The sequence below is a fragment of the Megalops cyprinoides genome, chromosome 13, assembly GCF_013368585.1.
Source record: "Megalops cyprinoides isolate fMegCyp1 chromosome 13, fMegCyp1.pri, whole genome shotgun sequence".
In the NCBI taxonomy this organism is placed as follows: domain Eukaryota; kingdom Metazoa; phylum Chordata; class Actinopteri; order Elopiformes; family Megalopidae; genus Megalops; species Megalops cyprinoides.
Window position 1 is genome coordinate 12,795,902 of NC_050595.1, and position 115,154 is coordinate 12,911,055.

At 41.8% G+C, this 115,154-nt stretch overlaps 3 protein-coding genes across 4 annotated transcripts; 2 read left to right on the forward strand and 1 right to left on the reverse strand.

Moving 5' to 3' along the window:
- The first annotated feature begins 7,943 nt into the window (after positions 1–7,943).
- On the forward strand, positions 7,944–43,575 carry cd81a (CD81 molecule a). The gene is made up of 8 exons (XM_036543448.1): positions 7,944–8,333; positions 23,166–23,280; positions 39,132–39,229; positions 39,696–39,770; positions 40,112–40,219; positions 41,302–41,391; positions 41,905–41,988; positions 42,170–43,575. The coding sequence occupies exons 1-8, from the start codon at positions 8,268–8,270 to the stop codon at positions 42,230–42,232; spliced, it is 699 nt and encodes a 232-aa protein (XP_036399341.1). The 5' UTR covers positions 7,944–8,267; the 3' UTR covers positions 42,233–43,575.
- Positions 43,576–57,773: 14,198 nt separating this feature from the next.
- LOC118787992 (plakophilin-3-like) lies at positions 57,774–85,376 on the forward strand. 2 transcript variants are annotated; one of them, XM_036543804.1, is made up of 14 exons: positions 57,774–57,858; positions 61,408–61,588; positions 70,183–70,274; positions 71,706–72,442; positions 73,955–74,078; positions 75,245–75,449; positions 78,143–78,317; positions 78,882–78,999; positions 79,259–79,423; positions 79,804–79,986; positions 80,720–80,873; positions 81,445–81,640; positions 82,245–82,332; positions 83,858–85,376. In XM_036543804.1, the coding sequence occupies exons 1-14, from the start codon at positions 57,856–57,858 to the stop codon at positions 83,897–83,899; spliced, it is 2,463 nt and encodes an 820-aa protein (XP_036399697.1). In that variant the 5' UTR covers positions 57,774–57,855; the 3' UTR covers positions 83,900–85,376. The 2 variants fall into 2 exon arrangements, with proteins under 2 accessions (XP_036399697.1, XP_036399696.1); XM_036543803.1 differs by lacking the exon at positions 57,774–57,858 and having other exon boundaries at positions 60,995–61,588.
- A 7,763-nt stretch (positions 85,377–93,139) lies between these two features.
- LOC118787960 (anoctamin-9) lies at positions 93,140–112,260 on the reverse strand. The gene is made up of 24 exons (XM_036543747.1): positions 111,958–112,260; positions 106,725–106,799; positions 105,902–106,039; positions 105,569–105,708; positions 105,075–105,124; positions 103,995–104,053; positions 102,047–102,126; positions 101,577–101,711; positions 100,990–101,083; positions 100,330–100,390; positions 100,157–100,239; positions 99,709–99,813; positions 99,323–99,487; positions 99,174–99,210; positions 98,649–98,760; positions 98,499–98,556; positions 97,859–97,956; positions 97,303–97,499; positions 96,800–96,952; positions 96,196–96,343; positions 95,643–95,765; positions 94,936–95,029; positions 94,423–94,535; positions 93,140–93,822 (listed from the first exon to the last, which is right to left on the reverse strand). Exons 1-24 carry the CDS (start codon positions 111,973–111,975, stop codon positions 93,783–93,785), a joined length of 2,376 nt encoding a protein of 791 aa, XP_036399640.1. The 5' UTR covers positions 111,976–112,260; the 3' UTR covers positions 93,140–93,782.
- Positions 112,261–115,154: the final 2,894 nt, after the last annotated feature.

The following is a 115,154-nucleotide window of genomic DNA, read 5'->3' on the forward strand; positions in this document are numbered from 1 at the left end:
TGTCTACAATGACACCACATACACTCTGAATCCCTATGTTCAGTTGCTTTTTAATGGCAGTGACTGCAATAAAGTATATGCCCAGAGCTTTCACTTCTGTTTAACAAGCTGGCATAGAAGTTCAAAGAGAGTTTACAAGCTCATTAGCTATGGGATTACTAGTAAATGTAATTTGCAGGGAGTCAGTTGTCTAAAGAGAGCCAAACTGGTATGAAATGGTGTTGCCACATTGCCTCTTCCTTCCATTTCAACCCAAGCTCTGCCAGCCACATAGTCAGCCAGTTTCCCTAAGGGGCCAAACTAGTATGCTTTCTGGGGGCTGTTTTCCAAAACTGTCCTCAATGTAAAACATTTCAATTCAAGACACTTGCGAGTTTTGAGAATTAATATTATGTTTTAATCAGTTTCAGCAGAATTCAGCTCAGGAGCTTGATGTGAGAAGTGCAAGTTAGGTATTCCACATTTTGGAATACAAAATCTATCCTCAAATGATATCACACATGAAAAATAGCCACCATTTTTTGGGAGTTTTATCATGACCATATTTTGAAGAGAAAATGACAGAGTGATGGACCCCTTCCCCAGTGCTTACTGTATTGCATCAGTGGGATCCATTACAGTACTCTATAAAAATCCGACCAAGGCTTTAGTATCATGATTCAAAAACTCATTGCATTTATAATTTTGTCAAAAATACATTTACAGTTGTTAATTCCTTCTGCTTCTGCACATAGCACATCTAAAGATGATAAAGTGATAAATACGTGGCAAGTAACAACAAGAAATGATAACTGCCTCAAATGGTACGTTTGTGTAACTAGCCGAAAAGGTAGTCATCTGAAAAAGAAGGAATGGAGATTCAGCTGAAAGAGATACCATTTTCATTTCACTATTTCTAGAAATGAAGTGCATCCATCCCTGAAAAGGCCAGGGGTGTTTCAGAAAAAATATGTTAACAGATATCAGTTTTCCTTTCCCAGGGTCCAATGGTGTAACTGGTACTAACAACCATTTTTGTTTGAATTAATTCTGTCAACGCTGTCCCAGTTAAAAGGGACTACCTGATATTTGGACATCCTATAAGGAAACTCATCACCATACTCAGACTATGGGGTAGTAGGCAAGGATTATGTAAATATTTTACTGCTTATGAAAGGAGTATGAACCTGATTCCCTGTCATATAGAAGGTAAAGGTCTGAATCACTGAATTTTCCACCTAATGATTCTTGTACTTAGAATCTTTTTCTTAGAATCTTGTACTTAGACTCTTTTTAATATTTTGTCTCCTATGCTCTTATGATCATTAAAAGCATGAGTCCTTCAAGAGCTCAGATGTAACAAAACCAATACATATTATTTTTACAGGATTGCGAGTTACTGAAGAATACACACTCAAAGGTAGTTTGAAATGCAACACAAAACCCAAAATCCTATCCACGTAAACTCGAAATAACTCCATTGTTTAGAGATTCATATATACCCCATATGTTCTAAATACATGATTGATGCATCATGCATTTCCTCCAGAGGTGGTTTCAGTGACCTTCAGTGAAATGTCATGTAGATCAACTTCCATGTTTTCACCCTTAAAAAATGCTTGATTGGCATCATAATCTGGAAAATTTCTCTGAGCCACAAACTGAGAAGACAGAGTCCTAATCTCGCCCTGCCTGCTGGAACAGGTCTTCTCTACTCCTCTCACTTACACACTCTCTCAGTCATCTTTTCGTCTGTCCTAGCAGGCCTGCTCTGCACTTCACACCAAAGAGGCTGGGTTTCTCTTTCCTCCTTCTCCTCTCCAGCCCACTGTCTCATTACTCATAATGCAGCTCCTTACGACACCCCCTTCCCCCGCTGCTCTCCAGTGCCAAGCATTAGAAGCCTGTCAGATGGAAATATAGTTCCCCTGCCTTGAAAGACAGCCCTATCCCATGGGAGATGGCATAATAGTCTTAATGGTTTCTTCCAATCAATGTGGTTCCACTCCAGAAGCAAACCTCCTCTGCGAGAGTGCCAATAGCAATAATGGTCGTTATGACAAAAAGGCCCAATTGAAAAGGACTGAGAGATATGAAGTGAAGGTTTTGCTGGGGATTTAGTCCAGGCCAGATTTGTTTTAGGTTCTTTGGGCTGATGCTGTGGAGGAACTGTATAGACATGTATAAAAAAAGCACCTGAAATACTCATAACAGGCCTCAGGGTCCAAAAAGGCACAGTGACAATTTGGAACCATTGCATTAAGGGTATATTTTAATTGTGGCTCACAGCCAATTCACTGCTGACTTAATGGTGTTTTATGGACAGGTTAGTTGCTTGTGCTGCACACAGTGTATATTGCTGTCATTTTAAATGATCAGCTATAAAAAAGATTTGGGATGTTATTGGACTGGATGAATAGATAAATAGTGTGCTTTTTAATCTCCTCGATACATCTATTTTTAGAGTGTCCTTAATACATTAACAAGCAGTGACTAATGCATAAATATGTTTTCTTGAACTATGACTGGGGGGTGTTTGAGTGCTGCTGAGATATACCATCTGTACCTGTTTCTTTATACAGGGATAATGTCCAAAATTTGGCAAATTAAAGAAACTAAAACTATTAAAAGCCCTGCAGAAATAAACTATGACTAAACTTACAGAGTTAATTATTTCTCAGCCCCAGTGTCCTGACAATGTTGGGTGCCACTTGTCAATCGCTGAACATGTTAAGAATGTCGCATCACTGAGTCATTTGGTCTGATTCAACCAAAGAATTAATCTCTGGTATTCAGGGACCGGGGTTACAGACCTAGATGAAGTTTCTGAGCAATGAGTCACTTTTCCTTTTACTTTGGGGTATTTGGCATGATTCCACATGTGTCACCGATTTAATATTTTGTTGGACTGTAAGGCTGTTTCCTTGACAAGATAAATATGAAATACATAACTGCTTTAAAGCAAAGTGACTTTTGCACCTCCCACATAGCAAAGTGTCTAGCTAGAAAAATGTTAATTATGTGCCCTCTATGCTCTTATAATATTATCATAATATAATACTTGATTAATGAGGAGCATTTTAGGTCACTTCTGTGATTATTAGGAAGATTTTGGAATTTTTGGAGCAAGATGTGCAGGGGGAAGATGCAGCTTTCAAAGACAGTGAATACAGTGATTGGATATCCACCTACTATACTTGTGGAAGTTCCTTGAAATTATGATTTTATACATTGCTTAATTTACAAGACAAGGTCAATCATATAGGTATTCAAGCTACAAAAGTGAAGCCTCCTATTATGCTTTGGGTATTTCTGACCTGACAACTTTCCATATAATTTTCCATATAAGTTTTTCTATATAATACTGTATTATTCCTCTGAGTTAGGGAGTTAGTGAGCTGAATGTGTACACAGAAAACAGTATTAGATGTGTATTTTCTAGTCTAGAACTGGCTGCAAATCTAAGAAATCATTTGTCTCAGAGACTAAAGAAATCTCATCACCTCAGACAATGGGGTTCTCGAGCCTTTACAGGTGAGGTTTATGTAAATATTTTATTGCTTATGTGAGGAGTATTACCCTGATTCACTCTTTTATAGAAGGTAGAGATTTGAACCTGTGAATTTTCAGTGTAATTGCTCATACACTTAACTTTGACAACATCTAATTAGGCTATTGTATGACTTGTAATGTTTGTTTTTGACATGTGCCAATAAAGCTGAGTTTATTTCAAATTCTATTTAGGCTGTCTGTGATATTTTTCTTCTCTAACATGAGAACTGATGTTTTTGACAGCAAAGGACAAAACCTAGCAAACAGCTTGTATGCATATTTGTGTATTTATATCATATTATATCAAAAAGGCATTCTTCAGGGGGATTAACTGATGAGTTACTACTCAACAATACATGTCTGAAGAATGTTTAAAATATAATGCAAAACCAGCCTGGGATGTCAAATTCTTGCAGATAAGAGATTTGTCTTTGAACTTGAACATATCTGCTGTAAATATGCAATGCATATGTTGTATTCTGCCTCACTTGTAAGTTGCAATGGTTAAAAGCATCTGCAAATTTGATTTTTTATTTTCATTTTTTATTTGTGCACACCCTCTGTAGGTGGTTTCAAAAACATTTGATGACATTTGATGAAATCTGATGTACAATTATTTCCATGTCTTTACCCTTAAAAAAAAGTCTGAATTTGCATGACATTTGTTTCAGAACTGGAATCTGTTTCAGAATTGCGATAGAGTCAATAGAGCCCTGATCCAGCCGTGACAACAGGATCTGGTGTTTTCCTCTCACTCACTCTCTGACATGATGTAAGGTTGGCCCTGAATATGTCCGGCTGTTGACCCGGGTGGCCCTGAACAGTCTATGTTGGCGGTATTACAGGAAGAAGACACTTGTCAGAGCCCCTCTCACCACAGTGCTCCTCTCACTTCCTCTCCACATTCACACGGGAGCTCCGCAGTGAGATGAATGCAGTCGTCTCCAGTATGCCCGCACACAGCTAATGGCTATTTTTCACAAATCATACAGTCCACTATGGTGGAGCAAGCACTCATTGGATTATAGCAGCTGTTCTACTGGTGTCATTTCAGGAACTGCAGGGTGCTTAGGAGCCATCGCAGAAGCACCCCTTCTGACATACCCACCCCTGCCCCTGTGCTGTGGGTTCTTGGTCAATGCCAACTGATGACACAGCTGTGAAACAACTTGGGGCTATGGAGCTCAGCTTGTGCTCAAGAGAAATGTCTTTGAGCTACTTGGGAGCCCCAAGAGTCCATTTTTAACAGAGAAGTTATATAAATACACCCTCTGCAATTACTGTAACACAAAAATGAAATCAAAAGTAAACATGACTTTGCAGTTTTATGGAGCCATGAACAACGCACAGTTCATTTTCAGTGGCATTTTACCGCCATGCAATGCATTTATTCTGGGGACATGGGAGCCAGCAGAGAAGCATGAAAAGACTTTCTCATACACTTATATGTCTGTACAGCTTCTGAACCTTCTTTTCATGAGCAGTGTAGCAATTACATTTCTGTGGTATAGACATTACAAAATTAGCTCCAAAATTTTATACCTGGGGGAGGATGTCTAATCAGGACAGGATAGGTCAGACTTAATTTGAGTTCCACAAAAAAAACCCTAAAATGCCTATAAGCATCTTTGTTTAGACTTTTATGGATCAGGAGGGCAGGTACACCATCTGCCAAGTTATGTGTTTGCAAGGAATACCCATCTCCAATACATGGCCTACCTTTGCCCATCTCACACCTTCTTCCTTATCTTCTGCTTCTCCATCTCAATTTTCCTGCTGCATTACTTAATTCCAAAACCCTAAATTATCCTAATAACACCTCCCACCATTCATCTGATTTTTTTTTCTGTCAATTAGTGCAATGGTGTATGTAGTGTGGGTAGTAATATCTGTATTAATCTAACTGTATGTGCCATTTTGCAACTAAAACTTACAATTTTAAAATAACCAATACCTGCACCCACCTATCAATATCTTGATGTCGGTTCTATGTTATAATGTAGGTTTTCTAAAAGTTGTTTCTCTCATTTCAGACCACTTTATCAGCAAGCACAGATGTATATCTCTTGTGGAATGTAATTCTTCAACAACAATCTCTTCCATTCAATGGACTTTGTTGTTGTTCTCAGACCATTTTCAGCACTGGCAAACAGAACTTTGAGGAAAGAACACCATGTTCAGTTTGTTAAAAACTACAGCACCCTGTCTATTCGAAAGAATAGAGGAAACAGTGGGTAGCATTCACTTGGGATAGCGCCTCTTTAGTAATTTGGGCAACTTGTCTAGTTGATCTCATATTGATAATACATGAGTGGCAGGGATGTTTTTAAAAATCAATATGTACTGATATATGGAGATTTATATCTGACTAACCTGACATGTTTGCACATTGAAAGCATTACATTCATGTCAAAACTTGAGTACCAGGCCAGATCTGACTTATGATTTGTACATGTAACCATTTTTTGTTTAAGATTTAAAAATTTTGGTTAATGTTGTTGTAATAGAAATTCCAAAATTGCATTAACTAGAACATGCCAAATAAATAGTGCACATCCCAATATATGTTCTGTTTGAGCTTCTTTGACTTTATTGAGGAGAGGGGTATTCAAACAGCTTTAGCAGGGACGCTTAAAGCCTGCTCAAAATGCCACCTGTTCAAATTATTGTTTTTTTAATTCAAATAAATCTTTCCCCCAGAAAATTGGGTGGCCTGGGCTACAAAATCACCATAGTCATTCTCAGAGGTGATGCTGAAGTACCAGTTCTCATCAACCACCTACAGTTGTGGGTATATCTCTTGTCAACAGATTTTGTCATGTTTGTTTTGGAGACTCTTCACTCCAGGAGTGGACTGTAGAGAAGCAGGCCAATACTTCTACAATAAACAAGCCCAAAAGAACAAAAATTAAAAACCTATAATTTATTTTAAACCCAAACAAAGAAACCAGCCTATGCAAACCAGCAGCAGGAGGGGGGGGGGGGGGAGTGAGCCACCCTCTGCTCCCCAGCCACATCTGTATTTAATCAGGCCTCAATCAGCAAGGTGTGGCTCATTATTCAATAAGCTGGTTCCCTTACAGATTGCCAACAGGTGCACATAATTAACCAATTATTAATACACAATTGACAATGAGTGGCACAATTAACAATTTACAATTAGCATTTAGTCTTTAGGGAGAAGTGGTGAAAGCTCTCCTTCACATGGATTGTAGTCTTACCCCATTTTTACTCCTATTTAATGGTAGTTAAGTATCTCTGAGGTATGCGTGCTGATAGCTGTGATATTATTAGAAGAAAATACTGTGACATCATTTGAAAGTGGTTAGTTACCAACTGTTGACAATGTAGTTCTACATTAAGGTTGCATGAAAATAGATCAGCTTGCACTGTGTCCACTGAATCTTACCCTATAGTCATAGTCTTAAAAATCTACTTTAAATAATAAATTATAAGAGTTGTCTGAGATCTTGACCCTATATCCCAGATAAAGAATTTTCCCCAGAACCTTAGGTAATATTCCTGATAGGTTCTCATATAGTTAAGGCCAAACATCATGACAGCACTGGTCTTTGAACATTCTGACAATGTTTCAGGAGGACAAAGGTGGGAATGATTTGAACACAAGGTTCCTGGTGCATCTGGCAAATGTTATGTGGAAGTTGTTACATCAACAAGGAAGCTTGCCTTAACATTCCCATTTGGTTTATATTTAGAATACTTTGTTGAGGTTTACAATTTTATGAAACATTATTCATATTCATAGCAATTTGTAACTTTGATGACACCAATACAGTCACCAAGACAATGTAATGGCTGTGAAGAACAATCATGGTTCAATTTATTCATCTTGACAGAGCATCAGCTGTATTCATGTGACAGTAGCAAACATATAGCTACTTTAAATAATTGCTTTAAATGGTGAAATCGCTTTTTGATGCAGTGCACTTTGAAAACATGGACATAATGCTGTCACTTCCATCACTGGACTGGGGTAGTCTGCTTTACGTGAAAGCACCACATAGTTAATCTTGTGTTTGGTTGCCTGGCAACAGGGAGTGGTTCCTTTCACCCGCACCTTAGTTCATCCGGTCACCCCTTGTAATTTACAGTCACAGCAAACTGCGGTTAACTGTGAGCTAAATTTAAACCAGAAAGTGGTGATGGCTTAGCCGCAGTCCATCTAACTATTTCAATACCTTTGAGTTGAGATAGAGTGTTTACGCAAGATCTGTGCAACTAAGAAGCACAGAGATGAACGGCAAATATTTAAGTAAATAGTGTACAAGTCAAGTAAACTTTGACACCGTTGTTCGTATGATATGCAGGGTAGCTTGGCTAGCAAACTAGCTAGCAATATGACATGAATCCTGTAAATCGTCAACTGCCCTAATTTCATCGCAGTACGACCTTTGCGGCAGCAGGCGGTGCTTTTGCACGACGGGAGATGGTTTTAGAGTAACCTAGGGGGATTTTCCGAGGAGATCGCGATAATCTGTCTTGTTGGTGGGCAGTCTTTCTGTCTCACTCACTCTTTCTTTAAGGGGGGGATATCTGGGTGTTGCCTGTATGCGTCGAGAGACATCGAGATTCTCGCAGCCCAGACGACCTCTCGGAGGATCACATTCACTCTCCGCGCACACTAGCTAGATAACCGGCCCTGTCTTCCTCTCTGAGGGGATACCGTTATATTGTCTTTCGTGGTCTTCATAAAGAAAGGAAATCAGTACTTAAGGATGGGGGTAGAGGGCTGCACGAAATGCATCAAATACCTGCTTTTTGTCTTCAATTTCATTTTCTGGGTGAGTAGCTAGCGATCTTGTTTTCTTTTCACTCTTGTGTTGAATAGATTTTGATAGCAAGACCTACCTAGTGGGACTATGGAGCAACGCTGTCTTTATTATCAATACCTAGACAAGCATTATAACAAGCATGCAGCAGAATTGCACTGCAAGACATTTGGCTTTCAAAAGGCATCTGCCTGCATTTTTTTTCTCTTTGCACTCGGTGTGCTTGAGGAAAATCATATTCATACCCCATCCCTCGCTCTCCAACAGTGTGTGTTTGTGCGGGCGTGCGTGTGTGTTGGTGTAAAACGTTAGCGACCCAGCTAGGTAGCTAGCTAGCTGTTGGGTGCTTTATGTACTTGTTTGAAAAAGATAGTTAGCTGGTTTTCGGCGTACCGTTAGCTGTGACTTATTTATTTTCCCATAATTTAGGCTGTCATTTCAGGGGAAAAACGGCCTTATTTTGACCATTGGTTAGTTGCAAGGCAATGGACTGTTTTGTTATTTTGTTGCAGTTGAAACGAAGTAATTAATCGTTTCTTACGTCTGTGCTTTAACTGTTCAAAAGGGACTCGACGGCATGGTCAGTCGCCCGCTCCTACCGTCTACCGTTTACCATGACAGCCTATGAGGGATAGCGGTCCCCGGGGGGGGGGGAGCAAGGCTAACTCATTCCATTTAGCTTGTTAGCAGGCAACTTTTGTGGGGACATTTAGTTCGGGACTAAAGTTTAGTTCACGAAATGCTAGTAGTATTATGCATCTTTTGTCATGTCTCATTTTTTCATTCGCTGGCTGTCGTAGAATATTTTGTAAATTATTCGTTGACTACGCTGCTCAAGTTTTAAATGCGGGCAAAAAGTGTAAATACATTTTTGGGTGCTCTTATTACTATTCTTATACACATCTTGATGAAACCCACGAAAAGTTTGCACAATGTGTGTCTAGTGAACAGGGGTCGTTCTCTCCGCTGTTTTCCACTAGCTAGCTTGTGTACATTTCAGTTGATTACAAGCTATGTAACTAGATATCTAGCATTAACTCATCCGCGTTTTAATTCCAAATTATCCACAGGTAACATAAAAAGATAACAATTCCGATTTCAATTTCATTAAAGGAGAGGTACTTGATGTGCCAAAACAAAAACGGTAGAAACTAATTTTGTAGCCTATGTATTACTAAAGGCAAAAAAGTGCATCTGAAAGAAAACAGAAACGAGTCAGCCACGCCTTCATGTTCTTGCTGGAAAATATTAATCACTCGGCTGTGATGAAGACAAAGCGTCTTTTTTGTTTAACCCAGTAAGATTAATTAGAGCCGCATACGTAGCTGCACGTATTGTTTTTGGCAGTATATGAAGTGAATGATTTTAACAGGTTGGGAAGCATATCCAAAATAAGGCATTAGTTCAGGGGGGAAAAAAAAACTGCCATATCGTTCTTGAAATAATCTGATATTATCAGACAGCAACGCTCAGACCTAGTACGAATCAGCATTTTGAAATCCCATATGATTGAGCTCGCGACGTTGCTAAATCTAGGAAGCAGGTGTTTTCCAGAATGGGAAGGACGAGTTTATGGGAGGAAATATTGAGTTTTAAAAGAATATTATTTAATTTTAATGAGTGGTTAAATAATTTCGTTTTAGTTCCCCTATGAGAGAGAGTATATGTACACATATATTAATATGTCGAATGAAAATATTTATTCAGTATATTGTTTATGTGTATGCCTAGCATATCTTAAAAATATGAATTATTTTTAAATAATGAATTATATGTGTATTGTGCACATATTGTTGGTGTATATGTTGAATCATACTACTGCTGTATAAAATATACGTCAATGTCCAATTAATTAATCCTGGCGGAGGTCTTAATTTGACATGTTAAATTTAAGTGTTTAAGTTTTATGTCGGAGAACACTTTGAAAGGTCAAAACATGGTGGACTACAGCAGACTCTACGAACCGTTAAGTGAAGTGTAATTTATTACGAAGAAGCCTCAAACCGCTTTACTTACGACTGGTACTATTTAAACTATTAGTCTGTAATTCAAGTAAATAATAAAACAAATCTAGATTCTAGAATTTACAATACTGTCCATTGATTTAGGTGGAGATCTCTGGTTTTCCAATTTTTTGTCTGGAGTTCATAATTCTGTAAGTAGTCTCCTCAGCATGGAGGCCCTGTTTTCAGCACGTGTAATTTCAAAGAAAGTTTTATTGCTCTCATAATTAAAAAGCTTTGCTTTGATAATGTTGTACTCATTTAGACGTTTTGCTCCCTTTTTTGGCTCTGTTGATGTCAGGCAGTAATGTAACCCATCTGTGTTTAACCGTTCTAGTAAACTTATATTTTCCAGCTTTAGGAGTGACTAATGACGAACTGCGTTTTCTAGAAAACTAACAAGCAGTTGCTTGGTGATTCCCACTTGGGAAAATCCCCCAGTGGACAAAAAAAAAAATAGATAAGAATGAAGATGGGGGGCTGGAAAGGAAGAAGATTGTGAAATGGTCAAGCCACAAAACCTCAGAGAAATTACTACAGTAAATGAGTGAATCATTCCACTCATGCTTCTTGTTAGGCCTAAATGGGCATTCTGTGGGAAGCAGTGTTATATCAGAGTGTTTTGAATGGGATTTTTTGAGCATCCTGGATTATATTACACATAGATTAAAGTAAGAGACACTAAGAGTGGACATTCAGAGCATCACAGTCTTTCAGTGTGGGGTATATATTTGTACTAGGGTTCTGTTGTTGCAAGATGTTAAGATTTCTTTGCAAAGGAACAGGGTAATATTTGTTTCTGTATGCACTAAGGAGCATTGAAAAGTCCATAGGATCACCTTTCTGTTTTAGAATATCAGTTTAAAATACTTCATCATTCTGCCTCTCATAGCACATGTCTAGAGGTGTATGGCACAACACAATGGATCAGCTAGACCCATGCGCTCCTTGAACCGCACATTTGGAGCAACACTGCAGGACTCACTGACATGACACATTGTCCCCTGGGTTCCATAGCAGAGGAAATTGTCTGTCTTGTGTGTGTTTTTCTTTTTTCCCTCCCACTTTCTCCATTAATCCGTTCTTTGACACACATACCTCATTGTCCTAATCTGCTTTCGTGCCCCATTCTGTGGCTTGGACTCTAGTTTTTCATTCACCAGCCTTCGTGGAGGAGGAGGGATCAGAAAGTGGTTGGGGCAAAAATGGTACTATAGACTGGCATGGGTGGAGGAACTGGATGTCGTATGGGATGTTAGAGGCAGGCTGGATGACTTGTAGTTAGAGGGTTGCAAGGGTTTGAGCTTTCAAAACATACACATGGGAGGTTCAAATAAAGCCAGCCAGATCTAAAAAGCCCCACACATATGTTTCTCCAAAGCAAAGCCATGGCTATCATTTAATTACTGTAATCAAAAGCGTAAAAAGAATAGCAAATGTGCCTTTTGCTGCCCAAGACATTCCAGGAGAAACGGCTGCCACCCTTGGTGTGCTGTTTTCTCTAGAGAGTACACATGTGGAACAGGTGGCTAAGGCTCTGTGAATTGGCCTTTCAGGGAGGAAAGGATCATTTAATGGAATTTTAATGTTCTGTCCTCTCACACAGCCCCAGAAAGTGGAATCATTTACATCCTAATTCATCACTTGTCCTGTTTTGTGAGTAATTTAGCTCAAATTCCAAAAACTAGACCAGGACTGATATTAATCTAATAACATCCAAAGTGCTCTCCCCAGGAATAGGAAATTTGTTTTCTTTCGGCTTGGGTTCCTGTTCCTTGTGTGTCTAAGTGCCCCTGGCCAGATTTACTTGTTATTTTCCTTTACCATGGAAATTTGTCTATGATCCGTGCCTGTTTCTTGAGGACAAGACTGTCACGATTTTTGAACCTCATACGTTTTGAAACTTCTGTATTGTTCTGCGGACAAAAACCACTTCTAAGGATGATAAGTTGTAAAGGTGTTAAACTGAGCTCCCTTCCCCAGCATACCTTTCATTCTGCACCCTGCTTGGCCATTGGATATGCATCAAAAATAGTCCTCTCACCAGGCTCCTGTGAAAATAACATAGGTGTGTGAGAATGTATACTAATCAGACACAAACTGTACTGCCTGCAATCATGAGATGGGAGAGCAAGGGAAAGACTGCATACATTTTAAAGTGCTCGGGATAAACCTGGACTTCATTCCGCCTGAGAAGTAGAATTATGTTAACGGTGCATTCAGTTAGAGCAGCGGCCATATGTATGTAATTACAATCATATTGGTTAGCATTAGAACATAATCGTCATTGTTGTATGTTTTATTGCTTAGCAGGAGTGTAGGTTGGGGGCACATCATAAATGTTTAAACTGGTGACGCTTTATTTTTTTCATTGACTGGTCTGCATTGTGATGGTTACATTATTATGACGTTATGGCTCTCAATGTAAGTAATTTTGGAACGTAAATAACGCCCCTCCATCACGTGCTTAACTACATAGCCAAACATTCCAGCCTTGAAACGGGACTCCTTCAGATAAAATCTGAGGATACAGTGATAATTATATTTAGAATTAAAAAAAAAAAACGAGACAGAAAGAAAAAAAGTACATTCCAATTGCTGCCTGTTTCTGTCCTCAGTTTCCTGTTTCACAGTGGGATTTGACCATTGTGTAAGGTGCTGGCTCTCTCTGCCATTTTCCATGCTGGTGATCAGCTGGCTCAAGACGGTTGACTCAACATCTCTTCACACTAAACTGCTCAGGCAGCTCTCCAAGCGAGGACACAAGAGCTGTCCTGCATTCCAAGACAAGGATGGGTGTTTCCTGATAAAACATGCTGTTGCTATCTGAGTACAGCACAGGCTTCTGGACTAGGAGTGGGAATCCCCCCTCTGTTGAAGTGCTTGGATGGGGCAATTTTACTTCATCCGTAAGAGTGCTGTTCATGGTGCAGCCTAAGGTTCCTTCGCCAGATCACTGTGGGTGATAGTGTGTGCCATCTGAATAACTGCAGGGCTTGACTATCGTATCCACTCTCAGGCCAGTCTGGGGGTGATTGTGAAGCTCTGGTTAAAGGTGCTTTTCCATGGTCTCTTCTCTTGGGCTGAAGAAGAACCACGTGATGTGGAATGGAGCTGTTTCAGACCTGTAATAAAGATGGCACTAATTCATTGGAACCAAGGATATGGGTGGTCAAGCTAATGGAAAACATTGTAGCCAACTTGACCAGCCTTCTACAAGGTGCCTGCATTTCAGATAAAACTAAACTGTAACTAAAATGTTTTAAATTTGCCTTCCTCTGATGTGTATAATCAGTGAAGCACAATAACCCATGGTGTGTGATGAATATTGGCATGGCTTTTAGTCCTTTATCTTATGGTCTCCAAACATTTCTTATTAGATAATCCCAAAAGTTAGTGCTTGTGTCAGGCCAGTTCGGAACTGAACAGTAAGCACTGCCTTTTGTTTCTTGTTTTTCATTTTGAGTAAACAACTGAAGACATTTGGAGTAGAGTTTTCTTGCGACCATTTACCATTTAGATTTTTTTTTGACAATTCTAACGTATTGTTCTTTAATCAGTACATTGGAAAATTTAGAATAATGTTTGCAACACCATTGCAGAGCATGGCAGGGAATCACCTTCACCCCCTCACAGCTTTCTTGGCCACTTTGCCAGTTTCCTGACAAACTGTGTACGGTGCACTGTAAATCAATGGGGCTGGGGACATGCGAGTGTTGGGAGCCAGGGGGACTGGATTTGTCAATGATGTTTCATGCCTCAAGTGTCCCTCATTTGAGGAATGATGCCTTTGCCTCGGCAGCAAGGGTTTTCCAAGGTTGCAAGTGCGCTGAGAGAGGGCGTAGCTTTCCTGCAGCACACAAGGGAAGTGTACCACACTGACCTTGGGAGAATCTCAGAAGAGGCTGCATTATAAGTTTTCAGGAAGCTCTGCATGTATTTTTTTTCCACAGTGTTGGTAAACCCAAGGGGAAGTGAGAGGGCCGCCCAATGATTTAGATGATGTAGAAGTGAGTGCCTTTAAGTAAAGGTACAATGTACAGAACATTGTTTCTAGTATTGCCACCACTAAACACTAACTGTGATCCTTATCCGTGCGCTTCAGCCCGTACTATCACGTTACTTGCAGTCATGCAGGAGCAGAGTGTAAATTACTAATTTGTGTTTTGTCAGTTTCTTTTGGAATGTCCGTATGCCCGTGCATGATGAGATGCCCTAAGCTGGCTGCTTTTGACCGCAGTTCTCTTTTTAAATCTTCATTTACAGTTGAGTTCTTGAGTGCTTCATGTATGCGTTTTTTTAGTTTTCAGTTTTGAAGCCAATAGATGTGGCAAATCACCTCATCTGTGCTTGTCACCATGTCAAAGTAGCAAATTATCTCACTTCCTGCTGTGCATTTCCTTTCTCATTTTCCACATTAGCTAGTATATACAGTATGTTGACATTGCTGTTGTTGTGTGTTGATAAGGTGAGAGTGTGAAATAACTGAAAATATTATAATGAAAATATACTTCAAGACTTCAGTGCTTGATTTCTTAAAACTAGAATGAGTAAGTGCTTTTCACAGAAAAGTTTCCAGTAGTCTGGGGTGGGGTGGGGTTGTGGTGTAAAAACTCGCCTCATGCTAAGAAGACTGGAAATTCTGAGAAATTAACAATCCCCTTAGTTAATATGTTACCATGACAACCAGAAAATTTAGATGGCACTACACAGGATGTAAAATGTTGTAAACTGTCTTAATCTTTGCAGTACCGCCATACTAGTACCGTATCGTATACGCTCTTCTTAAAGGGAAAAATGCGTAAGTTCTGTCTTACGGGAAGAGCAGCTGTTGTGATTTATTTCATGTGACAAATCCCAGTCTTCAGTCCAGAGCCAAACCTTGTCACTTCAGCAACCTGCATCAGTTGAAAACCCTCCTTCTGGCTCCTTGCTAGAGGATGAAAAGTGTGCTTTCTTGGTGGTGAGTTGATCCAGCAAAATCTAGCCAGTAAAAGCCCAGCAGCCCAACTATATGTGTAACATCATTTCCAAATAAAAAAAAAATACATGTTTTTCCAATAAAAAATACCCTTGCTGTTTCACCCGTTGAGCTTGTTTTGTCTTAACCCCTAACATACCTTCCATATCTTCAGGTGTTTTTTAATAGCTTTAAAAAGCACAATCACATTCCATCTATATGGTGTTTTCTACCCAGGCCCTGCTGTCACCACATGGAGCGATTTTCCACCTTAGTGTGATTGCTGTCCTACCATTTGCTGTAGACTAGGAATCTTCACAGACAAACCCACAAAACTGAACACACTATCCTACTCTAGGTCAGAAATGTGTCATCAGGTCTCATAAAGGAATTATTGCAGGTAAACTTTGATGTGTGAGAGATGGGTGGAACATCACTTGTTGTGGAACACAGCTTGCTGGCGGGGCAATGTTTTAGCGCTTTAAAGCTTGTAGACCGTGTATAACAATAATCCAACAGTATTCAAATAGTTTCTTCATATCACTGCATCTTCCGTCTAGCTATCGGTACATTAAATCCTAAATGTTTGACGTTTCCTTGAATTGTTCACTCCCTGGAATTTCACAGCGGTCTGGTAGATCAACACTCAGTGTTAATTTGTTCTGATAGCCAACTGGTCCTGTGGTGTGGAAGCGTTATACGTGTAGAGCTGCTTTACCTATGCTCCCCTTCATATACCATCAAGACAAGAGGGCTATTTTTTGATTCTGGCATGTGCACACATCCAGGTCACATGTCCCTGGTTGATATGAACTTTGAAATGGCTCTGTATAAACAGCACAGTATTATCAGTGACAGGTTTCCTTCCTGAAAGGAAATTAAAGACATTAACATCTAATCTGTTTTAAAAGCACTTATGCTGATGAGCACATCCAAGTTACAAAATAAGTAAACTGTTATTGTCATGCGTATTTGTGTAAAGACTGATTGGAGCTAGTTTGGGGAGTAAATTTTGAGGGCCACATTTGTGGAATGTCATGGTTTAAAAAGACATCGACAACTGAAAAAGTCTTATTGTTCATTTATTTTAAATCCCCTTTTAATATACACGTTTTTGTAACTGGAGCTTGAAATTCATCTCAAAATATAGTTTCAGTACAGTTTTATAAATGCACATTATTCCTCCACTTTACTAAAGTAGGGATGCACATTAAAGATCTGTAATTTTCAAATAAAGCAGCCTATGTGAACTTCTGTTGTTGCTCTGTAGCCATATTCACAAGAATCAAAACCTCACCTGCTTCCCAGAATGCATTTCACAATCTTTTTCTGTCTGGGTTGAGAGAATTTGCTGTCTGCTGAGAACTGAAGGCAAAGATTCTCTGAAATCTTACAAAATAGCACCCGTGTAAACGTGTGAATGGCTTAGTTTTTTGCAGAACAGCCACCTGAACATGCTCATCCTGATCAGTGAGAGCGTAAAGAAAGTGAAGAAACTGAAACTGAAAAAAATACCCATTCATGTCTTATACACGAGAAGAGTGGAAGTGAAATGTTCAAATATCAGAGTGAGTAAAGACAGGTAAATGAAAGGGTGAGTTTGCTGCCTCTTAGAGGGTTTTGTGCCATTGATATGGATTTGTATTAAACTGTAAGTGAAGGAACAGTTTGTGAAATATGTCGATTTTGCTTTCAAGAGAAAAACTTTGAGCAGAGAAATCAAAACGTATCTGGAAATGAACCCCAGCTAAAGCGGTAAGTTTGATGTACCAAGTGTATTAAGGGATATTCATGCCTGCTTGGTTCAACCATACACTTCACTTGTTTTATTTGTTTAATCTGATACTGTAGACCCCTTAAGCAGCCATTTTATATGTAAGTGCTAATTATGTTACTTCTGTGGAGGAATTTGTCACTAGTATGCCATTTCTCTTGTTTAAAGATTCAGTCACGTAGTTGAAGAAGCGTAACCCTTGTAGTGTCAGACTTGACCAGCGCAAGCTGCTCGTGGGCTCTGACCACTCCCCTGTCAGTGGCAGCTGTCTGTCGTTGCTATTCCCAGACTCAGCGTCCGGGAAGCACAAAGCATGGTCGTGGGGTAGGTTGGGAAATGGCTACAGTTGCAGGAAACAACCTCGGGGTCCTTCTTCATTACCGGGAAGACGGGAATGAGGGAGACAGCTGACGGTGGGGTCCAAATGGGGAGGGTGACTCACCGCAGTGGACTGTCACACTGAGCTGTGGAAGCCAGACATGCTTCTCCTGGCATGCCTCACAGTACAAGCTGTAGGCTTTTACAGTATGCCCTAACGTGTAAGGCCTCGCACTCCTAGTGTAGCAAGGGGATTACAACATAATCAAGGTTTTTCATGTAGGTGTCTGTCAAATCTGCCTTTTCTGAAGTGAAGCATTCAGTTGAACAATTCTTGGAACACATTTTTTATTTCCAGTGTTCCTTAATGTAATGAACAGAAACCTGTGGAGGCACACCAGTCAAGGAAGAGCTAATGCCTTGTATCTTTGTAAGGCTTCTCTTTGGTGTGTAACACCAGAGGCAGCATTGCATAGGCACACATTACCGAATCATCAGGCCAAAGCCCTACCCTTATGCACAAACTTTATGAGCCTGATCCAGGATCAGTGAATTTGAGCAACATCTGTCAGAGTTGCGCTGTGCCGTGGGGGGTAGTGGGCTGTGCAGTCGCCTCTGTTTCGCCTGCTCTTCTGTGCAGATGTTTCAGGGCCTCACCCTTTGGCAGTGGCTGTATTTGTCTAGTTACCAGGCAACAGCTCGCCTCAGCACTGGAATGGGCCCTGCTAGGCTGAGATCGAAGTCAGCAGCTGTGAACAGAGGAAGAGAGCGAGTCTGGGATGGTACGGGAGAGGAACTATTTTGGTGAGGTTTACGGACCGCCACTCTCCTTTTGCCGGTGCTGTAACATTCTCCCCCTTCTCTATTGGCCCTGAGCGTGTCGAGGTCAGCCGAGCGTGTAAACTGTATGCTCTGGTTTCCTGTACTCGCGATGACCAAAGTCTAACACTGACCCCACAAGAGACTTTCTTTGTCATTACGATAGCAGCGCAAGCAAAAGGAAAAGGGGACACAAAAAGAAAGGCTCCTGAATTGTCTGGCTGTCAATGGACATGGTCAGTTTTGAGAGATAAGACTGCAAAAACAGTGGTGCTCTTTTACAGTCTTCTCCATCCTGTCTATAAATCAGCCGGCTCAGTCATGACACCCTGCTCACCCCTGAGACACTTTCACAGAACAAGCTGCAGGGATGCTTAGCTTTTGCAACAGAAGTGGTTTTGAAATGGTATGAGGAAGAACGCGTACCATAGGTTGTTTGGTTATCAAGTGTTAAACCACTTGCTGTTTCGAGCCTGATAGTGGCAGATTTGTTCAACCACACACTTAATTGCTACTTATGCTGATATTTCAAAATGTTTGTTTTTTTTTTTTATTAAGTCTGCTGTTCTTATTAATGCTTTAGTTCTTAGCAATACGGTCGCATAATGAGGGCAATAAAAAAGGTAATTGCAAGAAATACTGTGTCTAAAATTTTTAGTTTAAAATGAAGACGCTGCACTTTAATCCACCTGGTTTATTCATATATAGTTCATTGAGGTGGAATAGCTATATAGAGTATAAACAAGAAGATATTAAGCAAATTTATATTACCAAAAATAACATGAAAAATGATTGTGACCACACAAATTTATTTTACTACAATGGCCAATGTCATAACAGCCTATCTTTACTAAATGTTTATTACATTCTGACATCAGTTTAGTATGTGAATGTATGCACCAGAAAAAAAAAAAAAAAAACTTGACCTAAGGCAATACCAGCACTCAGATGTCCTATGTTTCAAAGGTGTGAAAGATCAGCGAAATGGCCCTGAATATACGATATATTAGCTGCTGAGCTGCTGAACTCCTGGGCATGTACAGCAAGTGCCTTTTCGGTGTCATTCCACCAAAACATTTAAACCAAAACATTTAAATCACAAGCAACACAATTTATCTGAGCTTCAAATGTCTTCTTAAAAGCCCAGCTCTGAAATGTCATCTAGGAGTGAATGGATATGCTTACAAGTGATTCTGTACCGTCAGAGAAGCACATTCTGTGGAGGATGGCCTGTTGCTGGCTGTCACAAAGAAAAAGATGTAAGGAAAAAGATGTTAGATAAGGTACAAGAAACAGGTCGTGTACACCACAAAAGTTTTTGTGTGTTTTTGTGTGTTTTCTTGTGTTTCAAATATCTGAGAAGGCAGCAGTAATCGCTTCCTAGATGGCAGTGTTGCAGTTTCAATTCGCTGCACATGTAGTTAAATATTTTTGTCTAAATTAGTCACTTGTTAAGAACACAAGGTGCACGGTTTAGTGATAAGGCTTGAATGCAATGTCTTTGAGCTCTCTCCTCTATGTGATTTATTTTAGCAGAGCACACAATGCCATTGATGAACTGGCTGTTGCTCTCTGTCTGAAAATCTTCCATATGTCTGGCATTATTAAATATAGCAAGATAGTCAGCTCTGTTTAAAGCTGTAGCTACAGCACACAACCTTCACTAAGTTACTGAGATTTGCTGAATTCACTGTTCATTAACTTGTGTTGTAGCTATGTTTGAATTGCACTTTTTGTATGATGTCCCTCTTTTGTAATATTGGAAATTACCATTGATTGTTAGCACATTTTATCCAATCAGAATGATCCAATGTTTGACCTGTGTATTGGTGTATCTGAACCATAAACAATTATTAGAGAGCATTCAGTTACTTGTTAACAGTAAAATTTGATGAAACATCATACAGCTTGTCCTCACAAGTATAGTAATAGTTCAATGCATCAGCATCAAGGCTTTGAAAATATTTTAGCCATGTGGGCTCCCCAGAGAAATGAACATATTTGAAGAGACCAGAGTTAGCTTTGACCATCAAAAATAAGGAAATGCTGCATGTTGGAAAAGGACAAGTTGTTGTTTAACTGAAGCTATGCACTGTAGCTAGTAGTGGCAGTAGTGTTCTGCTGTCATTCAACATTTATCATTGATATCATTGGTTGTTGCAGAAATGGGAAATACCCAATCAGAATACATGCTTATTTACATTACAACATTACCTTGGCAGTGGTAATGTGTGTAGTAAAAGCCAATGTAAACTGCTTGCAAATGCCCAGGTCACCATGTGAAGCAGGGGGATCTCATGGTCAAGCAGACAAGTATTTGTCAAAAACAGGTTGGTGGGGGTGGGGAATAAAGCCCAAGCTGGTACAAGTTGGAGTGCTGGGGTAAAGTACATGTAAACCCCCCCCCCCCCCCCCCCCCCACCTCCCAATGGATTATTTTCTGGTTGTGTGAGCAGCCTGGAAGAATGGGAGACCTTAGGGAATTTCTCACGGGCTTTGTCTCGGTGGTTTTCACCTAAATGAGGGGCAAAACAGCCCCCCCCCCCCCCCACCACGCTCACAGTGAACTTCACTTTAATTAAATCTGTCTGGAGTGTTTGGATTAACGGGTGAAATAAATCTCACTCTGACACATCTACTGCTACATTTGTGCTGATCTTCCTGAGTTATTGGTACCAGTCCAATGCAACCCAGTGTGTTGGTTTGCCTTTCAACTGGTGGAGTTTCACCTACAGCCAAAGTGGTGTATTGTGTTTGCTTGTGAACAAATACGTGAGGCCGCTTGCCAGGCAATTACTGTTTATCTCACAGCAACACAACAAATTTTCATTCTTTTGTTGTTCTTGTATTGGAGAGACCACAATTAAAAGATTATGGCAAATAAGACTTATTATATGTGGATCTGATGTTTAGTCCAGTTACACAATGAGCAATAAAAGACAAAGTAAGCAGGATTTTATAGGACTAAGCAATGTTGGCAAGGTACTTTAGACAGGATAAGCATGTCTACTTCTGTTTGACTTTTGCAGGATAAGAATGGACTTGTCATATCCAGGATTTGACCAGCACAACATTAGTCTGGGTTAGTTTGCCTACAGCTAAGACAGGTTACTGGAATTATGACGTCCAAAGGAGTGACCCCTCTCCTCTCCATATTGCTCACGGAGATTGAAGATCAGAGTAACTAAATATACACTCATTCCTTGTAGTCTGTAAGATTTCAAGTGCATGGTCAAGTTGAAGCTTTAGAAATGCAGCGACTAGGTGGCTTGTGGACCTGTGGATGTTGTGGGGAAGGAAAGTGCGTCGCCGAGCAGATGTGTGGATGGCAAATGTTCTAGGGTTTTTTGTGAATGTCTATGTTGGTTCAGTGCTGAACAGTCACTGAACAGTCACTTTAATCCAAAGGAAGGCTGTGGAAACTTCTACAGAGAGAAAAGGTATTTTGCGAAGAAGAGACATCTTTTTCCTTGTACTTTTTGTGACATCACATTGCCAGAGCCGCTGTGCAGAAAGCACAGGGGGAGGAGGGGTAAGGGAACAGAGGAGAGATGGGGGGAAGGGAAGAGGGGTGGGGCTCCCTTTGTTCGAACGCTTCTCTTAAAGGCCGGAATCGCTCCAGCATTCCCTCACAAGAAGCACTGGGGTTTTTCCGTTTTTTTTTTTTCTCTCCGTTTTCAACCACAGGAGCCACCCAAACCATACTCTCCGAAACCTTCTCCGCCCCTTCCCCACGCGGCATCCACACGCATCACCCGTTCCACTCTGGGGGCTTCTCTAGAATTCTGACAAAGGGGACAGTGTAGCGTCAAATCATCCGTAGCATTCCACCACAGTGGCTGAGCAGGTCGAGGAAGGGGGAGGGGGGAGACTCGCCCCTCCTCCCTCCCTACAATGCTTTGCCTCTCTTAACAAGCAATGGGGGGAACTACACAAGTTCCAATTTAGATACAGGGAGGGTCTTGCTGCCGTCACAATACCACCATTATGCTGATAATCGCATGGTGTAGGTTTCATGGTGAAGAGTATCTCTAACCATTTTTTTCTCTTTTCACTGCGATGATTCCAACCCCTCTCTTTTTGTGAGACACTGAAACTGATTTTGATGTCATGATGTCTGCCTTTAACTGTGCAGAGACATAGAGGGCCTCTCTGTAACACAGGGAGCCTCTCGTGATAAAAAGAGCTTCCCTCCTCCCATCTGTGTATGGCCTCCCACACCTAGAATATATATCCATCATACTTTGCCTTTGTTGGTTTTGTTTTGGAGTGCTGTCTTGGTTGTTTGGTGCATGATGGTCCTGACAAAATTAAACTCAGAGTTTTCCTCATGTTGTGGAGAGGGCTCAGAAGCTCGGGAGGGTTTTTCCTGGGGTCACAGTTTCCCCCATGGATTCGTTTTAGCAGAGGCTCCGGCCTGTGACCCCTGATCTGACCCTTCTGGAGGTTAAGCAAACTCTTAAAATGTGGTATGGTTACCCGGAGGGCTCCAATCAGACCGCTCAACGGGACAGAAGAGGTTAGAAGACACAGAGCACCATCTCCTATGTGGTAGCCCTGGCAGACAACCATGTTCTCTGCAGCAGTAGTGGAAACAGATCTCTCCGACTATAGTCATGTTTTCCTGGAAAAGTCAGAATGATTTCCTGCAGTCTTACCAAAGCTATTTTGAGGTTCTTTTTGGGTGTTTGCTGAATTGGCTTCCTTTGGGGGGGGCATTGAATAATTAACTAGTTAACTCATTAAAATCAGCCCACATTTTCACTACCACATCCTCCCATAAGCTTGCAATGTTTGCAACCCTTGTATTTTTTATTAATTTGTCTTCTTAAACTATGATATTGGTCTGCGTTTTTGGTCTTGTCTGTGCTCTTTCGCATAGCAAGACACAGGAGCAGCTCCTATTCCTGGGTGTAGGTGTGCACCGATGAGGTGACGGATTCTGTGTCTCCTTTCTCCCCCTCTGTTAGCTGGCAGGAGGTGCCATCTTAGGCGTGGCGCTGTGGCTCAGACAGGACAGCAAGACCAGCAGCCTCCTCAACCTCAACCTTGATGGCACCCAGGCGCCCAATACCTTCTACATCAGTAAGCTTCACCCTTTTGTATAATTGCACTGCATTATTGCATTCATTGATTGTTTCACTGTTCTGTACATGAGCTCACAGTGTGATCATGTTGTATGATTGATATGCCACAGTAGTGCTCCTTTATAACAAAGGGGAGCAGTTATTCGTGATTAAAAAAAGGAAAAGCCGTCTTCATTTCACTTCTCCATTGCTCCACAGCAATGTTTAAAATAGCTATGGCAACCAGTCTACTGTGACTTAAAGCAGCCTTCCTGGGCAATAGATGAAAGCTAAAGCAATTTCTGTAGACACTTAAACGCTGATCATAATGAGGGTAGAATTGGGAATAATGAAAAATAGACTGGAGTGAAGATCTTAAAGTGTGCGCAGCTGATATTGAAAGCCAGTTTAAATCAAGCAGAAAAGGGGAAGTCTTTGGTGCAGCATGCGTGCGACATTGATTGCAGTTGTGATTATGCATGAAAATATTCATGTATATGTATATGTTTTTCACATGCACTCGTAATGAAAGATAGCTAATATTTTGTCATTTTTGAAGTCCTAATATGCATGCTTATAGGGTATGTGCCGTGTTAATTATGTCTGTGGCAATGAATTTTCTGACTTTCTAGAAGGTTAACTACTTTGTTAACTGAGGTATGCCTGTACCTTTGTAGCTCCACCTCTATTATTTGTTTTCATCACAGTGTACACTTGTATGGAACTGTTCACCATCTTCATTCATGTATGCTTCTTATATAACTTCAGACTTCCAAAATGACCATAAATTAAATGTATATTGAGAGAGTGCACTCTGAACCATTTTGAAGGGGTCGACCGTATATGTTGATATGTTGCTCCTCATGCTCATAGTTTATATTCATGTCAATGCCCCTACTGTACCATTGCTTCATAGCTACCACACATTTGAGTTTTGTGCAGTATGTTTACGCAGTATGTCCCAGAGCCACTTTCCAGCTTCATTTGTTTATATGGTATTGGCAAGGAGAGGGTTAAGTTGACCCTGGCTGAGGGATCGGACCTCCTAGTGACAGCAGAGTCATTTGTCCAATTGTGAACCCTGGTGTGTTCAACCTCAGGGTCACACTGAATAAACACTGTGCTGTGAAGTCACAGCTGCGCCTGCTTTTTAACCAGTTTAACTTGTACACCTCTGAGGGAGAGATCTGCTGGAGCTGTTGAGATCTTTAAGGCATCTGTTACATACTGACGTTTAGCAGACGCTCTTATCCAGAGCAACATACATTGGTTATAATTTTTTATGCAATGTTTCCCATTTATACAGCTAGATATTTACTGAGGCAGTTCTGGGTTAAGTACCTTCAGGCCTTTTGGTTACGAGTCCTGCTCCTTACCACTATGCTACACTGCCGCCCCTCAAAATTCATGACATCAAGATCGCAAATATAATAGCTGAAGGTAATGCAGGAATTACATATCTACCTAAAGCATTGACAGCTAGGCAGAAAGGCTAAGGTCTCATGCCTTTAGCTCTGGTAGGAAAGCCAACCATTAGACCTCAGTAAGAAGATGAATACTGTCCATGTCAATTCTGTAGACCCAGAGCCCCATCTCGAAGCTGATTAATAGCCAACAGAGAAAATGCAAATGTCCCAGTCTGATTGGGCATTCACATCAGGGCAGTCAGTGCTGTTTTTCCAGCAAATCTGAGAGCAGATCCTTTTCTTTGTTGTCCCGTGGCCTGTGTTTTTTGGAGGTCAGTCCACTCCAAGGTCCAGCTCCCATGACATGACACACAGTGGAGCCACCAGGCAAAGTCCCCTGGGTCTGTTGCCAGGCGTGTCCCTACTGGGTGGCTGTCGGGGAGGCCCCGTCTGGCCCGTGACCGAGACAGCCCACAGGTCATGTCGGTGACCTCTGTACACCGCTGAAGAAACCAGCTGCCCTCTCTTTCCCGCACTCCTGTTGTAAACTCTCAGACAGACAGGTTCACAGGGCGGTCCCCAGCGACAGACTCTTCTCTGTTTTTTTTTTTATTCTTCTTTTATTTTTATGCCGTGCCTCGGCAGAGTTTTGGAAAAGATTAAGTTATACCTCGGCTTCACGCAAATCTGTTTGGAAGTGCCTCTTAAGAAACCCAAGAAATGATACTGAAAATGTATGATTGTGGGGGAGTGCTTGTCACAATGACATGTTTTTTTTGTCTTAGTTTGATTTTGACAAACATTGAAGCTACTCTCTACGTCAGAATAATTTGTGCTCTCTTAGTGTCTGCATATGTAGCTGCAGCAGGGAAATCTGGAAACTAAGCTGTCATGGAAAAGTGTGCCCTTTTGAGGGATTTGGCCAGTCATTCGACAGATGGATGGGGCATATTTCAGCCTCAGCTATGTTGATCTGTGTCTTTTTCACCTTACGGTGTCTCTCGCAACCTCTGAAAAAGCTGAAACTGGAATGCCCTTCGTAATGGATTTTCGTGAGGCCTTGACTCTCTGAGTTTGTTAAGACACGAAGGCTTTGTTTTAGCCCAGCAGGTCGCCAGTGATGGCTGGCAACAGCTGAGAGGCATGCGGGCCCACAGGCCTCCTTTTAAGGGGAAGTGGTAGACAACGATGCAGAAGCTGTGGGGGTGGGGGGTTTAAGCCCCACTGTAAATGGGCGAGAGGCTACCATGAGCGGGTGAAAGGCGATCACCCCCTGTGCATTCTCTGGGGAAAATGGAAGGGGGGGCGTGCCCGGCATAACTGAATGACGCCCACCTCCGTTAGCGATCAGGCAGCCTTCGCGCAGGTTGGTCGTTCTCTCTCTGGCCAAGAATGGCAGCCCCGGAGTAGTGGATTTAGGGTGGGAGTCGAGGTGCGTGAGTCCCTCGGCAGCTGGGCTGACCGCGGAGTCCTGAGGGATCACACAGTGAGAGGGAATGAAGTTGGAATGAACTCTCAGCAGATCTTTGTAACTTCCTTTCTGGGTTGTATGGGGAGGTGACTGTTGTGTGGCCCATAAAAAAACTGTAGGACTTCTCTGGAAGGTTTTCCTGTGGCATTTCATCCTCGTGGTCTTAAAAACAGATTTTAAGGACAGCGAAGAAGACACAGAAGGAACAATTAATAAATTCACAGTCAAATTAGCATGAGCTGAGAATCATCATTTTTTTTCTGTATTTTCCAGTGTTCATTTAAAAAAAAGCACAAGAACTAGCATGAAAGAAGCAATGTTCCAGACACATACCAACCATTATTGTCAGCGTTACATTTTAACCATGGTTTGGCCTGTTTTTCTATTTAAATCCTCACGTGATGAGGCCAAATAAGCCACACATAATCTACACAGAATTTCACATTGAACAGTTCAAAACACATTCCCTATATAATAACCATGTGTATATAAATGCTACCTTTTAATGACAAACGCAAGAGTTTCTAAATTACAGAAGGTGTAATTTAGAAAAAGTATATATAGGTACAAGTGTCAGGCAGAGTAGAGTTCTTATTGACTTATGTATCCATTTGTAGCTATGACTATACTCACATACAAGTGTATATACAAGCACTAATTTTCTGATCTATTGAGGTTTGTGAAACACAGAATTTTCAGGGTTTCCCATTTAACCCCTCAGGTTGTAGTGGTGTAGATGAAATGTACACTTGAAATAGACAACACAGACGAGTACAGAACTATTTTATAAGCCATTAGACATTTACAGATGAGAGTGAGTGACAGGTTCTGTCAAGTACCTAGAAATTAGAGATTCCATATCCTTCATTGCTCAACTACAACACATGATTTTGATTTGCTGTGAAGAAGCCTCTTACCCAGGCGTCTTCCTAGACATACAGTGTGCATATTGTCATGTGTAGATCAAATCACTGTGACTGCAGGCTGTGAAATATTTTGTCTTGTTGCTTAACATTTGTTTAAATTCATGGCAGTGCTATAAGTAATGGGGGCTCTGACGGTTTGCATAGTCTGTACAAGTATGGCAGAAAAAGATTTCACACCCTGTAATAGGGGAAAAAACAGGTGCTAAGAGAAAAGAAAATATATTCTACAAGTATTTTCATTGGATAATAAATGTGGATAAGTAGATAAGTTTGATGACTATCAGTGTTTTAAATTTAGCAAGAGCATTGCAGAATGCAGCCGTATGGTGTAGCAGACTTTAATCTTAGCTGTGTTACTGCCTTTCCACCTAAACAAAAATATTTAACCTAATTTGCTTGAGTGAAGTAATCAGCAAAATAATTAAGATGCTCTGGAGTAGGGCACCAGCTAAGCAAACACTTTGGGTGACCTTTTCTCAAAAAAGATTTAGACATTTCTTATTCACCACAATCTCGAAATCAGAGTTGGAAAGGATGTATTTAAACCTGTAATTCAGCTTTTTTTGCGTGTGGGAGTGTGTGAGATGCAAGTAAACTACCACTGTGCTTGTAGGTTTCCCTTTCTTTACGAGATGATTAAGAGTGAGCAAGCGAGGAGAAGCAGGGAAGGAAACTGCGTCCCTCTGCCTGCGTCTCACGTGGTCACCAGTCTCAGTAGTCCCCCCTCCCCCAATCCCCTGCACCGGTGGTCCCCCCAGGCCAGTGTATGAGACCACCCTCAGAGGAGACACATCTCTGCTCTCCCACCCCACAATCACACAAAGAAAATACACTTCAGTGGCTGAATTCCATGCTTAACACTTGGGAGCAGAGATACATATCAGCGTAGATTTAGCCCTGCAATCACTGATGTATGTTCATGTTTAAAATCATAAGAAATTGAATTATTTCAAATTTTGAACCTCAGTATATGTGAAAATTGAACAATTAAGGGTCTGACCTTTACATTTTAGTATCATTGCCTCTAGCAGAATAAGACACAAGGCTTATGTTGTTGTACCATGTGTGTCAAAGCCATGAATTAAAGGGTTATTCCACAGTCACATTAGTGCTGACACCAGATATCAGCTTTGCCTCTGGCTCTCTGTAAAAAGTATTACGAGCTCAACACTTCTCTTTCCTGAACACCACTTTCGGCAGCACATCAGCCGTGGAAGTGCAGCCGCAGCAGTCATTTCCTATTTCTCAAGAGCCAAAATGGCCGCGATTGTAGTGTATCGCTTGCCACCGTGGCAATTTGCGTGGCTTCAGTGGAAGGAACGAGGTTCGGGGCTTGGCTTAGGGGTTTAGTGGCAACAGTGTTAACTAGTGCACTCAATGTAAGAGTGTCTGTTTTTGTCCTATCTTCTCATCGAAGGCAGTGGCACTCTTGGGTGCACAGCTCCTTCTCCCCGTCCCCATAAGAAAGTCTGTTTATGCCGCCACCCATTATTTTTGCACCATCTCCATGTAGTTAGAGGAAGTTATTGCAGCTTCTCGTCAGAAGAACATTATTAGCAACTACCAGTCGGCCACAAGGAGGCCCACAAATAAAGGGATCTGGTCCTGCTTAGACTGGTAAATGCAGGCAGAAGTAGGGCGGGTGAGCCATGTCGTGGCCGCGTTGGACCCGTCTTGCTCAGACGCGCAGCATGAAAGCTGTGAGCAGCCCTGGCCGCTTGCTGAGACCTTCCTCCTCGTGAAAGCGGAATGCGTGAACCACAGATAACTCAATGTTCCGGGAGGATGGAAGAGTGCATGCTTTAGACTGATGTTTTTTTATATTTTGTGAAAGGCATTATGGAGAGGCACTGCTGCCCATGAGCACATCCCCTTCCATCTTCACTAGTACACATAGGTGCATGGAACCTTCAGCTGGATGCATTGGTAACTTAGAAACCAAACAGGCTATTTTATGTGTTGGAATCTTGTCCAAAAAAAAGGAGGATGTTTTTTTTTTTAACTGTTGTGTAAGGAAGTGACACCTTGTCTATTGTAACCCTGAGGAAGTGAAAACAATGGAGATTGCAGGAGCGCTGACCAATATGTAAAGATGGACAGAGGAGGGGGAAACCTGCCTGAGTTGGTGGTGAGGACCTGCGCTAAGGGGAAAACAAGCGAGCCTGTGAACTGCGTGTTCTGCAGAGCCTCACAGTTCTCCATTCCCCTGTCTGTGCGACAAGTCTTTGGTACAAGATTAGATATTTTTTAGTCTGTATCAGTAGCTAACCTGTGGTAAAACTTGCTGTGAGTGGTGTGGGTGGGGGAGGTGCAAACGCTGGAGACACTGGCCACTGTAACTGAAAGGCGGTTTAAATGTTTGCAAATATGTTTGCATTAACGCCTGGTCATCCAAGTGGAGGAGTTAGAGTAAGGCATATTTTTATAGGTGGTCATTTTCCCAAAATGGGTCCATGTTTCACAAGGGACTGGATTTCTGCAGGGGCGTGCTTACGTCAGGGCAGCACAGGCTCTGAAAGTCACTGATGACCCCAGCAGGTGTGCGGCTTTAATCCCCCTCCTCTCAAAAGGAGGATTAGACCAACTTCCTGCTATTGTCACACATGCATGTGTACAGACTTTGCTTGTCCTGAACACTGTGGGTTCCGTAGCATCTGTTCAGAATTCATCTACTAATGATTCAACATCATTAGTCTTCTCACGTGGAGTTTACTCTGTAACCACGACATATTGCTTTGTATGATGAAAGAGAGGTAAAGGAGTAGTTTTTCTAAAACCTTCAACACGTGTCTTAGTACTGTACTTACAGTAGTATGGCCTGGATCTCTTGCTCTTGTAGTTAGAGAACATCGTCTGCAAAACAAAGAGATGTATTTTTACTTTTTTTAACAGGTCACCTCCCATATGTAGCACCCCCGAGCCCCACGCCTTTTCACTATCTGTATATCAGGCACAACAGAAGTCAGTACACAGTACATTATGAAAAAAGCACACCCTCAGCTGGCATAAGAGAAAGGAGGCAGAAAGGGGCCACCCAGGTAATGATTAGTGGGAGAACTGCTCAAAAATGTTTATTACCCCAACAAACACACATGCCCGCACGAAACTCAAAAGCTGAGCTTCACTCCCTCATTACGCTCAAAGCGCTATTTCAAGTGGATGTTTTGGGTGTACTGGCACGTTGAAACAGTGATTACACCGTGCCCAAAATACACCAATGCCTACACCCTCTGACCAGCAGTGTTGAATCCCTACTGGTGGTACTTCTGGAAACAAACATTTAAAATGAAGCCCACCTCCAGCGAGGTGAAACAGAGTCTGACGCCTCTAAAATGTTTTTGAGGGGGGAGGAATGGGGTTTGAAAAATGCCTCTCGTGATTAGCATCCGCTGGTGAAGCGAAGCCCACGTGTTAGCAGTGGCCTTGAGCTTGGCGTCGCCCTGAACACACCAGCTCTGAGGGGCGGAAAAAAACGCTGCCGAAATTCCTTCCAGTGGAGGTCACTTCCTCCCCAAACCTTCCCTCCGCTGTACTGCGCTGTAAAGTGCAGGGCTCAGGAGCATAAAGGAGCTTGCTGCGGAGGACAGGAGAGGGGAAAAGGAAGCAGGGATATAGGGTGGGAGTGTGCCGGGTCAGAGGGCGAGTGATACTGCACCACACATAGAAACGGCAGAGCAAAACAACAACCCAAACAATATATTCTACACATGAGTCACAAAATAACTGTGAAGAACTGCGTTCACGCAGAAACTAACTGCTCAACTTGCTGCTACAGTGGCCGGGTGTCTGTTTTAGAGCCCTGCTAATTAGACAGGTGAGTCGTTAGCCAGTAGCTGTCATAAACTCAGTAGCCGGTTAGCAGAGTACACATTCCTCAGTTGGACAAATTATTAACCCGTTTAATTACAGAGAGGTGAATGCCTTTCCTTTCCTGGAAGAAACCACAAAATCGATGAGTTCTTGTCATGTACCTCTCATGGCCTTTTCCGCTACCTGAAATGATAGTGATGATGGTGTACTTTTGTCACCACTGAAAAGGGAAATGACACTATTTATGTTTGCATAATCATTTTTTAAACTTTTTTACAAGCTCATAGAACATTTCAAAGTGGTTGATTCTTTACCGTTTCTCTCCACCACAGGTTTTTGTGTTTTCACTTTCATTATTATTGTGCCTGTAATGTGTTTGGAGTTTCGAGTTGAATGTTGGAGAGAGAGGGGAAGATGGAGGCAGCAATAAGATTACAGAAAAAAGGAGGCAGGGAGAAGAAGGCAACAGCGAAATGAAGCGAAAAACATGCAAAGAGAGGAAAAAGGAAGGAGCGAGAGAAAAGGGCAATGAAATCTATTATAGAACTTAACAAGCCATGTCTAGATCCAAGGCTTGAGCCATGTGACCAAAAACAATGCGGAGAGACGGGCAACATTGGCTTAGTAGGGATTTCCAGACAGAAAGCTTAGTGTGTGCCATTATACTGAGCTTCTCATTTCATCGCAGTCCTTGTTGCCATGGTTATTTTCCTTTGCTGCTATAAACAGGCATGATAAAAAAGTTACTGCAAACGGGACAGCCGCAGTCATTTGATTGCGGTCGGCATTGTGCAGTCCGTCGACGGGTGAAGCAGACAGTGAAACAAAAGGTGATGGAAAATGCTTTAACTGCACAGGGAACAGGCAGAGAGGAAAAAAACAAACAAAAAAAAAAAGGCTTAGTCCTGAGAAGGCCGGGATCACTTAGGGAGGGTTCTCCTTGCCTCGCCTTTTAAAAGCCAGAAAGGAAAATTTTCCTCACGGCCCCACCCTTTGCTCTCTCCCCTCCCCCACTGCTGCTGCCTCTCCCGCCTTTTGAGAAAGTTTTTCCCCCTAGCTCGTCAGTTTTTAGCACTGAGAAGTTCCGTTGCATCTCCATCTGTTTGTGTTTAGCGTCTGCAGGGCCGCGGTCTCTCCCTCCCCTCTCCCCACTCGCTCCGGGGGCGGGGGAGATGGTTCAGTTTTTCAGCTCTTTCCCCCTCTCTCTCTCTCTCTCCCGCGGAACGCTGCCGGGAAGGCGATCTTGTGTGAACGCTCCCCTCCAAGTGCGGGAAGCTTGATATCGAGAGAGCCCTAATTGAGCCATTACGTGTTTGAGCATGGCTTTCCTCGCGTCCGGTTTGTGTCGGAAGGAGCACAAAACTCGCTGGCACTCAGATGTACTGACCGCTAGCTTAGCAGCTTTGTGCTAACCCTTCCCAATGGTATAGTACAAAATACTGTCCCACCATGCAGTCACAGATTAACCAATGGGAAAAAAGGAAGCAGCCTTGACATACTTTCTGTCACATTAGGAACAGTGTTCATCGTGGAGACTCACAAGAGTTCACATGTGGGAGTATACCAGCGCTGCATCCCAAAAAGTTTGGAGCAAAAGACAGTTGTGCTGTTTTGCAATGTGTTGTCACAAGTAGCGGGGTTGCTGATGGGAGACGAAGTTCACTGCCAGGCTACAGAGTCATTAATCAAGGGGAAGGTCATTAAGATAATCAGGTCTGTTCCAAGAATCTCACAATGAACTGAGGAAGTAGCACTTCGAAAAAGGATTTGGTCATAATCAGAGATGTTTGGGTTTTTAATCCAATTCTTTATTTGTTTTTCTTTTACAACGCTGCACTAACAAAGATCAGTCCTGTGTTAACATTTTCACTGTTGTTTTTTTTTTTTTTTTTTTTTGTTAGTCACTGTTGGTAAATGCCCCAAATACCAAAACGTGTTTTATTCCGATAAAGAAGCAGATCCGATGTTCGTAGCAAAGTCAGGAAGCTTTATTTGCACAGCCGGCCATGGGAACAACAGCATGGAGCAGAGGTTCGACAGGTATGGGATTTAGTTCTTTTTTATACAGTTACAGTAGGTACATTCACATATGAGTTACAATGACCAGAGGGGGTGCTGTTTTTGATTGGTTTTGTGGAGCTGTGCATTGCTGAACAGCTCCCTCTCTAATTGGGTCTCTCCTGAACCTTGTTACCTAATTGGCTCTGTAGGGTTCAAACTTCAGAAGTGAAGTCCGTATATGGTCATGGGGAACCCTGTGTTCCACAGACTGTTATCGTCAAGAGGTGCCTTTTGGCTCCGGTCAGATGAAGCGGCATTGCTTTGTATTATAATACACATTGCTTGTCTCCGGCGTTTGTATTCTAATACACATCGCTTGTCTCCGGTGTTTGTATTCTAATACACATCGCTTGTCTCCGGATCAAATGCCGTGCTGTTCCACAGAACTGTCCCCTTACATAGTCATGGGTTAATAATTAACACACATCAGTGTATCTCTTGTGCTTGGCCTTGAACTGGTAATTTAGACAGAATTTGCACATAGAGCAGGACATTCAGTTAGCTATAAATTGTCATTAATGAACATTTCAGCGAATTATCTTTTTCCCCAGAATTCCAAATCAGGCAAACCCTGTAAAGAATTCAAATTACTGTAAATGTCTGAAGGATGCAGTGAAACACTGCAGCCATTACAACAACATAGCAAACTTTATCAGGGAGAAACGCACCTACATTTTAAAAATAGCTGACTATGTACTGAAGTCGATGCAACTGGCAAGTTACTTGTGGGGAGTCCCCGACTTCCTGAAAAGTGTTGTGAAGCACCGTGTAACCTCAGCAGGCCTCTGAGTCACGCAGGCACATCTGCGGCCTCCCTGCACGAGTGTATCTCCGAGGGGCCGCTGTGAACATGACTACACTGCCAAGCTATTTCCTGCTCTCCACAGGATGCACCTGTTTGCACGAGGCACACGGATCACCGTTGCCATGTACGAGAAAAGCTTCCTCGCTGCTCTGGTCTTGCGGTTAGGGTGTCTGTGGCAGCGCCCTCAAAAGTTCAAGGTTCAACCCCTGGCCGAGTCATGCCGATACCGTTTCAATGGCACCCAGTCCACCTCAGCTTATGACTCAAGGGTGGACCTAGATGATGACCCAGAGGCATTACATTCACTGGCTTTAGTTTATTATTATTAGTTTATTTATTGTTGATTTAGGCCTTCTCTGCTAGCTTCTGATCAGGTCCCAGATCAGTTAAGCTGAGGGGTACAGGAAGCGGAGTCGGAGTGTGGAACAATGAAATCGGGGGAACCCCTGCTCTTTCTACCAAAAATGTACTGGACACCAGTGCTCTGCCCCCCCCTCCGGGCTCAGGTGTGAGCCTGTCAGTCCGGGTGGGTCCTCAGCCCCTCATGATAACCAGACCCAGGTCCACAGCACAGCCAGCCAATCATGGACGCTCTCCCCTGGGGAGCACGCCTTTCATCCTCTAGACATGACGTCAGCCCATCTGCAGGAGGGAGGGAGCCAGTAGTATAAAACACAGTACTTTTATTGCGCCCAAAGGGAAAATTCACTTTGTGCCACTTACAAAGTACCGGACAGAAATACAACACTGTACACTTTAGTTAGCAGGTTATGGTACAGTTTCACAATAAACAGTGCAGTCCAGTGTAACCAGAGTTTGTTAGTCATGCACACAGCATGCATTTGAGTCGTCTACTCAAATGCCTGCTTTGCTTGTATAAGGCAGTGATGTGCAGGAAGGCTTATTTTGATCCTGTTTACAGCCTGACTTCCTTCACCCTTTAAGGGTGGGGAATGAAGACAGAAGGGGGTGAGTGAAAGCGAACAGGCGAAGAGTAGTGGTAAAAGGGCAAGAACAAGAGGGAGGAAAGTGGCGTAAACCCAGGAACTGTGGAAGGAAGAGAGAGGGGGAGGGAGTGAAAGGGGCAGTTAGAGATAGTGGGAAAGGGCTGAGAGCGAGGGAGGCAGCAGGAGATCAGAGGAGAGGCAAAACCTCTGCATTGTCCCACCATTTCGCATGCTGGTCACGCCCACTACCCCCCCCAACCCCCCCCCAACATTTAGACGCTGTCACAGTGAAGGATGGCCGTGCGGTGGCAGGGATTGAGAGAGAGAGAGGATATGGTCATGATTTAATCTTGGGGGGGGGGGGGGGTGGGGGGGGAGTTGTTACCACACAGCCGCAATTAGGAAAATTGAAACATGACTCGATTAGACCTTCAGGCACTGATCTATAAATCAATTCGGCTACCGGGACACAAAAATGCGCCGTCGCCCCGACGACGGGGGCCAGCGCTCTGTCCCTCATTTCCCGGGAATGACGAGGGGAACGTAATTACCGGAAGACTCAGAAAGCAGGCCGGGGGCTAAGCTTCGTCGTCTGATTTAAGCTCCACAATAAAGGTCCGCCGGAGACACATCGCAGTCCCGCGAGCCAGCAAATCTTTCAAACAGCAAGCAAATTGAGAAGAAAAAGACCTGTGAACTTTGGGACGGACTGATTCAGCTGATCAGACAGCGCAGGCTCACAGGGGGGATACTCCCTGTTTTTACACTCTGGATGAAGATGTCACTGTCAGAAACAAGCGCCACGCTGTGGGAAGTAAGGAAGGTTTGTAACACGTGGCAGCTGCTGAAGAAAGGTTTTCTGTATGTAAGCCGATGTAGGTTGTTAAATTGCAGAATAAGCAATACCCAACACTTTTTAGTCCTGTCTACGGCTGATCCTACTACCTCACTATGCTGCTTCTCACATAGTCTTTATGCACATGTGATCCAGGAGATCCAGCATTCAGGATCTTTGATCAGAAGGTGCTTTTTATTTTGTTTTTATTCTATAGTTCTGTGTACTTTTTCCAGGTTTGCTTTGTCCATACCGTTTTACTCAGCATCAAACCTTGGTGTATTATCACCTGTAGTAGATTTAGGGGTGCCCACTTTAATCTACTAGCATTTCAGAGTACCCTAGTGATGTTCCCATAGAGTAGTCATTCAGCCCCTGGACCCTCCAAGGTTGTCGTCATGGAAACAGGACGGTGGAAGGTGGAACAATAGTGTTTTATTGCGTCACTGGACCGCTGGCCTCGGCGACCATCACTCACTACCAATAATGGACACAAGCCTTAATGGCTGGGAGAGGCAGAAAGAAAGGGGTGGTGAGTTTAATGAGAGAGAGAGAGAGAGAGACAGAGAGAGACAGTGAGGGTGAGAATTTGAATTTAAACTGCAGCTTGGTCATACCACAACACACAACCAACTCAGCACAGTTTTGTTACAGAGCAACATATCAGCCACCTGGCCTGTGATTACACTGTTCACGCAAATGAGAGCAGTCATCCCACAGAAAAAAAGCCACAAAATACTGTTTCTATCTGTAAGGGAAGGTCAATTTTAATCTACTCAACAGTTCACCCCCCTCCCCCGACTGCATTTTTGGTCATCCTGTAAAATTTAAAATCAGCCTGTGGTCTGGGTCTGATGGAAACTTTGAACATCAGCTTCTGAAGAGATTATTGACATTAAAGAAATTGTTTTCAAATGTGCATTTCTGAGATCAGATGACTGTCATTTTTGTTTCTTTTATCAAGTTGTGTGCTTAATTTGCCACTTTGTTCTTTTTATTGTTTGGAAAACAGCAGTTTATTTAGTCGTACTTGGCCCAATCCAGTGAAGTGGGTAGACAGTTCTTCAAACGGAGCTCTCAAACAAGCGCACTCAAAAATACGTAGAGATCGTTTCTCTCTGAAGACAAAAGGGACATTTTTCATGTGCGTCATAATTTTAGACAGCTAGAAAGCCACTGGCTGTTGTTGTTTCCTTTAGCTCCCCTCATCTGCTGGCCCCCAGAAATCATGGCTTATATATTACTTCCCATGGCTGTTTCCAGTCCTCAGCCAACCCTAGTGTTGCCCTCAGAGGCGTGTCCACATTGTGACGCTTTCTCTGATGGAAAACCTCAATAAACCCTCTGTATGCTATCATTCCAACTGTGAGATCCAAAGACATGGAATTCAGGAAAGTAAGGAGTTGTGCGCTCTGTGGTGGTGCATTTTGAAGGGCTTTGTAGGTGGGTGGGTGGAGGTAGTGGTATTGTGTTTTCCATGTAATTTAAGGGGAAGTGTTTAGCAGTGCGGTCAGTTCACTTTCCGATGGAAGCTTCTGAGATTCTTTAAAACAGAAGTAACGAGAGTGTTCTAAAGGAGGTGGGAAAAAGCAGAGGAGGCTTTTCCCCTTTTTTGTAGACCGTCATGAGTCAGAGGGGGTCAACCAGTTATGAGAGAGAACTATGCCTCGATGTGGTTATCTCCATAACGACAGCTCGTATCATGTCTGTGCCTGTGAGCTAAGGGGTGGGGGGTAGGGGGTTTCTGGGCGGAGTCGACGGTTGTGGCCGGAGATCCTGTGGTAAAAAGATAAAGTGCTCCCACTCTGTGAAGTAATGGGCCAGGCCTGCAATAATGGAATGCTGTGTGGGGGTGTGGGGTGTGGGGGGTGAGAAGTGAGGAACCTCAGACTCATGTGCAGGTCAGGAAGCACCAGTGTCAGAGGCCAAAGGTCGGCCTGCAGATTTGACACATTCTTGGGGGCTGTGCACTGGCATTTCCTGCCTGGGCATCTGTTCTGGCCAGGGGACCTAACAGGCCACAGTCACACAGCTGCTCTTCTCTTGCAAGCCAGGAGGCCACCCTTTGAGAAACTGATCTGCAACGTCTCTTAATACGTCTGATCTAAATGTGAGGAATATGACTTGGATTTGTGTCAAACTGTGTATTATCGCTGTTGTGTCCTCCATTCTATTTTAATGTTGTTCAATGTTTTACAGTGTTTCTCTTTTTTTTACCAGATATACTACAATATGAATTAAACTGAAAGTGGTAGTATATACACATGAATCAACAAGATATGATACACATTTTGACAAGTAAGAATAACTTACTGGTCTTTTCGGGGTAAGGCACTGTGAGGTCAGGATTTCCACTGACTGAATCATAGTCCCTTTTAAGGGGTTACTAATGGCTATAAATTCCAGAATCGTTGTTCACTGTGGTTTAGGTGTATATTATGTGTGCTTGGCATGTGGGTGTTAAGTTGTGACTTTTTGTGATCTGGGAGCAAATGGCTGAACTGCTTCTGAACTGCTTCTTCCATGCAGCTCATGTCCCGTAGGGTCCAATGGGAATCCTGACGTCTCAAAGATTTGTGCCAGCATACATGTAAATTATGTAATCGGAGCAACCAAGTGGACAGAAACATGAATAAAGCTCTGTATTAGGTGTCACTCAGCCATTGAAAAGCCACAGGAACATTGGTTTTCAGGGCCTGGAGTCATTAGAACATTTCCACAGTATCACTCAAAACATCATTTTCTTTCAATATTTTTTTCTTTTGTTTTAATGAGACCATAAGCATGTTGGTCCCATATCCTTGAGTTTCACTTATCTTCCACATACACACGGTGTGCTTCCCTATCCTGCATTCAGACTATCTCTCTTTCCCCTCACTGTCCTGCTGGGTTCAAACAACAGCATACCACAGTCATCAACTATTAAAATAGCTGCATGTTAGTTAGAGTAGTACTTTTCACAACATCAATTTTGTCGATAAGCAAGTAATCCGTGAACTGCAGGTCTCTTGCTCTCTTTCTCTCTCTTGCTCCTTTTTTTTTCTCGGTTTACTGAGGGCCATTCACCAAATCCCGAGTTTCCTTGGTTACCAGTGAGGGCCAGTCAGAGAGACAGGGAGATGTAAACAAGGCAAAGGGAGGGGTTTGGGGGCGAGGACTGTAAAATGGCTGAAAGACTGTCTCCAGCTGGAGTCTGCTCCTCCAGATGCACCACATCATTCCCTGGGTAACCAACGAGAGCCTGGCCCAGCGGCCGCCTAAGGAGGAGGCCCCTGCAACACCACTCTCGTGACTCAAAATTGCATTAAAAACACTCCTCAAGGAACGCAATATGTGCATTGGCTAAGAGTGCCCTCTTGTGGGAGGCCTGTGCGGTGCAGCTATATTTACATTCCTTGTCTGCTGCTATTGTTCCATTTCCCTGCTGGTCATGGGAATAAGAGCAACTGTGGCAGGAAGGTCCCAGTGATGTGGCAGCCACATCCGCTGTGTCAGTTCGAGCCCACAGGCGTGATCAGTAGTAAAAGCGTGCATGTCACATGACCTGGCTTTCACCCAGTCGTCTTCATGACTTCCACCTCACCTCCTGCGCTCTCTCCCTTCCCACAGGTGTCTACATATTGATTGCCGTGGGCGCTGTGATGATGTTTGTGGGGTTCCTGGGTTGCTACGGTGCCATCCAGGAGTCGCAGTGCCTCCTGGGAACGGTGAGTCCACAGCATGAGGGCCAAAATCAGCCAGCTTCACATGGGTGCATAACCACAAGCCTCTCTAATTAGGTTATAGTTAATGGCATTGAGTCTTGCAAAACAAACAAACCACAAAACAAAAGGGAGAAGAATTTTTCAAAAGTTTGTGGTCTCTGAACCACAGGGAGAAGACAAAATGCAGTTTCCTTCAACAGTGCTGTCAGTTTTTCCAAATACGGCATGAATTAAAAGATGCAGTCAGATTTCCTAACTAATAACATAATTTGGCTTGCTGCAAACAAATTGAATGAAATATTGAACAGCAGGAATGTATTGTAATGCAATTCCCTCTGCAAAACAATCTGGTGTACCAGGGTAAAAAAAAGTGTTGCCAATGTGTTTACAGAACACAACACACTGTCTAAAATGAAATGATGTTAACAAGGTAATAATGACACTATTATTCAAACCCACAATTCTCCAGTTCTTTGCCTGCTTGGTGATCCTGTTTGCCTGTGAAGTAGCTGCTGGAATCTGGGGATTCATGAACAAGGACACGGTAAGAGAATTCTCAGTGAGCTCGCACACACACACACGCACACACCACATACATGCACTCCCTCTCATGTTAAAACCTGAAGAGGCAGACAAGTATATTCCTCCTTAAATAGATCTAATGCATACTGCAGATGTTTGAAGGAAAGTGGGAACAGAAAATGCTTGACTCTTGGCCTCTTGCAGACTGCAATTTTACAGACTGTTTATCATGTTAGCATTTCCTGGGCAACTGCTACTGTGCTTGGTACTGTGGGAAATGTAGTCCCCCTTCATTTGTGTAGTCCATTTATAGCCTATGAAAACTTCCAAACCTGCCAACCAATTCTGTCCTCTCCATTTTAGATCTCCAAGGAGCTGGTTAACTTCTACGACAGCGCGTATGATAAGGGGGCACGTGACAAGCAGGGCAACCCGGGAGCCGCCACAGTGCTGAAGGTGTTCCATGAGACGGTAAGTAACCCTCAGCTGTTCGCGCTCACCTTTTTCTCCCATGGCTCTGAGAGAAAAATCGGAAACGGGAGTGAGAGAGACCAGACAGCAGATGGCAATGTCTGCAATAGTGGCAGGTAGCCCCAGTCCTTGCAAGGCCCTGAGGCTATACCATGTTCTTTGCCCTGCTCTTCAGTTTTGCTGTGAGTGGAAGGTAATCAGCTGACTGAAAGGAGACTCTAAAGTCGTTCTCACACTACAGTGGCTGCCCGAGTCAATGTCGCTTAGCAGACCCTTTTATTAAGTGGCAAAGGGTGCAGCTTACATTTTAAACAGTTTTGGCATGGCGGTGCAGTAGCTGCAACATTGTTCAGTTAGCTATGTGTCATCAGAGTTACAGAACTGGATCCTTGGCTACGTCATCAGTTTGCACCCTGGTCTTGCCTAGCACGAATAATGTCAGTAACAAGCCTTCCAGTGAATTTTATGTACACTGGAATTGAAATACATGAGATGACGCAAGTGAACTGTCACAAAATGTAAATTCACTGAAAGCCACACTGTCATGCTTTGGGTTCATTACAATCATAACAATAATGTGCATTATTTTGATGAAATGATATTTAGATGTAGAAAACAGAATCAAAAATTGAACCATGGAAACATACACACTCGATCAGTGATAGAAGTAGATGGGGTTGCAGTGAAACTTCCGCATAAAATCATAACATAAAGTGATACCGATATTTGCCTCACTGTATCTTTTTAATATCAGTAACATAGAAAAAGCATACGCATTTGTGTATTCAGATATGCAAATCCATTCCAAAATTTCTCTTACATTTCCCGAGAATCGCTGTTCAGATGTGTGTTGCAAATTTTGGTACAGAAGCCGAATTAAATTACATCCCAGCTTGGTGCAAAAATAAATCTATATTCATACGTGTACTCTGTTCAGTATGTTCTGTTTGTAGAGTGTCGGGTTTGATTGGGGAGCGCTCCCGAAGTGGAGTCGCATGGACAAGTGAAACAGGTGTCCCGGGCAGTGTAATTACCCATTAATGACATCAAGCAACATTCTGTGACCTTGTGTTCCCTTTTAGCTGGACTGCTGTGGAAAGGGTGACTTGACGGGAATAGTGGATCATTTCAGTGACATTTGTCCCAAGGGTGCACTTTTCGAAATTAAACAGGTAAACCTGCCCCTCTGTTGTCCTCACTTTGTACACTCGAGGGAGGGGAGCTTCCTAAGACAGCAAGGAAAGAGTGCTTTCGGTCTAAGCTTTTAGTGCATGGGCTTTCCCCATGATTTCTCACCCAGATTGTTAGCTAGAGAGATCGATTTTAGATCAGACAGAGTAGCTGTTCACATTTCTCAAAAAAGCAAGCCTCGCTCAGGTTGAACGGGTACAGTCTCCATTTAATTGCCCTTAGTTGGCACAAGGAGCATGTGACATCAAATCAAAGGGAATATAGAATAGAAGTTCATAGAAAGAACAGCTACATTACAAGGACAACAATCCAAAAAAGATTTCTTTTGCTCTGGTGTGTGTATGTGTGTGTGTGTGTGTGTGTGTGTGTGTTGGCCAGTATATCAAACAAAATAACCCTTTGATATTACCCTGTTTGATAATGCTGCAATGTGATTCAGTTAGCGTTATCGTCACAATTATTGTTTACCTCAATCAGTTTCTTCTCCTCCTCAGAACTGCCACACCAAACTGAACGAGCTGTTCTCCGACAAGCTGTACATAATTGGCATCGCCGCCCTGGTGGTCGCAGTCATCATGGTTGGTACCGTCGAGCAAGATCGCGCGTTAAAGATTAACCAATCTGTCAAGCGTGACCCCATTTGGCGGGCAGTTCTGGCGCGTCCACCTGTCTCCTGCGGAGACGCGCCAAGGCCCACGCGCGTGACAGCCACCCCAAAAGGCCGCACATCACACCTCCGTCTTCTCTTCTCCCCTGCAGATCTTCGAGATGATCTTCAGCATGGTGCTGTGCTGTGGCATCCGCAACAGCCCGGTGTACTGAGCAGAGAGGGGGAGGGGCCACGTAAAGACACGACTTCTGGAGATGCCAGTGACCGAAGGAAAAGATTTCTCTTCCATTTCATTTTATATTGGCCCACCACTTCCTAATGTAGTTGCTTACCCAGTTATCTCAGTCTTACTAAATACATTTCTTCTATAATGAATTTTTAAAGATTCCGGTAGCGTGTCACTGTCGCAGTGTGATCGTCTGTGTATTAATTGGCCCACAGTCTTGGGCAAACGGCCGGTTGATAAACATGAAGGACATTCTGTGACGCACGTATACACACACAGAGACACCACACGATATTTAATGTACATGTAAAACCTTTCATTAATTTTGTAATTTCCCGTGTTAATTGTTAAAGTAGGTATTGCTCCTGTGCTGAAGTTGAAAACATGTATTCTCTGGTTTATTGTTCTTTTTATATGTAGATATATAAACTGTATATATTGGCAGTATTTTATCCCTGGCAAGCATGGACGCATTGTCGACTTCCCTCGGTTCTTTGCTTGTTGTTCTGTCTGCCTTGTTGTTTGTTTGCTCAGTAACGGCCACTAAGAAACAACTTAAAGAGTGGAAATATGTTTGTTGAGAGGAAGGCCATTATGAAGTCAGGGTGGGGGAGGGTAGTGGTGTCCTCAGTTTTGGAGACCAAGCAGTGTTTGTGGAGTTTGGGGGGTTTTTTCAAAAGCATGTTGATTTGTTGGTCCTGTTTTGTACTAGCTGTCCCATACAGCTTAAAGCTATTATAGCAGTGGGCTCTGACTCATAACTGTACACAGCTCTAACCACCAGTAAAGTCACTCCAACTTTCCCCTGCCTACATTCAACAAGTAAAACGATCTGGGCTTGACTCTTGATTTCAGCCAGGCAGTCAGTGTGGAGTGAAGGTCGTAGAATCTGACTTATGACCTCAGGGTTGCAGATTTAAGTCTCAAATGGGACTCTGCAATAGTACCCTTGAGCAAGGTACAGAAACTGAAGAACTTGTAAGCTAAACAATTGTAAGGTGAAATTGTCAGCTCCTGCTTTGCCAAAGGCGCAATCGTAAAGAAGTAATGTAATCAGCTAGATGCAATGAATTCAAAATGATTCATACATTTGTCAACCTTGAAAATGCTAATCAAATTGGCTTCTTAGAATGCAAATCTTCCCCTTCCCACTGCCAGTCACTGTCTAGGATGTAGGAAATGTCCTGGCTCTAGTTTGGCTGCCATGTCACTAAGACCTAAGATAAATGAGGGCCTTACAACACATTTGCCAGGGTTTATTCAGCCATGAAGGGAGTTTGTGTGTTTATCTGTCCTTTTTTCCTGTGGTGATGCTGTTTGTTCAGGGTTTTTTTTAACCAATCCAAGCCATACAGTGCCCCCTAGCCTTACACTTTGAATGTGTCTTATCCCCATACCAGCTTTAAAAAAGGTTCTTTAAGAAAGTTTTTTTTTTGCCTGATGATGATCTTGTGACAGAAAAGCTTCCTTGGTTTTTTGAGTCCCCAGGCGTGTTTGTAGCTGTGTTGTCCCGTGGTGATATTAATGTTACACTTGGACCCACCCCTTGCCAAAGTGGATAGGTGAAGTCGGTACAGTGAAGGGTTTAAGAGAGCTGGCCTTCTGTCTGCCACAAAAGGACAAGCCTCCACTCCCACAGCCTTTGATTCCAGACAGTAAATGCCACTTCCCTTTAATTTCACACTGTGTGCAGTAGCTGCCAGGAGGATTTAAAAGGGTCTCCCCGTGAATGAATGAGAGGGATTAGATAGATGGCTGAGTAGCTATGACCCATCTTGTTATGTATGTGTATGTGTGTGTGTGTTTGTGTGTGCGTGTGTGTGGGTTCATTACCATGTGACTCTGCAGGACTATTGTTCTACAGCCCCCCTGCCCCACATCCACACAACACACACATGCTCATTCTTATTGGACAGCTGGATTCAAAGGATGTGCTATATGAATGCTCCTGTACCCCACCCCTATTTCTAGTAGAGCAGGCTCCAGCTTGATTTTGTCAGTTGACAGAGTGGGTGGAGTGTTTCAAGTGAGGAAAGAAAAAAACATTCACCACTAGAGGACAGTGCTGCATGGTTCAGTGAATGCTGGGCACAGTCTGGCAGCTTTGCTGCAACATTTCACCTTACTCCTTTGAGCATGTCAGTGTTTGACAAAGGCTCTAGCACCAAGCTTGACATTTGTTTCCACAAGTAAGAGCTATTGCCAAATGTTGCACTTGAGTGATGCCATTTACCTGTTTACCCTACCACACATACTCAGAAACACATTATATGTAACATTTGTAAACCTACCTGCTACATGGCTGTTATGGCCAACTACAGTCTTGTCTTGTTAACAGATAGTGCTTATGCTTCTATACGGAACGTGACTTGTAACATGTACAGCTATATATAATCGTACTAATTACTATGTAAAGAAAATGTAAGCCTTTTTTGCAGTTTTGGTCCTGGTACTTGTTGAAAGGAACAGGGGCAGAGATTTAAACTGAAATACAATGGGAATGAAGATGGCTTGGATCAGAACTACAGCTGTGTGGTGTGCAGTAATTCAGTGTTCACAGGGGGTCAGGCCTTGAATTATGTGGGTGGAGCTGCAGGGGATTTACCCCTGATTTGTCGATTGAAACTGCATTTCGAAGGATAATATGTGAAGGATGATATTCTGTGTTTCTGAGGAGAGGTAGCTGCACTGTTCAGCTAACTTACACCCTCAAAGTGCTCTCCACGGCCTTCCTGTAAGCCCTCCATGCAACCACCAGTCTCCAATCGCAGTCCAAAACCCATAATCATTTAGATCTTTGCCCCTGTTTAATTTTAGTTTTGGTTTGTTTTGCTCAGATATTTAGGATTAAATGTATTTTACAAATAATGCATGTTTACTGCTTTTTTCATTTTCTTTCTTTTCAAATGGGCAATTCTGTGTGTTTATGCTCTGGGTTGGAAACTTTGCCCCTTACTGGTTACCAGGGGGCTTGTATCATAGCATACTGTCTCAAAGATTGCAGACAGTGGCTAGATCTCACTGTAGTTTGGGTTGTGAATTTCCATGCATGGAATCTGCTCCTGTGGATCCAAAAAAGCCTGTTTGTCAGAACAAACTGGGAGGCACTTTTCTGCATTACTTTTATGTTGGAAAGATTGTAACATTGTAATGTACACCTTTCGAAGGCAACAGGACAAAGAACAAAGAGAATTACTGGAAAAGTGAACTGTTTCACAGTGAAGGAGGAAGCATCATTCATATACTTATGCCCAGGCATCCAGACCACAGTTTGTGAATAAGTGAACGTATTGTGAATATGTTTGTTTTGTAGTACCTCTGGACTTTCGTATTTGTTCAGCCGCAACCAACTCCTTAAAATTTCCACAACACACAACATCAGATGAAAGGGTTTATTTGTTTCTTTTGTAATCTTAACTAGTAAAGCCATGAAAATGGTAATATCCTATTTGTCGAGTTCTGACCTGTAGACACTGCAGTAGTCAGATTCCAGCAGCTTGTTCCCTTGTGAAACACATTCTGTAGTTTTGGGCCAAAACAGTAAGGGGCATGTCTGTGTGCAGCCATAAGGAGCTCTGCAAGGACTTAGATGCAAATGAACAGCAAGAGTCATATCAGGACTGGATGGTCTGGTGTGCTAAGAGTTGGCAAAAAACCCCAGCATATCGGTAAGGAGGGTGCTAAGTAAAACAGTTCCAGTAAGACTACGCTCAGCTAAGATTGCCCTGCCCCTTGCACTCATGCCTGAACCTAGGTTATGACCAAGACAGTCTGCATGATTTACATCGTTGCTATGTGGAAGAGGATCTGTGTAGATTCTTCAAATGCCAGTCCTGTTTTGAAAAGTCTCAGCGGCCATTAACAAGCTCTTTCCAACCTCAAAGAGAGAGGGAGGCAAGAAATGGCAGAAATCACCTCATCGCCTGTGCCACTTTAACTTCGTTATTGCTTAGCAGATCAGCGCTCAGATGTCAAGAGGATGGTATACTTAGTTTAGCAGTAAGCCTGCGTAAACTTTCTTGTGGCATATAAGAGATCCTAGAGCATTAGATCCTATCAGTATTATATATGTGCATAATAAGATGGGTATGTTTCAAGATTCCGCTCATTAGAGACAAAAAAATAAAGTTAGCATTCAAACAACCTGAGAGTACGAAGAAAAAGTGCCTTCTACAATTCTACAGAACCCAAAGCTTCATTGATTATTGGACACTGCAGTTTGTCAGGGCATTCCCTCTGTCATCTAGGGATTACAGGTTTATAGTCATTTATGGGCATTGTGGGTGTACAGGTCCTATCACCTCCTGGTAGCAGAACTGCCCAGAATTTAAACTGACAGGTGATGTGATTACTTAAAAAAGATAATGAATTTGGGTATAATGTTAATTGAAAAACTTTGTGGCATGTATGATGTGTGTCAAGAGCTTGTCCTTACTCAGCAGTTTTGCTAGGCCTCATCTCAAGAGGAAATGGCTTTTGTCACATGACTGTGTGTGGCCTTGTGGTCAGATCAAATGCAAGGTAGCCAGTCCTGGCAGTGTGACCTAAGTGAAGGACCCGTCTCCTTCCCCGTCCCGTCTTTGCATGTGCCCGTTGGGAAGTCTTTCTTTCATCTCATTTCTCGCATCGAGCCCTCGTCCCCTCCCAACTCCTCTTTCACCGGGGGCGTGGGAACCAAACCTGTGTGGTCCTCGGTCTGCCTGTAACCTCAAGTGAATACCAACAAAAATCACAGTGACTGGTGTTCAAGCACGCTCAGTCTCTTGGATTCACTTTCCATGGAGCAGAGCAGAGCAAAGCCAGTCTGTGGCCAGCAAATCTCAGAACATCTGCTTAGCGCAGAACTCCGCCCGCTGAGAAATTTTGAACATGGCTGTGGATCCTCCTCCCAATCTCCTGGGGCTGGTTTCACCAGTGTGAGTCATCGGATGCCTACCTATCACAGACAGTTCACAGCATGCACTGGGCTCTAGGCCATCCCTAGGTTATGAGGGAATTTCACATATCCAGTAGGTCTGAGATTGTTATCTTTGGAAGGCAGAGGGATTCACAAAATGAAACCATGTCCCCACCATCAACTGGTAAAAGTCAAAGGGGTGTATGCATAAAGTTCATGCATAGTTTTTTGTAGCGCCAATCCAGATGGAAATTGAAATCAATTGTTGAGCAGTGCATAAAAGTGTAAACCAAGAGGTCAAGGACCGCAGCACCAACCAAAGCACCCTTGTTTCTGATTTGCATGTTAGTAAAGTGATGCAATAAAACACATCATATTTTCTTCAAACCCTGGTCACACCTGGTCATTTCTGGTCATGAGCAGGTGGAGAGTGGAGAACCACTTTCTCACGTCTTTCGGTCCGGTGTGGTGAGCCAGGCAGCGATATCAGCATTACATTGCATGTGGTAAACTAGACATCTACACCACTGGATCAAACATAGAGGCGTCTTTTTCCTCACAAAAATGAGCTGCATACCATTTACAGCAAGACTGGGGATTTTTTTATGCATTTTCTAATTTTAACAGTGACTGACAACCATGACTTTGGTGACTCTAGACTGCAGAGTTCAGTGCATACACCCTAAAGTGTCAACAAACCATCTTCAAGTTCTGGAAACCCAAAAAGTGAGGTTTCAAAACTGACAAATGCTGTCAGCCATAGCTGTGTTTCAAAACATTACATTTGAATGCAAAATGCTGTATGAATTAACAGATTGGGTGTATGCAAGTGGTAGCTGTCAGTAGTAATGCATATAACTCTGATATGTGCACATGTCCCAGCATGCATTACCATGGAACAACTGTCCTGTTGCTAACCTGAAATTGTTTAATAGATTTTTTGTAATGAAATGGAATGAGGCTCAACTTGCATGTGTATGCCATATTGCCAACGTAAAATTAAATCATGAAATAAAATGGTATTTCGAAACTCATTTTTTGAGGTATTTAATTTTTGTATACCATACAGATTGGGCTGGCTACAATTCACATATTACCCAGCATACTGGATTTCTTTTTACATATTATTCACTGCGTGGATGTATGTATGTGTGTGTGTGTGTGTGTGTGTGTGTGTGTGTGTAAAATCCAGTTTATCGTTTTCTGATATTCATCTTACAGATGTCTTCTGGTTTCCCCATCAGAATTTTGAGAGGCATAGAAAGAGTGTCATTACTCCAAGAATGTCATAGTATTAAGCCTAAAACTTATCTGTGTTTCTGAAAACCTGACATGCTGGTTAATATACTTTTTCAATGCACAAAGTGAATCTTTTTAAATACATGCTCATTGATGATGGTCCATCAGTGATGAATATGCATATCATTGTTTGTTTTACTTTGTGTCTTGTTCTGACCAGGGAAAGTTTCATTGGTGTTTCAAAACCTCAATGATATTTTCAATGATTTGAGATGTTTTTCAAACCTCTTTTAACTTGTTTCATATCACATACATTGTCAGTTGCCATCAAGTTAAAAAGTTAAAAAGCACTTTCATGTTAGTAGAGTAGAGAACTAGCATTTTGTCATCTTGGAACAGGTAATGTCAGAGTCAATGGTTGTAGGAGAGGGATTTTTACCATTACACCCAATTCTGTGCTGCTGTCAGTTGTGTTCTTAGGCTCACCCTTATTAAACTGGGCAGCAGTGCTGATCTCTTTGTGCACCAAACTGAGCATTTATCATTGATTGGTGTTGCCAAGGTGAGAAGGGAGTGGCTTGGAGTACAACTGAGGAAGGACATTGGTGGCTGGGCTGTTAGTGTGCCCCAGTCCGCCATCACAGAGAGCATTTGCCTGCTCACCATTGTATCCTGTAGTGTCCGTATCATTCCACATGTCACTCATTGCGGAAGCTGCATTCTCTCAGCTTACAGGAGGAAGCAAGGCTAAAGAGAAGGGATTGATGAGGATTTTTCCATCCACCCATCTGTCTCTCTAACTGTGCAGTAACAGAACTTACGGATCCATCCTGTGCTTTTATGCTGCTGGGATGTACATGGTTCGTATAAGATCAGGACAAAAATGTTAATAAGGACTTTGAGGCTTTGTGTGAGACTTGTTTTTTGAAACTCCATAGCTGTTGTCCAGCAGGCCATGTCATAATATCAGTACTTTCATTTATTTATAGTACAATAATTTATTTCTTTGTCAATATTGTTTAAGTATCTTGAGGAACCTCTACACGCTGCTTTTTGAAAAATACCAGTTTTATTAACTGACCGATCTCCTGTTTGTTCAGCCTCAACCCCTATTAGTGATATTTCATCAACACACCTGCAAATAATCTAATTGGCCATTCAAGCTTTCTTTCTGATGTTGGAGCTGTTGATAACATTAAAAACTGAAACACTGAAAGAGTCAGACGATTACAGTTTTAAAGTATGACATAAAACATTTTCATATATTTATTTGTTCATATGTGTGGTAATAACAGTGTGGAACATTTATCTGTGTGTGTCTGTGTCTCAGGTACTGTGGGTTCACATATTTGTGTCTTCCCATGCTCTGACATACCAATCTGTTGGTACACCACACCTCTTTTTTATGCAAGCTGTTGCCACACCTACAGAACATTTTACAGCAATTACCAAAACAGGTTTGTTCTCTTTTTTTTTTTTTTAAAAAAAAAAAAGACTCAAACCAAGCACAAGCTGTGGGAAAATCTGAGTGTTACTGTCGATTCCAGTCAGACTGTTTTAAAACTTTGCATCAATCAAATGTAAGTTTGGATATACTGCCTAATATTGGAAAATTCTAAGATAAATAACTTCAAACCGTATTAAAGAAGGATGAAAAGATCTTCTTTTGAATTGTGTAGAATGCCATTTTAGACAGAGTGCTTGTGTACAGTTCTCAGTCTCAGGGAACAACTTGAGTAATGCATTTAACTCAATGCATGGTTTACCTTATACTCTATTACGATTCATTACTTTTGAACAGATATTTGTAGTGTTTGTGTAGATTTAACTGTAATTGCCATAACTGGCTGATAGACCAAATTCCAACGATAACATTCATTTGTGCTGTTAGGCAAATTTCACGGGATCACAGTTCCTTGCACACAAATATCCTGTGGCAAGACTTCCTGATGTACTGTGACTGGGTTTGGAGGATTGCACCCTTGCTGTTGCCAGCCTTGCTGGCTCTGTGTCAGTGCCTTTACTGGCATGACCTATTTACAGTGTCACCTGGGTCAGGCATCCTCTAAACCAGCATCGCCGTTCAGACGAGCAGACCTAATCACTCTGCAATCAGCCTTACAGAGTTCAAAGATTGCTGGGTGAAGCTCGAAACCCATATGTCTGTCGTCTCCGCAATGCGGATGGGCTGGTCTACTGTGTCGTGTGTGGCAGGGTTTGTCTGGCGTGAACAGGAACGTGGGGATCTTCCGGGATTGTGGCCGCTGATTGTGGTCACAGGTCGTGAGCATGGAGATGGTGAATGGGGCTGATCACTGCAGACTGCAGAGCACTCAGCCACGGACAATGGGATCATGGAAACGGTTGATAGGGGTGGATGCACCATGGAAACAACGCAGAGGTTCCTGCTTCTGGTGGGCAGACCCTCTCTGTTAAAGGTGGCCGTACAGAATAGCAGTTATAGAGCTGCAAAAGAGAGATGTTGAAGCCAAAGAACAGAAGTCGCCATATGGCACTAGCTCCCATGCACTACATTGCTGCCTGTGCATAACTGCCCAAATTTTCATGCAAGACCGAAAACACAACAGTGACACCACACAAACTGGTACCAGTCTTCTGGTGTAATGCTGCTGAATCCCCTATATGTCTCACACCAAAGTAACATACATGACTGGGAAACCGTGCTTCATCGTGGTGAATGTGTAAATGAAGCAAACAGAAGTTGTCTGAGGCCGCCTCTGCCACACAGAGCTTTGTATAACCTTTCTGCCACTGTAAACCCCTGAGAAACATGCTCTGGTTTTCACGCCCATGTCAGATACCTCCATGTATCTGAAACAGATGAGACAGTGGAATAACTGGTGATCCTAATGGCTGGAAAGTATAAGTGCTGGGCTCTCCCTGGCACCTGTAATATAGGGATAACTTCTCCATTTATTATGTCTAATCAATATAGTACAACATACAGTATGTCTGCAATCAATAAGTACAATATAGATTTTTGTGCAAATTACCTCTCTGAAACATTTCAAGTTTCACAGATTTATCATTCTGGGTCTCTGCATTTGCACTCAAAATTACCATGAAAATATTATTTCCAGGTAGATGTGCTAATAAAGGTCACTGCAGATTACTGGTACAGTAAATGACAAAGTTTCTTCATTAAATGGATCCAAATTTAGGCAGCAAGGTTATTGCATGCCTCAGTGAGTGTGCTGTGATTGGCAAAGCTGCACCCAGCGTAGGACGAACGATGGCTACGCCACCTCTGAGGAAACGGCTGCAGAATACACAGGAGCATGTGAGAATACCATTGTGGACCATCAGTCCAAGTTTGGCCCCAGACGCCCAGTCCTCTGCCCCACCCTTGCTCTGTTGGTGTCCCTGCTCTGGGCCTCTCAGGGCCTCCCGTTTGTGGGAGGGGCCTCTCAACAATGCCACCGATTTGCAGATAACAGTGAATCAGGGGTGACTCAACTTTCAGATAAAACTTCTGTGCTGCACCTTTTCTCGAATTCCACATTCTCCATTTGGAAAGAGCCACTGAGATGTATCAGAAGTCACACTTCACACAAACATTTCTCAATTACTGTCATTACTTTCCATAGAATTATTTTGATACTTCATCATCGTTGGCCGTTTATGAAAACAATGTGTGATAATGTATGCCTCTTGGAATTCAAGCCACATTCAAAATTTTTATTGTGATTGTAATTATGATGACAAATGTGTTTCACAATTGGGGGAAATATCTTTTAGCATTTTGATCGCTCTCTCTAACAAACTCACTGTGATTTATCATATGAGACTGAGGAGATGAAGGTATGTATTTACTCTCTAAATGTACTCTGCAGTGAATACGTATGTCTCTAAAGGTTCATTTTAAAAGTGATTTTCATACATACATGGTGGATGTTCTGTGTGATATTCATTTTTGAATAGAATCAGTTCTTTATTTTTCAAATGCTGTGTATTCAAAATGATTTGTTAAGCTTTGTTTTAAATATACAGTTGTATATAACCTTTGTGGTTCTTTCATGAAATGTTTGCATCAATTTAATTGACAGCTCTCCTGCAACATCTGCACATAAATGAAATAGTGGGCAGTGATAATCACCAGTTATGTTATATGATATGTTTTCGTTGGCCAGCAGCAGCCATTTACCAATGATAATTTTGCCAACTAAAAGTAAAACTAAAAGTGTTCTGTTTGTTGTTTTGAAGTTTATGGGAATTCCAAAACAGTGAGCTGAAATTCCCCTCATTTTAATCATTATTATTTTTGCTTTATTCATTTCTTGAAAAGGAATTGTCAGTAAATGAAGTATTTTGTATCTGCAAGTCCTTTTACCTAAGAGATGTGATTCATATTACCTTCTGCCTGCCAATGACAGCCTTGTCTAAATGCATTGATTGATTACATAGCTGGATTGTAAACTTGTAGTTACACTGATTTTCATCATTTTGTTACTCCTGTGTTCACTGTACAACCTGTAATTGTAATTGCCGGTGCTAAACGCATGCACCCTTTGATTCCGACCGCAACAGCATGGTAGCTAATCTCCTGGTAACCAACCTCATTACAATGACAGCATTTTTTCTGCTGAGACACATCAGCACTAGCAGGAGCACAGAAGAGATTTCAGGGCTGGATTGTTGACAGTTCCTTACAGGTGGCCAGCTGCATGCAGCGGAAGGCTTATTTTGAACAGAGCACCCCCTCTATTTCAGCATAGACGCCCCACCCGGTGACCAGACAGAGGGAGAAAGCACACCCCTGCCCAACTCCACCCTCTCTCGCAGATGTGCTTCTGCTCACGCTACATCAATAAAGCTGAGTCACTGCTGTGCAACCATGTACACAGCGGATCACAGAGCCTGCAGAGTCTTTGTGCAAAAAAATTGGCAAGGGACATAGTTTTCTTTCCCCTCCACCTCACTCTCTTTGGATTTTTACTTTTTATATGCACTTAGTCACAAGGTTTACAAAGGTGTTTCTCTTCACTGGGATGAACTGAATTAGGGTGTGACTTCTAGTTGGGGTTTTTGCACATTTTCAGCACAATACAGTTCGAATTGGGCCCTGTGAGTGAACATTTGAGATGTGAGGCAGAGATGGGAGGCAGTTATAAGGAGTGCTTTATCTAGACATTTTCCGTATAGAGCTCACTCTCACAATGCTTGTGTAGCTTGAATTCATACAGCTGCCAGTCAAAGCACTGAAACCGCATGGCTGCTAGCGTAGATACCATGATGTCGTTTATGTTCTTTGGCGGGATGTGATGCAGGTGTGGGGAGGTTTATGCCATCTTTAGTGTGTAATATGAAATGGAAAATGTGGTCACAAACACAACAAAAGCAAAACAGAAGCTTACAAAAAGTTCACAGAAAGCCATTTGTACATACAGCTCTGTTCTGAACAGTCATATCTTAAATTTAAAGCTTTTTCCCCCCCAGACAGGCCCACAGACTTGGAAAATGTCAGGAGGTCTCTCTTTTATTGTGTCATTCTGATTTTAAGGGAAAAGGAAGGAAAAAATAATCATATAATAGCTTCAGTAACAACTTCTTTAGCATTCTGTCTCCTTTTGATGCACACTCTCACTCAGTTCTGGAGTCAAAAGTAAAATAAACTCTTAAAAGCAAGCAAAATACAAAATGGAAATACAGAAAGTGGGGATGTGGATGTATTGTTGCTTCATCAAAGGGGAAAAAGGAAAAAAGGAAGAAATCATAACTGACACATTTTAATGGAGTTAAGACATTTAAATTTTGTTGTTCAAAAAGGATTTTAAATGCATCTTGGTCAAGTAAATGACATTCATCTATCTCACATTACATACATACACACATTCAGATACATATACTCTTATAAAATGCGGTTTTCTGTTTGTTTCGATTTTACCGGAAATACTGTATAGTATCATATGAATGTATAATTTAGCCTATTCTTATTGTGTAATTTATGTGTTCCATTTAATATACTTATCATCATTTCTTCCCATTTGCAGATGCTGAGTACTTGAGAATTTCCTAGCTCTTCCTGATTTCCTGACCCGCTTTCAAAGTTTCATTTGGCATTACAACACTTTTGCTTTAATTTTATATGTAAATATTACATATATTATATATTACATATATAATTATAATTCCTTTTGCTCTAGAAGATGTACAGTAATTTGCTCTCAGGGTATATAGGAAGCATGAGGGAGTTCCAGACCAACCCCCTTTCCACGTATGGTTCACATCTGCGTCTCATATAATCCTCTCCCTTAATTTTGGTATTAGGGATGGTTTAGGTTTTAGGGCTTAGAGGTGCAGCCATGATGCAAGACATGCTGTTTCAATTAGGTCATCAGGCATCTTTGTGGATTCCTTAGAATTGCTTAATTACTTAACCAGAACTTCATCATGCCAATCTGATCTTGTTTTTCATGCTTATACATTATCAGGTTGTCCAAAGTTGTAGAGTAGTAGAAAACAGGCATACATATGTAAAGGTATTGATATAATGTAAGTGCAGGTCATTACTGTATCTTATGTTATGTTTAGCTGGTACTGTGAAGCTACAAGCAACGTAGACAGATAACATCTGGAGTGATTTTTCCTTTCAACAGTTGTACATTACATTAACAGAGAAGATGTCTTGCACCCTAACACTCCTTGGCATTTGAGACTTGGGTGTAATGCACGAAGACTATACTCCTCAGAGGGGAGATAGATAGTTATTCAAAATAATGTACACTGGTTAGGTTTGCTTTTTCAGCTTTCGTGAAATAATGTCTCCCAAAGTGTTTAGCAGAATTTGGCTTCATTTTCATGTCAATAACTTCAATGGCACACCTGTGTTTGTAAATGTTTCTACTGAATTATAGACGATAAATACTCAGCTGATGCTGTGCCATTGTTTATGCACAAAGCATCATTTGTGGAGTGCATACACAATGCACCCATATTTCTGTTAAACACTGAAAAGAATCCAGACATCAAGACATCATTGTACTGAGTGCATGCACGGCTGGATTGTGGGAGTCGCCCTGCTCAGGTCCTTAATGGTAGCCTCTGTGCTCACATAAGCATCAAGCTGTGCGATCATTGTATGAGCGGAACATGGTCCGCTCCACGTCTTCCCCTTTGTCAGGTGGAGCTTGGCCCTCATGTTCTCCTCTGCGCCTCTTAAATGCTGTTCTTGGTTGTATAACCACAGCTCCTCCTGGGAACACTTTGTGATTTGTCCCCAGCATGACAAGGCCCACGGCTGCCAGCAAACAGACTCTGTGGGAGACGGGAACCCAAGGTCCTGTGACAATGCTACCAGAACCAGTCTTGCCTCTCTTCTGTGCCCTCCCTTCCCTTTCTTCCCTACCCAGCTAGACCTGTGCCACTTGCTTCCAGCCTCCAGCTTCCTTACAATTTATGTGCGTTTTGTCTAATGCAATAGTACTGACCTTCAGACAAGTAAACATTCTTGTTTCTTTTGACACATGGGCAAATGGACTGCATGGCAAAAGCCATCAGCTGAGGAATGGAAAGGAAAAAATGTTCTTTCAGTTCTTTAACAACTAGGAACTGTGCAACATTTACAAGGAATCAAAAACTTGCTTTATGATACATGAATGCATGATAGAAATATGAATGCAAACATGAAATATATTCTAGTATATTGAGAAATATGTAGTTCAGATAAAGAATGTATTGCAAACACAATCAAAATATATTTATGCCATTCAAAAATATATTGCAAGATACCAAAACAGCAATAATTTACGTATTTTAAATATGTTGATTAAGCCGAAAATATATCCTCAAAAACATATTTTAAATATATACTTTTTATATAAGCAATGAATTTTTGTACCAATGATAGTATTAAATTATGATAACCTACATTGAATGGCTTGTTACATTGTATCCTTTACAATGTTAACAGTGATTTAACTTTTGTTTACTTTGCACAACAAAAGAGTGTCAGCCTGATGCTTCATCACCATTTATTCTGAGCTTCTCTATGAATATTGTAAGAAGGGTGAGTTTTAGTGAGCATGATTCACCGCTGGAATCATTTAGATGAGATTTTGTAAACACTGACATATTTCTTTTACACAAAGTCACAGTGAGATGAGCAAAGAAAAATTCTGTATTCTGTATATAAATATTCTGTAACAATTAGTAGCCATCCTAATGTTATCTGATAGACAAGAAAAGTTAATATCAGCTATGCTTTGCAAACTATTACGGCAGGCTGTGTTAAGGGTTAATATTCAGTGATGAAGCAATGACCCTGAAAGATTTTAAATAATGCAGGAATCATACAATGACTGATACACAATTTTGACACACCCATGAATTACAAATGGATGTTTTGATACCAGATGCAGAATTATTCCTATATTTGATCCCAGGTTGAAAACATGATTTCTATGTTTGAATTTATAGATTTAGTGTGCAATATTATTGGGTGAGTCACATTTTAATTCAGTAGAATGTGAAGACATTACTAATTAATGGATGACTTAAGTCTGCATCCGTTACTATTAGTTTAAATATGGGTTGTATCTTGCAAAATTTCCCAGATCAGCAATTAATTAGTAAAAATATTGGCTGACATTGGTAGGATCAATAAATGCATTGATGTTCAGAGATGCATGGCAGAGTTCCTTTGTTTGGGAGGTTTGTCTGGGAACACAAGTCACATATGCAGGGTTGTGAAATGAGATAGGGAGAGGTAATATACACCGCTTCACACAGAAACATAATAATTAACACTGAATAATTAACTACTTGGCCCCCAGGTTTCTTTTGCATGCTGTATAGACATACTGTTCAACAGCACCTCCTCTAAAAAAAACCTCCCAATGAATCTGCCAGCTGTTGGATACCAGCTGCCAGTGTACAGAAAATACATTATACACATCTAACACATTATGAATGCTTCCAGGGCAAGGTGGGCTGCTTCTGATATACCTATGTCTAATCCATCCCCAGACTCAATGGGTCCTGCTTCTCATTAAAAAATATGGGTAATTAACCTTTACTTCCAAAAACCGGTTCCCCTTCAGGACATACACATAATCGTATATGTAGTAAAGTAGTATCTTTTGAAATAAGTGTCAAACGTAACTGCGTGCACACGTAGAACCAAATGGAGCTGTAGGCCCCGGGGGGGGGGGGGGTGGGGGGGGCTAAGCATCCAAAGCTACAGGTACAATTTTTGGCCCTCGCCCACCCCTCCCTCCTTGAGTCATTACACTTTTGTCGTCGCCTCCCAGAGCAAGCCCAGAGGTGGGACTGCGACGCTTGTTGTTCCAGGAACGTTAAGCTGTCAGGGTGTGGTCCACGCAGCTGTATAACCCAGTCTTCCTATGACTCCGGCACTAGACCACGAGACACCATCAGAGCAGCAGCAACATTACTCACGAGGACTCCCTTTGCATCTAGAACACACCTCGCTCAAGATTCTCCACTCAGCCTACATGGTAATGAAGCATATTTGTCCGCTTATGGCTGTTATTGTTTACTGTAATTTGTATATGTGGTTTTCTTGATTAATCTTCTGTATTTATTTATGTTGTCTGAAACAGCATACTCCGAGATTTGTAAGGTATATTGAACAATAATTTTATCATTTTGAGGACTGTATCACAGACATGAATAATTTGGAATGGAAGAGTGATCTTCTTTTAATAATCGGGAAGTGCAACTTAGCACACATCTATGTGAAATAGCCATGTTGTTGTTGCAGCAGTCGCCATAGTAACATAACAACGAAGAAAATGAGCATATTTATGCGATTTGATGATCACTTCTGACTGAACCGGATCATAACTAAAAACATAATGTAAAGCCATGGGAAACATTCTAATACCTGTAAGGTAAATTAATGCCAGAATGCATACACACATGGAAAAAAGTACTGAGACTTTTATAGCAAAATGGGAGGGACAGACCACTGGACTCTAGTTTTGTGAAAGCCATGACAGAAACTGTAAATACCTGTCTTTGTCCTTACAAAACCAGAAAGTCAGGTGAAATGAAATACTATCCACTATTATCCACTATAGAAGAGATGTTCATTGGGGAGGCTGTTGTTGTGTTTTGACCTGTCTTCCCTATAAAAGGGACAGAAGATTACATCATTCTGAGGTGAGGTAAAGTGCAGTGGATTGGGGATTGGTGCTTGGGGGGGGGGTTACTCATAAATTCAGCCAATTTATGAGTTGTTGCATCTCAAGATGGTAACTCTCCGACTGTCCACTATCAGAGAAATTTTAACTCTTTGCCCAGTCTACTAAGTCAGGCCATGCTGTGTTGGTACAATGGAGGAGCCACAGTCGTCTAGGGACTGCAGCATGTTAAGTGTCATCTCAAGTCAGTAGTGTGACTTGGAAATGCTACATGGAAAAGGCTCCAATTAAATGTACTAGGATGGGGCTGTCTACTCAAGGTTGCTAATAACATGTTGGACCCCTATGCTGACCTATAATACATTCAGAATACATTCAGAGAGTCATCTGGCATTCAGCAGTCCCTCTCCTTGGTGGGATTGTTCAACCTGGATCTTATTACTTATTAGACATAATTTGGGGATGGCAAGTGATACAGTGGATGGATGATTTTGTGTCTCGTCCCTTGCCTAGCTGAGCTCAGAAAACACACACTTTAGCGTTCCCTTTGAGGATGAAGAGGTCCGTCATGATCAAACATAGAGAATTTATTGGCTCCTTTCAAAGACACTTAATTTTGCTAATATTTAATTCTTTGAATCTGCATGTATTGTTCCCAAATTTACCTTTAGGTAACCTTGATAAGTGCTTTGACAGCAAGGCCCTTACCTAATACAAAAATCATTTATACATCCAAGGTATGAACCAGGTCCCCATAATCCATTCAGCTAAATTGTTCACAGAACAAACATAACGGCACCTTACAACTTCATGTTTACTGCTTGTTGTTGATTTTTCTTCATTTAGCCCTTCCTATGACCCAGGTAGATACATGAATCATATAGGCAGGTGTCTGAATGTCACTGTCTCCAACCTGTGAAGTGCTCACATCAGACTGTATTCATTTCAGTGCCATGCTTGAATCATCACTGCTTCTGGTCTCACAGACAAGATTGCTGCCATGCTGAAGACAAGCTGTTCCATGACCAGCCTGGTGACTGACTCACCAAGTCTGAAGCACTCTTGGGCTATATTGTTCGTACTGCTGTGTTATGACCTCATAACTGAGTACAAATTCAAATAGTTAAACACTCTTGAAAGGTATCAAATAGGTGTTGAATGTTACAAACTTGCACTAAATGCTAGATCATAAAATATTTGAGTTTAATATTAATTCTGTTTTATAATTTTGCAACATCGTAGTAAATAGTCATAAAAAATTAATTTTGTTGTGACACAACTAGCTTTCATGGCTGACATGTATTGATAGCCTAACAGTGCATATCTGAAAATGATTATGTACCTGTAGTGTCAATACCAGTTCTTGTAAATAACAATAATACCATGGTTAGAGTGCAAGCTGACCAATGTCAATGCAGGACCTGTACTTTATAAATAATAAATAATTAGCAATAGCTAAGTGTGAGCAAACAACTGGATGATGGTAAAGTTATACCACAATCATACAGAAATAACATAGTGTCCCTACACATAGACATAAAAACTCGATAAATCTTTTGATGATGCTTTTGATATACTTGGCATCTTACCAAACTTACCAGGTATCAGGGAGAACGTTCAGGGTAGGTCTTCAATTATCCTAGATATAATTCAGATGGGAATAATACAAAGACAACTATGTCTATACATTGTCTAACAAACTGATAATGCCGAATCAGTGAAAGACTCAACAGCTCTCTGCACATCCAAGCTGATAAACACAGCATTATTGTTATATTTGAATTTTATTTTCAAGGATTTGTTAGATAAACATTTCTGTGAAATATCACTTTATAACTCAAATAGGTCCTCAGATGCACCTGCTATAATTCGTGGATTTATGTCATGAGCGTAAGGGCACTTTGACACAGCTCACAGCAGCAAACAAAACATTTATTGTTACATTATCACGGACTCCTGGCACAAAACTAACATTTAGCTAGATAAGTGTACAGTCGGAACTTTTGAGATTAAACATTAAATTCTTATGATTTAAGTGAGTCTGAAGAAGAGAATGGTTCCACTCATCGATATGACTCAGTGTAAAACGGACTATTTATTCTTGATTTCAGTGAATGGTTGATTTGATTGATTTAAGTGACCTGCACCTAAAACACTATGGCAAACCACCGTGCATCTTTCTCCAGTTGTTTCAGCAACCCTTAAATCAACTTTACTTACCCACGGCCGCGGTAATAATCTGAAACTATCTGCGCTATGTGCAGCATTTTAGATATTTCATGTCTGTGAGAGATGGACGAGATATTTCTCTCGGGCTATGTGAGTTCACACACGCAGGACCGGCATATCTGTGCGTCATCTTCATTATTATTATTTTTTTTTTTTTGGTTAGTAGTAATGGTAATGGTGTAACAGCATTACCAGTCCACCTTAAGTACCAGGGCAGCCCCGGCGAAAGGGTGCGATGGATGACGATTGTAAAATTGTGTCTGCTACCTGGAAAAGGTATCGACGGAAGCTCCTCCCTAGTCGTAGACTCGACAGTGTTCGCTCACTGTGCAAGGCTGAAGGAGAGGAGAAGGGTGATATCTGACAGCGGTGCGGGGAAATTCTCCTCTAAACCTAAAAATAACGTTCGCGATTGACTTTTTCCCCCTTGGCTTCGTTTTCTTTATTGACTTGCTGCCCGTAACTGCCGATCAGAATAACAACATCCAAGAGCGACCTGCTTTTTGTACAGAAGTCCAGGGCCGGCAAAAGAAGAACTGTTATTTGTGGAAGTAGAAGTATCTGGGACTGTTGTAATTACTCCACGGATTGTGACTCTATCGCCCTTCTGCCACCACCACCAAAATGAGTGTTAGCATGAACACTGAGAGTGTTTTTCTGTCTGCTGTGCAGCCCCATACTTCCGTCAGCACTTATGCGGTCCCCTCCGAGATCCAGCTCGGGCATGGGGGTACTCTCTCGGACGAAGCCGCGAAGGCGAAGAGGGTCCAGCAACAGGTCCAGATGCGCCTTGCTGAGAAGTTCACCTCCCTCCCGCGGGTAAACGGGTCCAGCTCTAATTACGCAGCTTCAGGTGAGCTTCTTCCTTTTTACGGGCAATAAGCCTATGGTATTATTACAAAGATATGTCACGTTTTTGCAAGTGCGCAAATGTCCCAGCCAAAGAGTTGACGCTCAGTTTAAGTTTGGTTAAGTAATCTACAGTGTTTCTTGCCAGTAGTGGAGTGGAGTGGAGTTGTTAAAATTGGGAGTCGATACCAAATTGTTTTTTTTTATTGCTTTGGACAAAGAGACTTACAGATAATATACAAATAACATACAGTCTGCTTGGTTATAGTGCCTGTGACAGGGTGTAGTCCCTACGGCAGGTTATAGTGCCTGTGACAGGGTGTAGTCCTTATAGTCACGCCTTTATTGAGGCAATGTGCATTTCGGCAGAGGCTCCATCCGAGATGTAATTATTATTTTATTAGCCTGTGTTGGCAGTTGTGGGCTTAAAGTTTCTTATATGAAATGGCAGAATCATAGCAAATATATTACTGGGGAAATCTACTTTACCATTAAGTACAAAAACAACGATTTAAATGGAACCCAATAACACAAATTGTTTTACATTTACATTTATATTTAGTCACTTACCATACACTCTTATCCAGAGCAGTGTATAAATGTGCATTCAATAATATTAAGCAATTAGCTGAACAGATACTAAAACATAACAAATTACAAATTATTCTAAGCCTGTACCTCTAAACTGTTCTGACTTTCTGCAAAGTAGATCTTGAAGGCTATTTTACAATACAGGGAAATAATGTTCTGTTAAAACATGCAGCTGTATTGGTTTGAGCTATGTCATTAGTTTTTTACTGACTAATGTGTTGTGAGGGTTAAGTACAGAAGGCAAACGTTACATGGTTATAGGCGAATCCTTCCCTTTTGCCGAAAGAGCAAATGCAAAGGCTCACCAGATTTGAACAGATTTACACTGTCAGATAAATAAACGGCAATAATGTTTTGCAATGCCTAAATAAGCCATGAAATAGATAAAAACCACAATTAAAATGTAAAGTCTGGGACACTCTCTCCCCTCTCTACATGATTTACTCCTATAGACAGACTTCCTGGGTGTGTCCTTGTCCTGAAAACTTTGTCAATGAGAGAACGGCACTTCAAATAATTAAATTTCTGAGAGAAATCATGAGGCCTTGTTCTTGCTTGCAGCATAAGAACAGGCATGTGCATTGTGATGACGGTAGTTTGAGAAAATTCTGTAGCAGGTATTTGAATCATCAATGCCTGCTTTCTTTCCACAAGCACTGTTTGAAACTCCAGTTCATGGTGTGTAAATAATGACTCACTTTACTGAGATCTGCATTCACTCATACTTTCAGGTGGGAAAATATCAGTCAATTAATATCAATGAAATACTGTGTGCATGGTTCTTCAGCTTGCTTTTATGAAAAAAAAAAACAAGAGAAATGAGAAAGAATAATAAACCTAGATTTTTCTTAATTTTTGTTTTAATTCATAAGCATTGACATGCTTATCCAAGTAAATGATAAGAGATCTCATAGCTGAATTTTCAACAACCTAATATTTTGTTTCATACCTATTATGAGTAAGTAATATTAATGTTCTAAAAATTATTTGTTAAAACATCCTTTTTTCGCTTGTTATGTGAGGTTACAAGTATTTTTTCACATGAGTCAGCAGTCTTTGAATGTCATTTGACATGGTAACATGATCTTGGAGGGGAAGGTTTAGTCTTTTACTAGGGTAAAAATGCAGAACTTTCATGAATCCATAGGTAGAGCAATGCAGGAAGTGTGAAGGCCCTCAATTTAAGCAGCACAACACATCTTTGTTAGCTTGTTGATGTTTAAGGATTTTGGGTAAACACATGTGAATGTGACAGTGCTGCTCCCTTGAGTCCATAAAATTGTCAAACAACTAATGTCAGTTGCTTTTACTTATAAAAATGCATATATATCCCTGTACTTAAGGGATTAGAATTCCTACTTACTCTATAGCACATCTATTCTAAATATCTGAAGTTTGGCTGATTGAATACTCCAGAAAATTAGGGCCTATAAAGATTTGAGATTTGTTACGTGTTTCTGCGTGGCTACAGTTGTATGAGTCAGTGTTTCAGTGAACTACTTCCATAGCCTAGCAACACATGTCACTATTCACAATGACATTTGCATGAAGCCTACGCACCTGACATTGATTTGAATGGCTCTGTTGTAAAAACAAATGGATTTACTATTGGATTTAATGAATAGGACTCTGTAAAGTAACTTAGGGTGTGTGGAAGTCACTGACTGTCCACATTAGCAATAGTGATCATGCTGGTGCCATGTGTGTTGCTACACCTCCAGGCTAAATCAGAAACACAGAAGGAAACTTATCACAGAGTTCTTAATTGCCTGATTTAGGATACTGACCAGAGACTGTGGTGGAAGGAGCCTTTTCGCTTTATGTATGTCATACAGTAATGTGTATGGCCAATGAGTTATTACCTGGTGGACATTAATTCTGTTGCTTAATGGGTCTTTAGCATTACCGCTGGATAGTTTCCAGTAAAGGAAAACCTCAGCTGAGGAAAATAAACGGCACAGGTAGGAATCTCGGTTTTGTGCACACTGCACTTCATCAAAAGTTTTAGGCAGAGATGGATGAGGTGATTGAATGTTCAATGGGAAGCCTGGAGAAAATTTTAAAAGACAGAACGGAGCCAATGTGCCTCACTTATCAGGAGACCAACACCTGAGATACTCAGTGTATATCATTCCTACAAGATAACCACCCAGCTACCGCCAGCTTGTCTTGATCAAAATATTTAGTAGCTCGTTGTAGTTTCTCACAGAAATGTTGTCATGTGATGGTATGACATTAATATTGTTATTATGTTGATGTAGACTGCAGTAGTTGGATCACATACATCAAGTTTAAGGGGTGCTACTTAACGGATCGTCTCACCTTCCCTTGTCTTTGCACACCATAATTAACAGATTTTTTAACTTATTTATTACAATGAATCAATATGAAATATGTGCCTGACCTGTTGATCTCAACAGTAATGTCCAATTACTGTTGGGTTGAATTACTGGTGGCAATTTATGCACATACGTTAGGGGGTAACTGTTCATTTGAGACCTGTTGACATGTATTTCTGTGGAATCCTTGGTTCATGACCTCCACTTTGCCCCTCTCAAGTTTAGACAGCAGTTACATTCCGTTCAGAAAAAAAAAAAAGGTTCAGATATTAGCCTGACACAGGTGCTGGGGAGACACGTGTCTTGTGTTTTGAAGGTATACTTTGGAGAAACGTTCTCCCTGTGTAGAAACTGTAGACAACAGTAGCTGGCCATGAATGGGGACAATAACTGACATGAGTTGAATGGACTAACCGTATTTCAGAAAAGGGCAAACACACAGGGTCTCTTTTTCCCAAAAAGTGGGCCATTCTTCATGTTCCTCGCTGCCTTCTGTTGGCTGTAAGCTAAATGCACTGACTGCTTCTAAAATCCACTTTGACGGGAACAAAAAATGTTTCCTGTCTGTTGTATTTATTACGAATATTATCTAGTACTGATCCCATTTTGACAAGTTACCACAATTCCAGCGTGCTGAAGCAGGCCTCATGGTTTGGAAAGTATTCTAACTACTTATCGTCCTCCAAATATTTTATCAGTGATAAGCACACTCGAGGCAATGTTCTATTTCAGTCCCAGAGCTGTTCCCTTCATTCAGACCCATTGGCACATAAAACATCAGATTCAACCAAATTCAACACTGCCAATACAACCAAGTAACGGATGCACAATAAAAACTAACAGTGACAACAATTGGAGAAGCAAATACTTGTTGGGGTAAAAATAACAAGGCATTGTAATAAGGTCAAATGCGAACGATAGTATAAAAGTAGGTATGTAACCGATATGAATTGTGCTACTGTTCTATATAGGCCATGACACTGAGGGGTGGCATTTTGGGGAAGTGGTGAGGAATCTGGCAAGTATTGGGTCAGCTGCTGTTTCCACTAGACAGAAATGGGCAACAGTGCTGTTGTCAGGAGTCCACTGAAGCCAATAATCTGTTGCCTGAGACCCGAAGCAGAGTTTTGCGGCCTCCAACAGATTCTCTCTGAATGTTATTCCAAAATGTGTTTCGCTGACAAAAAAGAGTGCTGCCAGCAATGAATTTCACATTGTACAGAGACGTGATAATTCCCCCATTCATTTATTTAGGCCTGGGTATTTTTGAAAACATATAATGGAAACAAGCTTTTAATAATTTGAACAAGTGTGTTGTGTTTTAGATGGAAGAACAACAAGATTATATTTTGATGATAGCAATGATCAGATGTTTTCATCCAAGAATCTAATGAAAGTTTACAAATATATCAAAACTTGCTCTGAACTTTTACCTAAAAGGCAACTTCATTTGCAGATGAAGTGCAAGTAAGAAAATTACATCAGTGTTTATATATCAATAATTGAATGAAGTTAAAACTCTAAAGTTAAAACAATAAAGATATATTTCTTTTTGTAAGGTGCCACTCCTGTATGCACTACAGCAAGTAGGGTGTGTTGTGTTAACAGCAGCTTAAAAATCATCAGATCCAGATTTTCAATGAAGTGCTGCCAAGCTCCTCGTGAGATATTTTTGAGATGTCCTTTGGTCTTTCTGCTGGGGTGTTGCTTAGGCAGGGCCAGGGGTGGTGACAGAGGGCGGAGGGAGTGCCGCTGGCGGGACCGGTTTCTGTCCGGGCCCCTGCGGCTTTTCTCTTCCAGTTGAGCGTGAAGTTGCTCGCTCCTCCTCCTCCCCCCACCCCTATCCGTGAGAACATGTCTGCATCCTCCCAGCTGAGAACCAGGCTGAGCTTGTGCGTTACACGCCCACCACTGCCGTGTCCGCAAACACACGCGCTGCTCTGTGCCGCACCGCCGAAAATACACACACACACACACACACACACCTCACACGCCCAAACAAGTGCCTGCCCCGACCTCTATCATGGTCTCAGCCTGAACTACAGCTGCTGAAATAAAGCTTTCAATTTGGTTGATCAACACTATTGTCTTTTATAACCCAAAGAAATGTTTTTTAAACACCCATCCAAAATAATATATTGAGAATATATTTTACAGAATTATTTTTGTAAGTCAATCAATATATTGAAAATAGGTGCCATTATTATTGGCATTTTAGTATATTGCAATATATTTCTGCTTTGTATTAACATATTCCAAATATATTTGCAATATATTCTTAGGCTGAAGAACATACTTCTCAGTATATTACAATGTATGTCATTTTCTTATGGGGATTTAAAAGTTCATCAGGTCAGGGACGAAGAAGTTCATGTGTAAGGGGCATGTTTTCTGGCGTGTGAGCTCTTCAGATGCTCCATTGGGGGTAAAAATCCTCTCTTATGACTCATATTTGTCTGGCGTGATTGTGATTCTTATCAGCGGTAGGTAGTTATTACCAAAGCATTTTTCGTGTGTCCCTGCTGGTTTATCATAGCGGCTCAGTTACGTTGGGTGGAGAATTATTTTATCTGCGATTCTTATAATGGGCGTGTGCTATGCTGATTGTATGTCTTACAGCAAAGGTACACACAAAGGCAGCCTTCGCTCAGCCAGGTCATGAGTCACACCTCTAATGCTGAGGGGAAACCATGCAGCAGAATAGGATTGGCTACACTTCTGATAGATTTTAGTCAGGCATTTGGAAACTGAGCAACAGCTGAACCAAACTGATTCTCCCTGCTTTTTGGTGTTGTTTAAAAGAGCCTGTTTTCACATTGTCACTATTTTCCACACAATCATATTTCAAGGGGTACGCAAAATCACTTCTAGTTCACAATGAAAGAGCACAACATGGGTAATTGATTTACAATTACACGTTTATAATTACAGGAGTTCTTTTAAATAGCATGTGCAAATTACAGTTTTAAAGTTTCCTACTGAGTTAATTAACTGCCTTTGAGAAAAATTAAACAACAACAAAAAGAGTTGAAAAAGATAAAGTATATATGTGACATAAGAGAAGTGAGGAAGGATCTCTTGCTGTACATAATCATTAGAATGGACTGTGTCTGTTTCCAGCTATGTGTAATCAGTTGAATGGACTGAAACAATTGTAGTTTTCAGAGTAGGAGGATCTGCTTACTTGATAATACATCAGGGGGTCAGTGAGTCAGCTGACCTTCCTAACAACCTCCCCCCCCCCAAAAAAAAGCAATTCGGTCAGATGTCAGGAAAGGTGACCTGGCCAAATTCCTGACTTACAGTCTTTTCATTCCACATTGAAGGCCCAACAGAGGTCAGTTTTAGCCTTGGTGGAACATTTGTCAAAGTAGAGAAGCAGGAGTTACACTGTCATAGATTTCTGGATAACAGCAATAAAACATAGTAATTTTGTCATACCATAGTAATGACACATGGTTTACATTGACACGCGTGTTCTGAAGATTCTGTATTGTGTTTGCATGGTTTCTGTCTCAGAGGCCCATTTAAAAAGTAAGCACACATGATGTAGTTGGATTCCTTCCCTACAGTAGGCTCATTTTTGGCTTATGCTACATTACATCACACAGCACAAACGCAACAAGAGACACGGTTGATATGTTACATAAGCCAAGCCTTTTAAATAGCCAAACTGAGGTGCAGTACCTTGCTCAAGAGTGCACTGTCAGTGTCCTGACTAGTATTCAAACCCATACCCTTCTGGAGTCGAGTTCATACGCACTGGTTCAATTGTGCCTTTGTTCAGAATCCGTTTTGATTTATGACTCAGCGTGACCCAGCACCAGACATTAAACCACTCAAGCTCCATCTGTCTGGAGCTGAAGCAAAATGCTTTTAGAGGAATCTGCCCCTGCTCACAAACTGATAACCCCTGACACAGGGGAGGAGAGATGTGGTGTGCGTGGAGGGCCTGAATCCCACCATGATGTAACACTCCAACATTACTGAAGGGAAAAGCAGATAAGAGAGCTCCCGTGTCGAATTATTTTGTGCCCTGCAGTGAGATCACAGAGTTATCACGCTACAAAATGGAGTCTGTACAGGTCTGTACACTGTAAGGAGCCTTTCCTGTCATTTTCAGACTTTACGCAACCGTGCATCACTTTGTTCCACTAGCCATCTGTTCACTATCACCAGACAAATACGTCCTCCTCTCACCCATGCCAAAATTATTAAATTATTAAAATATATTGTAGTTACCTTTGTACCAAAATATGCCTGGCAAGCAGGGATGGGCAGCATTTGAAATCCATTCAGATTTCTTTTCCTGTGTATCATAGTTTGACAAATAGGCTTTTTATGTCCCCTTCTCTCAGGTTGCAGAGACTGGGGTCTGACAATTGAGGTTATCTGTGCTCCAGAAGGCCTGCAAGATGTCAGTGTTCTCATTCCACCAGTCTGGAATAGTCTGGCACATTTTAAGTGACTTGCAACACTGTTCCTTACTCTTAAGCTGGAGGTACACAACATCTGTTTGAAAACCGTCTAGACCTGCTGGCTTGGCACGCTCGGCTCTTGGTTTCGGTGGAGAGACGCGTCATGTCCGCTGGTGGAAAGGCAAACGTCACAACCCTGCCCCACCCCTCAGCCAGCATATCTCCTCTGCGCAACTCCTGTGTCAGACCACCCTCCCCCCTCAAACCAGAGACATTCTATCAGTGCTGCTAGTCTCTGGTAACAATCCATTATTAATGCTGTCTTCCTTTAAAACTTGCAGGCCTTGTGGCATATGCACACTGTAGATCTGAGTGACAAATAATAACCCTACTGCTATTATAGTCATGTGGAGAGAACTTGGTACTTTGCTTTGCATCACACTATAGCAAATGGAAGCATTTCTCTGCAAGGTTAAAATAAAAAAAAATAACATTTTTAAAAAGCTATGGTTGTAGTTCCACTGTAGTATTGGACTGTTTATTTTGGTTTTCACAGGACAAGGCTCAAGTGGTGGAGCAAGCTGTGGTACTGGCCTTGGGAGCAATCACATAGCTAAATAAATATTCAAACAGGACTGTTAGAGGTCAAAGTCTGGAAATGGACAAAGAACGGTTGCAGTTAAACACATGGAAATTAAATTGTATCTTCTATCTGCTTGAATAGTGGGGAACATAGATTATACTGTGTTGATTCATTTACAGACCTTGACATGTAGAATCCTTGAATAATCCTTGTGTTGTTGCTGCCCATAGATAACAACTTAACCAAACCTTTGTTTCAAACCTCCTTGTCTTATAGGTCAATAAAAATAAGTTCAAACTGCACCTAGGTTTTTTCTTAAAATAATCCTAAAAAAAATTAATGATTCTCTTATTGAAGTTATCAGTTCGGAGAGTAAGCATAACTTCGCCTTACTCTAAAGAGTTGAAAATTAAACACAGGGAATATGTTTCAAACACAGTAGGCAAACTGCGCTTTCATAAAATAGATGGCCAACCAGACAGTTTCCCTTTGTTTATTTTTTCAGAGAACATCCCCAGGTGTTGTTAAATGTCACCTGAATAGATCTGTGTGTCAGCTTTGGAGGAAGTTTGCCAACTTTGTTTTATGTGGTTAAGTAAAGCCAGGAAAATAGTGTGGTGTTGTGTTCATTTGCTAATGCATAATCTGTTTCTCTCTCTGATTGTAGAGTATGGTGGCACCCAGACAATGAAATATTCCACCTACGCCCCAGGATTCAGCTCCAAGTCCCACATGTACAACATGAGCAGGACTATTGCGGTGAGTGTGACATCACTTCCTGCAATTGGTCACACTGACTTCCTGATTTTTTGCCTATCATGTTTTTCATAAATCTGTGAGACAAGATAGCATCAAGATCTGCTCTGTCCGAGGAAGGTGACTTGAAATCTGTAGCATGAAATCTTTAACGCTGAGTCTGAAGGCTCAGAGAAATTTAGTGGATCTTCTTTCTTGTTCATTTTATTTCCTTAAGTTACTTTTGTGTACGTATTGAATTTACATCTCTTTACAGAGCCGACATGCACATATTGTTGAATTTCTTAATTTGTATGACCTTACGGTATGTGTTATTTTAGGTACAGTATTTGCCCATTTAAATTTATCTTACAGAAATAACTACAACAAATCATTGCAAAGTGCTGCCATTCCTTTGTGGTTAGCAGTACTGTGGCCACACCTTTGCTCCAGCAGTGTGATATTTCACAAGAGGTCCCCATGTTTGTGTTTAGAAGCTGAAGTCCAACTTCCAGACTGTTCAGTCATCCAATGGGAATTCTGCACAGGGCTAGCGCTAAATAACAAGGGAACCATTTGTAATCTTTGACACACCCAGGGTGTGGCTATGACAAAAAGGGAAAGGGTTTAGATAGCTGTATCCAGCAGTCATTTATCAACCTCACTTGACACCCATTGACTGGTGAATGGTTCTACGTGGTACTACCACATAACTTTTATGCAGATAAAATAAATGGATTTCAATCTTCAGTCACATGTACATCCCAATTGATAATTTTTTGATCAACTACTCAGAGAATGGTTATACTTTCTAATGATGTTTTTGGGAGGACCACACTATAGGACTTTCCAGGAAAAAGGATAAAGGTGACAGAGGTAGAACCCATAGATGGAGAGTTTCATGTGCCAACATAATGTGTTTTTTGGAAAAGGATCTCTTTTATCATCTGAAGCCAAGGTGTTGTAAATGGTTTAACTCATCTCTGACAAGATACATTTCACCCATTTAGCTGAGAGACTTTCAAAAGCATGATATGTCCTCTCCTGGCAAAGGCCGCTTGTCGATGTGCCAACGAACACGCCCTGTCTTGTACCTGTTTAACTAGCCTTGAAATGAGGAAACCAATGCAATGTTTGACCAAAGCACTGAGCAAAATCTGTGTATATGCTGCAGATACTAAACATTTTAAATTTGGGCCATTTGGAAAAGACCATGGCAATCAATTTACAGTATTTAATGAGTTCAGAAGAACTCATTAGATCATATTATCAAAAATTTATCAAAAAACATTAGATCATAAATTCAAAAAATCAAAAATTTACATGTTTGAAGGGGTTTGCTTTTTAGGGTTAAAATAGCACTAAAAGTAATGAAACAATACTTGAATATATTGGAAATAGATGTTCAAAATGTCATTTCTTTATGTCTCTCTTGCTTGTCCCCAAATCCCCCAGGCGCCCAGGGTGTCGCAGACTGCCGGCTACTCCTCACGCTCGGCTGTGGAAATGGGTCCTCGGCAAAGGGTCAGCCTCGGGGGCGGGCTCGGAGGCGGAGCCTATCAGCACGATGACATGCGCATGGGCGGCCAGCAGAGCAGCTACCAGCAGGTGGTCACCCGCACCATGAGCCGGCCCGACCCCGAGACGCTCTCCCTGCGCTCGCTGCGTCTGCACAACATGTCCCAGCAGCCGTCACCCGTGGCAGCGTGGATGGCTCAGGACGGCAGTGAGGGCAGCCTGTCGGAGAGGGAGGCGGCCTTCACCCGCCAGCACTCTTACGCGGCCAGCAACGGCTACACCACCCAGATGCGGCAGTCCCCAGCGCCCGGCACCATGCGCCGTACCCTCAGCGGGACGCTGGCCCGTGCTGGCAGCAGTGGTGGGGGCGGCGAGATGGAGGTCGTCCAGCATTACCAGTCCTTCAAGGGCCCCGCCCACCGCACCATCAGCCGCATCGCCAACCGCAACAACCGGGCGAGCATGGTCTCCTCCGTCTCCGGGGCCAGCACCCTGCAGCACCAGATGTCCAGTGGCAGCAGCTACGGCGGCGGGCTGGCCATGGGGGGCATGTCCAGCAGCTCCCAGGTCTTCCTGCCGCGCACCCTGTCCGTGAAGAGCGTGCACAGCGTGGGGAAGGGCGTTGACGTGTGTGATGGCCAGATGATCATGGGCAGCATGGGGAACCTCAGTGGGTGAGGGTCGTTCAATCAGACAAACCCACTGTTCATAAAGGCGGTTGTGTTTCTGAACACGCTCTACAAACGCATGTGTAACACATATAGAGCACTGCAGTGTTAGCCGCATTTCCTTATTGAGAGGCAGAATGAAAGCCCTGAGAAAGATGGATTCCCATCATTCATAAATTTAATATTGGAATTGCCAAAGGGCATGAGGACATCTAAAATGTGTGGATGTGTTTTCTTTTTTGCAGTGCCCCTGGACAAAGACCTGGAAAGTGTCAGTCAAATGATTTTGAAACTAGAGCATTCTCCTTTGACAAACTTATGTCAATGTGTGTTATATATTACATATAGTAAGACAAATATGCCAATACATATTTTCAGAAGTAACTTAAACATATGCAATTTAAACACATTGTAGAATTTATACACATACTTATAAATCCTTAGACTGTAATTGATAGATGTATAGTATATGCCATACATCTTGGTGTGGATCAAAGAAGTATATTACTATATAATTAAGTATATTAAGTATATTACTAATATTTTTATCTTAAAATATATTGCTTTTTGAATCAAGTCTGTGGTGTAGGTTCTTACTTCCCTGCAGGGGAAGCGCTCTCATGAATGTTTCTATGTGCGTCATTTGAGCTGATACAGCAGCTGGTATGTGTTTAAATGACACAATATAGTGATCAATGCAGTGAAACCAACCTTATCTTTCTGGACTTTACTCCTTTATGTATGTAGTACTGGTTCCAAAGACTGTAACTGAAGCTGGGGGTGTTTGTGGCTGAAAATGAGAGTTTACATTTGCGATGAGAATTTCAGGTTCTCTAGAGAGGAGAATTACTCGTCTTCTTCTCTTTAGAGAACACGTCTACAGTACCCTTCTCAGAAGAATGTTTTCAGTGTTGCTTGCCTGAAGCCCGAGGGCCGTAAAACTCATCTCTCGCGCTTAAGTCTGAGGTGGAGTCACTGTGGCAGAACTGGTCTGGGTGTGGTGCCAGTGAAAACTTTCAGACTGACATTTCACAGGCAAACGTTTCACCTGACTGTGCCTATGGAGGTGTCATTCGGGTGACAGCTCTGGGCAGGCGCTTCCTCTCAGTGTGCAGAAAGAGAGAGTAATAAGAGTACCTGAGCATCCCAGAGTCCTCATCGTGGTAGCCATGCATGCATCTGAAAACAGGGGGTGCTTTGTAATGTTAAGAGTAGAGTTGTAGGCCCAGATATTCAATATCCTTTGAATATCCTATTCAGACTTTGACCCCAACTGAAATAATATTCAAAGCTCTGTCATATCTGTGATAGAAGTTTTGGATGCTGCCCAAAATCACCATAACTGTTGCAATAAGAAGAATTACTAATGGGTCTGACTAATTAAGTCTGTACTGTGACCTGAGATGGAGTCTTAATAGGAATCCAAAATGAGAATGACATTAGTTCATGCTGTACCTTAAGTAAGAGTATTACTGTAGGTAGGTTCATCTCACATCTTCCCTTTTTTTGTATGTGCAGATTCAGCCATATGGACATGCCCACAGCTGTCAGCTACTTGTCCATGGATGACACAGAACTGCAAGTGCAAGGAGCAGCCTACATCCAGCATGAGTGCTACCATAACAATGATGCTAAGAAGCAGGTAACTGAGCGTTCTCGTCATCTGGCCTCCAGCCTTGGCTGTTGGATGAGTCTATCAACATAACAATGCAAACACATACTTTGCAGTTTCCACACTCTCTGGTGACTTAAAGAAGTTGTCATGGTTGCGAAATGTTTTCATTGTTCACTGAAACCATGCTTGTAGCCATTTACTCAATGGCAAGCTGCCCTCCGACCATGTAGCTAAATTCCAAGTGTAACAGCTATTGTTGCAGTAGCAAGTCGTTACCACAAAATGCTCCAGCTTACAGTGCAACTTATGCAGCGATTGCAGTGAAATTGTATTACTGCTTAAGAGGCTATCCTGCAATTATCAAACAGCCACATTTACAAAGACACAAGTAACAGCTATCAGCTGGACAGGAGACACTACATTGGAGAGAGACTCTTATCATGGCAGTGGCTATTGGCCACGATGATCACATGGCTATACACACATGACATACAGACATTAAAAAATACTACGGCTTCACAGAAACAGAATTAGAACATTATGCATTCACCAGAGTGTGCCTTCCCCTCTCACTCAGACTAGCAGGGTCATTATTTTTATCAGAGGCACAGGGGCCCCTCCATAGGGGCACCTGACTGGCTGGTTTGAATTTAGAGTGAGCCTCATTTCCATGTAGGCAAATGCTCAGTGCTCATTTGGTGTGGGAGAATGTGGGGTTACCTAGAGAAATGCAGGTACCCAGTACAGATAACATATTCACAATGTTTCCATGACAGTCACATTGTTCATGGAAAGTACTTTTTGGCTACTTTAGAGTACATCTACATGAGAGATAAGAGACTTATTTTGTGCTTTTCCTGTGTCTGTTGGCCTTGTGTGTTAGCTATTTGGGTAGAAACGGATGCAAAATAATAGTCTCTGTTGCCATAACTATTGAAGCAATAGTAATGCAAAGAGTATATGTATATTCTTGGTTAAATTCCTTCTCTACAGCAAGGTTAAGAGGAATAAATGCAGAATTGTGAAATATGTTATTATTTTGTAAGTTGTGAATTTAAGTTATGAAAGAAACAGGCAGTAAAAGTTCATTTGCATTTGACATCACGGTGGGTAGACCAGCGTCAGCATTAAGAATGCTTCATCTCAAAGAGCTTCTCAGACTTGACCCTGTGCGTCCTTGTTCCACCACAAAGGTGTATCATCTGAAGGGAATCCCTGCGATGGTGCAGCTCTTCAACAGCGAAAACCAGGAGGTGCAGCGTTACGCCACAGGAGCCATGCGTAACATCATCTACGAGAACATGGACAACAAGGCGGCGCTGATCGAGGCCGGGGGGATCCCAATGCTCATCTTGGCCCTCAAGGAGCCAGACGACGAGCTCCGCAAAAACATCACTGGTACAGAGACCCTTTGCTGTCCCAGCCTTGCCCCTCCCAGCTTTCAAAGCCATCCTCTTCTCTGCTGTAATCCTCACTGCCTAAGCAAAACCTACTCCACCCCACCCTAAACTGACTGGCCCAGCCTCCTTACCCCCAGGGCCACCCTCCCGCATCTTTTAAGACCATACCTCCCCCTCCCCAAAATGTCACTGGCTCCCTGAAACTACACTCTTGTCAGATCCCAGTTCCTTGCCTCTCTTAAGCCCCACCTCCAAGCAGACCAGTCATCTCTTTCAAAAGTGCCTTTCCACAGGTTCCGCACATAAAATCCTGTAGAGAGAGAAATAAATTAAAATGGCAGGTCAACATGCAAAGAACAGGTAAAAAAGTGAATGTCCTAAAAAGTAATACAATATAAATCATAACAATTTAAAATAGGTTTCACCTAACAGATGAATTTAAGGTGATACAATTAAAGTCAAGAATTACCCAAATCTGTTGAGGTAAGAAATTCCAAAGTTTAGCAAGTCACATAGGGTGGAAATTAGTTTTAACTCCAGGCTGCACTGGAGGAACATTGTTTCTGACTTTGCGCATAGCACTGTAACAGATCAGTAAAATACCTTGGTGAAGGGGTATTGCTTTACACATAAATTAAAATACATTGCGGTTCATGCAAGACTTTGCCTAAGCAGCTTACAAGGCAGTAGGAGTCATGTAGGGTAGGTTATGCAAGGTATGTACCCTGACAGCTAAATTTTGAATATCAGCACAGCAGTGAAAACACAAACCATGGGGGTGTTGATTTCCCTGAGAGGATGCTCATAAATAATGAATAGGACAGGGCCAAACACGGTACCCTGAGGGATAGGGGTCACATCCAATCAGTAGTTTGTTTACCCAGAGAATTTAGCTGTTGTCTGTTAGTAATGTGTGACCTAAACGGAGAAACGTCTGTAGCTTTTATTCCAGTATTTGTCTCTAGCTGTGTCAACACATGTTTTTGGCCAACAGATAAGAGCATTAAGGACACCAGAGTCAGCAGACTGGATCTACAACAACTTAGACTAAGGCAGTTTCTGTACTGAGCTTGGCGCTAAGCTAAGGTTGAAGTGGTTCGGATAGCTCATTAGATGCCATCTGAGCCTGAAGAAAGCATGCCAGAATAACTGATTTAGAGTTTTAGCCACAAAAGAGAGAGGTCAGAGATAAGCCCGTAACTGGTAATTATTTCACAGTCCAATAGACTAGGGTTTTTTGAGGACAGGAGTAACTGCAGTGTTGGTAATGGGACACCATCCCCAAGAGAGGCCTACACTAACTACTGAAATGCACACAAGAACAGTATTATTATTTTAAGGAGAGGTGGATTGGAATCACAAGGGAATAAAAGACATATATTGATAAGTCAGATCTAAGAGAAAGTGTGTATTGAGCTGCATGACACAACTTGAGAAGTTAGCATTATTAGTTGCGGATAGAGCCCGTCATTGCGCAGGGCACTCAGAAGAGGTAGTATGCAGTGTAATACTGAATGGTTCAAACAGCGGCAAAGGAACCCGCCTACACTTAGGGCACTGAGCCAATGAAGAGAGGGCAGTCTTTGTCTGCAGTCTTTGTACCATGTGTAATGTAAGCTCCACTATCACCAGTACTGAAAGTAAACAGTCCTTGAGATTCCTAGGCATTGATGGAACTTGACTTATCCCTGGGAAGCCAGCAAAGCACATTTATTATGTGTTTGCTGGGGGGTGGCTCAGTTAATCCAAGAGCCAAAGTTTTATCAAATTGGTATGTTAGCTCACCCACATGTTAGAGCACTTCTGTATTCATTCTTCTTCCTAAGCCAGTTTAACACAAAGAGCTTTATGCCATGCAGAAACTCCCTAAATCCCTAAAAACAAGTCGTAACTGGAAATTATCAGGCCGGTTTCCAGTAAAAGTGAATGTCACTATAACTTATATGCTACCTGTATAAAACAGCCCTTCCCATACCATTCATGAGCTTGACAGGGAGTGTAATATTTTTACAAGATAATACCTATGAGTGGGAGTAGTAGTGGCTCTTTTACCGAGGGTGATTTATAAAGCTCTGCAAAGTTGTCTCGACTCACAAGGTTGGACTGGCAGCACTCCCATGACCAGCTGTGAGTCAAGCCTTCACTCACGGTGGCTGCCTCAACATGATCTGTTGGGGGGTGAGCGAAGGTGGGAGCGTGTTCTTGCTGAGAGTGCAACAGAACACAAAGTCTGCAGTGACCTGGGCTCCTGATTGGTTCCCCCAGGCCCGCCCGTGCAACGGGGATATTATGGTCATAAAGTGAAATCGCAGCCTGGGGCTGTGCTCTGGCAATGACCCTGTTTTTGGGGAGTATCCGTTTCGAATGGAATATCAGCAAACTTGAAATTAACTGTATGAGCAAAAATGTCCAGGGGCAGAACACCTGTTATGAGATCTGAGCATGTCTTGACCTTCTTAAGTTATCAGGGGAGACGCAAGGATGGATTCTGTGTATTATTACTTTGTGCTGTCAAATTTTGAAGGTGCACAAGTTGAAACTCAGCCATCATCTGAGAGGAGGCTTAAGTCCCAATCTGAGAAAGAGTAACAAAAACATGACTTGACAATTTTTTTTCTTTAATGGAACCTCCACCATTTTTCTTTCTCTTTGACTCACCATCTGTTTCTCTCTCTCTCTCTCTCACTACAGGTATTCTATGGAACCTGTCCTCCAAAGACAGTCTGAAAGACAAACTGGCAAAGGAAACACTGACTGACCTGACAGAGAAGATCCTGATTCCTCTGTCTGTTAGTGGAGAGTCTGACACCATCCAGCAAAGTCCCTCCGAGTCCGAGATCTTCTACAACACCACCGGCTGCCTCAGGTAGCAGCACAACCACCCACATGCTCCCACTCAGTGGAGTCATGCACATTTATTTCTGAAAGCTAATGAACTCCCCTTGGCCTCTTCTTAAAGAGCTGTGGTATAGCTATCATTTTGTTCCCTCTAGTCTTGGAGGTACCTCCATTTTTCCCCCATCCTACACATCTAACCACTGGTGTAGTCCAATGTTCTTTTCCCATCCTTTTCATGGTGTGTATACCCCCAACTTTGCTGCCCTGTGATCACTAGTCAACCACAGCTCCCCTTTGCCCACTGGTTCATTTCCTTCCCTCCCCGACTCCAGTTGCTAATGTAGCACTGTGTTCCTCTGTGTCCTGCTTTAACAAGTTAACTTGTGGTAGGGCTTGAATGGTGTTATGCTCACACTCACTGGTCTGTGAGTGTTGCGAGTCTTGTTAGCTTGGTCTGACAAGCTCATTTAACTTGAATGGATACATTTATGTACTATTGTGCTGGAAGTTGCTCTGGATAACAGCATCTGATAAATGTGTGCAATGTAATGCTAAGTAATGTAATGAAATGTAATGTAACTCTACCTCTCAGGAACCTGAGCTCTGTGAATGAGAAGACGCGGGGCTTGATGCGGGATATGCGGGGCTTGGTAGACTCACTGGTGGGCTACATCCAAACCTCCCTGCAGGATGGCAAGGTGGAGGACAAGGTGAGCTGAAGGCCCAGAGTGGCTAAGCACCTGAGTGGTGGGCCAGTTTTGGACACCTCTCCAGTTGCATAACATAGGCAGCTTAAGAGGCAATTACTTTGATTCCTGTCCTATTTTCCTCATTATCCTAGTATGTCTGCAGGGTTGAGCCCTGATGCTCCAATTACAAGGTTTGCACAGGGGGTCATAATGGCTGCATTGTGTTCTGGGCTGATCAGGTGGTGACCCAGATCTCTCCTCTGTGTGTTTTTCTTCCCAGGGGGTCGAGAATGCTGTGTGTGTCTTGCGGAACCTGTCCTATCAGTTGTATGAGGAGATGCCGCCATCCATCCTTCAGCGATTGGAGGGACCAACAAGAGGGCAGGACAGTGGAATGAATGACGCCATTGGCTGCTTCACCCCCAAAAGCAAGAAAGCCAAGGATGTATGTGTCAATCAACCACAAGTTCTGGGCACATCTGACTCTCAACATTTGACATTACATTTATTTATGTGAATAATTAAAAAAAAACATGTCACCACCCATGGTGGGCCCAGTAAATTTAGGGATGGAAGGATTAGAAACTTTCTTGCATGACTTGTATCATATGTGCTTTTGTAGGCATGTGGCATTGCTAACAATGGGGCAAACAGAAAGCAAATAAGTACCTTTGAGATAGTTACAGAGGAATTAAAATGGCAATGAAGGCAATGAGAAGAATTCATATCAAACTTGGGAAAACTTGGGATGGGAAATCTCTTTTTTTGAGTAGATGTACAGCAGTTGTATTTTACAGTGCTGACCTTACCTCTCTACCTCTACAGAGACAGAACCAGGACCTGTCTACATTCACAGAGGTGGCAAAACAGCCGAAGGGCGAGGAGTGGTTGTGGCACCCCCAGGTGGTGGGGCTTTATAATCGCGTGCTCCAGCGCTGTGAGATCAACACCACCACACGCGAGGCGGCCGCTGGGGCTTTACAGAACATCACTGCGGGGGATAAGAGGGTAGGTGTCTCTCTCCCTCTCCTTCTCTCTCTCTCTCTCTCTCTCTCTCTCTCTCTCTCTAATGTCTCCATCATTAGATTAACCAAGTACACACCCCTTTAGGGGGTTAAGAAACCAAAAAGCCAAGAAGCTTTTAAAAAGCAATGCAAAGAAAATTATATTTAGGAAATGGTCAATATGAAATGGAATTGAAAACTGGAGCAATGACAAATTACAAAGAAAGATATACAGAGAATAAATACTGATTTAAGTTTAAAATCAGTTCTCAGTTGAAAGATGTTGACTGCTCTGACCCAGTAGAGCACAGTATGTCAGTCTCACTGTAAGTCTCACTGTGTGATTATCAGTCCATAGTGCTAAACACAGGGCCCCTCCATATCTCTGTGTTCTTCACTGGACAAAAATGTTAGTAAAACTACTATACTAGGATAGTATGGCACAGAGGCTATGCCCACAGACTCTATACATCAGCAAGATGAATGTGGGCAGAGCCTGTTATTATCTGTCCATCAGAAAGTAAATATGAATAAGAAAATCCACTCTCTACCATTATCTTTTTGGTTGATTTTTTTTGCTGTCTGACATTTATTGCATGTAGATACAGGAGCTAATAGTTACTGATATAGTAGGTGCTGTGAATGCAACAGGCTATCCAGGTGACTTGTAGATCAGTGAACCTGCGCAGAACCTGTGAGTCTGTCAGTGACAGGTGCCCTTTCGCTCCCCCTCCTAGTGGGCGTCGGTGCTCAGCCGGGTGGCGTTGGAGCAGGAACGCATGCTGCCTGTGATCATGGACCTCCTGCGCACCCACAGCGACGTGGAGCTGCGTTCACTGACGGGCTTCCTGAGGAACCTGTCCCGCCATGCCAAGGACAAGGGCGCCATGGGTGAGCTCCCCCTCCCTCTCCTTCCCCTAAACCTGGCCGTCGCTCACGCCCAGCTCACCGCTGCGCACCGTCGGGGTTACACGCTGTTCCATGTGTGAGCGTGTTCACATCCCGGAGGCAAAGCACAGCACGTACTCTGTACAAAGTACTTCTATCACAGAGCCCATTGTGATTGCTTGAAATGCTGTAGGTCAGGGGGAGGAAGTACACTCCTGGGGTGCTGAAGGCCTATAATTATTGGAGGAGTTGGTTTCTCACAAGAGAAATCAGCTCACACGCCCTCAGTCCATGAGATTTTTAAATTGGTGAAATAGGTTAGATGCTCTAAGCATTAAGTCAACATTTTGAGAAAATGTGCTGCTTTTAGTCTGTTTGATTTGCAGTTTCCAATCACGCATTATGAGGAGTGTCTCCAGTCATAGATTGATCCCGTGGGTAGGTTTCATTATGTAATTGCGTGAACAAAGGATATGAAAACTGAAGACTATGGTTCGCTAGGGCTGCAAATATCAGTATGTTACTCTATGTGGAACTACACTCAAGACTGACAGCCCTGCATCTTCCCCCTCAGCGACCAAGGTGGTTAGCACCTTGGTGGCCAAGCTGCCTAAAGACGGCCACCAGAAGGAGCCCTCCAGCGATGTAGTGATCAACATCTGCGGAGCCCTCAACAACCTGGTGATAGGCAGCCAGCTGGCTGCCCGGGACATCACTTACTTTGATGGACTCACAAAGCTGGTGGCCATCAAGACCAGCCATGACAACAGGTAGGCAAGCAGCAGGTGCCAGGAAGAGTTAGAGCAGTGCTACTCAGCCCTGGTCCTAGTAGTAGTGTCCTTAGTGAACTGTCTGCAGGGTTTAGCTCCAGCCAGCCATTTAACCACCATTGTCTTGACCGGACTGATTTAGCATCCCTCCCCAGTTCAGTGAAGGACTTCAGAAACACCATAGCCCTAGCCCAGACAACAGTAATTATATGCTACGTCGTGGCTAAATTACCACAGTCTGAAAGGGATACAGATGGTGTGACTGACTGGTGTCTCGCAGGCTGTATGTAATGAAGTCACCTACTTACTAGTGCCTTTGCTGCGTCTCTGCTCCCAAAATGCCCAGAAGCTTGTTCAGTGGTGTTAAGACTTTGTCTGTAACTTGTCTAACTTTTTGAACATGTTTGATATAGAAATTTCTTAAGCTTTCTTAAGAGGCAGGTCTCACCAAAGACTCATACAACACAACACTCTCTGTTCCTTCTTACAAGGTTAACCATGAAAAATGCAGTGTTTTACCAGTGGATAGATTGTCTCATGTGTAGATACCAAGGCACTGTGTCTTTTAGTTTTCTAACCTGTCATCTCTCTGTGTCCTGCTCAGCTCGGCGAAGCAGAAAGCAGCCAAGGCAGCGTCGACAGTGCTCTGCAACATGTTCCAGTACAAGAAGCTCCACAAGGACTATAAACAGGTGAGGGACTAGGGCAAAGCGGCGCAAAACCAGCAAGGAGGATGAGGAGTAACCTAGCGATTATGTCACTGGGCTCATATTCTGAGGAACAATGACAAACATAGAGCACACAAAAAACACTTAGTCAAAAAAAAATTGTTACATATCCCTTTTCATATGATTGTCACAGGCCACATTACAAAGCCCCACATGATGAAGAGATTGAATATAGTTAGAATATTATTATTGATCTGAGGAAAGTGAAAGGAAGGTAGTGAAGGTTTAGCAAATAAAACAAGTATTTGATTAACAAAAAACAGACTGAATGATGCCAATAAGACCCAAGAATGGTAGTACAAGACAAGAATAACAGACAATGTAACAATAATTAGAAGGATAATGTTAAAATGATATAAAGAAATTACAGAATACATGAACAAAATAGTGAGGCATTGAAAATAAGGGGTAGTTGTTTTGATGCTTGTTCCTGTCAGAAGCTGCCTAGAGTTTGGGAATTTTTGGATTTCTTCCCATTGCGAGTTAACTGTCATATCTTAGAGAGGTTATTCTATCTTTATATGTTTCCGTTTATAGCCATAACTCAACTTGTGACACCTCATCACACCACACCCCAGAACTCCTCCATTGTATCTGCTCTCACCCCTCTTCTACCTCTTTCACAACCCGGTACTCCTCCATGTCTCCCTCCTCTGCATCTGAGATAATTCATGTCAAACTGTACTTCACCCACGCCCTAAGAATCAAATCTGTCATCCCCTTTTATTGTTCTGCTTTTTCCGGAAGCTCATACATGCATGTGTGCATGCGAGTCTCTCTCCAAATAAGTTTGCATGCGTGTGTGGTGAGCTCATGAGTGCATGAGTGTGTTTATGTACTGTATGTGCCATCCGGAATGTGTATGTCAGCACAAGGTGCTCCTTTGCCGTGGCAACCACCTCGCCCTGTCCCGGGGCTGTTTCACAGAATGCAGGCGCCTGGAATCCGCAAACACTGCACGCACTCACACACAGATCCCCTCAGGGCAGGGAGGGACCTGGCGGGCCTCTCGAGCCCCACCTCTCCGTCACTTTCCCAGGTTTACCCTGAAGAGCAAGTCTCGACAGCCAAAAAAGAGCGTCTGCGTATCCTCCTCACGGCTCTCTTCTCTCAACAAGCGGATTCCGTAGTGCCGTCAGCTTTTTTATTAGCTGTCATGAATCCGCCTGATTGCTCTTCGTTTTGTAGTTCCCCCCTTTGTTCCAGGGCTTATTCACGCCCTCAAAACAGGGTGTGCCCTATGAAGCTGTGCAAACCCGCTTGTTTGTTTTTTAGCAGACATATATCACAGGAAGCATGTCGGCACAAGGCCCTCTGCGGCGTACCCACCCCTCTCGCCGAAACGTTTGATGTACTGCGGTGTTCAAACAACAATGCACATCTACATTTCGTTCATTAATCTCTCTGACTTTCGCGCCTTTTCTTGTGTGTTGTGACAGTTGTTTTTTTCTTTCTCATTTTGTGTTTTTTCTTTCTTTTTTTTTTACAGAAAGGGTTCACGAGACAGGACTTTGCTGATGGAACCATTTGAAGTGGAACTGCTGTTGCCATCCTGTTGCGGCTACTAAACCGGGCAAGGGATGTTTGACTAAAAACACTCTTCTCTCTGCTGTATAGTTAACCCACCTGACACTGTATGTGTACATATAAACATGGAAACACCAGACCTACAAGTGATGGCGAAGATGAAAGTGGTATTTTGTCCGAATGAATGTAACACCAAGGAGCCATGCTTATGGAGAATGAACTTTTACTTTTTTGCTCAGATGGACCTGCTGTAATATTCTCCACGGATTTCAGACAGTTGTTTTTTTCTTTGTGAGCTTACTAGATGGATCTCAGTGTCAATAAGTTATAACCATTCTTCAACGGAATGCAACTCCACTGCCCTCCCTCCAAATCCTGACTCCGCCCAGAGAGGCTGGGTCCCTGACAGCACTGTATGGAAACAAGATGGAGCTTGTTATTTCTAATTCACGGGAAATACCTGTTATCAAGTCCTGCAGGACCACTCTTGCTCCTTTTGAAGCGTTCCTTTCCATTCACTTTATGCATTGGTGTCCTTGTGCCCTTCCTCACAAAATGCATCACAATACAAACCAATGGGGAAAGAAAATGTGCCTGCAGCAGAACAGGACGTAATGTAGAAAACCCAGGGTGGAGTGGTGAATCACTGGAGTTAATCATCTACAGTGCGTGTGAGAGGAATCTTGACAGCTTCTTGTCCATAGTAAGAGTCCACTGTCTATCTTATCTGACTCAAACCATGAACAGGGCTGAACAGAAGCATCACCTGACCACTGACCCAAGAACAGTCCCCGTGCTCTCAGCAGCACACAACCTAGAGTCACTTGCCAGGTTATAATTGTGATGGTAGTGACTTTCATCCTGCCGCATGATGTGGGGTTGAATGTTTGGCCTTATTCATTTTCGGGATTCAAGGAGTGATATCCTCATCCTGCTACACTACACCTCATTTTGGGGGTGCCTGCCTATAGGTAAAGACACACACACACACACACACACACAAAAGCTGGTGTAAGACTGTCTGAATATGGTGCCCTCAATGGAGGCAGGACACAGGGCATAGATATATATATATATATATATATGTAGTCTGCATTCTGATGGATGCTATGCAATGTGGCTACACAGCTTTCCCACATGTTCAACTGTTGTCTATTATGACTTGAACCATACTAGTTTTATTCTAAATACAGTATAATTCTCAGGATTTTACAACAACTGCAAATACTCCTCATCTAACAATTCATGCAATGTAAAATTTCCCAAAACAATTTAACTTGTATCTGTCCATAAATATATGTCTTTGCAGAACAACTATATTTTTGTAAGACTGGCATCTGTGTTATATGAAATGTAAAGAATGTCATTTGGGTGTCAAAGGGTGTCATACTATGCCAAAGTGGATGCAGGATCAGGGATTTGTAAGTGAATGGTTGATACCGTGTGCTTGTGTGAATGTGATTTTAAAGGCCTTTTTATTCTCTTTTGAAAAAAATGCTATTGGATGTCTGCTCTGTAAAACAGTTAAATGTCACATTAAGACAATCTGGAAGAGTTACTGAATGGCACTAGGGTCCTCCTGTTAATTTCCAGTTGCTCAGCTGCCCAAAAAATGTTAATGAAACACAATAAATTTGGCATTGTTGCAAAGAAATGTTCATTGGAAAATATATAAACTATCCCTTAAGCAAAGTGTCTGATTTACTGTCTGATGTATGATCAGTTGAAAAATTAAATTAAACCAAGTATGTCCCTTGTATGAGGCTGGGAAAGAGAACTGGGAGGTCTTGGATTAGATCAGAAACTAAGTTTGACACTTCTGCTATAACCTTTTTAACGGTGTCTTACTGTGTGTCACTGAGAAACTGATCTTAGTATTCCATTGTCTGTGCAGAGTTAAGGCCGAAGTAGTTTTGATTCAATGTTTCAGATTGTTTTGCGTAAGGGAGTCTTTTTAAGGAGGGTGTTAATTTCCATGTAGATATTTTAAATACAGTGTTCTCTTTTCAAGCAATAGTTTGAATATACCTGAGGCTTTATTTTTTGTATTGAAAACTATTTCCTGATTTATATTGTGAACGTATGACTATCTAATTACATGTAAGAATAATATATGTACAACACTGGTCTGAATTTGGTGTGTAACTAAGGAAACATTCTGGGGAATTACTAACAGAGGAAACAGCTATTTTATTGTAGTTACTTGCTGTTACTGGAGAAAATGTGTGGTGTGAAGTGACCAGAGTGCCTACTGCCGTCCGGTGCCACGTGGGAGCACAGTGAAAGTGCATTCTGTCAAGTTTATACAAGATAGTGAAATGCTCTAATTTGCTCCAAAAAGTCACTGGCCCAGCCTGCTTTGCACCAGAGCTCCACAGTACCTGCAAGAATGCATTATATCTCACAACAGTCCTGCTGCAATGTTTTAACATGTCAGTAAAGTTCGTGTCACCTCACTTGTCATTTGTAATTCCAGTTGTGATAATAAATGAAAATGCTACACCTGCATATGAGTGGATGCAATATTTTCCTCTCTCACAGAACCAGGTTCACCCCTTTGTTTTGTACTTGACCTTATGCTTTCGTGTTAGCTAATACATGCGCATGCAACTCTTTAGAAAGCTATCAGGGGTTAACATTGCAGTTGTCATTTTGTGTGTATATTTATTTTTTGCATTTCTGTGCATTTAGTTCACTCTGGCTTGTGGCTATTAGGTGGTTGCTATGATGGGATCCAATGCAAATCCAATGATGCGCTGAATGAATCACCGCTTGTCTAGACCTGCATGAATCTGATGTACTGGAACACACCTTGTACCAGCAATGACGTGTTTATGAGTGTTCATGGCTTCGGGAGGCATCGCAGACAAAATGGGTGTCATTTCCCATGACTGCTGAAACACACGTGTGTGTCTGTTAGCCTTTCCTGCTAGCCCGCCGTTAACATGCCAAGAGATAAGAGTGGGACACACGCGCGCACACACACACACTAACTCACGAGGTGCGTCTGATAGCCATTTCAGGCCAGTGTGCCGTTTATGCTGTGGCAGATAAGGGCTGTGTTCTGAGTGAGCCTGATGAAGTGCTGCACCTTGGCTGACACTGAGCTGCCAGTCACATAGGGACAGGGAGAAACAGGACGGATGATAAAGCCCTTTCCTACACAGCACTGCCACTACAAGGCAGAGACAGAAGTGCAGAGTGACAGGCATACAAAGGATAGTAATGCCTCCAGTCACATTACAGCCCCATTTGGTCCATATGTCAGCAGACCTGCACATAGTGAGGAAGCTTACTGCATCAGGACCATCCATATGACTGTGGAAATTAGTTTTCCAGAGGAAAACCAATGTTTTCTAAAGGGGTAGTCCATGATGCTCACTTCTCAGATACATACAGCCTTGAGTTTCTCTGAAGTTAAAGCTCACTTATCAGGAAAAAAGAGGAAAAGAATGTTTAACGTAGAATTAAAGAAAGAGGACAATTAAAACAGGCTTATGAAAAGGGATAAACTAGTTAAATCAAACCTAAACCCACTAACCTAAGGCAAACAACTCTCCCTTGCTCTGTCCTTGTGCATGCGTAACCCAGTTCTGATTTATATCACCCAGTGGGTGTGGCTAATCAATTAAGCATTTAACTAATTATCCAATGTCTGTATAGCCATTTCACACACATTCTCCTTCATCTAGACTGACAAAGCTGAAACTGATGACAAAAAAGAGGAGGGAAGGTTTGTGAACATTTGAAACACCTGGCCCTGAACACACACAGCAGATGAAGAGACACTACTCACTGACAACAAATTAAAATCCTGGCCGTATTGGGAGCGATGGGTGCTGAACCAGCACTCACCACAATTGAACGTACAAATAAGTTGATTGGTAGGTGTCCTAATATTGCCCAAAAGCATCCGTGTTACCCTCTGTCTCACATATCCTGAACACACCCAGCCACTTTGGAATGTTGTCATGAAGATGTAGGAGTGTGACAGATACATTCAGAATGGCTCAGAATGCACTCTATGAGAACATTTGCCCTGTCAGGCTTTGGAGCGGGCACACAGCACAGAAATGCTTTTCCTTTTTAAAATAGGCCCCATCTCTTGGGCTGACATTAGGTTATCTGGTAAGGGGGAGTGCCGTCGTCCGACTGTGAGAAAAGGGAGGGGAAGAAGAGGGAGTTTGGTTAGTCTACTCTCTCTTTCATCTAGGAAAGAGAAGGGGCCAGGAATGCTGATGATGTGCTTTCATCTATAGTTCTCTCTGTGGTAACACAGTCATGATGATGAAAGAGGTCAGGATTATTAAATGTGAGAATGGCATACCCTTTTCCAATTATGAAACAGATCTGTACTCTAAAATTTGGCAGGTCGTGACACACATGTTTAAGGGTTGTTTGACTGTGGTTGCAAGAGGTTTACGATAAATTACAAAGATAGCATTTGTGCTAAACATATAACTGTCTGAATGAAGAGGACTTGGTGTAGTCTTCAATAATGCAATAACACTGAAGGTCATGGTAGTTGTAGGTTCAAGCAATCCTACATGGGAATATGTAGGTTAAATACAGTAAAATGATTTTCGTGAATTTCGTGATCATTGTGAGATTTTGCTGACTGAGGAAACTCTGTGGCCGCCAATTTAACCTGCACAAATTCAAAACACTGTAATCCATCATGTAGGGAGAGTTATTCATGGCTGAAAACATCATTGTGTGGGAAGGTCAATGTAGATTCAGATGGAGGAGGTCATATTTACAATGGGTTTTTGCTCCAGTCAGTCTTATGACATCATGTATTTGGATTTCCAGGGGTGCCAGGGATGATTCATTACACAGCCCAACTCTGTTGGATGGGAGTTATCATAAAGTGCATTCAAAATTGGTTCCAGTACAAGCAGTAATAATAAGAAGGATCATGTCAACAGAGTATTATGGGAGGTAGTGTTTCCCAGGGATTTGTGTTGGGACTTCTGCTTTTTATTATATGAATTCATAACCTTCATGAGGACATTCATAATAAAACAGTTAAATTTGCTGATGATATGAACTCTGGGGAGAGGCTGTTATTTTAGGAGTTGTTAAAATAATACAATAATAATAAAAAAAAGATCCAGGGGTTTGTAGTCACTAAATGAATTTTCTAATGCATGTAATGCTCTAACATTTGAGTGTGAAGAATGTTGTAGTAGATGCCTGACATTGTGCTGAGGCAGTTCAAGTAAAAAGGCCAGTAAGATGGCTAACAGAAGTATTTAGTAAAAAGTATTAAAGACAAGTTAAAGGGGATTGTCAGAGAAATATGCACTGCCTACAGTGGAGTACTGTGTTCAGTTTTGGTCACCACACAAAAATATACACAAGCCCTAAAGAAGTACAGGGAGAAACAAGACTAGTCCCATGTCATAAAAAAACTTAATCACTTTAACACTTACTCTCTTTAGTTTTAGTAAAAGAGAGGCTGAGGGGGAATTTGATTGAAGTGCATAATATTCTAAGGTTAACCACTGAAGCTATTTCAATTACGTTCTGTGAACTGAGCAAGTGAAACAGTGAATCACTTATGGGAAAAGATGCCCATAAGTAACATCAGTCATCAGCAACCTTAGGTACTGTCAGGATACAATTCTTTAGGCGTTAATGAAGAGCCCATACTCTCTAATGCTAGTTGGAAGTTTTGGGGGAAAGTATTTTGTCTTGACTGATACCACCAATTTGGCCCCTGCTTTTTACAAGCGCATACAGATCGACTGTGTGGAGGTAGTAATAGAAACACCTGTGTTTAAGCTTATCCTGTCATTACAGTCTGACTGTGGGGAGAGCTGTGGGGAGAGCTCGGCTCTTTCCTGTCGACACATTCAGTCCTGCATGAACATGATCAAGGCAGGGCTCCGCCCAACCCTCACCTGTACACAGGAGAGCCTGTACAGGGAACATGTTGGAACCTGTGGAAATTACTGCATGCTGTGCGAATGGTTGCTGGGACACAGAAAAAAAAGGCACAACCGAAGGCAAAGACTGTAGCATGAAAAATAAAAGCATGTGTTCTGTCAGTGTGTCTGTGTGGCTCACCTGGGATGACCCACAAACAACATTCTTTTCACAACAACAAAATGCAAGGGGAACTGAGATGATTATAACCACTTTATGCAAAGGCTGTTCATAATATTATTTATAACCCTGTTTTGATCGATCGAAGAAGTTCCAGCATTAATCGTTTTTGTGTTTACTTGCTACTGTTTATGTTGTTGCTTATTATATTGGGGCTTAATTGGACGTCTCATTTCCTAATGTGAGAATATGCAATGCTAAACTACTTCTGCTTCACCTATCAGAATGCTTTATATGTGTTCAGGGTGTTGAATTAGCAAATACATTAAATTACAATTTATTATGTAAACAATATGTGTAAAGGAAGGCACATTCCTCACATAAAATATGATAAAAAAGCATTTTTGGTTCATAAGATTTTGTCTCATGAAGTTTGTGTTTAATATCTTTGCCATTATCTCAGTGTTGAAATTTTTGAGAGACATGCTCAAGACTTTCTTGTTACAGGGACAACACAAGTTAGTGCCTTTCTGACTGTATCATTCCAGCATCTTTGTTTTCATTCTTACCAGCCTCGTACAGCACACAGTCACAGATGAGTCATATTTCCTGTCTACTTTCATTAAATCATGTGGCATGCACTTGATTCATCCTAGTAACCATGGCACCTGCAGAACTCCTGGCAGAATGTAGTCATCGACTGTCTATGTCTGCTGGTATGCTGCCCTCTGCTGGGAATTTACAACTACTGAATTTACCCTTCTGAGCTACACTACAGCTTCACTTATAACTATCACTTATCACATTCACACTTATCACACAAAATAATTGACCACAAAGACCACAAAAAGCTTTCTTTTGACAGTCAAATAATGGTCAGTGACCAAGCAGGACATAAAGTTACAGTTCCTGTTGGTTTTTGTCAGCCATTGCTCAAATACCACAAAACTATTAGCACCTGTTTGGACAGGCCTTGCCAATGAGACACCTGTATTATTTACAATAAATCTAGATGGGGATCTGATTAAAGACAGGTTTTGGAACTTCCCTGGTGAGTTATACCTATGGTGTGAACATGATAAATGTACCTACACAAACGCAAACACAAACACACACACACACACACACACACATTCTTAAACATACACAATGAAAAGATGGAAATGTGTACATACAGATATGTGCAAGGCATTATTTTGAAATAACTTCTATAGCACCTTTATTCAATGCTTCTTACAGAACTCACTCTTGTACACAGTATTCATTAAGACACTTTGATATTTCAGTAAAAAATGTGAAAATAAGATACATCCATATCCCACTTGGGATTCAAACCTGCAAATTTCTGGTTATAAAAAATGGTTCAGTTACCATTCTGCACTTTGGTGCAACATTGAGATATCCTCCAACCAGCTCATTTTCAGGTTTACATCCTGCTTCTTAGGCCAGGTGATGTGAGTCACCTGTTTGCTGGTACGCATGAAAAGACCTGTATTCCAGTAGTGAATCCTACTTTCCCATTATTCTTTTTTTTGCAGGATGAAGTAGGCAGAAGTATGAGGAGGAGGGCCCACAGCTAGCCCTGCTCTAACATGATGTCCTCCAGCAGGGGGCTCACTACCTGCCAGAAGGCGCTGGTGAAGAAATCCAGCACCACAGAACATTGCTTTCACCTTCTTTCCTGGTCTGCTCTCTGATTCTGCATCATCTCCTCTGTCACACCTGTCAAACATTCACAGCTCATTTTACACCCTTAATCCACTTGGACCTCTTTAAATATTAATTATTTCCCTCACTATTTACTGTCACTCAACATGCTTTGAATTTCAAATGTGTGTGAAAAGTGCTTGTCAAATACCTGTGATTCAGTATTAAGGAATGTAACCTTTCACTGCCAAAAGTTTCCAATTAAGATAAGCATTGCAACAGTGCAGGAAATAACATTCATGCTGAAATCCCACATCTGTCCCAGGTATATAAAACTGTCAAGCCCAGCATCTCTTAACAGCCTAAGTGATGTGTCATGCAACATATACAGAAAGACTGGCCTTTTCCTGGCTCTATTTACATCAGATGATTGCACATGTATCTTTGAAACAGGGTCAAATAGCATGAGATTGGTGTACAATTGATTGAAATATGTTATTAAACTTAAAATTCCTGTGTTGGTTTTAAACCACAGTCATATTACTGCAGTGCCAGGAAAAAGTGGCAAAATAATTAGTTTGGATTTAATGACTATTCCTCCAAAATGGAAAGCCCTCAGTACATTTGAGTATCACACTATAATAAATCCTGGGTATGATCCTGCTTTTGTTTTTACCAGAGTAAAACCTGAGATTAGTCTGTATCTTCTTTGCTGCAAGAGAGTCACACAGTGTGTGTACAGTACATGTATATATATGTGTGTGTGTGTGTGTGTGTGTGTATGTGTGTGTGTATATGTGTATGTTTTTTTTTTCATTGCTTACATAGACAGACCCTACTGCCCGTAACCTACTGGATACCACTACCCTAATTCAGTTTTCCTGTCATGGCAGGAGGAAGGCTGCATCATACCCCTATGTACCCCTTAATCTGTTTTGTCTCTGTCACACATTTGCGGTTGCATCTTAAATGGCTGAAATACACACAGAAATACTCTCTGTAATGCAAAAACACATTCTGTAGCTGCGGGCGTTAAATTAGTTACTTTGAAGCGCCACAATGAGTTCCTCAGCTGTGACTCTTCTGCACAAGGCCAAGTTTTTTTCACAATCCCCACTGATTACCTACAAATTCAAGCCTGGTTTAATACACCAGATACAGGTTCAAAATGGACAGGTTCAAAAGGCAGCTTCCTCGTACAAGGACGCAGAATGCATGTACCTAACAATAATGTCTGTTTTTGAACAGTCAGTGTTGTTAGAATTTGTGAATGATGAAAAGTTTACTCTTTTGGACTCTGTACAAATAGTGTAGTAATGTAATAAGAATGATTCCAGCGATATTGCTGATAATACATCATTATCCATTTACAATTTAAACTTTTAACTCAACAGTGTATTAGCATTTTTATTGCTTCACTGATTACTCAAATAGAAAACTCAAAGAAGAAGTGAATTACTCAAGCAATTTAACATTCAGCAATGCCTAATGCCTGTCTTATGACTGCAAACCAATATTGTGAAATAAGTAAAATTGCCTACACAATGAAAGAGATCTGGGCATACAAAATGAAGACACAATAAAAAGCATTAATGCATAAAAAAGTATTGTAAATGTTAAAAATATCTTTTAAATATCATTATGTGGCTAACAGTCTCTGTAAACTGAACATCACATATATGTACACTTGATGTGCATTGATTCAAAGAGGATTTTGTCTCTGATGTGTACCTACATCCATGTTATGGATGTTAAGGTGGACCAGTCTGTGTCCAACAGGAAAAAAAAAAAAAAAAAAAAAAAAACCTTCATTCCGGCCCAGATGGCAATCTGAAGAAAGTTGAAGTTTTTGTAGTACTTCTTCAGTATTCCAAAAACAAGATTGAAGAATCCTAACTTTCCAGCAAAATTAGCACAGAGACAGGTAGGCACTGGCGTGGTAAGCAAAGGGCGCTCCCACCAATTCCATCCGTCTCAGTGAACGGCGGCAACCTCAGCGGAATGAGGACTCGTCCCATCACCCTCTGCTTCCAAGTCTGCACTGACGGTTCGGTTTCGGCAGTCATTATTTTACAAGGATTCCAAACACACCCTGAATATATAGGTGTGCATGAGCTCCACAGCTGATTAGTCTTTCGGGCTTTAACATTCCAGTCACTCCACGCTTGTTCCTTTCCCACTCCTCCTTGTCAAACATCCGTAGACCTGTCATACTGTTCACTCCTATGTCTAAAACACAGGTGAAAGCAGCACAGTGATGTTACACAAATGTATAAATGGGAAAATCCGTTTCATCTTTTAACATTAGGGCCCGGTAATCCGAACACACCATCTTCAATTACAGAGGGTTCTCAAGGTGGTTATTGTCAATACAGCTCAATCTGGATGTCAACATCCACATTGTTTAATTTATCTAAATGCTATTGAAAAGCTACATCCCCAGCTTTAAAAGACTTCCAGTTGTTCCAGGAGAAATTAAAGCACAGCTAAAGTGGTTGGATGTGCCAAGCATTCATAAATCATGCTTCTAAAGATCATTTAATTGGTGTGCACACGGTACTTTCCAAAGATTCAGTTTCCTGCTTACTTTATATAGAAAGCCCAACATTAAGTTCCAAGAACCACTTGGACACATTAAATCACTACTGTTGTGTAACTACTCATGACTCTTAGTGGAAAGGGCCTTTTGTTATTCCATTTATTGATTCTCCTCTTGTAATAGATGTTTTGTTCTGATGTGTACTTCCAGTGAGGGATTTTCTTACATGACTGCCATGTGAGGAATGTGTATCATATTGCTTGCCAAGGTCACATGTAACCAAGACTAACCTCAATTCCTCTTTCAATCTCTTGAGCTTGTCACTCAGTCTTTCATTCTTCACTTGCAAAGGACTGTCTGGGACAAACCAGGCGGCAATGAACTTGCAGATGACCACAACGTGCTAAGGAGAGGAAGGAGAGGTTGTACCATGGAGAGAGGGGAATTCAGACTGAAAAAAATTGCATGACCCACTTCTGCACAGGCAATCTTGAGGTTTCAGTTTCCAGTTTCCAGCTTTTCTACAAATCACTGATTTGTTATTACAGATATTGAGGCCATAAAATTCAGAGTTTTCCCACACCAAATTCTCATTTAAAAAAAGTACAACCCTATCTATACCAGTGCTGCCAAATTACAGCACAACATTCACAAGTTGTGCTGAACTTGCATCCTCTTCACAGAGCACAATTGTACAACCTTGTGAAATTAAATTAAATCACAGTGAACAATAAATGCTTAAGGAGCGGCTGGTCTAGGTATTGTGTGTATTTGAGTATGCTGCATGTACACATATATCATACCTCAAACAGAATGACAAAGGCGAAGCGCACTGCCAAAATGAGCCAGAACTGTGAGGTGAAACCGTAGTCCTCATCACTTCTGTAGTCTTTATAACTGTAGAAGCAAAACACATTCTCTCAGTGACTACATCTCCCAGTGGTAGTTGGTCCTCATACCGTTCCTTCAACTGTGCATTATGTATAATGTGACGGTGATGTGATATGTCTTGAAAGGAACTCTGGATGTTTGCGGAAACCACTGCAGGCAAATTATTATGCCATCATCCATGAGCCAATATTATTTTGTATAGTTTCTGGAATTAATACTACATGGCTAGACACTTATATTTCCATCTTTATGAGTCTTATATAATTAACAGTCTCCTGTTAATTATTCCTTGCAGAAGTGGAATGCAACATGCTAAAACACCCCTAGATCAAAATAAGAAAATTATATTTTATCAAGCTGCCTACAGTATGCCTTAAACCAGCATTTCCCAAACCTCTCCTGGAGTACCCCTGGTCCTGCATGTTTTAGATCTCTCCCTGCTCCAACACAGCTGATTCAAATGATCAGCTTCAGGAGTTCATAACGAGTTGAACTCGTGCTCCAGGAGAGGTTTGGGAAATGCTGCCTTAAACCATATCTACTGCATTTCCAACGTCCTCCATGTGGGGGCAGAGTATAGCACAGGAGAGTGATTGCGGTGTGTTGGTGTGCTTTCTACCTGCAGTGGGTGGCGTTGAAGCCACTGTGGGTGATCAGCTGACTGGAGACAAAATCTTTGCGGATGCCCTCATCTGCCACACGCACAGTGGACAGGGTGTTACTGATGTAGCCGGTCATGCAGCTATTAGAAAGAGGAAGAAAGTCACTCAGATAACAGCCAGATATACTTTGAGGCAGAGCCCCCCAGGAGACCTTATTATTCATATAAACATACACCTATATATTTCTATTAAAAAAACCACGAGAAAATGTTGGTTTGTATCATTTATGTATTGTATCCACATGCATATATGATACATAAATAACACACAATCTTTTTTCAGAAGACAGAATAGACAGAATAAACAGAAACTTTCAATCATTGCCATTTACAACTGAACGGACAGCAGGTGTCCACTTGACATGGCACACTGAAATGGCCATGATCTTATTTGTGTGGGTGTGGATGGAATGCCATAATGACCATGAGAAGAAGTGTTTTAAGCACTGAAAGAGGAGTTTGTGACAACTGAAAGAGAGAGTCACATTAATGCGCAACTCGTGGGACTCACTCCAGGTCTATGGCCGTCCCGTTGGCGCAGGGGCCGTAGCGGTAACGATACACCAGGCGGGGGATGAAGTCAGAGGAGATGCCGATGACCAGCCCGTTGGCTATGACTGCCAGCACACCGATTGCCTGCAGCACGTTGGTCCAGACGCCTGAAGGGACACACGCACAGCTGGTGGTCATTCCCAGCTGGCCTCACAGACATGCATCAACATCCACACTGATGAATTCACTTAGTAATAGCGATCCAGGACTCAAACATTACATTACATTATTGTCATTTAGCACATATGTTACAATTTCACGTTAGCCATTTATACTGCTGGATCTTTACTGAGGGAATTTTGGGTTAAATACCATACCCAAGGCTACAATGGCAGTGCCCCAGCGGGGAATTGAACCAGCAACCTTTCAGTTATGAGCCCAACTCACTACCACTACACCACTCTGCCACCCCTACACAACCATGCCACCCCTAGACTCTCCAAACACAGGCAGTCAGGAGAGGCTAGCCTATTGCCTTTGTCCATCTCTTCACATCCGCTCCTAGATCCTGTTTCTACAATCCAACCTCCACCTGGTCTTCCTATAATCCCACCCAGGCTCACCAATATCATTGGTCTTCTTGGGCACCATGCGGCGCTCCAGGCTGACCATTTTTATGGCATCCAGGCGGATCTCGAAGATGTTGTTGATGAGGGCTAGCAGCGGTGCCAGGGGGAAGGCCGCCACAAAGATGGTTGTGAAACTGAACTGGATCACTACAGAGAGAGAAAGGAATCAGCAACTATGTCCTACACAGTCCTACCATTACAGGGAATTACAGCTGTGCTTGTGGGCTAGTAAAAGATGTGCTGCCAAGGTCAACTGAGACCATCAACCTGGAAATAGTGTGAATGTAAACTGGCCACGACTAGGAGAAAAACAGAATGTACTTTTGTATTGTTCTAGTGCTGCTTTGCACCTTCCACAGTCTCAAAAGAACCCCAGGTTTAAGTCTCTCCAGGCTGTGGAGAGTTTCAGACCTGATACACCACAGCGAAAGAGACAAAATCAGCCTCTCTGAGAGGGAGTGGTGTGTGCAGGCTGCTGGCACTGGACTGAGCCTTACCCATCTCCAAGAACTCATTGAAGAGGCTGAAGGCATTGATGTCATTGAGGCGGTAGTTGCGGAGCCAGTTCTGAAGCTTGCAGTTCTCGCACAGCTCTGATCCCTCCTCGGTGTTCCTGCACTCCTTTCTGTAGCAGTAGCCACACTTCCTCTGCAGCTTTTTGGTGGTCTTCCTCTTCACCCACCTGCTGACCCAACTGCAGAGACAGGGAAACGGCACACAGCAATGGCAGTCAGACTGCATTTCCTAATCACAGCAGATTCCATCCAGCTGTATGGATGTTTATTGAGCTGTATTTAGCATGCATGACATGAACCCAAACCCTTTGATATCTATTTGAACAAGCTTTCTGGTGACTCGTGTTAACTGCATTCACAGTGACAGAAATATTCAAGTTGCAAAACTGCCACTACTCATGACCAGACTTGTTTCGAGGATGCACAGAGTGGCAGATTGTCAGCTTGTGGGTGAATTGTAAATAGGTCCCTGAAGTTGGGGAGACGGTGCCAATGGATCGTGCAAGATGGTGTGGCGGGGGGTGGGGGGGGGACTTACGGCACTACAAACTCAAGTACATTGTTGATGGTCTGTTTGAGCACCATGATGATGGCCATCTGGAGGAAGAGGTCCGTGAGACAGCCGCTGGGGTGACACTGTGAGGGTGAGGACACAAACAGTCATCTGACACAACTGACTGAGAGACTCAGTTTCAGCCCGCAAAAGGCACTCCCTGCTTATGTGAAAAGTGGCAATGCCTTGGGTGCTGAGACTGAAGCTCTTGGGTCAAACGATGTGAGAGTATCAAACTTCAGAAAACCGCAAAACACTTTCCAAAGTAGATTACAGTGGTTTGATGACATTGATTACACCTTTCACATTTTATCGATCCACCGTATTTACAGATTTGCCAGGTCTACAGCTTCATTTTCTTGTACACTAATAAGTGCACTATGCACACTCTGCTTTCTCAGGCTTCTAAAAGGGAGTATTCTATTAAGTAAATATGTACAGTTGGCCCTTAGGGTGACACCATATGGTGACAAAAGGTGAAGAATGCACAGTTATATTCACATTCTATATGCAACAGCTAATCCTTTCAGCTCCATCTGTATGTGCTTTGATCTCAGGACCAAGCGCTGTAAAGGCAATGGGGTGTTTGCATAGATATGAACTGTAAACATAAACGTTCACTCACTTCCTCCAGTCTCCATTTTCCTGCAATCCGCACGTATGCCCCAGGGCGGCCATTGATCCTGAGTGGATGGGAAAAACATGACCTATCACTGCACTGACCACAATGGCTCATCCAATGCTTTGCACATGGGAAATAAATGTGGAAAAGTACCTGCCCAGGAAGAAGGCCACATAAATGAGGGAGGAGAAGAGGGTGAAAAACTGGAAGGTGAACATCTTCACGGTGAAGCTCCTCTCTGTAGCAGCTAAGGAGCGAGTCTCCTCTGCAGAGGAGAAGCACCATGGCTTAGAGAAGTGGAAGTATGTCCATTTCTCTGCATGTAATAAACCTCCACGCCAACAGAGGGCACAATACTCTAAACAGCTCAGCTAAAATTGTTCACCCTGGGATATTCCAATGAGCAGAGGAACTGTCCAGTTTACTGATAGCAGGCATGTGTATGCCAGTGGTTAAAGAACGGAAATGGCATACAATGCCATATTGGGATGTTCAAACTTAGCATGCATTATTGTCTATGAGGATGAAAGCACTACACACTAAAGTGAATGCTGACGCTGTTGCTGGTTTGACATAAGACAGGAGTTTGATATAGATTCTCAAATGCAAGCATAAGTTTTCAGTTGGATAACTCACAGAGATGGATATCGTATCAAGTCTTGTTCTTATTCCACTAACCTATTTCACACAGCTTTAAGGCCACTGTCCTATTGACCTGTAAACATTGGAGACAGAGAGAGAGAGAGAGAGAGAGAGATGTCTTAGGGCATGTAGGTAGCTGGCACTAGACAGGATCACAGAGGATTGTTTAGATGAGAGGTCTCTACCCTGGTCATGATGGTTATGGTGATGTAGTGAAGGACAGCACCCAACATGACAGCAACCGTGTTGGCGTGATCACTCAAGAACTGCCATGGCCCCTCCGCCAGCATCACGGTGGCCACAACCCGGAACACCACCAGCGCATGAGCCAAGCCAATGATCAACACTAGCTAAACAGAGAAATACATGCACCCAGGGGTGACACGGTTCACAAACAAGATCAGGAAGGAGGGCTACCAGCAGCACTCCTCTAAAAGAATAATACAGAAAAAAAAAAATCACTGCAACATCAAACCAACAAATTTACGAAAGGGCATCTCCTGCCCCTAAAGTTCATCTCCGTTCTTATCCACAATGCCAGTAACTTTTTGATACAAACTCTGGGTCTTACCATGACAGTCACCAGAATCAAGACCAATGTGCTGTTCAGGTAGGAATGGCGGTACTCCTTGGGTTTACAGTCTGGATTGTTCACAATCTCCAAAATCAGCTCCTCCTAACACAGAAACAGAGAGTCAGAGTGCACCAGCCATTCAAGCAGGCATTCTGGTTCTCCAATTCTAGCCAGATGCTGCAATTGCCGTAAGTCTTGCAATTACTGCCCATGTGTACACAGTGTACTCTATACAGTAAATGTGGGAGTGAAAACCCCCTCCTTAAAGTCATAACTTTTCACACCTTGTCTGAAACATGCTGGTCTAAATAAGAATAGAAATGAAGATGCCTTAAATTGTATAACATGGTTTCAAGTGCTTTCACTTCCCTTATGTCTTCTGTTGTTGCTGAAATCACAGACTTCAGTAAAAGGAAAACAGCTATTAAGAACAGACCAATCATACCTCATCCTCACACCAGTCAAAAACGTTCCACTTGGAGACAAACGTTGCCCTGTGCCTCTTCCAAAACTCCAAGAAAAGAGTGGCTGTAAAATGGGATTGTTGCATTAATGGTGGTTCTTGCAGCCTGGATCACAAATGGAACACACACCTCAGAGAGGCAGAGGAGGACTTACCCCATATGGCCATGAACATGGCAAAGGCCACAGTGCCCTCATTGTCGAACAGAATGTTCACCTGTAACAAGGGACAGAGCAAAACCTGAGGACCTCTTTATAAAGAAGAGGATTGTGAGTCTTGAAAACATCTGTGCTGAGCCAGGTAATGTAGAGCCAAGGCAGATGCTACAAAATTACTATTCAATGACAAATTACATAAATCACTACAGCAAAAAAAAAAAAAAAAAACTTGAAAAAAGAACACTGGTTAGAAAAACACATAAAAAATGTATTATTACCATCATCACTGTACGCTAGCCTTTGACAGCGACAGCTCGCAGAAAGTTTATTTCCTCTCTTGAAGCTACCTAATAGGTTATGTCTTATTTTGGTGTTAAATGCTGTACATATTACACAACACATTGACACTGACTCACTGGCAATAGTATATTATTTCTTGTATTTAACTAAAATGTCTTTAGTTAAATGCTAAAACAAGTCAAATTAGATCTTTGTTCTTTTTTATGACTTATTTTCTTTTGCTTGGCATGAACTTTGTGCAGTGTTCAGGGTCCCTCTGTGCGTTCATCTCTCCTCCCCCTCTCATGTTCCATCCTGCCCTGCTCTCCTTCCCTCACTCTCTCCCTGTGTTCAGTCACAGCGGGGGGATGGGCATACCTTGGCGTAAGTGCACGTGTCTGAGAGCTGCCACACTTTGCATCTCTTGTCACACAGAGGACACATGATGGTGTCGGCCTCACACACCTCGTTGCTGCAATACACAGAGGGTGCGGGGTAAGGACAGGTTCCACACCAGGGGTGGACACAATACTTGCACTTTTGGAGCAAGGTCTGGCCCATTGATTCTAACGCAGAAACATCACAGCTCCTCTCTCTCTCTCTCTCATGCTCAGGGACCTGTCTGGCTGGTCAGATGACCGGAGAATCTCATTTAGGGTCAAACAGCACAGAGCAAGCTGAGGAGTAGCTATCCTCACCAACAGCAGGATTGGACCGTGAATATGCAACATCCTAAAATGCTTGATTTCCTACTTGTGGCAATCTAGGGTGGAGGTGTAGCATACTAGTAAGGAATAGCAATGTAATCAAAAGGTTTCTGGTTTGATTCCCTGCTGGGGGACTGCTGCTGTACCCTTGGGCAAGGTATTTAACCCAGAATGTAATAGTTGTAACCTACGTCGCTCTGGGTAAGAGCGTCTGCTAAATGACAATGATGTAATGTAATGTAATCTGTGCAAACTCACATGAGGGGGGAGGTTTTGAAGAACGCCACGCCATAGAGGAACACGACAACCCCTACGATCGCAGGAGGGATCAGCAGGTAGGTGTACCAGCCCAGCCACAGGTAGTACAGGGCCACCTTCTCACCAAAATATTTCCTGAAACACGTGAGACAGAAAGGCACTCAGCTTGTCAGCCTGTGTCATTGCGTTCAAGGTGACCATGAGGATTAGTATTACCCCTCAAAATTATAGCAGCGATTCTCAAAAGTCTCAAAAGGGTGACAGAACAGTACAAATAAAGGTTGCCCCTAAATTGAAGTTGATTTCATAACATACTGAAAAACTTTTAGGGAAAAATCTATAAATCTAAATAGAATATTAGAGAAATAGAGATTGTGTTGAACTGTTGTTAGTGTGTTACATGTAGTTCACTACTCCCTAACACTGCTGAGGAGCATATGCAACAGCATGTTTTCCCACAGTGCTCTCACCTTACATCATCGATGGGTTGCCCCTGGAAACAGGCTGTCCACCGTGCCCATCTCTTCCTCAGCTCTTTCTGTTCCTTTTTCTAAATGAGAAAGTCAGGGAGAAAAAAATGCCCTTTTATATACAGTCCATATATGTATGGCAAAATATGACATCTAAAAGTAAATATGTGAAAAATATAGCCATTTTTACAGCCTGTGTGCCATGTTTGTACACAACATTTTTATTCTGAGGAACCACAGATGTAGGCTAATTTTAAAATATACAACACAAAAGTAAAAAAAAAATACATCAATGAAAGGCACAATGTATGATATAGCATGAAGAATATATTTTACATTTATTACATACATTCCTTATATTTTAGACATTTATGACTGCTTTATACTTAAGGTCTACTTTTTTAAAGGGTTGATGTTCTTTAAACAGAAAATAAAATTGAAAACATTGTTATCAGGATGGGGGAGCTTCAGCTGAGGGAAAGTACCCAAACCAGAAAATGATAAAAATAGTTTCGCTTTTTGCAGCAATGAGTTTCATTTCAGCACTGCCCAGTTTCATGTACCTTGCTCCTGTTGGACACTATTTTTGCATAACAGAACAAAGCATGTCTGTGACCAAAGGTCAGTGTCGTGCCTCATGGAAGCAGGAGCTGGAGCATGTCCTTTTATCAGTAATACAATGGATTTGTCACTGTTTAATTGCTCCAGCACACTATTTTTATCTTAAAGGTAACACATGTGCCCATATGCTGGGTAATCTCAAAGAGAACAATAGGAGGAATTTACTGTGGTTTGTTTAAAGATGTTTTCTGATTTACCAGACAGAACCAGGTAAGACCAGATCATCTCTGCTGCTTTTCCTTTCATGCTGTTTTGCTTTCACACTAATTTTGGGTGTGGGCAGACTGCAAAACACATTTGCGCACATGCAAATGTGATGTCACACATTTCTCACAGATGTGAACCTAACTAATCTGGCCTGGTGCCTGGTCTGCCTTCCGTGCTGCTCTGGTAGTGAGCAGTACAGCTTTGTGCAGCACCTGTGAAACATTTCATCTGTGTTTCTGTGAAACCCACTGAAAGCAGAAAGGCCATTAGCAAGTCAGCTGACCTCTTACTGGTGCAAGACAGATATTAGTAATTCCATGTGTTGCCTTGACAACCTTTTTGCTGTGGGTTTCTTTTTAATCACTGTTTGGACTCTCTCATACATTTCATGTGTTATGTCATTCACGTTAGGGTCTCTCCTGCCTCTGGACTGGCAGACCAGGATGTGTACACCGCAAGTCATTCGTGATCTGTGAAGCCCTCTACACACAACCCATTTGGCCCCCAACAAGCCAAGGCTGGTAGTGACTAATTATCATTCTTTAAAACGAGATACACCAGGGCAGACAGGCATTTTCTGTTCTACAACATCTTTGATTTGTTTAAGTTCTGCTTTCTACAACAACAGCTCAGTTTAAGCACCTTGATCCACAGAACAACAGCAATGTTCTGTCTGAATTGAATGCATCTCCTTCAACTTGTGCATCAATCTTTGTTAAACCATTAAAAATAGTAAATATGCGTTTAATATACCTCATTAAATGTTCCATATCAAAATTTATCATTGCCTCTCTCATACATTTTTAACCAAATGAAGTGCATTTTACGATGCAAATTTAAAATACATATCACACAGCTACACTACAGCTGCAATAAACTGATATATTGCATAAGAGAATGGAATACATTTTCATATATGACACAGTCAGTTTTTACTTCATATATTAAATATTTTAGGGATGCTTTTTGCATAACTTTCATGTCATATATGGTAAATCAAACACTATTGATTGTGATTGATTGTGTTATTTCCCTGACAAGTCACACAGGATGAAGACAGAGAGAAACTCTAGCTAGAAGCTTAGAGGCAGTTATATATGAACAACAGCCTCAACTTTACCTCATGCAGACAGAAATGCGCTTCAAAAACTCTCTTCTTTATGAGGGCTTGCAGGTTCTCTGTTAAGGCAAACATTTGAAAGGGTTCAGCGGAGCATGAACTTTGCCCGGACACAGGTGTGCTTACACTAGCTTAGATCCAGCTAGACTTCAACATGGCCAGGGTATCTTACGCTTTTTAATTTACTGATAAACACATGGGTGAGTTTAGGTTTTACCAAAAGGTCAAATTCTTCATATATTGCAGTGTCATCAGCAGGTGAGAATCAACCATTTGACAGGAAAATTGGCATTCCATATTGGGTCAAATTGGTAAAAAAAAAAAAAAACATGCAGTTCAATGGAAACATGACTATTACACTCACGTGTACATAGTGAACATCGTGTACTGTACCAGTCAAAGGTTTGGACACACCTACACCTACACCTACTACTTTTCTGCATTTTAGAATAATAGTAAAGACATCAAAACTATGAAATAACAACTGGAATTATGCAGTGACTAAAAACCAGTCTTATTTAGATTCTTCAGTAGCCAAAAAAATATTTTTAAAATTAAAATCAGATGTGTCCAAACTTTTGACTGTTACTACTGTATATATACAGTGTACATAGCGAAAGTGGTCTCTCTAAGGCCACCGTCAGATATGATTCTTCATTGTGGCTGAAAGTGGCCTGACTGGAGGTGGATGTGTTTGGTATGACATTGCTGAATGAGGAGAAGCGAAATTTTCATCTCCATGGTGAGACACACATTTTCATTTTATTTTGCTGCTGTCAGAGACATAACAAAATGGGGGAAGTGAATGGAAAAATTCTATTAAAGAATGCACAGAGGTCTTTAGTAAGTGGCTGTATTTGCATTTGTTGGTGAGCAATAAACTAATTTAGTTTCCTTAGGATTGAAAACCAGTTGACCTCTGCTGCTGCTAGAATGGGTCCAAGGTCAAATGTACCTGCAGAGGTTCAAAGGAAACACAAGCAGGCATTTTGACTGCCCCAGAGCCAACATAGGGAGCAAGGCATAAGAGAGCTGAACAGCTGATTTTGTCAGCAAATATGAAAACAGTGTAGCACTCACCGTCTGAGTTAATAGTGGTGTGGTGCAGAATGAAGTGGACTATCCTTATCCTGTTACACAGAGTAAGAGTCAGAGGCAGCAGAGGAGGAAGCTCAAACAAATATTTTGTACTGCTGAATTGGACAAAGATGAACCCTTTGACTTCTAATCCAAAGATCTTCCAATAAACGCAAATTTAACTCATACAACAACCCACACACGACATACTTTGAGGAAGAGGGGTGAACGTATGCCAGCACATTTTTCACCCCCTTGAAATTAAGCTATTTCTTCCTCATTTTTAAAGGCCACATTACATGCCTTTACATGGAACTTCCAAGCTTCCTCAGAGGTCTCTGAAAGAGGATGTGACCCTGTGTCAAAACCAAAGCCACGACTGCACAAGGATGCACAGACAGCACTATGACAGCAACATGACATACAGGTTATGGTATGGAAACAAACACTGCAGTACGAGAGGCCCAAGGGAACAAAGGAAGTGCTGTGTTTCTCACCTGGTGGACAGAGGGGCAGAGTCATTCTGCTCACAGCTCCAGTTGCAGGCGTCTGACACCTTCAGCAGGTACTTGTACTTATCAAAAATTTCCTTCGGTGCGAGGATCCCATAGAACACCTTATCATCATCTACAATTTTCTGACACAAAATCACATACACCTATTGATCCCATAAGTACAAAACTTTCTGTGTGACATATTAAATGGGTTATAATACAGTATAGGAAAGGTGTGTGCAGCTCGACCTTATCTTATGTTGTAATCAGGGAGGCATTTGAATAGATAGATGTAAATTCTTGATCAACCAAAAGCAAAATGTGATGGTAACTCACCCTTATTTGTAAATTCTTCCTCTTTAATTCTTCAATGAAAGCATTTTGCTTATTGACCATTTCTTTGTCATGGCCATTTTCTTCATTTTCAGGCCAGTGTTTGCCGACCAGAACATAGTCACATGACTGTGGGGTATTCTGTTAAAGGCATGACATGCATGAATGACACAATAACCCAGAACATCACACTTCCTCAACAATATCAGTGAGGTAGGGTTTTCTTAGGACTTGTACAAATGACTCAGGCAATTTTATATTGAGGCCAACTGACAGCTGCAAGGCTCAGGAAAGTTTAATAACCTGAAATTCCACTTCAGCATAACTGCCTTCTACCCAGTTAAGCAGACTGACTTTTCAGGTCGTTTGTACATGAAATGGGAGTGGTTTCTTGTGCCTTGCATCACGAACCATAGGAATGGTATCCAAGTTGCTTTGATCAGACTTAAGTATCCGGCCACTCCTATTTCCCTGGGGTCACTGGTGTCATTTTGAGGGAACACACACAAGATTATGCTCTAGTGGCTAGCCAGTAACTTCTGCAAACTACATTTTCTGCATGCAGGTTCTCCTCAGTTTCATTTTCTTTACAGAAAAAAAAATCCTTTTTTTTCTTGAACATAATTTTTTTGCTGTACATGTATCCAAGACTGGAAATGCATCCATATAATACAAATGTATATCTGCTAACAGTTCAGGTGAACGGATAAGAAGCAGTGTGTTGTGCAGCCTATGACATGTTGCATTGTGACTTGTGACTGAAGAAGACACTGTTACAGACTATGCTTGTGGAAAGGTTATGCTGTTATTGGGAGAGAAATCTTACCCATGTGGGGAGTAATGGGGACTCTGTGCCATTTTCTGTGCCCTCCCTGGTTCCCTCCAGCAGTTCGATGTCAGCCTAGAGTACAAATATGAAAACGAGGGACAGTTTGACTCATCCCACAAAATAAATGTGAATGTCTTACTTCACTCAGTTTTCCAAGCATATATCTGCCTCTTTAAAGGTTGCCAAGCTTGCCCATTCACATAAGAGAAGGCCACTTCAAAAGCACAAGCAGTGAGCACATAGCAGTACCCACATTTGTTTTTAATTTCACCTGCTTACTTGTGAAATGACCAACACAGCCACAGACGGGAATCCTACTGACAGGATTCTACAGCAAATTAAGAGGTTTTAAAAAAAACAAAAAACAATCAATCAATAACAATCAATGAAACAGCTGCCTGTGTGACAAGATGTGTGAACAGCCTCTTCAGGCAGTTTATCCCTCCCAGAAAAGACAAAACACTACCATAAACACATCCTGTCCTTCACCTTACTTCTTATATAAAGTACATTTACAGTGAAGATAACAGGGCAAAGTCCACTACCAGCAATGAATAGTCCTTTGGTATTCTGAGTCATGCCTTCAACCATTCTATTGCACAGATAACACTTATCTCCTCCAACAGCCAAAGCATTAACTACCGCATAGTGAACTCTTTTCAAAACTCTCACGACAGCTCTAATATGCCACATATCCATTTAAGAGTTTTTTTTCTAAACAGATTACATTATCTCAGAATACATTAACAGAAATAATACAAACACACAAATGCTCCATAACAAACATCCATGTTTGAATTAATTAACATTCATTCTGGTGAAAAAGCCACAGGTATCACCTTCAGCCTCAAAGGACAGGTTGCAGCTCAGAAAGCTCCCTGCAGTACTGTTTAAGTAAAAATTATTTAGACCAGCAGTGTGTTCCTAAAAACCCACAGCCCTTCAGACTCCATTCAAATGAGAGTGGCAGTGCCGGGGGCAGGCCCAGACATGCAGTTTGAATGAAAGTTGCTCTATCGGCAGTGGTTTCACATATTGCCTCTTAGAGGTGTGCACAGCAGAATTTCACAGAGGTTAATAACTATTTAATTCACTCCACATACAGCAGCATTCATTATAGATACTTGGTGTTGCCAACTTAGATGTTACTAATACCGGAATCTGGTGAGGAAAAAATTGGCAACAGTGGCGTAACCAGATTCCAACTGACACACTGCAAGCTTGGCATCCCTGAACAAAAACAAACAGTTATAAGACAGACACTGTGATGGCAGTGAATTCTCCAAAGTTGCCTCTTTTTCACAAATGATTTTTCCATAGGCTGCTTCTATATGAAAGCCAAAAGAGTAAATCAAGAAGTCTGTAGTGAAGTTTGAAAAATGAAGTTTGCTCTGTAATTGTGATACTGGTGAACCAGTGTGTGGGAGTGAGGGTCCCCAATATGCAAGTGCTTTTTGCCAGTATCTGACTGATTGCAACAGGAAATATTACATTTAAGGCCGCTTTTTCATTACTCTTTTTCTATGCTCTCTTTCATGCAACCCCCTATTTTTTGGAATCTCCAAATTTATATTTAGCTTATCTCACTGCGACAACCGCCACACCCCTTCAGGAATGCTGAGGTGAGATAACTGAAATCATTTAACTGTCACCAGGTCACCCAGTACACTACAGATTAAAAGACAGTCACTGGAGGATAGGTACTACTACACTGCCGTCATCAGAGCAACTTGCATATGGCTGCTGAACTGTAGAGTGCCTGGAAGCGGAACGGTGACCTATCCACCCCTATCCCCAGAAGGGATTATTCTGCTGCTGTAGGCTCCCGGTCATCATTGGCTGTTGACATGGCTGGGATCAGCCTTGGACTATAGAGCCACTCTGGAGTCCTATGCTCAGGGCCATTTCATGCAGTACTGTTTAATTTCAATGATGGAGTCTCAAAATTCATCCCCCCTCCCCCTCCTGAAAAAAATCTGTTCCTGCACACATATACACATATACATACATATACATATACATACCACTATCACGTGATGTGACAAGATACCACATTCAACAGACAACATCTAAGTACCATACCACCCTGGTCAGCCACTGTTGTGTGATGTGGCAAAAGATCTGCAACCACCCCCACAACCACCACCACCACCACTTCAAAGTGCCTTATGTGAGAATCCTTCTGAAACTGCAAATCCTGCAAAGTTGGAAGAGTTGAGGTAAATGCAACTCAAAAATCAAGCTAATCAGCTTTGCTCTACTGATACACTCAGATCACTCAGAGGACTCAAACTATAGTACCTGAATCTTTTGAGTGATCTTTGCTTGGGGTATAGTGATCAAAAAAAATCCTCAAGCAAATAATCATCTTGATGGATTCACAAAAGCTTTGTTGGGTCATTGAGTGGATAGGCTGCCAGGATCACATGCCAGGTGAATCTGATTGTAGGCAATATCCCTGTCTGCATTCTTCTCAAAGATGGCCTACAGCTACTCACAGAAAATAAATGTTTTCACCTGATGCTATCATAATCACCTAAGGTCACTGTTGACACATGGAGTCTTTATCATGGATGTGAACTGTGGAAAATGCAGTGAGTCCCTACCCCACTGTAACCTGATACAGCTGCACAATTTGTTATTTGCTCCTGCATACTTTATGAAAAAATATGCAGGCTGATCTTTGAAAATTAAACCATGCTGGGGGTGGCTTTGATAACTCACACCACATCCTCCATAGTTGGCCTCTGCTCCACTTTGACAGTTGTTCTTTACTGTATCGGTTTACAGAGGTTTCAAGTTCACTTCTCCCATTGACCTGTATCCATCTGACTCCAAGAATGCCAAAGAATGTGATAGATTTAGATAAGACCTTCTGCATGGTATAAACTTATGAGGAAACTCCTTGTAATGTAAATGTGCATGTAAATTTCTATAAATCAAAGTGCGCGGCTACAGTTCATTTGAATGTTTAAGTGTATAAATGAAGATGATGATGGTTTTATTTGTTTTAATGGTTGATCAGTCTAGCATCACAATGTTTTGACAGCTAGTCAGCTGTTTCTGTACAGGTAGCATAAGAAAAGTAATATATCTCTTTTTGAAGCTGTAAAGGCAGCCAACCAACTTTTCAGTGTTGTTCATTGATTTTAAAGTTAGAGCCATCATCCAGCACATCATATCAAGAGAGATCTCTTGATTTTTCCCCAAAATATAGGGACTTCCGGGCATTTCAACATCGTGGTAAGTACCAACTCTGTTCTGAAGGAACAGTGTAAAGCTAGCAACCATTTTAACCATCATTATGACCACCTAACCTAGGAAGGACTGAGATTCATTTTATATTAAATAACTGGCATACAAACACAAATACACAAAATAAGCAGCAACAGTGCATTAGTAGTATGAACTTCCTGCAAAGTAGGCTTGAAGAGGTTTACAACTTGATATAAAATATTCAAATCCTTTAACTACAGCTACACATTGCATTTTGACTTTTCTCAATAATAGCTCTTCCACTTAAGCATATTGGGAACTCCAAGAATCATAACACTTGTACCTGTAAATCATACAGCTATTCTCAGATACATTCCAATTCTATTTCTATTCTATCAATCTGTCATAGGCTAGAGCTGCTGTGTTGCCACCGGTGGAAGCAATGCAAGTATTATGCCTCTCATATACACAAATGTACCAATATACAGGTGCTGACATAAAGGATCCTGTCCAATTCCTATAGCAGAGCAAGGATTAGTGTGTACCTGTTCCCTGGTCTCATCTCACCACATCACACAATGTTTAATGGGGCTCAAGTGTAATGGCTAGACCACCCACAGTGCAACTGTCACCACATAATTTTGCAATAAAGTCTTTACTACATGTAATTAATTTGTTGGTTGTGAACAATGCCTACATTGGAGTCCATCAGTGTTGAACACACAAAACCATGAATCATCCCTAAAGAGGTATTGGCTCAATGCTGCACAGTCCACCTGAGATGTCACTACTTCTCTGAGATTCTGCTATACTAACACCAGCTCATTCTGTTGTGTTGGTGAACATTCATGAACCTTGCACCTGTGTTTTCATCTGGTATTGAAACAATGACTCCTCAGCTGCTTCCTCACATATGATCTGCTGTCTAGCAAGTTGTTGTGACCTGGTATTTCTGATACAGTGGAACTGGCAGTGTGGAGACCAATGACCATCATGAGAAAAAGTATTGCCACTTTGGATTTACCATTGGTGGCTTACTAGTGATGGACTCTGTTTGGTTGTAATATCTTGTAATTTAGTAAATACTACCTCTGGCAGCAAGAGACAGCATGCTGCCTCTTAATCCATCATAATCCAGCCTCTAAAATACAGATGGCACAAAGATGCCACACAAACTGTGGCATATCAGACATTTTCTACACCTTTATTCATAGATCTATAGATTTTCGCCAGATTCACAGCTATTCACCTACTAAATGACGTAATCCATCTCACATGTGCCCAGTCTAACTGAAGTAGTGATGCAGTGCAGTCAAATTCACTCTGACCTACAACAGCTAATAATGAATGATAAGCAAAACAAACTGATGCCAAAAGCATTAAATAATATCAAAAATATTTTTAAAACATGCATCATACATGAAGTGATCAATTCACATTCCAGGACAGTTATAACCATGTCAGATACCCTTGGGTCACGTTATTTATCCCCAAAACAGCTCCAGAAATAAAGTAAAACTTGAATTTAAAACTACAAAGTATACACACTTGTTTTCTATTCACAATTATAGGAAGTGCTCCCAGAAAGTTTGGTTTGCCTTCTTGAAATATCGCACGTGTTTTATTGTGACTTTGACAGACTAAGTGCATGGCTCGTTGTCACATACGCAGATGGCAGAAAGGGATGATAATGGTTTCACGGGGTTTTCTCAAAAGTGCGATGAGCTACACTGTATTTCGCTCATGACATATGAATATTTTTACTGGCAATAACATACAGTGGCTTGGCACAGTAACATATTTCGTAAGATGTTATCTGTATAATTGCGCGCATCCAGCGCAATTCGATGTTCCACTTGCCGCGCCGATTTAATGTAATTAAGCACAGACTAGTTAAACCAATGTGGCTCTACCGTCATTAAACCTTCCCCCAAAACTTCACAGTCAACACCAAACAATCGCCTGTTCTCAATAACCTGGCTGTGTAACAGTTTAGATGTACGTTTCCCCTTACCTGTTTCCTGAAATACATGTTGAGGAAATATGTTACTCCAAATCCACCGCGTTTAATGGAATGATCCTGGTCATTCTCAGAAGTGCCGGTAAACTTTCAGCTACAAAACTAAACTATTGCTCGTTGGAGACACGTATTTTGTGTTTTGCAATTTAAGAAACTAACTAGCAAACAGCCGACTTCCGTGTTTTCCACAGGACGCTTTACTGTGTAGGTTTCTGTGTCCACAGAGCGCAGGTATAAGATATCGCCTGTCACGGGCTGGGACGGTGATGTCACAAATGCGTCGTGTTAAGAGCATAGGTGTGTGAGCGGTTTGCTCGAAGAACTACCTCTAATGATACTAAAAGAGATTACTTCGTCGGGAGTTATGTTTTGGTAGTCATATGACCGAAACTATAGTGGCCGCTTGTCATCTACAGCTGTGCTTCTGTATTTGACTCTAACTTGTCATTCAAATTAGGAATGGGTAGCATGAGTGTAGAAAGTATAATTAATCAAATAAACCTATCCATCCAAGCCTATCCATCTGTGTTTATCTTACCAACACAATTAGTAGGTGAAAGAGAATACAACGAGCCACTGTAGTTTCTTGGTCTGAACCAAAGACCTTTTCACTGTCATCATGCAAATAGATGGTATGGAGTGGTATTGAGATGAGATGTGCAAAGTAGGTTCTTCAGTTGGAGAGTTTCAGCTAGATAAACCAATGTAGGAGAACAGTCCTACTTGTTCACGCAAACCAACGTCACCACATAAAAGCAGACATGACAATCTGCAAGCTATTTTAAACGACCATTATGCAAACGTTTGACAATGACTACAAACTGCAAACGAATACATATGTACTCCGAGCATTACTATTACAGTTATCGTTGGTATTATCCTGACGTAATCAAATGGATCTCAAAACAGCTTAAATTATTTACATCACAGAAAAAGCGTAATAGAGTATCAGCACAATTATGGATAGCATGAACACTGATATAGACTACCTTAAACAAACAATAGTAGCATACATAAAGTAGTATTAGAAGAGTGCAAGAGGGTGGAAAGGAAAGTTAAGAGTAGGCTATTACCGGATTCGTTTTCAGTTATTCAAATTCAAACACCTACAATCACTGCGTCGAAGTTTTTTTTTTTTTTTTATTGTGCAAAACAACTACATTGATACAAATACATATATAAAACATTGACATTTATATTCAGAAATGCGTTTAATGACAGAAAATTTCTTGTAAACAAGAGCAAAATGCAATAAAAAAACAAACAAACAAAAAAAACTGTTAAGACCAGGGAATTCTCAGCTGCACAGCTCGCTGTAATTATTTGGATACACTCTAGCTTCTTTGAATATTGAGAATGTTAATATATGCTAATTAACGAATGGCAAATAAGATAGATAACTATGAACGCAGTCCAAACACCAGTTTTAATGTGCTTGCTTACGATGCCAGTACACGCATCTTGTCTAGAAGCAAGCTCAGCTGTTCCATGTAATATTTGCTAGCTGCCAAACTGCAAAATAATGTAGATGAAAACAACTACTTCATGGCATTATCTGGCTCGCTCTAGCTACAACCGTAACTAGGTACCTTACACCGGTTTTATCTAAGCATCCTTATTCTGAGAAAAGGCGAAGCGCATTCCTACACAGGTTCACTTTGATTTCACGTAGGTACACTCTAACTGCAATGCGCACTGGGAAATGTAGTAGGATAAATATTGAAACCTCTTGATTTCACGTGCAGAGTGGTGGTTTAAAACAACATTACCCAGGTTCCCACCGGGAAGGGATATAGAATTCGTCTCCGCCTTGCTTTACAAATTGCATTAGGTTGCTACTGTAGCTTGAGCTGTATTTTCGCACTTGACCCTGGAAGACCATACTCTGGACCAAAAGCTGTTTTACATGACGGACTGTAATACTGACCAGTGGTCACTAGTCCGGGTGGACCAAGTGATCTAAAAAGCAGGTGCTATGTGATTCATTGTGTTACCTAAACTGCAGTCATAAGAACTAAATGGCATTTTGTCTGCGAGTCGGAGGGAAAAAAAGTGACAGGTCCGTCGAAACTCCCTGTCATTCTACAAACCGTACTGGGCGCGCCCTCTATGGGTTTTTTTTTTTTTTTTCTTTTTGTTGCTGTTCGTGTTGGAAAACGACTTACCTGAACATCACAAACTAATGTAATTACGCTGAGCTGTACATCTGCGCATTGTAATGCAGTGTATATATGCCCAAAGTTTTGTTAGATAAGATGGTTTATTGTAATACGCTTGTATTTTGTTAACTGTTCGAATAAACATTAAAACAGCACTGATTCCAAAACTCATTAACAAAACATGCCAAATAATCAACCAAACTCATTTTCACTTGTCGCGCAGATGAGAATAGGTCATACGGTGTGGAACTCCTTTGTACACTAGAGGGCTTCATTCGAAGGGGCTTTGTGAGGTCTGTCTTCTGCCTGAAACTTGAGAATTTTTTATTCGTGTAAGAGGTAGTTGGATACATAACAGTGAGCACATCGATTAAAATTCTCAAATAGGCGACGGAATTCATGGCGACAGTGATATTAGCAAGTGGGTACTTACATTTTAGCACAGTGCAATAGTTGTCTATAACTAATAGTTGTACAGACCCACAGCCTGCTCTCATGTATACTCGTGACCCAATAGCTGTTCATATTTTTATATACCTCATTCATTCCATCCTTACTCTATTCCATGTCTGTATCCTGCATACTTCGTCAATAAATTCTGATTTTAGTACGGACAGTTGCAATCATTTCAAAGAGCCTGTTTCCTGCTGCACGTTCCAATAGGCTACAGTAGGTGGCGGCACCACAGAGAAGAATGCTAAAGCCACAAACGCATGGTACCAGGATGCTGTAATTTCTCAATATAGCAGAAACCGAATTTCCTTTATTGCTTTTTATGGCCCAGGATACCCGGGTGAGGAACGGAAGACATTTGACTGCCCGTTTAAACGACTTGTCGCTTGTCGCTGAGTTACTGGAGACTGTAATGTGTTGTTATTGACAACAGGGTGCGCGAGAAGCCCGTTTTATTAGTTTGAGATTCTGCTCGGGCTATAGTAGGCTACCCAGACATACTGTACAATGTAAGGTAGATGTGTGGCACATACAAAATCTCGATCCATTAAAATGTTTCATCATCAGATTAATGATGTT

What these genes read in the sequence shown, in the direction of transcription:
- cd81a (XM_036543448.1), top strand. Translation starts at nt 8,268, where the DNA reads ATGGGGGTAGAGGGCTGCACGAAATGCATCAAATACCTGCTTTTTGTC. An exon ending in CACTTTTCGAAATTAAACAG is followed by an intron (nt 41,392 to 41,904) that starts GTAAACCTGCCC and finishes TCTCCTCCTCAG; the next exon opens with AACTGCCACACCAAACTGAA. An exon ending in TGGTGGTCGCAGTCATCATG is followed by an intron (nt 41,989 to 42,169) that starts GTTGGTACCGTC and finishes TCTCCCCTGCAG; the next exon opens with ATCTTCGAGATGATCTTCAG.
- LOC118787992 (XM_036543803.1), top strand. Translation starts at nt 61,360, where the DNA reads ATGAGTGTTAGCATGAACACTGAGAGTGTTTTTCTGTCTGCTGTGCAG. An exon ending in ACATGAGCAGGACTATTGCG is followed by an intron (nt 70,275 to 71,705) that starts GTGAGTGTGACA and finishes CAAATCCCCCAG; the next exon opens with GCGCCCAGGGTGTCGCAGAC. An exon ending in AACACCACCGGCTGCCTCAG is followed by an intron (nt 78,318 to 78,881) that starts GTAGCAGCACAA and finishes TCTACCTCTCAG; the next exon opens with GAACCTGAGCTCTGTGAATG.
- LOC118787960 (XM_036543747.1), bottom strand. An exon ending in CCATAACCATCATGACCAGG is followed by an intron (nt 99,211 to 99,322) that starts GTAGAGACCTCT and finishes CAATGTTTACAG; the next exon opens with GTCAATAGGACAGTGGCCTT. An exon ending in GTACTTGAGTTTGTAGTGCC is followed by an intron (nt 97,500 to 97,858) that starts GTAAGTCCCCCC and finishes CTGTCTCTGCAG; the next exon opens with TTGGGTCAGCAGGTGGGTGA.